Source organism: Citrus sinensis, chromosome 5 (assembly GCF_022201045.2).
Source record: "Citrus sinensis cultivar Valencia sweet orange chromosome 5, DVS_A1.0, whole genome shotgun sequence".
NCBI classification, from domain to species: domain Eukaryota; kingdom Viridiplantae; phylum Streptophyta; class Magnoliopsida; order Sapindales; family Rutaceae; genus Citrus; species Citrus sinensis.
The window spans coordinates 15454091-15583015 of record NC_068560.1 but is presented as its reverse complement, the minus strand read 5'-3'; the positions used below and the strand labels follow the sequence as shown (position 1 = coordinate 15583015).

Below are 128925 nucleotides of genomic sequence, written 5' to 3'. Positions count from 1 at the left end.
CTTTTAAGATGAGATTTTACAAGTTGAAGTGGTTTAAGAATGTCCAGGAGGAACTGTTTAGCGATGGCACTCATGATTAACAATGATAAGAGAAAACTTAATTGTTAAACAAACACACTTATGCAAAAATAATTTCAATTAGCAAAAGAATAATAAAAAGAAAGAAAAAAAATCAAATCACCGAAAAGAAAGAAAGAAAAACTCAATTCAAATCTGGTGGGTCACTCAAATGTATTTCGGTGTCCTCTCCATGTGGTTGGTACTCTAGATATGGCTTTAATCTTTGACTATTAACTTTAAACGTGACATCATTCTTTAGGTCCTTAATTTCAATTGCCCCATGTGAAAAAACAGTATGAACAATAAATGGACTAGACCATCGATAGCGTAACTTACCTAGGAATAGGTGCAAGCAAGAATTGAATAAAAGCACTTTCTGACATGGAGTGAAAGATTTTCTCATAATTTGCTCGTCATGAAAGACTTTCATTCGCTGCTTGTAAATTTTGGCATTTTCGTATGCATAATTGCGAATTTTTTCAAGTTCTGCGAGTTGTAATCTTCTTTCTGAGCTAACTTGCTGCATGTCAAAGTTAAATTTCTTAATGGCCCAATATGCACGATGCTCTAGTTCCACAGGTAGGTGGCAAGCTTTTTCATACACTAGCCTGTAGGGTAACATCCCAATCGGGGTCTTGAAAGCCATTCTATATGCCTATAATGCATCATCAAGTCTTAATGACCAATCTTTTCTGTTTGGCCTCACCGTCTTTTCTAATATGTGCTTTATTTCTTGATTGGAGATCTCAACTTGGCCATTGGTTTGCGAATGATATGGGGTCGCCACTTTGTGAGTGATGGAATATTTTGTCAAAAGAGCTTTGAATGCTTTGTTACAAAAGTGGGCACCACTATCACTGATTATTGTTCGAGGGAATCCAAAGCGTGAAACAATATTGCTTTTCAAAAATACTATCACCACCTTGTGATCATTGGTTCTACATGGAATTGCTTCTACCCATTTCGATACGTAGTCAACAACAACCAATATGTTTTGATGGCCAAATGAAGGGGGAAAGGGTCCCATGAAGTCGATACCCCATACATAAAAAATCTCAACCACTAAAATTGAATTTAGTGGCATCATATTCCTTCGCGTAATGCTCCCTATTCATTGACACCTATCACATGAAGAATAGAAAGTGTAAGCATCTCGAAATATAGTTGGCCAATAGAAACCACATTATAAAATTTTAGTTGCTGTTTTCTTAGCACTGAAATGGCATTCACAAGCTTGTTCATAGCAGAATGAAAGAATATTCTGAATTTCTCTTTCTGGGACACATCGTCTAACAATTTGATATGCACAATACTTGAACAAATAAGGGTCATCCTGAAAGAAATTATTTATTTCTGCAAAAAATTTGGCTTTGTCTTTCTTGGTCTAATGCTCTAGAAGTTGACCTGTAACAAGATAATTAACTATATCAGCATACCAAGGTGATACTTCCACACTCATCAATTATTCATCTAGAAATAACTCATTCAATGGTAATGATTCCATAATTGTGTCAAAATAGAGACGAGAAAGATGGCCAACTACAACATTCTCTGTGCCTTTCTTATCTTTAAATTCCAAGTCGAATTCTTCTCTGACTATTTTAGGTGGAGGAAGATTGGAAATGAGATCCACCTTGGCTTTGTCAACCTCAATACCTTTGTTTGAAATAATATGACGGAGAACAATACATTGTTTTATCATAAAATGACATTTCTCTCAATTTAAGACTAAGTTCTTCTCGATACATCTCTGCAGAACTAGTGTTAAATGATGTAAACATTGATTAAATGAGTCACAAAAAATAGAAAAGTCATCCATAAAGACTTCAAGGAATCGTTCAATCATATTAGAAAAAATGCTCAACATGCATCGTTGAAATGTAGAAGGTGCATTACATAATCTAAATAACATCCTCCTATATACAAAAGTACCAAAAGGGCAAGTGAAAGTGGTTTTCTCTTGATCTTTTGGTGCTATGAGAATCTGATTATATCTTGAGTAACCATCTAGAAAGTAATAAAATTCATGGCCTGCTAATCTGTTAAGCATTTTATCGATAAATGGTAAAGGAAAATGGTCTTTACGTGTGACAGAATTCAACTTTCTATAATCAATGCATACACGCCATCCTGTAGTCACTCTAGTGGGTATCAATTCATTATTAGCATTGGTAACTACTGTAACTCTTAATTTTTTGGGGACAACTTGTACATGACTAACCCATGAATTATCAGAAATTGGGTAAATGATGTCTGCATCTAATAGCTTAAGAACTTCAGTTCTAACAACTTCAGTTCTAACAACTTCAGTTCTAACAACTTCAGTTCTAACAACTTCTTTCATATTAGGATTTAACCGACGTTGCATTTCCCTAGTAAGTTTAGCATTTTCATCAAGGTGAATGTAATGCATGCAGTCTACTGAGTTTATACCTTTTATGTCTGCTATGGTCCATCCTAATGCTCCTTTGTGCTCTTTTAAAACATTCAACAACTTACCTTTTTGTTCGTCATTTAGGGATGATGAGATGATTACCGGCAAAGTACTTTCTTCTCCAAAAAATGCATATTCTAAAGTGTTGGGTAATGGTTTGAGCTCGAGTTTCGGTGGTGATTCTGATGATGGGATGAGTTTCTTCTTTGATGGTGCTAGTTGTTCAACTCTTGACTTCCATTTATTAGTGTCCATGGATGGTGCTAAGTCAAGCAGGGATTAACCTCATCAACTGATCTGTCAATATCAAAATCAAAACCAAAGTGAGTTAAACATGTTTGTAAAGGATCATCACTATGGTTTGAAAGAAAAGTATTATCAATTATTCCTTCTATTAAATCCACATTAACAGTTCCATCATCTGCATTGTGAGGTTGTTTGGCAATGTTGAAAATGTTTAGCTTCATAGTCATGTTGCCAAAGGACAACTGCATACTTCTAGTCCTGCATTGAATGTGAGCATTCGCAGTTGCCAAGAAAGGTCGACCTAGAATAATGAAGATGTGCTTCCTTGAATCCTGTATTGGTTAAGTGTCAATTACAATGAAATCAACAGAAAAATAAAACTTGTCTACCTGGATAAGCACATCCTCCACAATACCACGAGGTATTTTCGTGGACCGATCTGCAAGCTGTAACACCACTGGAGTTGGGTGTAATTCTCCCAGTCTAAGTTTCACAAATACTGAGTATGATAATAGATTTACACTAGCTCTTAAGTCTAACAAAGCATTCTCAATTGTGTAGTTTCCTATACTACATGAGATAGTAGGGGAGCCTGGGTCTTTGCATTTTAGAGGAATTTTGTGTGGGATTATAGAACTAACATTTTCTGTTAAAAATGTCTTCTTTTGAACATGAATATTTTTATTTTTAGTACAAATGTCTTTAAGAAACTTGGCATAAGATGGAACTTATTTTATAGCATCAAGTAAATGGATGTTAACACTTACCTGTTTGAAGATTTCAAGAATCTCACATGTGGATTTTCCCTTCTTTCCTTTAGCTAACCTTTAAGAAAATGGAGCTTTGGGAACATATTCTCGTGGGTTGGTTTCTTTTTTCTCTTTCGATGGTGAGTCCTCAACATTCATAGGTACAATTTGATTTTCTTTTGTCACTGGCATCTCCACTTTGTTGTCGACTTCTTTTCCTTTTCGCAAAGTCATGACTGCTTTGACCTCTTCATGCAGTTGTAATGAACTGGTACTTACTTCATGTACTCCTTTAGAATTAGGCATTGGTTGACTTGGAAACTTGCCTTTCTTAATAGTCATTGCCAAGGTCTGAACTGAAGAAGCAAGCTATCCCACCATTTTCTTAAGGCTTGAAACTGATTGGGCTTGTGAGTTGAAGCATGCTCTCATCTCATTTCATAGTTCATCAATGGTGCGGTTCTGTTGCTCAATCGTGGAGTGAGTAACATTCTTGAAATTCAGGAGTGAATCCTCCCATGGTCTGGGTTGAGAGTAGTTTTGGTTCTGATTTTATGGTCTAAATGGGGGTTGAGAGGCTTGAGGAACTTGAGGAATTGGTTGCATTGGTGGAGCTGGAGCTACTGGTCTATTTTGTTGGAATCCTTGAGACCACGAAAAATTAGGGTGGTCTCTCCATCCAGAGTTATATGTGTTGGAGTATGTATTGTAATTTGATGGTTTTTTCATTACACCTATGGCATTGGCTTGATCTGGATATGAGTTATGGTCATATGGTTATGTTGATTTAGCAGTCGATAACGATGCTATTTTTCGAGAGAGACCTTCAACCATCTCCTTGACTTCTTTGATTCCCGAAGTTGACTCGCCAATGTGAACCTCATTAACTCCTTTAATTCTTTTAGTATTCCTGAGTGATCGACTCCGTTGTTGGGAATTATTCGCTTGTCACTGGAAGAATTCCTAAATCTCTGATGCACTTTTGGATATTAGCTCTCCTCCACTTGTTGCCATTAGCCATTCTTGCACATTCGGCAATAATCCCTCTAAAAAGTATTGGTATTGGTGCCATTTCTCGAACCCATTATGTGGACACTTCAAGAGTAGCCCATTGAATCGCTCCCATGTTTAAAAAAACTGCTTGTTTTCTCTTTGGGTAAACTCTGAGATTTCCCTGCGAATAGCATTGGTTTTATGCACTGAGAAATATTTATTCAAAAATTTAGTTATCATTTATTCCCATGATGTGATGCTATTAGCAGACAATGTATTGAGCCATGAACGAGCTCTATCCTTTAAAGAAAATAGGAATAGTCTAAGTTTAACATCATCATCTGAAAAATTTTCATATTTAAATGTTTAACAAACAGTATGAAAATCATTCAAATGATTATATGGGTCCTCATTTTCTAGGCCATAAAATATGGGGAGACAATTTAGCACGAACTCGGGCCATAATAAGGGCCAAAATAATTGAACTTGGGCCATAATAAGGGCCAAAATAATTGATCTCGGGCCAAAATCATGGTCATCCGATGAAAACAATTTGGATGTTTAGGATTTCGCCACGTGACAAGCTTTGATTGGATGGAACACATCATCAGGGTTGTCATTCCGTATATATGCATGTATCATACACACATTTTTCAATCCACTATTATTCTACCACGTCATCAATCAACACAAAAATTAATTTTTTGATATAATAATATGTTGTTACGTCATCGGTCAACGTCACATCATCAGTTAATACCACATTATCAGTCCAACAAGATACTACCACCTTATTGGTTAATGCCAAGTCATCCTATCAATGCCACATTGGCTAGGCCCAACCAAGATTCTAGAATTACGGCATTGTTCACATATACAAAACTGTTCACGTATACTATTTTTACCTTTTATGCATTTTCTCAAGGTTTTCAGTTATTCTGAACTCAAAAGTGCTATCCGTTTTATTGTCCAACTTCTTGTTAATAATGAAATGACCAGAATACCCCTAACATACATAAAACATCAAATTATAATAAAACACACACAATCAAAGTTTAAAGAACTTAAGTACATAAAAATAGAAATTTTAGTTAAATTAGGGCGCAAATGACAATTCTATCCTCTATGAACATGCATTTTCTATTACACCACACAAAGCACGACGGTGGTAGCAGATTAAGACCTTTAGCCGCGTGTGCTTTGCCGATTATTCGTGGCAACTTCAGTAATTTTTTAGCAATATCAACGGTCGGGAGTAGGAGGTACTACTGTGGGAAGTAAAACCCAGATGACGGTTAGTAGGGATGGCAATGGGGAGGGGAGGGGAAGGGACCAATCTCCCCATACCCATCCCTGATATTTTGCGTATGTTCCCGTCCCCGTCAGAATTACTTGAGAGAATCTACATCCCCTCCCCGAATAATAACAGGGGATCTCCGAGGGTCCCCGATCCCTGAATAACTAATACATTTTTTTTTGTTTTTGATTTTGAGTTAATCATATTAAATAAAAAATTCAAATAAAAGTAAAGTTTGAAATATATCTTACATTAATATCTATTACAAAAGTCACATACATTAAATTAGTAAGTAACGCAGCATGCAAGGGATACAAACTTCTTTTACAAACTATCATGAATAAATTAATAGTCTAATACAAAATTGTTACAAATAAAATCGAATTTAGATTCAAAATTAACTTTTTCAATGGTGGCGTGGGCACTTTATAAATGTGGACTATTCTCTTTACAACACAATAGTTAAATCGGAGCAAATCAAGAGCAAATATTATATTAGATTAGATTAGATATTAAAATTGTGATTCGCTGTGGGCAATTATAACATCTAAAAATAAATAAAAAATATATTTAAGTTTAAAATATTTAAAGAATATTAAAATAAAAAAATTTTGGGCTAATAGAATCTACTCGGTTTTTTTAATTTTCTACATAAAAATTTAGGACTTTAATTAATTAATTAGGCCCAAAAGTTTAATAATATAAATATTTTGATATTTTTTATTTTTACCAATATTTATAATTTTATAATTTAAATTTTATTATTTATTTACTAGTAATTTAAAAAAATTAAAATAAAATTAAAAATTAAAATGGGGAAATGGATAGGGGATGGAGATTCCACCTCATCCCCGTCCCCTCCCCGAATAAGAAATTGGGTAAAAAAATTTCTCCGTCCCTTCCCCGAATAAGAAAGGTATGAAATTATCTCCGTACCGTCCCCGAATGGGGAAAATCCCCGAGGGTACCTGTCCCCATGGAGATTTTTAACATCCCTAACGGTTAGTCATGATTATGGTAAATCACACTAGCTTGCTGCGTTGATTCCGCAACTATTGTGGTTGCATTTGAGTGTTTCTGATCGGTTTTGGCCGTGGTGATGGTGGAGGTTTGCTCGTTGGTTGCTATACATGCTGACAAGGACCAACAACATTCAAGTCAGCGGCGGGATGGTTGCCGTAAACTGCGACAAGGGTTTGCTTGGGTTTTGGGTGTTTGACCTACTCCATGTGCATTATTTTGGACTCAACCCGAGTCCTTGTGTTGACCTAATGCATTATTTTCTTTTGGAGCACAATAACAATGCTATTAAATTTTGCAGTCTTTTTGGCCGTTTCCCACAAACAGCACTTAATGTTGATACCAAAATTTTTTATATTGTTTCCTTATTAAAATTTGAATGCAAGCCACTCGTTTGACATAAAAGCAGAAGGCCAATTAATAATGTCTTCTTTTAGTGCCCGGCACATGCATTCCGAATTAGCAAATCTTTCTTTGATTATTTTGAGCTCATGCGGAAGCTTATTTGGAACATAGTCTTCAATTCTTCAATTCTTCAATTCTTTCCATTTATTAATCTTTTATGCCCTTCCGATTTCTCAATCTCCAATTACTTTGCTGTTCAATGAAATAATTTAACTAATTAAAAATAACATATAATAATAACTAACAAATATATAATTAAGGGTAAGCTATGTATATATTCTATGCTCATCACCTTCTCTATTCTTATCATCTTGATTTTAAATCCGATTCACAATCTCACATCGTTAAGTTAAGGTTTTGAGTCATACAAGGCAAGGCTAAGAAAGTACTTAAACTCTCTCTTTTAATGAGTTGGTCTTTTTTAAAAATGAGTTGTGCTCAATGTGTGCGTATATAACGGACAAAATTCTGAGACTCAACTCTATTAATGTTCCACCATTTGATATCACTTATCAAAGCTGATTAATTATGGTGGACCCAACGAACACACACACATGGTTATTATTTTGAACAAGTAGTGCTTCTTGACTCGGCCAAAATGAAGGATAAGCAAGAGCCATTACAGTCCCTTTCTTGTATCTCTCTCTTCCTTAAATTTTCTCCCAAGGTCTTGTTGATGAAATTAATTTTGACCCTGATAGATAAAGCATTAAAACTTGCAAGCCACCAGCCTATCAAATATGACGACTTCCATTTTCTCATCGGTCATCTTTCTATGAATCTATCTTCATTGCGTACGTTCCATTAATTTCTCTTCTTTTGAACTTCATTTTTTTTTCTCATTCTTGGGTAGTTTATTCAGCAGGTGTTCATGTGTTACTAATCATATTTTTGGTACCTTAGTAGCCAAAATGGGCATTTTGCATAAGATGGCCACTTCACTCGGCATTGTCGATGTTGTTCTCGCGTTACAAAAAAAATAACATTTCAATATAATCCAGATTTGTAGAACCAACACAACAAAATATCAAACCACAAGTATAGGTAAGGGATCAATAAAATAAAAGATGCGGATGCCTTCTTCTAAATTACGCGAAATAGAATCACAATGATAAACCGACATAGGGGCGAGAAGATGCCGACAGAATAAATTATAACACTATAACTCGGCTAGGTATACCATGGTTTCTATCGCCACCTGTTAAAATTTTAACCCCCTACCAAAAGGATTTGAACATGATCTAGTGGTCAACTTAAAAAAAACCGCCAGGAAATCTTAAATTTATAGGCAAGATCATTAATTACTATATGTACGCTTCCCTAGAAAACAAAGTCCTGGATAAACTTTAATATCTTCTAGCCTGCATGCTGAAGCACATAATATTATGCAAGTTGCAGTTGCCAGCGTCAGCGTGGGATAAACTTTAATTTCTTACTAGCCTGCATGCTGAAGCATATACTATTATACAAGTTGCAGTTGCCAGCGTGCCAAAACACTTTTGCTCCACATAAAATATTATGCCTACTTCCATTTTGCTCCACACAAATCAAACCATCCGTTTTCAATTTATCTCCTTATAATCTTTCTTATTATTCCATCTTCATCGGGTGCGTTGGAGCATGACACGGTTTCCAAAAATTGCTGTCCTGTCAATAGCTTTGCCTGTCTTATTCATACTTGTTTTGATTTGCAGAGATAGAGGGTTGAATCCGTTCATTGGTGCTGGTAAGTTCATTGCTTGTTTAGTTCAATTTCAAGAATTTTGTTTTTAAATTTACTTCCTGTAATGATCCTGAAATCAAACTTGCGAGCCATATTAGATAACTGAGTTCCTATAATATACATGAGCATATGTAAATACAATAATGATCCAGTGGGCAATGAAACTCACCTCGTACTATCACGTGGTGCTGTCCTAAACACCTTCATCGGAGGTGTCTGTTTGTTGTGTATGAATTTCTTATAGAACTTATGAGCAGCATCACTCAAAATCGACAACTTCAAAACCTTATGATTTAGTGGGTGATGGTACTCACAAAGATGTTGGCAATCAATTATTGTTTGTTATTATAATACTCCAAATTGTTCAGGTTTGAAGTTTATTTGTGTAAACATAAGATCATAGTTGGGAGAGATTTACTATGTTACAAGTTCAAGTTCCTATATGATCTAGTGTTAAACCTTTAGTCTTAAACACTTGTAGATGTTAGCATTGGAGCCTCTATCTAACACTTAAAAAATTTTGGTCAGTCTCGTTGAATTTATGTTACACGTGAAAGTTTTTCTTAAGCCTTAAACCTTAAGACACTAATCTTATGTTAATGTTGAGATGTGACCTACTAGCTTTAAGATTTTAAATCAACTGACTCACTCTGGGCATCATTAGTGTATTTAGAATCCCAACTATGAGGATTTCTTAGCATGGTCTTGTTCATAGAAGTCCCTGTTGGCTGCTGCTTGTGTATGAAGTAGCATTACTTGAAATCTTTCAGCTGCTAATTACACTAGGTTAATTGTCTTTCCATTTGTCTTGCTCAGAAGACGACTTATCTAAGCTTATCAGAGAGGATGAACCCACCAGTGAGGATGAAATCAATGGTGAGAATCAACTCAGCAGTGACAAACTTCTTGGTGGGCTTCTTGCACCAAACTTCACGAAAAGAGATTGCTTAAGCAGGTACCAATCCATCTCATATCGAAAATCTTCGCCGTATGTGCCTTCTTTGTACCTTGTTTCCAAGCTACGAGAATATGAAAAGCTTCATAATAGATGCGGACCTGACACAGAGTCATACAAGAACAGCATAAAAGACATGGTATCTGGTCAAAATGACAGTTCCTCCGAGTGTAGATACGTTGTTTGGATAGCCAGAGCCGGCCTGGGAAACAGAATATTGAGCATAGCATCAGCTTTTCTTTATGCTCTTCTTACAAACCGAGTTCTGCTCATTGATGAAGAACCTGAAATGGCCAATCTGTTCTGTGAGCCATTTCCAAATGCAACATGGTTGTTGCCAAAGGACTTTCCCTTCATGTATCGAATCTCCCGTTTCAAACAGAATTATGCAAAGAGTTACGGGAATATGCTTAAGAAGAATAAGATAAATGCTTCGACAGATCTGCTGCCAACACACCTTTATCTCTACCTGTGTAATGATTATGATCATCATGACAAGCTGTTTTTCTGTGATCAAGATCAAACTATTCTCAGGAACATACCGTGGTTGATAATGAAGTCAAATCTCTACTTTCTTCCATCTCTTTTCCTGATGTCATCTTTTGAGGAGGAGCTAGACAAGCTATTTCCTGACAAAGAAATGGTTTTCCATCACTTGGGAAGGTACCTTTTTCATCCCTCAAATCAAGTATGGAAGCTAATCACTAGCTACTACAAAAAATATCTGGCTGACGCTGAAGAGCGTGTTGGGATCCAAATAAGGATATTTCATAAAAACAGTAGTCCTTTTCAACAAGTTATGGATCAAATTTTGTCCTGCACTGATAAGGAAAAACTGTTACCTCAAGTGGATATGGAAAAATCGATAGTTGCTCCATTTGGAAAAGGGAAATCGAAGGCTGTTCTTATAACATCTTTGATCCCTTCTTACTACGAGAAAATGAAGAATATGTACCTGAAGCATCCAACTTTGAATGGTGAAGTGGTTGCTGTTTATCAGGCTAGTCATGAAGTGACACAACACACCATGAAAAACGTGCACAACCAGAAGGCATGGGCCGAAATCAATCTTCTAAGTATGATGGATGTTTTAGTCACAAGCGCAGGGTCAACATTCGGCTATGTGGCACAAGGTCTCGGAGGTAAAAGACCATGGATTCTGTACAAGACAGAAACACAGAAAATCCCAGATCCTGTTTGTGGGCGAGCCATGTCCATGGAGCCTTGTTTTCATTGTCCTCAAGTATATGACTGCAAGGCGAAACGTGAAGTAGATACCGCTACTATTATTCCATATTTGAGGCACTGTGACGATTTGTATTGGGGAACTAAGCTGTTCAATAGTTCTTCTCAGAAGCCGTAGTAGTAGCTTTAAACATTTTTCATTCTTGGACGACTTCTGCAGTTAATAGGAATGGTTGTCTTTGACATTCTTTTCAGGATACACCATACATTTATTGATGTAATACTAAACATAATTTTGAATACATTCAATAGTATGTTGCAATATATGAGCTTTATCAGAATAATCAGGCCTTTGCAAGATCAAACAAGTTAACAAAACCAAGTGATCCGATGCCTTTGTATTTGTGAGAGAGTGATTCTCGTATTGAAGTTACCTTGCCACTCTATAGGGGTATTAAAGAGATTTAATGACCCAGATGCGAAGTACAGAAGCTGTCATTTAATAATTAATATGAGCAAAATATATATCATTTCCTTTACCAAATAACTTAAATGTGCAACTGTGTGATGAAAGAAAAGCGAGATTCAGGGAGAATGAAGAAAAAAGGCAGCATATTCAAAAGCCAGAAACAACTAGATTCATTTATGATTGGTAAAGCAGAAACAACCATCAACACAGCCAACCAAACATCAAGTAGGACCAGGAATCTGTGTTTTCTTTTCCCCTCTTCTCCCAGATTTCAATCACTAGTCCTAAGGAGGAGAAGTAACAAACTGTCTAGGTACACTAAATATGTCCTTCTCTGCAAATGGAGACGTCCACTCACGCAACCCACCTGCAGATGATGCCTCTGTAACTGCCCCATTATCCTGCAACCCTGACATACATGTGCCATTTGCACCGCCCATCCTCATGCCAGGACTATTCCTCAATAGGGAAGAAATCCCAAACCACAATCCATTAGGTTTCGGTGATGATGATAAGCTTGTGCTTGTGTCCAAGGTCCAATCTATACTGGTGTAGTCGCACTCTGGCATCAACCCCCCTGTATTCCAATCTACATGTGACGACGAGCCTAAAGTTCCAGCAGAGCCCCAACTCGCAAATAGTCCAAGAGAAGATGGCACCGCTAGTGAAGGTGAAGACATACCCATTGTACTCCATGAACCCCGAGACTTGGATGGAGCTGTAAGTGAAGGAGATGAAGAACCCATCGAGCTCCACGATGATCCCAAACCCGCTGATATAGACTCTACTGGGTTATGCATGTATGGGATTTCTTTATATGGAGCTTGTCGGTAGAACAGCTCTGAACTCTGGTTCTCTGTGCCAGGAGTTCCAGTACCTTGAAGTATCTTTGCATTTGGCCTTACATTTTCAACAGCTGGAACATTTTTCGCATACCATCCAGCAGTCACTTGAGGTGATGAAGCTGCACTAGAAGCTGGGATCTGCTTGGCATTCATGGATTGAGGACGCTGCATAACAATTACAGGTTCCCTTACTTGCTGGATGGTTTTTCCCTCATTTCCAGCAACAGCTTGCCGAACCTCTACTTTTGAAGGAGATACTAAAGGCATATGTGCAGTTGCCGTCAATGAAGCAGAAGCACTTGAACCACTAGCAGCCCACCTTTTATCTGCCAGCAGCTTTGATTGATTTGGAACTGGAGACAGCAAGTTTCTACTTCCAGTTTCTGTAAATGTTATTGGTACTGTAGCTGCTGCCTTGGTGTAGTTAAAATCTCGTTCATTCCTTCTCTGTTGTATTGTAATTGGAGCTAAAAGTTTTTCTTGTGGTCTCACCATGCTCTTGGTGTCAGCAGTGTCATCTGGCCTTGGTGGAGTAGCTGGCAGTTCCTGCTTCTGCACTTTTATAGTATCTTCTGCCTTATCAAGATCACCTTCACTAGCAACAACAGCTCTTTCAACCTCCTGCTTTGAACATTTATACCTCAGCTCTATCTCCGAGATACGTGCAAGCTCCTCACTAATATCAATTTTCAAGCTCCCACTACTTTCAAGCTTAGGGTCCGTATTTCGAGCTTCTTCTTCACTCACTTCAAAAAGCCAGTTGACAGATTCCTCCACCCTGCCTTCATTCAACATAAGGGCCAAGGTTGCTCGTTCAGAAGAGAACCCCATTGCGACAAGCTGCTGAGAAAGTGCTTCCAGTTTTCTTGACATTAGATAGCCACAGCAACGCTCATGTAACTCCTGTGCCCGCTTCTCTCTCTGACGCTGGTGCTTTTTCTCATTTTTTAAACGAATTTTTTCTCGCCTGTCATTGTCAGAACCAGGTATTGGATCTTGACGAGAAGAATTGGCAAACTTCTCTTTTGGGTCTTCTGACTCACCAGAGCAGCTGCCATTATTTGAAACTGAATCGTATTCTGATACCGTTCCATGCGGTCTACTAGAGTGCTCATCTGTATCATCAATATTCCGGAACCGACCATTATCATGGTAAGGAGGAGAAGTGGCTACTGATGAAGTATCTAGGGTATGGAATGTTCCCGAGATCGGATTGTAAGCACTTGCCGGAACTCCATTTCCAGCGTTGGCAGATCCAGAAGGCTTAATTGGAGCCTTTTGTTGCTCCTTGGAAGCTTTTCCAGAGGGCTTAGACTTGGATTTTGATGCTGGAGACATTTCCGTCAATTAAGAGTAAGCGGTATCCTGAAAAGATTAATAGGGTAGAAAATAGACTTATATTATCCAAATAATCATAATGATCAATATAGATAAGATCTGTAAGAGAAACCATGACCGAAAAACAATCAAAATGTTCAGAGAAACCTTCTCATCACATTTCATTCATCCATCATATATCATAATAACATAAGGGCTCCAACACTGTTTTGTGAGAACGACATAAATAAGTTTGCACAAGTCAAACTTTCTATTAATTCAGTAAAGAAGGCAATACAAATGCAAAAGAATAAAGTCTACCAAATTTGCAAGCATGCCAAGAGAACCTAAACAGGCAACTAGACATGTTGCATCTCATCAACATAGGGAGAGGTTGGTACCCATCTTCGGCATTCAAAGCACAAAAAATGGCTCAAAATTTTCAATTTCTAAAACATGGATTTATTTTCTGAAAGAAGAGATATTTATGTTAAAAGAAAAGATATTTAGGTTCTGTTCTGAATTCAGACGCTTGTGAAAGACATATTATAATGTAATAAGTAACAGTGCTGCCATTCAAGTCTAATCACTCCTTATACCTTGACTGATAATCTGGGAAAATAACCCACAATTGCAAGTTAGGAAACAATGGATGAATTCTTAATTTTGTGATAAAGGAAGAAACTCATTTCAGATAATATCCCATCTGGATGAGAGAGAGAGGAGTGTTGTATCTACAAAGACCAAAATACCAACCACGAGTAATCAACTTACTACATACAAAATTATAGTTGGCACTTCAATGACTAATATAATCTAAGAAAATAAGTACATTTCAAACTGTTTAGTTCATTAATTACACATACACTCCTGAGTTTCCCAGATGACACTGAAGCGATGGCCTAAAAGATATTAACCTGAACAAGTGATAGGACGAGAGCAGCTAGAGATAGAAGGAATCAATCCTACCAAAACACCCTCCACATACCCATTCCAAACTAGAAGAGCCAGAAGCCTACAAAGAAGGAAAAAATTGGATTGGCCAAAAACAGGAGCTAGAAAGAGTCCACTAGTAACAGGTACAAGTACCAGAAGGAATGACTAGGGCCAGAAAGAAATTTGTCTAACCCTGACCGGTTGGAAAGTGGGAATGGGTAGGAGCTGGGGAAAACATAAAATTCCAAATGCAAAATGTATGTCACACTTTAAGCATTTAGATCTACAGTCTACAGTTGGAGAAGCAGCCAACAAAACACACACACAAAAGAAAGATAAAAGACCAAAAATTGGAACATAGATACAAATCTCATTGCTACACCCAATTATTCAAATTATTCATGTAATTTATACATGCAGGAATCAACCAAACAATAATCATTTCTATCCAATTTAACCATCAACTACGTCAAAATAAATAAATAAATGAATACCATATAGATAAAGCCCCTAACATTCAACAAAGCAGAAGGGAGTTATCAATATATGTAACAGAAAAAAAAGAGACTACACAGAAACTCATATTTAAAAAAAAATTATACGACTCAAAAAATAATAATAATTGACAACATCTCCAGAGATTATTAGCAAGAATGCAACATGCCACAATAAATTTCAATGATGAATAATTCTAAAACATACACAATGCGCATCAACATGCAACATTGCAATTCAATGCCAAATTCGTCATTTTTATTAGAAAAATTCCAATACCCAGACACAAAATGTAAAATCCCCCCCAAAAAAGAAACGACAAAAATGAAACCCAAAAAGGGTTAGATCTCTCAAAGTTGAATTTTAGAAATCAAAAATGAAATCAAGAAATAGATCAATATCAACAAATAACAGCCGCCACTAATAAAAGAACGAATCCCTAAAAAAAAATCCAAAAATTAATTAATTGATTAGATAAATCGAAGATCCATCAAAGTGATAAGCTAGCAATAATAATTGCACAATTCCCACAAAAAAAAAATCGAACCTTGAAACGGAGAAATCGAAGATTATGATGATTGAAGAGTTGTTTTCTGTGTTTAAAGTTCGTTCGTTTTATCGCTTCTTTGTTTTCTCTATCGCTCGTTTCGTTTTTGCCCTTTCTTCTTCTTATTTTTTATTTTTAATTTTACGTTCTGTATTTTTTATTTTTTATTTATTTTTTTATATTTAAGGACGATTCCCTCACAAATATTGTTTTTGTACGCGAAATTACAATTGTATATATTTAAATGTAGGGTTTCAGTTCCGGCGATTTTTTTTCTTTTTCCCTTTTTGTTTGTTTTGCCTAAAATAAGGATCTCGTTTTTCCTTTTTCCTTTTTATCATTAATTTATTTATAATTATTTTTTTGGAAAAAAAGTTTTAATTTTAACTTTTTTAGATTAAAACATTTAATTCCCTTGGTTTTTAAAAAATATATGCAAGGATATAATTTATAATACATATTTTAACAATAGTCCTTATTCAGTGCCACTTGCCACGAAATAGTAATTTAGGTTACTGTATTAACATTTTTGTAGAAATATGTACATAGTCATTATTAATTGCGTCAAGACTCACATTAGTACATTACTAACCTGACATGATTATTGTGCGAGTTAAATGGCACTTAAGCATGTTGCTCGTTTAACACATATTTTAGCTATTTACTCAAATTCTAGTCAATTTTAGACATATATAAGTACAAATCGAGTTCTCTAAACATAAACTTGGACAATTATTAAACGAGTAATACTAATATTGATAAAATATATTTTTGTCACAAATAACCACTCATACGATCATCAAACTTCTTTAAAATCTAATGATAAAGTCAAATATTTCAGTTTCTTAGATATGAAAGTGGATGTTCAAAGATTTTTTTTTAGTATGACAATCAAATCATTGATCAAAAAATACGGACACACAGAAAAAAATTATAAAAAGTATGTCATTACTTGTGATTTCATTAAAATTTTGGGGATCTAGATGCTATTACACCGTAAAATTTTTGTTTATTTTTTTTTCATTTAAAAAGAAAAATAATCCAGATAGAACGGGAAAATAATCGTTAACGGAAACTGTTAAGATCCCGTGTACTGCGCATTGCCTCCGACTACAAATTTAATTTCCCGAATCACGAATCCACGATTAACAGACTTGTCAGCAAATTGAGAATTTAAATGACATGTCGGCTCACAAATCCAAATTTACAACCTCTTAGACTTCTTCTGTGGATGCTTTTGTGAGGCTCCAACGATCATGTGCAATGACAAAAATGGGGTTGTTAACTTATTGGCATTTTACCTCTTACTTGAATACTTAAATAATTTTTATTTATTATATCTTTAAATCTTTTTTTTTTCATTTGTTTTGTTTTACAAGATATTTGACGTAAATTATTTTTCCACTGAGAAATTCATTATGTACAGTACGTGAATATACACAACTAGTAATATCTTATCAATGTAATTAATTAATAAACTGTTCTGAATATTAAAAAAAAATTGATAAACTAAATTTTAAAAAAAAAAAAGGATTTCTCAGCGAGTAGCCTATGGTAAAACTAACATAGTTAAGTGAATCATTGCAATGTCTATAAAAATACTTCTCTTTGCCCAGTCGGTTGGCTACCTCAACAAAGATCTGGAAGATGATAACTCTCGCTCTTATACAGTCCCCAACAGCCTCAGTAGGGGTCACAGTTTCTACTCTCCATCTCTATGTAGAAACACAATGAGCAGCCACTTGGGCTTGTAGCCCAGTGGTGGACCATTGCCCTCAAAGTTAAGGATGACTATAAGGGCAATAGTTCTAGTCCCCACGGACTCAACCTCCTCTAATTAAACATAATTGTGTGGAGATTTCTATAAACGTCTTTCTCCCTTGCGAAATGCGAGTGGAGTAGAGACATCCCTCCTCCGTAAGGGGTATTTAGGATGGGCATGTACTTCATAGAATAAAAATGTAATAATATAAGTCTCATGTATATATATCTGATTGTAAATATCAGTGTAATGACTTGCTGTCATAGCAGTTGTATATATATCTGTGTAATGCAGTAACCTGATGCTTAATCAGTTTCAAAAAAACAAAAGAAACACAATGAACAATATCAACACCAAAAAAAACTTCTTTTCTCGCCTAAAATCCTTACCAACACATCAAGTGAATTCTGTGGAAAATGTCTTGCTACTGCTTGATAAATGGATAATGCAATGTTTAAAGGGAAAAATAAAGCTAAAATCCTGCTTTATCTATTAAACTATATTGTGTTTTATTATTATAAAATGCAGACCAGAACCAGATGTTCAAATATGCATGTTGAGGCATCCAATACCGTGTTTGCTACTTACAAAAGCAACAAGATTGTAACTTTAGGCAAAGCAAAAAAATCACCAATTCCCCACAAAATATACTAATAAATGGACTTCTTATACAGGTTTCCATTTATATTTTCGCATTACGTTTGGATAGTTTCTCAATACACACATTGTACGATTGTGTGAAGATTCTTAGCCAGATCTAAAGCATACCAATCTAGCCTGAACCATGCACATTAGTAGACCTGGGCAGTACTAACAGCCAAAACCTAGATACCGAATTCAAAAGTTTTACTTCAAGCACTAACTTTCAAAGCAAAATTTTCCATGGGATTGTAACCAGAAGCTTCATAAAGTAGTCCATGTGTAACAATATTTATGATGACAAAAGAAAGGCATGCAAAATTCTGCTCTGCACATAACCAATAAGATAAATTACAGATTGGCTTTTCCCAGCTTTTATGCCAAAAAACCTATTAAGAGAGATACATCTTGCCTTAAACAAAATAGATCGGGTAAAATCATTATTCCATTATTCCATCCACATTCACAATTGATAATGATAACAATAATGAAAGAGAGAAAAAACATATACATGCAATAATCATTGATCAGAACTAACATATCTCGCAAGGATTCCGTTTCACAGCAACTAAATATTATAAAAAAATAACTCAAGCCCTTTAATTCATCAGATACTAAAAAAGCCAAACAAACAAATGAAAACAATCAACATTCAGCAAAAAATAATTGAACTTGAGCTCACTAATGAACTAGAAACCTGTCAATCTATTTCTTCGACTGAGTCAAATCGTTAAATTAATACACAAACTAAACACCCTTGAACACAAACACAAATCTTAACTTCTTAACTTTGAGTTCACCAGAATTAACCAACAAAAACCATAACTCCGCAAAAATATGAAACTTTTCCATGCTTTGAAGTATAAATTGAAGCTCCAAATCACACCCTTTAAGATAGTTCAACGAGAAAGCAGAATCCAATAGAGCAATTCAGACGCTGAAACAAATAAGGCAAATAACTTGGCAAATAAAATAAAATCAACCAGAATTAACGCACAAGTGAATTAAATTTTTTGCCCGTAAACTTCCTGTTGAGAAGAAAAACAGAGAGAAATGGAGGACTAGGCTTATGTTTTCTTAGAACCTCCATTCGTCAAGTGACTGCATTGCAAGTAGAGAAGTCAAAGGATGTTTCTTCATACCAATTAAAATCAACTCTTCATTTTAGAAAATCAAAATCCAACACAAATAAAGAACAAAAATCAGATCTCAAAATTCATCCATAAGCACCTTCTCAATCTCAAAGGAAAGAAAGGAATCAACACAAGCATACTGAATCTAAATCTAAGCAGGATTAAGCTAGCAATCAAACTCTTCATATCACCCATAACATGCCAAAACTAAAACAAAATCATCCACAAGAAGGAAAATCTGATTTTAAAAAAAAATCAAAACTTAAGAAATTAAATACTACCTTCAGGTTCGTCAAATCACATCAGAACGATTTACTCAGAGGCAGCACGGTCACTGGAAGAGGTCTATCACCATTGGTCGACGGTTATGACAGAAATTTTAGGGTTTCTTGTTCACTTATGGCTAGAGAGAGATCTGCAGAATCGATTTTGTGTAAAAACTATAAGATGGTAATATAGGAATTAAAATAATTTAAGAAGATGCTTGTTGAAGACAATTGCAGGTCCTATAAAGTGGCATAGGAACTCTCGCGCCGCCATGTGAATATCTGGCGCATGAATATGCGACCGATTGAGCACAGATAATGAAATAATGGAAACAGACTAAGGGTCTATTACAGAATTAGAAAAGGTCTATCATTTGTAGAAAGTTGGATTAGCAAAGTGCTTGATACCATCATTCAACTAATTTTATGGCCTGACCATCAGTGATACAATGAAACAAATACTTTCTATAAAGTCATAAGTTACTGGATAAAGCTAAATGGTTTGAAAGATTTGAAATATACTTGAAAGCAGGCAAACTGTCTACAATTATGCTTTCAGACTCAAAATACAGAAAGAAATTTGGTAAAGGAGAAACAAACGGTACAGAGGATGAACAGTTGAAACACTCAAACACCAGTCATCAGTAAGACAGAGATGGACCGGAAAAGGAGTACCTTAATGATACACATGCAGCTGCCAATTCCAGCTTGGGAATTTCATAGGGGTATCGCATACAATAGTTTACCCATTATTTTCATCATTTTCTCCCCTTCTTAAGGATCAGTTCTCTAAGTCGCTCTCAATCCAGCAGCAGAGTAGGAACCTGAGGCCATGTCTTCTCTCCTTGGAGGTGGCAGATATGGGTCCACAGATGAAGCAACATAGTAGCTTGTAGGAATCCAAGGCTGTAGCTACAGGGGAAAACTCTGAATACCTGTTCATGTCCGGAACCCACATAATAAGCCTGCTAATGTCTCTCAGTCAAGTACAGAGGATCAGCAGGAATAGGTCCCCTGGATAGAGTGATGGTGTCACCATATATGGAATCTGGGCATCTTAGAAGGTGCTGTTGCCCTCTTTCATGGCCTCTCTGGTACCTGTCTAAAGAAGCATCAGTGTGAATTAGCAGCCAGGTTCTTCCTCTCTCCCTAAAGACCAGAAGCAGCATACTCTTTTCCAGTAATGTATATATCACGGGGATCTTCCTCTCTTAGTGCAGATCCTTTCAATATACAATGCGTGATCACCCTTTCAGGAGAAATTCCATTATATCTCCTAGAACTAGCATTAGAATATGGATCTCTAGCAAATATTTCCCAGTTTGACTCTTACAAGTTCATAAACTTCCCTATCTTAAACTTTTGGCATGGAAGCAGTGAGAATAGGCAATGCAGTTGAATGGGCTGCAACAGGTCGGAAAAGTTCTGAGAGCTTCCTAACCTGAAAAGAAAATTTTAAAATATCATAAATTCATGGATGAAGCTTGTGTAGAAATTATGGAAAGATTAGATTAGTTGACATTCCTGATTTCTAGGATTAATTGTCTAATTTGTCTGATTTGTATAGCTGTTACTAATTTGTATATTTTCAAAAATTAGGAAGTTAAATTAGGAATGTGTAGACCTATAAATTAACCCTATTGTACCGGCTGTTGGGAGTACTTAAAAATAAGAAAAGATTTTATTCTTCTCCTCTGTTCACAGCTTGGAATATTATGAATTCAAGAATGTAAGATGAAATGGTCACCAAGCCACTGAAGGAAATACAAAATTTCTACCTGTCTGGGAGTAAGCTCAATTTTGAACTTGTGTTTTTCATCATAATTTTTCTTAATAGCCTTATTGAATACACTTTCAGGGAGAGGAAGACAATCCCCGTGGACATTAAACCGATCAAAAGTTGTCAGCACAAAGATGTGGCTAAATTTATTTAAGAAGTGATAAGCAACTATAGAACTTAACCTGAGCAATAAAGGCCATGCCACAAGCTTTCGGCTCAAAAGAGGATGCCTTGTAAATCCCATACATAAGCTTGAGATCAAAATCATAGAGAAAAGTATATCAAAAAAAAAAATCATAAAGAAAAGGCTTAAGCCCAGGTTTGATAGCCAGCAGAAGATATTTCTCATAGAATTTAGTTTTATTTTTTCTGATTGTGCTGTATATCTCACTCTTTTTTTTTTTTTTAGAATTTATCTTTTGTTTATGGTTATTAAAATAGAAATTATGTTTTATTTCTCGTCTATAACATTGTCACAAGAAGACATTTGTTACTTGAACAATCTTACGATAGAGATGTAAATTTCGCTTTCATTAAATCAGCCCCATCCATAATCACCCTCAATAGAAAGCACACATAGAGCTTAAGTAATGCTCTGGAATCAAAAGCAAAGAAAGCGGGCTGGGGGGCGTATGGATTGCTTGAATATCTTGAAATTACAAGGTCGGAAATTTTCATGATCTTTTTTTTCTTCTCTCGAGAATTATCAAATTTCATTGTCGTTCTATTTGGAATTTATTTCATCAATTTGTATAAAAACCACTACATTATTGATTAATGTCAATAGACAAAATGTTGTTTGCTTTCAAAATTAATTTTTTAGGGATGGTTTTTGTGATATTCAAAAGAAATTTTAATAATTTTAGAAAATTTAATAGAGATTATTTGCTTTGTGCTAAAAAAAAACTGCTTAATTCCGATGAAATTATGAATCATTGGATTCCTTCACTGGTAAGGATTTTGTTAAGATGAGTAAATGCATATAAATCTCTCCTCTCAATTTTCACGGTAATTTGTATTTTTGTTTAACAACAGTAGCATAGAGCAAAGAGAGAAAAATGAGAAAATTCCTCCACTTTGACATCAAATTTATTATCTATTTTCACTTTATCGTTTCACTAACCTGTGCATCTGTTGTTTCGAAACCTCTCTCCTTCCATTTTCCAGAACTTTATCCCATTAAAGTATGATAAAAGAGAATCTTTTACCTCCTCCTTATTTGTTTCTTGAGAAAATTGTAATGCCAATACATGAGTAAATCACTAGGGCAGTAGTGCATGCTCCTTTCCTCAAGAAACCAACAAGGAGGTAAAAGAAAATGTTTACCAAAAATCTAATTGAAAGGTTAGGGAAGTGGGCTAAGAGGGACTTCCAAACAAGAGAGGCAAAGATTAGTAAAACGACAAAGTGGAGGGAGATAATAAATTTAACAACAAAGCCAAAGATTTTTTTTCTCCTTTTTCTCATCTTCTTACTACTTTTGTTGAACAAAAATAAAAAATATGATGAAAATTGAGAAGAGAGGCTTACATCAATTTACTCATCATAATAAAATCTTTTCTAGTGGCGGAATGCAATGATTTTTAAATTTATTGAAATTAATCAATTTCTTTTTTTGACACAAAGTAAATAATCTCTATTAGATTTTCTAAGATTGTTAAAAACCTCTCCCAAATATCACAAAAACCATCCCCAAAGAATAAATTTAGAAAGTAAATAGCAATTTGTCCATTAACATCATCCAGTAGTGTACGTTTTGGTTTTTATGCAAATTGACAAATCAAATTCAAAATAAACTGATAATGAAACTTGATGATTCTCGAAAGAGGGGAAAAAAAAGATATTCATGTTATTCATGTTTTCTGGGGAAGTTGATGTCAATCAGTTAGGTTGAGTTTGCATTACATTAACTCAAAAATAAATGTAGCTACAGTTGAGGATTCCCTACCATCTTCTGATCAGGCCCAAAAGTAAGAGCATAATGACGATGCCAAGCGAGTGTAAAGTCAAGACAATGATCCTCAACTCTAATATTCCAAAAGCATGATTCAACTCTGTCATCCTGAAAGCATGAAACTCAAACCTAGAGTTTAGTCTATAGAAAGTAATCAATAACAAATCTGAGTCTATCAAAAACATCTTGTTTCGATATAACAACACAGCAGGGACAGTGATGTTTTGTGACAGAAAATACTCAATTTTTTTCCCCCAATTTTCACTCTGTGACAATACGTTAATTATTGCATTAAAAAAATGAGAAACCGATTGGCTTTACTAAATATCGTCCTCGATACAGCACAATGTTAGTTTCACAAAACGTTAACAGTAAATAGAAATTTGATAAAAGATATTTAGAATTTCTAAAATGCAAAGAAACAAAATACTCTGCGCATGGTAAAGAGACAAATGAACATTATTCATTTCCTTCGAATACAAAAAGCAACAAACAACTTTGGAGTTTAAAAAGAATTAGTTTAATTACTCTCACTAAATTCGGCTGAGTTTGCAATAAATTGACTAATAGAGCTTAGGAAAAACAAAGACGGGCAAGTAGGTAATATAACCTAGCTGGTTCGGTGTTTCCGGCGCCTAGTGGCCGTGAACTTAACTGCTGACTACCGGATCTCACAGCACACGTCACGGAACTAATACTGACAGCGGCGGTCGTGAGAAGCAAATCGCGGCAGTGATGATCACTCCGGTGGAACAGCCGGCGTGTGGTGTATCTTCCGATGAATATAGAATTAACGCCACGTCTTCGTCGTCGTCGTCGTGATCATCCAAAGCAATCTCACAATCTCAGTACAAGTAGGCGGTCTAGCTGCCACGGCCGCTTTTAAAGTTATTTAAAATTTTTGATAATTTTTTAGAAAATTATCATTACACTACATTTATTTTACCTTATCTTCATTTAACCACTATAAAATTTTAACATATATTTTACACCACCTTTCATTTCACATTTATATCAACTAACCACTTTTATATTAACACTATTAAATAATTTTAATAAAATAACAATTTTATTTATATCAACTGGCCACTTTTGTATTAACACTATTAAATAATTTTAATAAAATGATAATTTTACCCTTAAATAAATTAAAAGATTATTTTATCTTATAAAAACTTTTAAAATTAAATTATAATCATAAAAATATCCCTAAATTTTATAAAAAATAAATCCTAAATAGAGGTGCTCAACTGATTTTTACTAAATTTAGATTTTACAAAATTTTAATAATTATTTTTATTAAAAATTATAATTTTACAAAATTTTAATAAAAATAAATGAATTTATTTATTAAAAATTTATAATTTTATAAAATTTTATTAAAATAACTGAATTTATTTCTTAAAAGAATAAATCATAAAATTTTAATAATTTAGAGTATTTTTATTAAATCCCAAAATTTTGCAATTATTTTTATAATTATAATTTTATATTAAAATAATTTTTATTAAAAATAAATAACTCTAATTTTGGGATTTATTTTTTTATTAAATTTAGAGATATTTTTATGATTATAATTTTTAATTTTAAAAGTTTTATAAGATAAAATAGTCTTTTAATTTATTTGGGGGTAAAATTGTCATTTTATTAAAATTATTTAATAGTGTTAATGCAAAAGTGGCTAGTTGATACAAATGTGAAAAGAAATGTGGTGCAAAATACATGTTAAAATTTTGTAGTGGTTGGATAAACATAAGGCAAAATAAAGGTAGTGAAATGATAATTTTCCTAATTTTTTTAACTGAAATGATACCGTACCACTAAATATATTATTCTGAGTTCTGTGTTCTTAAGTTTAGGGCAGGTAATTGGGTGTTGGTATGTTATAATTTAACGGTTGAAGAAACATTTATTTCTGTGTTTAGTCAAAAATAACAGTAAAAGGGGAAGACAGAGTAAGGGTGGCAAAAATACTCGTCCGGTTCGGACCAGGACCGCACCCGAGCGTTGTGGGCTGGGTAGCCGGACCGGTCTTGGGCATCACTTGATAAACCCGGAACCCAGATTTTATTAAAAAAATGTTATAAAATATATATTATTTTAAATATTTATATTTATTTGACTCATTTATTACCCATATATAAAGTTTTAAACACTTAAAGTTCATATTTTCATGTCAAATTTTATTAAAATAAATTTAAAACTTATAAAATTACCAAAAAATATACACATATAATATTAAAATATATAAAACCCGGGTACCCAAATTAAAACCCGGCCCGGGCATCTATTGCATCCGGTCCGGGTCCGATCATTGTGATACCTGGACCGGGCCTGGGGTTTTGCCAACCCTAAGACTGAGAGGGCTCAAGCGGATTGGAATGACAAAGAAAGACATAGCAAAGTTTGGAAGGGGTTGATTTTTTTTTTTTATTTATTGACTTAAATTAAGTCATTAAATATATTTATTTTTGTAACTTAATGAAAATTGAAAATTTTCAATCATTAAGTTACTAAGTTAATAAACTTATTCTTTTTTAACTTTTTGTTTAATTTACAAAGTCTGAATAACATCATTAAAAAAATTCTCTAAAATATGCTTATCTAATTAACTAATTTTCATCTTTACTTAAATAAAATTGAATAATTATCGTTATTACCAATTTCTATAATTTGTGATAATGTAGTGGTAAGACTATTATTATTTTTCTTCAAATTAGCATTATTTATCTTTATAATATTTTATGAATATTTTTCATATAAAACATTATAAACAACAATAAAATTGGTTAACATATACTAATTTAGAATATTAAATGGGTATATTCAATTGAACATGTTGTGTTATGATCATATATTATTTTATTATGTTCTTTGAGATGTTTATTATTTATTTAACATTTATAATTTATAAGGGAATAAATGTAGAAATACTAGTTTTTAAAATTTTTAAGTTATAAAAAACCTTTAATGGTTATATTTGGTGATTTAAAATATATATATATATATATGTCATTCAAATTCAAATATTTAACTCTATTGAGAATTCAGGTTAATTCAAATGAAAAAACAAATGCCACCTAAGAATTTAAAAAATGATGTTCATATGCTCATTCGATCTTGTATGTTGAAGTTGGTAGAGCTGAACTATCAAGAAGTTAATGTGAGACATCATAATTCAACAAATTATTTGAGAACAACAATAATATTTAACAAAGTAGTTACATAAATAGATATGGCCAGCTAGCCAGATGGTACGTGGCAAGACACGGGTACGGCACACGCATGGCATGTGGTTGTACAGTACTAAGCATGTTTTAGTGGAGCATGCAGAATGGTTCGGCACACATGTCGGTGGGACTGAGCTAAAAATTTAGGCATGTGAATCTTAAAAACATGGCATAATTAGGGATGGGCTAAAAGAGGGCATGTGAAAAAACTTGCAATAGGTATGCCTCATTAGTGGGCTATGGAATTAGATCTATATATTGTTGTATTATAATTGATTATTATAAAATTAGATAATATAGTTGTGTTGATAGAATGTTAATTGTTGTATTTTAAATATTCAAATAAAGTTTTTTTTTTAAATATATCTCTTGCAAGTTTAGACAAGTTAGAACTAGAATAGAGCTTTTAGTCAACAAGAAGATTAATTGGTGGCTTTGGTTGTCAATCCTTCTCTTGATGGAGCCTTCGTTCTAATTCTCTGTAAGCTCTTTTTCAACAAACAAGAAAATATGGGTTAGTTTAATAATACCATAACTTTTAAAATATTTATTATTAGTTATGATAGAAAAATAATTAAGTGTGAAGAGAATCAATTAAATATTTGGTCCAAAATGTTGTGGGTTTTAAAGGCAATCATGAATATTTAGTAATTCTTACTATTAAACTGCTACGAGAATATAAATGGCTGAAATAAATAACTTTATTTACACATTTATAAATATGTATATAAGATATTTTTGATAACTAAATGAATATTTTTATATTATTAATTTTATTTTTATCTTGTTATCTTAATATAATTGGCAATAATAATAATCTTTTTAAATTTAAAAATTTTATTTCTTAATTAATAAAGATAATTTTAGATTTTTATAATAATTGTATTAAGTATAAAATTTATTCTCTAAAATCAGATTTTAAAAAGTTACTTCGTACATTCTTTTCAAAATATGCTATAGAATGAGGTGATTTTATCAAACGTATTTTGTAAAAAAATTAACCAACTAAATTAGCCTTTAATTTTTAAAAATCACTTTTAAACCTCTCAAAAGTAATTCCAAATGAGCCCTTTGACTTTAAAAAAATATTTTTAACAGTGAAATATTTCTTTTTTTGATAAAAAAAAAGTCATATCAAATAGGCAGTTATATTGGAGAAATAACATAACTATACATCATCATTTGAATTTTATTAGTCTTACATCCTGTGTGCATCTAAGTGTGTTTTTGAAAGGATTAGTGGCAGCAACATAGTTTACATAACATATGAGTGGTTTCTCATGGCTTTTAGTGGTTTGCCTGATAATAATTAAATCCTAGTAAAAAAAATATTACTTATGGCTTGTTGTAAGTTAGCAAATCCCATTGTGTTATAGGTGTGACTTAGTAATTATCTATTGATGTTTTCTGAGATATATCTAGGGTAAATCAATTTTATTTGATGTAATCAGTCAATGGCAAGCCTAGACATTAAATTAAGGGAGGCTTAGTTTAAAAAAATTCAATTTAATTTGGGTTGCTTAGTTTTTTAAATTGTTTACTTGAACACATTTTAAAATCTCAAAAACTCGAATTCTATTATTTTCCTTTAAAGTTTAAAAAATAATAATAATATTTTATTTAGTTTAAATGATGGAATTAGTAGTGGCTACATTTGTGAAAGTATCATTTTTTCTAAATAATTTTATGTGGTTATTGATGTTTGAATCAAGTCTCTAAACTACTAAACATCTCTCTCACCACTAAATACAAATATTTTTATTTAATTTTTTCAAAAGGGACTGAGGCCACATTTAAAGGAAAAAAAATTATGGCCTAGAAGGTGCTTCATATCATGAATAGGAAAAAGTATTGTGTATGTTCTTTCAATATATGCATCTTATCTTTAGTCGAAGTCTAATAGCTACATGTATATACTTCACAACTATTGAAGTAAAGATTAAATATATGCATGTAAAGAATTTAACAAGTGTGAAAATATACGTCCAACAAAAGTATCCAAGATTTTATATACTTCCAACAAAAGTATCCAAGATTTTTTTTTTTTTTTTGTTTCTATGGATGGCCATCAATTGTCACCATGCATATATGTTGGCCTAAACGGTTATACGGACTTTGATTTGATGATAACAAACCATGCGTTAAGGGTAAAATAATAAATATATATTTCACTAGCTCTTGAAGGAGAAAAATCTTTTATGTGAGCTCAAGTTGAAGACACTCAAATAAATAAAGGCACAAAGCTCATCAAGTCAAGGACGAGCGTCAAGGGTTCCTTGTAAAGCTAGTAAGATTAAAAGTTTGCATGATTAAGCATTTAAAAGCTCAAATTATTTTTCATAAAATTTTAAATAATTGCATAATATAAAGGTTTTATACATAAAGGAAAAATGATTTTATGAAATTGGTTGTTTTCAAGTATATGGCCTAAATTGAATTTTTCTTGAGAACTTTGAAATCAACAAGTATTATTTGAAATCTAAAACAGGCCTATTTGAAAAGCTTTATAAAAGTTTTAGGCTATAGCATAATTTTATAAAGTTTTGGATAAAATTACAAATTTAAAAATTTTAATTATAATGGCTTACCATTTATCATTGGGCAAGTTTCTAGAATTGAAATAGTAAACAGCTAATTTCAAGCAGTATACCATTTGCATAAAATTAAATTTAAACATAGTCAAATAGGCAAACGGCGAATCGATTCATGCGAAGTAGTAAACTAATTGTACCCAGAAAGTTTATAACGGCTAGTTTTCTTATCAAACTATAAAATGCCAAATCAAACTCATTTTAAGAGAGTTCTTCAATTTTTATCAAGTTTAAACTTGCTCATACAAATCATCTTGAGTTTTCATTTCCTTATTCATATACATTGATTCATTATTGAGCTATCATTTGCTTATATACTCTTGTGAGGAGTGTGATATTTGTAATCTTCATTTTAACATAAAAAATAAAGTGATAGTAAGTGTAAAAAACACTTGGAAAAAAAGGTGTGGGATCATCTCGAGTTTTAAAAGTTTATTGACACTTTGGAAGTCAATTGTAAACTTCTTGAAGTCTTGGGTTGTTAGGCTTGGTCAGTAAAATCATCAATCTTGGTTTGCTTGGAGACATGGATGTAGGCTGGTTCAACAACCACATAAAATTATCATGTTCGTTTTCTTTGCCTTTAGCTCAACTCTTTAATGTTGCGTTTACTTTTCGAATTAGGGAATTAAAATCTAGAATCGAAATAATTAACATTGTTTACTTTGTAAAATAGAGTTGAGAATTGGAATTAGAATCGTGGGGCCCACCATAATTTGGGAATGAGGAATGGGAGACTCATTCCCACAACACATCAATGAGATTTCAGCTCATTCTGATTCTGATTCATGTAAGATAAGTAAACAACTTATTCTGTTTTCCATTCCCCATTTCCATTCTAGTTCATTCATATTCCAGCCTATTTCGATTACTGACAAATAAACGTAAAATAAATTTACTTATTATTGACATTATTATTGTTATTACTTGTGGCAGTTGTTGGTATTGAATTGTGATGTTGTTTTTAAAGAATTTTTCAAAACTCAATTCACGCCCCCCTCCTGAATTAACTGGCTAGAATTTTAATATAAAGAGTAGAACATGTGTTGCCTCTCAAATTAAGGGTTTGATCAACAAGTTATAATGCCTTTAAAGGCATATTTGGTGGTGAGGGTTTGTAACTTTTTAACAAGAACTTTTGTGAGATGAAACTTATATTTGATAGAGAAAAATTTATGGTAGCATGGTAAATAATAGTTTTTTGGGTTAATTTTTATGTTAACAATTATTTTAAAAAATTGATGAAAAAAAGTTGGGCTGCGGTGCCACATCCCAATAGGTTTTATCAAACACCCAACAGCTAGGTTGTGGCAGAAATGCATTCAATATCTTATTGAATCATTTAATATATGTATCAAATTTACAATTTTTCTCTCAAAAACCCCCAAAGCAAACTTTGAAAAATATTTTAATTTGCCTCACACCTTGAAACAAGATATTATATGTTCAGCAAGGACCTTTCACAATCACAATAGGCTTTTCAACTCGAAAAAATATTAAGACGTTTTTTATTTTATAAAAATAAAAAATATACTTATATTCATATGTCAATGAATAAATAAATAAATAAACTCATTTAACCCCATTCAAATTAAAAAAAAATTTAGACCGATTTTAAACTTTAGATAAAAACAGAAATTAATGTTAAGTATCAATTTAGTATAGTATTATAATATTATTCTTTGTTTTCAGAAAGGCTTTCTTATAAATTTTCTTTAGAAATACAACAGAATTCTATGTTTTTTATTACTGAAGAAAATCAGGAGAAAAAAAAAGAACAGATTGAATTTGAACGTTACACAAGTAAATTCGTCCAATTTAAATGGGATATTAGAAAATCTAACACTTATATTCTCCACTTTCCATTTTCAACCAATCACAATCACAATGAACCTCAGTTGCTACATTAACACTAGTAGTATGGAAGAAGAAGGAGATTCCGCGTTCTAATAAAAAATTGAAATAAATAAGATATATTATATAACTAGGAAATAGAATCGCACTTCGCGCGACTTTGAAAATATCAAATTAAAAATTAAAAATTTGATGAAATCCAAATTTCCTGAGAAATTGTACTGATCTCTTCTCAAAAGGAAGATTAAACAAGTTAATTTTGTATGTTTATTTCAATAATAATAAATATCGCACATAATAATAATAATTGGCACCTGGCGATGCTGAGGCTCATGAGCATTCCACAAAATATAAGTTTCAATTGCATCAAGCCCTCCATCCTTTGCCTTCTGTATAAGATCTGACCACATCTGCACAAATACAACGCATATAGAAATAAATCATATCAAAATTTGCATGTTTAAAGAATAACAATGTTGTTTGATCCAAAAATATTGCCCACAATTTTTCGTAAACATAAAAGCGCACCGCTTTGAATGTGGGATCATGTTTGGCTTTTTAGGAACAAAAACATTTAAGATAATATTTTCATAGCAAAGTAGCTTTTTTTTGGGGTTAAAAGAAGAAGAAAATGTGAAAGTGCAAGTGATTTGAGAAATTGTAAATTAATTATTTGCATGCAGTACTTGTTGACTGCTATGAAGATATAGTGAATTGCACCAGAGAAGATAACTCGTCGTTCTCCATTAATTATAATGGCAGTTGCATCATAATCGACTTGTATTGCTGATGATGACAAGTAAATGAAACTTAAATTTAGAATAAGAAGAATTAGGCCCTAGTGGCATTGTTGAGGGAAGATGAAAGAACCCCTCTTCCTATGTTAATTAATTAATGTATTTTAAGCCACTAAAGTTTCATTGCTAGCATAATAAAATTTGAAGAAGCCAAAAGGCACTAAATAAAAAGTTGCATAATTAAATATGAGATTATGGCATTAAAATTATGCCCTTGTGGCATTGTTGAAGGAAGATGAAAGAACCTCTCTTCCTATGTTAATTAATTGATGTATTTTATGCTACTAAAGTTTAATTGCTAGTATAATAAAATAAATGAATGTTTCAAAAGACTTATTATTATTAAGGGTTACATATTGTTGGATTTAAATAGAAAGAGGAAGATACATTAAAATTATTAAAATTAAACTTAGGCCCTAGTGGCATTATTGAAGGAAGATGAAAGAACCTCTCTTCTTATGTTAATTAATTGATGTATTTTAAGCGACTAAAGTTTAATTGCTAGCATAATAAAATAAATGAATGTTTTAAAAGACTTATAATTAATTGTTATTAATGGTTATATATTGTTGGATTTAAATAGAAAGAGGAAGAGACATGTACAAAGAATATTCACCAATATTTTAGATATTTTAGATAATAAAGAATATAAAAAGATGAGGAATGGTGATGCCACATCACCTTTTGTAGTCCCAACTCTTTATATATATATATATATTTAATATTTTGTAATGTAATTATTTTTTAATCTCAACCAATATATTAGATAATAGAGAATATAAAAAGATGAGAACTAATGATGCGACAAATCTTAAATATTTAATGTTTATAGAGTTTCAAGAAGCCAAAAGGCACTAAACAAAAGATTAAATAATTAAATATGAGATTATGACATTAAAATTAGGCTCTAATGGCATTGTTGAGGCTCTAATGGCATTGTTGAGGGAACATGAAGGAACCTTCCTTCCTATATTAATTAATTGATGTATTTTAAGCCACTAAAATTTAATTGTTGGCATAATAAAATAAATGAATGTTTCAAGACTTATAATTAATTATTATTCACGGTTACATATTGTTGAATTTAAATAGAAAGAGGAAAAGACATGTAATCATTTATAATCTAATAATTATTTTCTATTTTTAATATTTTGTAATGTAATTATCTTTTAATTTTAACCAATTTATTAGATAATAGAGAATATGAGAAGATGAGAAATGATGATGTCACATTACCTCTTGTAATCCAAACTTTATATATATATTAGAAAATAGAACCGCGCTTCACGCGGCTTTGAAAAAAGAATTTAGTATTATCCTTTTTTCTTACTTTACACTTGATAAAACTAATAAAAAATATGAATTAATTTTTTTAAAGATGAGGCAGCCTTATAAAAAACAAAAAAGTTATTAGCCAGCAATACAAATAAAGAAGCAACGCAAGATAAAGAATAAAATGAGAGAATATATTATAAAGTGATTTTATTCATTCCAATTGTGTGTGTACAAAACAAAAAGATGAGATCTCCTTTTATAGTTACATAATTACTTCATGATATTAATGAAAAATTATGGATCAAAATTCCTTGTAAGATAGTGGGAGTTATAAGAAAGCTAAAGGTTGCTAATGAGAGATAGTGAGGAGACTAAGAGATATATGTTATGAACATCCACATTTATTTTAATAAATTCATAACACTCCCCCTTAGATGTTCATTACAAAGAATATGTCTCATTAAAACATTTAAATAATTGTTATTGTGTAATAACAATCAAATTAATTATGAGAAGATGAAAAGCCAAATCTAAAAAAAATTTTCTCTATTTATTAGATAATAGAGGATATACAAATATGAGAAATGGTGATGCTACATCACCTCCTCAAGGCCCAATTTTATATATATACTAGAAAATAGAACCACGCTTCACGCGGCTTTGAAAAAAGAATTTAATATTATCCTTTTTTCTTACTTCACACTTGATGAAACTGATAAAAAATATGAATTGATTTTTTTTTTTAGATGAGGCAGTCTTATAAAAAAAAAAGCTATTAGCCAGCAATACAAATAAAAAAACAACGCAAGATAAAGAATAAAATGAGAGAATATATTAGAGAGTGATTTTATTTATTCCAATTGTGTGTGTACAAAACAAAAAGATGAACTCTCATTTTATAGTTACATAATCACTTTTTATAGTTACATAATCACTCCATAGAATTAATGAAAAATTATGGATTATAATTCTTTGTGAGATAGTGGGAGTTATAGGGAAGTTAAAAGTTGCTAATGAGAGATAGTGGGGAGAGTAAGAGATATATGTTATGAACATTTACATTTATTTTAATAAATTCATAACACTCCCCCTTGGATGTTCATTAAAAAAAATATGCCTCATTAAAACCTTTACATAATTTTTATTGTGTAATAACAATCAAATTAATTATGAGAAGATGAAAAGTCAAATTTAAAAGAAAATTTTTCTATCTATTAGATAATAAAGAATATACAAAGATGAAAAATGGTGATGCCACATCACCTCCTCAAGTCCCAGCTTTATATAGATATATAGATATATATATATATATATATATATATATATATATATATATATATATATATATATATATATATATATATATATATATATATATGGATTGTGTGTGTATAAAACAAAAAGATGAGCTCTCCTTTTATAGTTACATAATCACTTCATGAAATTAATGAAAAATTATGGATCAGAATTCTTTGTGAGATAGCGGGAATTATAGGGAAGCTAAAGGTTGATAATGGGAGATAGTGGGGAGACTAAGAGATATATGTTATGAACATCCACATTTATTTTAATAAATTCATAATACTCCCCCTTGGATGTTCATTACAAAGAATATGTCTCATTAAAACTTTTACATAATTATTATTGTGTAATAACAATCAAATTAATTATGAGAAGATGAAAACCAAATCTAAAAAAAAAATTCTTTATTTATTAGATAATAGATAATATACAAAGATGAGAAATGATGATGCCACGTCACCTCCTCAAGTCCCAGCTTTATATATATATATATATATATAGATGGGAAACAAATAGGACTTAGAGTGACGCTAATAGCACCCCTATATTTTTCTTATAAAACCCCTCTTGTTATGCATTTACAGTGTTGTCGTTTATATTTTAAATTGTATTAGGTGTAAAATGTTACCTTATTAAATCAACATATGATTTTTCTCTCTGATTCTTTCTTCACTAAAAACTCTTAAAACCTACAAATATTTTTTTTTTGAAAAAAATATCGTAAAAGTGTAAGAATTTGATCTGAAGTTTTTTTTTTTTTTTACTTAACTATTTATTTTTATAGGAAAGATAATTTTGTTAAATTTTCATAAATTTACCAACTTTGTTAGAATGTTAGAGAACAACCAAGCCTTGTGCATATTTTATACATATTTTGAAAAAGAACACCATATACTGAAAAAAATAAATGTAAAACAAATCGAAAGTTGGTAAAAAATTAAGCGCATGAGACACAAAATATTAAGTTATTATCAACAATCTTTGCTACAAAAGGAAGAAACTTGAAGGGGTCAAGTTGAAGAAAGAAAACTGAAGGGGGTTGAAATAGAAGAGAAAGAATATCTGACACCGTTTTATTGAGTAAAAAAGATAAGTGAAGGCTATTTTAAAAATTAAAGAGAATATAAACAGAAAAGAGGTTTGAAAGGATAATAGAGGGGTGCTAACAGCACCAATCTCGGACTTAAATGTAAAATTTTAAAATCATTTGTTAGTTTTTTCACTATACAGAAAACAGGAGGAACTACAAGTAGTCAAAACAGAAAATGCCAGAACGAGGAGAATGTTATACGGGGAGCAACAAATTACATCAAGCATTCAAGCTGAATCAAATTAGATATTCCACTTTAGTTACTTTAGTTCGGTTTGGTTAGGTTAAAAAATTTCATTCATTTACCAGATTGGTCTCCTGAAATAAATTTTCCTAACTAAATACAAAGAGAAAAAGAAATAAAAATAGAGGATTGACATGGCTAATGCACGAAACTATGGCTAGACAACCTAAGAGGGGGAATGAATTGCATTTTTTGTTTTTAATTATGGGACAATGAAATAAAAAATTAATGTAAATTTCCAATATGAGCAAATCAATACCAATTAAATGATGATAAATTTCTAATTAAATCAAATAAATAGCAAATAAATAACAACAATTGTAAAGAGAGGGGAAAAGAATCGAACATAATATTTTTATGTGGTTGGGTAAAACCTGTCTACGTCGACGTCTTCAAGTTTGCCACGCTTGATGATTCTACTAAATAAACCTTACAACCCTAAGGATTCAACAAGATTACATTTAACTTCAAAGGTGTCAATGGACCTTTGCAACTTGAGGTAATCATAACCCTCTTGTCCCAAGTGTTTTCTACACTTTTAGCCACTTAATTTTGATATTGAGATGAATGCTACGCAGATTTCTTACTCACACAATCTATGTGTTTACAAATGAAAGCTCAAAGTTTGAGTTCATAAAGGAATAAATGCATTTTAACTCAAAACAGGTTGAATACGCAATGATAAACTTGATGATAATTGTTGAACACCGTGTAATTTGAATATGATGAAGTCTTTTTATAGTTGGAGAGAAAACTAGTCATTATTGACTTTCTGGAGGTAATTCATTGCTGTTAAGCCCAATTGGATTACCATTTTGACTTTGTTTAAGTTACTGTTATGCAATTTGAATTATTGGATCACCGTTAGAGGATGTCGCTTTGCTATTTAATTCTAGAGATTTCATTGATTGGAGTCGGCTTACCACTTGCAAATACAGGTTTGCTATTTGATTCTAGAAGCTCACTTGTTCGATGTCGGCTTACCGTTTGTGAATAACAATTTGCCGTTTTTAAATAAATTCCTTTCTTTAATTCATCAGTTAGCTATTTTGAATAAACGGTTCATCGTTTTTCTCCAAAATCTTAGATTTTATTCCAAATTATAAAGACTCCAACATTCTTAACCAATGAACATATGGCTTGTTATTATCAAAATTAATATTATAAGTATATTTATGTCAACAATGCATGCATCCAAATATCAATTGACTTGCAATGTAAAGATATTTATTGAAAGAAAAGAAAAAAAATCATTTTAGTCTATTTTTTTCTTCCACTGATCATTGTTAAGATTTACAAAACCTTAAAACAAAAACCATTAAAAAAAGCGTGAAAAGTTTTTAGTCAACATTGGATTAGTTTTATTGTTTTGAATTTTGTTTGGTTGTAATAATGATCATTTACTTAATTATGGTATTAATAATCAACAAGACAACAACTCATTATTATCAACGAAAATGATACTTGCACAGTTTGCACCGATTCAAACCCCGACTCAAACCTCGAATTCAATGCACTATTTTACTTAAGTGGCAAAACACACCGTTTTGCCAAGTTATTTTCCCTTTCCTTAATTCAAAACAGTATTTTGGCAAGTTTGCGTTTTAACAAGTTATTTTCCCTTCCCTTTAACGATCGAGGGCAGGTTTAATACGTAATCAGCCACAGCTTGAAATCACCACACCTCACAGCCATCACCCGTACTCAACCACTGTCACTGCCACCATAGCCATCGCGCTACAGCCATAGCCATTCACTGACAACCTTAGGCTCAGCAACTTTTTCCACCAATTTCTCATTATTTTCTTCAAAATCAGCCTCCTGTAAATCATGTAACTCCTCTACTTCATCAACCTCATCCACTTGTTTCAAATTGTCCATTATCGCTGCAAATTTAAATAATTCCAAAAATTATTAATTAATTATCCCAAATTAATTAAATGTACAATGGGTTATAAACCCATTCTAATTAATTAAGCTAAAAATTCACATCCTGTACACTAACTTATTAATAATATAATGAGAAACAACTCAAGATTCAAAATAAAATATAGAAACAAATGCTCCGCCGACACCTCGCTTTCTTAACTATGGATGGATGGGTAGTTAAGCCAATATGGAAAAAAAGAGGATAGCTACAAAGCAAGAAAAATCAAGCTAACACATACCTCAGAATCAGGAGATTCAAATGATTGGGAGTTCTTCAATCTACTCAAGTCCACAACTTCGCACCATCATGGGCTGTGAAGGAACATAACAATGCTTTGTAGTTGGGAAGAAAAAGGAACGAAAATGAAAAGAGGAAGAGAAACGAAATAGCAGACGTTTAATTTTGAAATGAAAAAAATTAATTCTCAAAACGGCGTTGTTTTCTAAATCTTTGGTGCTTGACTCGGGGGATATATCTGCGGTATCAAATGTGCATATACGTTAATTTAAAACAATCATTTATGTTAAAAACTAATTACATAGATGGTAATAATTTATTAAAAAAAAGTGAAATATTGCTCAACCAATTACATAGAAGGTGAAAATTTGGTGAAAATTTATTTAAAAAATGTAGTATTGCTCTACAAATGACTAAATTTTAGAGTACATCAAAGTTATTATACTTAATTAATATATGTATCTGTATGTGCATTTATTTTAAAAAATCACCATATTATTTGTAGTTATATCTAATTGAAGTAAATACCATACATGCATTAATTTAGTTTAGTACCTCGTATATATACTCTAAAATCTCCCGTCTTCAAGTACGAAGGATGAATCATTGAATTAGAGTTTGATATGAGATATTCTAAATGCCTTTATCACTTCACTGAACCATTAAGTTTTCTTGCATTTCAATTTTAATCAGAAAATTTGAAAATTAGAATTCTTTTTTGGCAACAATTAATTAAATGCTTTCGAAAGCTTCATTTGCAACCACAAATATCCCTTGTCCTTCTTGCACTTTTATAAAAATTAGAGATGAGATCAATAAAGATTGCATATTTTATTTTACCATTTTCTTAATAAATTCCATAAATACATGAAAAAAAAAACTGCTTTTGAAATCAAGTACGGATTGCCATAATTAATATCTCCATACATAGACTAGTTCTAGAAAATTTGACCATATGGGTAATTAACTAACGTGTTCACATATACTTAAAAAAGAAATGGAAAGTTAACGTGTTCATATAGTACTTGAAAGCATATTTGGTATTATTGCATGGCAAGCCTTATCATAGAACAAAAATCTTATCAAAGCTTATTCATAACTTTAATTAATTTCGCTAATACTAATGCTTGTAAAGTTAAAAATGAGATTTCTTTCCTTTGTGAAAAGATATTTACTCTTGTACGATAAAACCAACAACCCTCTTCCTCAATTTTCCATAACACAAACATGAAAGCTCTCTTTTTAGAAGCGAGTTCTGCCGAGGCCTCCAGTATCATTCTGGCGTCCTCATCAGAAGAGACTTCGTGTATGGGGAAGAGTGATGAAAATAAGAGAATGAAAATGAAACATGTCGTTGACGCCATTGATGAATCTCGACGTCCCGAATCAAGTTCCAGTCTTTTGCTTGATCTAAGGCTTTACAACGATGATTATCTTGTTTGTGGTTCAGGTCTTTTCAACCGTATGAGCATGATGAATAATAATCATTGCCATGAAGAGAATAATGGTCATCCTACTTCAAGTGAAAAGAAATCATCAGAGGCTAGGGTTTTTTCATGCAACTATTGTAAGAGAGAGTTCTCGACTTCCCAAGCCCTAGGTGGTCACCAAAATGCTCATAAACAAGAGCGTGCAGTAGCCAAAAGGCGCCAAGGCGTGGATCAAGATGTTGGTGCTGCTGCTTTTGGCAATCAACACTTTTCTTTCTATTCTCCTTATTATTCAAGGTTCTCTCCGTATTACGGTTCATTCAATCGATCACTCGGGGTTAAAATGAACTCCATGATTCACAAACCGGTGGCCTATGGTTCACATCCATGGCCATCTGCTAATTATCGTTTTGGCCTGGGCAGTTGGCTTGTTAGGCAAGGCATGAATATGAAGGATCCACAACAGACAAGGATGAGAATGAACGGTCTTGGAATTTCGGGGTCGTCTTCGAGATTTGAGGAAAGAGATGTACTTGCTGCAACAAATATTATTCACAAAGATAACCCAATTGCTGTTGATTTTCTCCAACGAGGTGACCCTTTAAAAAGTGATCATCAGGAAGATCCAACAGAACTTGATTTATCCCTCAAGCTTTAGTTATTACTCTTCTATTGTTTTCACATTGTAAAGATTTAGATTATAGACTGATCAAGTGATGATGATTCTCTCCAGCTAGCGAAGAAAATCATCAAAACTTGATATTTCGTATCAAGCATTAATTATTTTTCCATTTTTATATACCGTATTGTTCTTAATTAGTAGTTTTTTTTATGCATAAAAGAAAAGATAATACGTTGTTAATTGTTTTGCTTTACTTCGGTTTTTATTTTCGGATTTTGGATTTGATATAAGTATAAACTCATTTTCCTTAAGATTAATTGGGGATATTTACACTAAAAAATAACCTATCAAAACGACAAAAAAAAATACCCTCAAACCTTCTCTTTGAACAATATAGGTAATAATATTGAAGCTAAGGTACGTAGTAGCTCCAATGGGAAGAGTTTTGAGTTCAAACTTCAATGGGTGCATGGGTGCATGAATTAATTAAAAGTGATATACTCGTTAACAGGCATTCTTCCTCTAGTTAAAGTTATATGTTGACTTCTCACTTGAATAACTTATTACCTATTAAGAGGGGACAAAAACAACCTCTAAGTTTTATGTTGAATGAAACAATGCAAATTTAAATAATGTTATGTTATGTCCTGTAATACCTATAATTTTAAAACTATGATTTTATAACGTTAGGATGCCCTTATGCCTATTACTATTCTTTAGGGGTGGGTTGGTCACAACCGAATGGTCCAGGAAAACTGAACCAATATTTTGATTTTGAATTGAACCAAATCGAAATCACTCAGTTTAGTGTTAAAATTAAAAAAATTTCAATTTATATATACAATAATATTTTTATTAATATTTTTACATAAAACATGAATTATTAGTGAATATAATTGAATTAAAGTAAAAAAAAATTAATTAAGTTTAGGTGAGAAGTATAAAAATTTTGCTTATATAAAAGAAAAATATTACATTTCATAAACTAAACTGTATAAAACCGAAGCAAAACAAACTGAACTTAGGAATCGAACAGAACTGAAACAATTTGGTTTCTATGTTCAGTTTGTGTTCAGTTCATATTTTTTGAACCGATCGGATTCGGTATGGTTTGATTTTGGAGAAAAACTAACCGGTTTATGCCCACTCTTACAATTTTTCTCTATTTTCTATCTCATCTATCTATGAGTAGGAATAGGAATAGAAATAAGAATTGATCTCCTAATTAGGAAGTGGTGACTCTCTATTTAAATTTTTTTTTTTATGGTAATGGATAAGAAATAACTTTCCTTGAATTCTTTCTTCCTCTATGTAACTTTTTTTTCTCTATTCCTGCTTTTGTTGTTAGTCTTCTCTTAATCTGCTTCTAATCTTATATAAAGTCTAAAAGTAACCTAGCATATAAAATTAATTTTTCTATTTTTGTTATATTTACTCAATTTTACAGTAGCAATGGATGATTTGAAGAACTCCGAACAACTTGACCTGATAACTATGAGCTTTATGCATGAGGAGAAGAATAATACGGAGCTACAACCATAAGAGAATGTTCTGCAGTCTGACCTTAGAATTGATGCAGACTTGAGACTGGACGACTTGTCGTCCAATAATAATCAGTACTATCGGCTACTCAAAAAAAGTATTGCATATACACTTGGAAGCTCCTGAATCAAAGTATCCAGAATCACTAGTTGGGATACCGCTAGAGACTCTCAGCCAATGCTTAAATTTCTAGTCTTTGGATGAGTTTCTGCCTACTTAAATTTTCATAACAACAACAATAACAATAAGAAACTTTTTTTTAAGGGTTAACTTAATTGTTAACTTGAGCTTAGATAAAGTCTAGATCGTAGTCCATAATAATATTAATACATATATTTATAAAATCATCATATTTATAATTTTATTTAGTAAAATCATAATATCATTTATTCATTTGACAAATTATAAATATAAAACAATTAGGGCATTTTTTTAAACTAAGAATTAAATAAGTTTGAAAAACTTACACTAATTAAATACATTAAAAGATTCGATTTTAAGTTATTTGTAAAATCATAAAATCTTATGTTCACTTTTATTAAAAAAATTTTATTTCATTCTACTTTGACCAACATGCTATTGATGTCCCGTGAGCCGCATGCTAGCCCACCAGTTAAATGTGCTTATTACGTGTTCTTCATACATCATACTTTAACTTATTTTTAATTGTGTCCTACTTTTAAAACTCATGTACTAAAAATTTTCAGTCTAATTTAACCTGCATGTGTATTGTGTCGTGCCACACGTATCCTACCAAAACATGCCCGTGCAAAAGCACACAACCAGCACCTGAAGTTTAGTTGGATGTTTGATAAGACAAATTTCAACCAACAATATTGGTCCTATTGGATCGGTTTTAAATTTAATTTTGTTTGGTTCTAATAGTCATCATTTACTTAATTATTTTATTAAATTTTAACAAATTATTATTACCAAACACGAGTGATATAGGCAGGTTCAAATGACAACTCTTTTTACACAATTTTAAACATAATTTTTAGAATGAATAATGGATTGTCAAGATTAGATGAGAGGAATTAATAACTCATTCAATTTCTTTTTCTCTCATATTTATTCTTATCTTCTCTCCAACATGATTTACTCTTATTTTTCCTCTTAAAATATTTCTTCTCTCGTCCTCATCTCCATCTTATATATGTTATGTTTTAAGAGAAATAGTTAATTAATTTTCATAACATCATTGAAATAATTTGGCCCCACTTGTTATTCTATATTAATCAAATTAAAAATTAGAAGTTAATTTCAAGAAATACCGTTTTTGTCAATGAACTTATACAAATTTTCAAAAACTCAATCAACTTATCTATGCTAAGTTTTAATTGGATTGATATGCTATACATGTAATTTTTTTCCCTGTTTTTCAAAGTCTTCTGGACTTTCTTTTTGCTCGGACTATTTTACTTAATCAAAAAGTAAAATGGTAAAATCAGCCCAGAAATATTTTAATATGAATCCGGGTTTAACATTCAAAGAGATATATTCTCACTGTGATGAACCATAAAAATATAAAAGAGATTATTCATTATTAATAAATGTTGATGTTCAACATATTATGATCAAATACAAATGATTGTCACTTTTTCTAGTGATGACTAGGAGAGAATTTTTGTTCAGCAAAACCTTCCTCCATCACGATAGTAACAAAATGCAAACTTGCATATACCATAATCGGGAGGACTAAATTAGTCGCAATCTTTGTCATCTTTACAATTTCTAATATTTATCAGTTCTGTTAAGGATGGTAATTTGACCCGATTCTAATTTTAGCACGACTAACTTGACCCTAATTTTTCAGATTTTGATTCGAATATTCAGATTTCAAATTGGATTTGGGTCAAAATTTATAGGCCCGATCAAATTTCGGGTCATGATTGGGGACAAACAGACTCGACCCAACCTAACCCGACCCTATATTAAAAAGAAAAAACTACAGAGACATACGCACACATCACAGTATCACACGCGCACACATCACAGTCACACGCGCACATTGCATACCAGTATCACGAACACATACAATCATACACTTCAATTATCACAAGACAATTAACCAATCTCATTTCGGTTTTCACAAACCCTAATTCAACTCAGCCGACAGCTAGCAACGTCACCGTCGACGTGAACCAACAACCACCCGCTGCCACTACTTGCCTGCTTAGGCGCTGCATTGCTCGCCTGTTGAGCCGCGCTTTCTCGCCTTCTCCAAGCCTTCAATCAGCCGCGCGATGTGAACCAGCCAACCAGCTGCGACTGCCGCGTCTTGTCTCGTCGTCCTGCCGCATCACCACTAGTCAACGACCAAATTTGCATCCTGAACAAAGTTATATGATTTGGCCCAAATCGGATCGGGCTCAATCCGACCCGAAGCAGAAATGATAGTGCCTTTTCTTAGGGTTGGGGCACCTAAAATGCACCCTAATGCAGCAATTGGGCGCATTAGCTTAGCGCTCTTTTTTTTTTTTAACTTTGTAATAATAATAAATGAATATAATTTTTTAATTTAATATTATATTTTAATGTTTATTAATTTAAATATACCTAAATAAGGTATTATTTAATTATATTATATTAATTAATATATTTTTATATATTAATTAATCTTTAATTGATGATAAAGAAAGAGAATTCTTGGTTCAGTTCTCCACCTTAACCTTAAGGACAAAAAAAAATTATTATAACTAGTAATAAATATTTAAATAATATAATATAATGTTACATTATTTAATTATATTGTAATAATTAAATTAGTTATTTTAAAATAATTTAATATGACCAATAATAAATATTTAAATATGAATAATATTAATTGAAGATTAATAATATAAATAATTACTGGATTATTTAGCACAATTCATTTTGTTATTGAAAATGTCATAACAATTGTATCACTTTATTATTTTATAATTATCTTGTAATGTATATAAACTTTAATTCTATCATCCTAAGATGATTTTTGAACTTATCTTGAAGATCTTAACTATTTATTTATGTTATTAAATTATTTAGAGATTATTCAATTAAACTGTTTACTTCAATCTTTATTTCATAAGTTAACTTTCGAAATTTTAAGACTATAAGCTTCGGAAGAATTATGACATTTTAATATTTTTAATAAAAATGTTAAATTTCTAAAATTTAAGAAGTTTATATTTATTTTTTAAGTATTAATAACTATTATTTTCTAAATATATAATTTAAACTAATCACAAAAAAATTAATATAATACAGTACAATACCAAATATAATATAATTAAAAATTAATATAGTATAATGTAACATCAAACATTGTACAATACTATTATAATACAATGGTAATACAATACAGAATAATACAATACAGTGTATCAAACTCACCTTTTATGCATCTTATGGGTTAAACATTTCACTAATATTGAATATGAGCTTTCCAACTGTCGACGGAATAAATTATTTAGAAGAAGAAATAAAAGTTTTCTATAAGTTTTTTGCAAGAACTATTTGCAACGAAAAACTCATAAAACTTTAAAAATACGTAAAGGGGACAGAGAAGCCACTCGGCCTTTGGCCGAGTGGTCAAGGCTGCTACCCTCCAACTTGGAGGGCAGCAGTTTGAACCCCTACAAGTGCAATGTGGGGGTATTTCCTTTCTCAATTATAATTGAGTGAAGGTAGTCATCTCCCTTACCTAAGAGTGAGGAGTAGACGTCCCTCGAATATTGGTGAAGGTTAAAAATCTAGGCAGAGCTCCATTAGCATTTATGTAAGTTGGTCCTAATAATAGTCTGATTTGTAAATATCAGTTATAGTCTCATGTAATATGAGTTGTAGTTTGAGCAATAGTCTCGTGTAATAAAAAAAAAAAAAAGTAAAGGGAACAGAGGTATAGAATATTTACCAAAAGAACAACAAAGCAAGAAGCCAATTTAAGTTGACTTGTTTTCTCCATTATTTCAGGAAGTTGGTGTAGTATGAAAGAGATACAAGTGGTTGAGGGTGGTATTTATAATTTCAATAATGAATGTGCTTGCTCGCTTGGGAAATTTTAGTGGCAAGGATCTAGATATATATGGTTAGTTGTAAGCATCTTTAATTGGGTTTTGAAATTCAAATCCAAATGATTTTCTTTTTATTTTAGAGATAATGATAAACAATAATGTTGGCACATATAAGGAAATGTGTATTGTGTAGTTTTGGCAAGAGATTTTTTGATATCACTTGTTGGCTTGTAAAGTAACTGGTTAGGGCAGTGGCGAAGCTGCAGCCCGGGTTAGCTTTTTGAAAAATAATAATAATTAATTATAATTTATGAATTTTTTTTATTAATATTTATAAAAAAAATAAAAAAAAATTAATAGCCCATCCCAAAATATGGTACTAGCTTCGCCACTGGGTTAGAGGGTTCCAATTTTGGCATGACGAATTAGAGGTGATCAGCATTAATCAAAATAATAATATTTACCTTCAGATTATGTTAAATGGAATTTATCGGATTTTTTTTTAATTTTTAAATGGATGGGCGATGACCTATATCCCAATCCAAATGATGAGCCATTACCCAAAAATACTTGGTCAACAATCAATTAGGCTACTTTTTCTTAATTACAAACCAATTAAATATCTCAATTAAATTATTAATTATCAGACCTCATAGATTTCTTAATTGAGTTAAAATGACAATTATGCTTCAATCACATTGTAAGTTCGTAATAATTCAATTCTCTTGTGATACTTCTTATTATAATTTATATCTCTTCATTATCATCATTTCCATCCATATTTGACCCCCTTATTATATCTCACTAGCTCTCACTAATCACTTTTATACTAATACTTATTTTATCCTTATATGAAATGACTTAAAAGAGTAAATAACTTTTAAGTGCACCTACACGAACATTTTTATTAATATCTAATTTAGTTAATCTAATTACTTAAATCCTAATTTCTTTTAACTTTTTAAATTATTATTTCTTCTCAAATATTATATATTATGCTTTTGTTACTATGGAAGAAATTAATTTACAATACTCAATAAGGGATGATGAAGAAGTTCCTTTTTTTTTATGGTTATGGCAACAATGAATGAAACATTTAAAAAGAAAAAGAGTGATTAAAGTGATTTTGAGAGAGGTTTTTTTTTTTAAATAGATTTTATAAGTCTCACACGGTGGGTGCTTGAAAAAAAAGATAAAAATTATGATAAGGGTAAATTTGAGATTAGGTGTGGTATGTTGAGAGATAAAGATTAATTTAAATTTTTAATGGGTTAACTTAAAAGTGGGGCTGGTGAGATATATAAAGGGGTCAAATATTATTACTCTCCACTTTAATTAGTCCACTATTTTTCCATCATTTTTTTACTTTTTGGTGGTTTCTCGCTGTCTCCAATTCATAATAAATTTTACTACTTTGCAAAAAAAAGAAAAGAGGCCAAATTTTTTTCCAATTTTGATGATAAGGATGATCTTAATAAATTCTTTTCAAGTTTGAGATTCATTATTTTGATATGCATTCTTGTGGCTCTACTTATTTGATTTGCTATTACAGAAAATGAGGCTTACAAAATGCGGCTATAATAATGCCAATAACTTCGTAAAAATTATCATTTAGAGATGGGTCACACGGTAAGTGCCACGGTATGGACACTGATTGACACTAAAAAGTGTACATTTAATAAGGATAAAATTATTAATTTTTCACTTATTGTGTCGATTAATGCGCTTATTATTTCTAACTTATCTTAATACTCCTCAAATATATTTTTATGTTAAAACAATTTGTAATATGTTAATTTTATTTTAATTTTATATTGTAGATATATTTCAATAATAAAGAGGAGTTGGAACTGAAAGCGGGAACAAATAAGATTTGTTGGAGCCATTTGGAAAAGCATTATTGAGGAGATGTAATTAATAAATAAATAAATAACAAAAATAAGTGGACAATCATGTGGTGATGGTCGGGAGGCCATTACGCCTCCGGACCATCACACATTTCAATTAACATATATATAATATAATATAATATAAAATAAAATAAAAAATAAAAGAAACAATGCATTCCTTGCCTATAAAAGGCAAGGAGATGCAGGCATTCATAATTCGAAAGGAGAGTCAAAAGCAGTAGAGCTGAGTAATCGAAAGCCGAGAGAGAGAGAGTTCAGCTGAGGATTTCTTCCTTTTCTTTTCTTGTTTTCTTTTGTATCAATTTTCTTGTAATATATTTTAGAAGTTTGTCAAATAATAAAAAGAATGTTTTGTTTTCTTTCAATATGAGTGGCTAATTTTACTAAGATGAGATGAAGGGTGAAGCTTAAAGTTTCAAATCATAAAATTAATTTCTTTCTCAAGTGAGTTTTAAGTTTATTTTATTCTTTTCTGATATTTTTATGTCATGTTAATTTATAAATTTCTTTGGATCTGTATGGTATTTTGACATAATGTCGACACATTAATATAGTGTGGCACATTAGGTACTTGATTCCATGCTTATTCACACACATAGTTAGTTGAGAATTAAATGATATAATAATTAACTGGTAAAAGTGAGACACAATATAAAAAATGAGAAAGTATTAAAATTATAGTTTAAATACTGAAAGGGGATCTCGTAACCTTAGCTTATTTCTAAATCGATTTCAAATAATTTCTTTTCTCGCAATTAAATTTCTTTGTTTAACAAATTGACAACTAGATTTTAAATTCCCTATGGTTTGACCCCCGACTCACCGACTTATATTATAACTAGACACTCTTATACTTGGAAGTAATACACTTTTGAGTCGTGTCAAATTTTTGCCGCCACTGCCAGGGAGTTTTCTAAATTTGGTGTTAGTTTATCTTTATTTTATTATTTTTTTTTTGTCATTACTATCTTTCTGTCATTCTATTTTATTTTCTTTTTGAAAAAACTTCAATTAGCACCCCTCTTCTCTTCAAATTTTAACATTATCTAAAACATTTGTGAGAAACTTCATTTTAGCCCAGAAACTTTTGCAAATCAGTCCTCAAGCCGAATTTATTTCTTTAAATTTCTACAATTTACTTTTCTTGTTTATTTTAAATAGTCAGTTCTACCGCTTGACTGTTATTTAAATTTGATAATTTATTTATTTTTATTTATATGGTCGGTTCTACCGCCTAACATTTTAATTTCAGTTTATTTATTCTTGTACATTAATTTATTTAATTTTATATTTTGTTTTATAGCTGGTTCTAAAATACTGCCTAATATTTTGTTGATTGTTTCCTTTAATTACATTGTTTTTATGGCTGGTTTCACCGCCTAATTTATTTTTTTATTTATTTTCAGTTTGTTTATTTTTATTTACCATTTTTTTGGTAATTTAATTTCTAGTTTATTTTTATTCTTGCAATTTTCATTTAGCATTTTATGCATCATTGGTTCAACACACAACATTAGCATTACATACGTCGTTGGTCTCGTACAAATAGTGGCAGATTAATTATGAGATCACTTTCACCACCCTTAGATATGGCTAACATAGGAGCTGATAATTTTTCAGAGCATGAAGATAACCAAGCCTTACAAAATCTTCATGAACAGCCTAGGACCCTTAGGGACTTTATGTATCCTAGTAGAACAGGGTCACCATCATGCATAATTTTTCCTCCTGATGCATCACGTTTTAATTTCAAACCTGGTATCATTCAATTTCTTCATACTTTTCATGGTTTTGAGTTTGAAAATTCATATTTGCATTTAAGGGAATTTGAGAAAGTTTGTAACACATGTACTGATCAAATTTGTAGCATGAATATAATCAGGCTTAAGTTTTTTCCTTTCTCACTAAAGGATAAAGCTAAAACTTGGCTACAAAATCTTAGGTTAGAATCTATCAGAACTTGAAATGAAATACAAGCATAATTTTTGAAAAAATTCATCCCACCCCACAAAACAAATTCTTTCAAAAGATAAATCACCACCTTCACTCAAAAAGCAGGAGAAACCCTCTACCAATGTTGGGATAGGTTTAAAGAACTACTTAACATTTGCCCACACCACGGTTTTGAAACGTGGAGGTTAGTGTCTTATTTCTACGAGGGATTAACATCTCAAGGTAGACAAGTCGTTGAAATGATGTGTAATGGTGAGTTTAGGGATAAAAGTCCTAAAGATGCATTAGATTATCTTGACTATATAGCAAAGAATGCACAACAATGGGATACAGTTGGTTCTTATGAGTCATCAAGTAAACCTCAGTCATCTCCATCTGGTGGAGGTATGCATAACCTTAGGGAAGACCATGATTTTCAAGCCAAATTTGCATCCTTAGCTAGAAAAGTCAAAGCATTAAAATCGAAAAGGAATGATCATGTAAAGTCTGTTCAAAATATTTCATGTTATGTTTGCGATTTTACTGACCATTCTACACAGGACTGTCCAACCTTGCCAGCTCTGAGAGAAAGTTTGCACGAATAAATAAATGTCATTGACAATTTCAAAACGCCAAGTCCAAATCCATACTCCCAAATTTACAACTCTGATTGGATAAACCACCCAAATTTCAGTTGGAGAAATGACAACCATACAACCTTCACAATCAGTTCCTCCACATCAAAATTTTCAAAATCCCTAGAGTTATCCACCATATGTCCCACCACCAAGAAAAACTCTGGAAGATACATTGCATTCGTTTATTGAAAAATAAGAGTCGATCAATAAGCAAACAATGCAAACCTTAACCAATTTGACAGAAACTATCTCCAAACTTACATCTACTCTGACCTTGCATGAAAAAGGAAAGTTTCCTGCTCAACCTGAACCAAACCCCAAGAGTCAACAACATCATCAAATGGGAAATTCATAAAACTAAAATATGAGCCAAGTCAAATTGATTATAACCCTTCGTGGTGGTAAAGTTGTCGAAAAACATATCCTCGACCCTCGTGAAACTAGTAAAGATTTAATTTCAGAGAATAGAGAAGAGTTTATCGAACCTTTAAACCATGAAGAAATAACCAACTCTCCTCTTGTACCCTTATTTCTTCAAGCACTAATCAATCCAAAGAAATCAAACCACAGTCTAGAAATTTATGAAGTTTTTAAACAAGTAAAGGTCAACATTCCTTTGCTGGACGCCATTAAATAAATACTTTCTTACGCTAAATTTCTAAAAGATCTGTGCACTGTGAAAGGAAAACATAAGGTGCAAAAGAAAGCTTTTCTAACAGAACAGGTAAGTTCCATTCTCTCAATCAATAGTGCTTTGAAATACAAGGATCCTGGTTGTCCAACTATTTCTTACATTATTGGGGATCATAAAATTGGACATGCTTTACTTCATCTTGGTGCTAGTGTTAATTTGCTTCGTTACTCAGTGTACCAACAACTCAATCTCGGTGAGTTAAAACCAACTTCTACCACTCTTTTACTTGCTGATAAATCGATTAAGTTTCCAAAAAGAATAATTGAATATGTATTAGTCCGAGTCGATAAATTCATATACCCTGTGGATTTTATTATTTTGGAAACGAAACCAATTGCTAATGAATGCAAACAAATTCCTGTTATATTGGGTCGACTATTTTTATCTACTAATAATGCTTTGATTAATTACAGGAATGTATTAATGAATTTATCTTTCGGCAACATGACATTGGAACTCAATGTGTTCAACATGTGTAAACAACCTCATCACAAAGAAGATAATGATAATGAGAATGAGGAGATTGATCTCATCAAGCCAATCATTGAGGAACACATTCAGGATGAGAATTCTATAAAATCTGTGGAAATTTGTTTTGCTGGTTCTTTTTAAATTAAGTAAGGAATTAAATTGTGATATTGCTAACATATACCTTATACTTGATTCTATGCAAGTACCTATAGGTGACGATGACCAATCAAACTTTAAAGATACGGTACAACCTGAAGAACCAAACGAAGAGAAAGCATCAGAACTCGAATTAAAGCCCTTATTGGAAGAATTCAAGTATGCTTATCTTGGAGAACAACAGACTTATCCAGTGGTAATTTCTTTCAAACTCACGCATAATCAAGAAGGTAAGTTGCTATCTGTACTAAAAAGGAATAAAACTGCATTTGGTTGGACTTTAAAAGACATAAAAGGCATTAATCCTTTAATCCGCACACACCGAATACATTTAGAGGAAAATGCCAAAACAACCCGACAACCACAAAGAAGACTAAACCCTCATATGAAAGAAGTGGTAAAAAAATGAGGTCTTTAAACTACTAGATGTAGGAATTATCTATCATATTTCTGATAGTAAGTGGGTAAGTCTAACACAAGTACTACAAAACAAAATCTGGAATAATTGTTGTAAAAATGAAAAAGGTGAACCAATCCCAACATGAATTCCATCTAGTTGGCACATGTGCATTGATTACAGAAAATTAAATGATGCCACTAGAAAAGATCAATTTTTCCTTCCATTTCTAGACTAAATTCTCGAAAAAGTAGCTGGATATCCCTATTACTGCTTTCTTGATGGCTACTCTGGCTATTATCAAATCCATGTAGCCTTAGAAGAGCAGGAAAAGGCCACGTTCACATGCACATTTGGAACATTTGCATTTAGGAGAATGCCTTTTGTACTTTGTAATGCTCCTGCAATATTTCAAAAATACATGTTAAACATTTTTAGTGACATGGTTAAAAATTGTCTAGAGGTTTTTATGGATGATTAAATTGATTTTGGTAATTCTTTTGATACATGTCTTAATAATCTAGAAAGTGTTTTGAAAATGTGCAAAGAAAAATGATTAGTTTTAAATTGGGAAAAATGTCATTTCATGACCACTTTTGGAATTGTCTTGGGTCATGCTATGTCTTCAAAAGGAATTGAAATTGACAAACCCAAAGTTGAAGTCATTTCAAAATTACCCTCACCAAAGACAATTAGAGAAGTTTGTTCCTTTTTAAGACATGCAGGATTTTGTAAGAGGTTTATAAAAGACTTTAGTGCCATATATAAACTATTTTGTAACCTCCTAATAAAAGACACACCTTTTGAATAGACTAAAGATTTCAACAAGCTTTTGAAAAAATAACTACTCTTTCGACGTCAGCCTCAATAATGCAACCCTCTGATAAGTCTTTGCCTTTTGAGCTAATGTGTGATGCTAGTGATTATGTTGTTGGTGCTGTTCTAGAACAAAAAAAGGAACGTAAGCCCTTTTTCATCTATTATGCAAGTAGAACTTTGAATAGTGCTCAAATGAATTACACTACAATTGAGAAAAAACTACTTGCTGTAATATTTTCATTGGATAAATTTTGTTCGTATTTAATTGGTTAATCTACTATTGTTCATCATGCTGCTGTGAGATATTTAATGTCGAAACAAGATGCCGAACCAAGGTTGATACGATGGATTTTACTACTTCAAGAATTTAACTTGACAATCAAGGATAAAAAGGTCGGCGAAAATGTTGTTGCAGATTATCTTCAATTGAAACAACACCCATCAATGATGATTCCCTGGTGAATTTTATTTTCTATAAAGAAAATGCATTGGTATGCTAATATTGTTAATTATCTTGCAACAAGTGAAATGCTATGTGACTGGAGTTCCCAAGACAATAAAAAATTCTTAACAGAAGTGAAAAGTTTTTACTGAGATGATCTATACCTGTTCAAGTACTGCTCTGATCAAATTTTTCAAAGATGCATATCAGACTACGAGGTAAGTAGGGTCATTCAATTTTGTCATTCTGAAGCATGCGGTGGCCATTTTTCTTCAAAAAAGACAGCTGCAAAAATATTACAGTGTGGATTTTATTGGCCTACATTATTTAAAGATTCACATACATTCTGTAAAATTTGTAAGAATTGTCAAATGGTATGGTCTATTTCAAAGCGAAACATGATGCCTTTAAACCCTATCCTTGTCATTGAAATATTTGATTATTGGGGAACTGATTTTATGGGCCCCTTTCCATCATCATTTGGATTTGTATACATTTTGGTTGTTGTTGATTATGTTTCAAAATGGTTATAAGATTGTGATTTGCTTTTTAAAAGAAAATCTTTTGAGCAGATTTGGAATACCTCGAGCCATTATCAGTGATGGAGGTAAGCATTTTTGTAAGAAGACATTTAAGTCCTTAATGAAGAAATATAGAATTACACATAAAGTTGCTACCCCTTATCACCCTCAAACAAATGGTCAAGTTGAATTAGCAAATAAGGAGATAAAACAAATTTTAGAAAAGACAGTTAATCCAAACCATAAAGATTGGTCTCTTCAACTAACTGATGCACTTTGGGCATATCATACTGCTTTTAAAACATCTTTAGGAATGTCATCCTATCAGTTTGTTTATGAAAAATCTTGCCATTTACCGGTTGAACTTGAACATAAATTATTTTGGGCTATTAAATCTTTTAATTCAAATCTTGATAATGCTGGTAATGTGTGTAAATTCCAATTGAATGAACTTGAGGAATTAATAAATGATGCATATGAAAATTCTAGAATTATTAAGGCAAGAACTAAAGTTTTTCATGATAAAAGAAATTTTTGCAAAACATTTGAAATTAGTCAAAAAGTGTTGCTTTATAATTCTCATCTCCATTTGTTTCTAGGGAAGTTAAAGTCAAATTGGAATGGTCAATTTATTGTAAAAAAATGTGTATCCATATGGAGCCGTAGAAATTTGGAATCCAAAGGATGGTGTCACATTTAAAGTTAATGGTCAAGAATTGAAAACATATCTAGAATGCCAAACACGTGAGACAGACACCGAAATCAATTTGAGTGACCCGTCAAATCTTGATTAAGTCTTTTTGTTTTAACTTTTTGTTAATTTGTTTTACTGTTATTTCATTGTTTGAATTGTTTGATATTTTTTTTTCTTTTCCCTATGTCTTGAATGAAGTGCATTACATTATCTCTTGTTTAAGTGTGTTGTTTGACAATTGTGTTTTAGGTCACCAATTTTTATATTTGTCATGAGTGCCTCCATGAGAAGTATCATTTTCAAACATCTTAAAGAACTTTTACATATAAAATTTCATCTGAAGAAATTGCTCTGATTTTGTAAATCACATCCTATTAGGGATTTCCAACCACCAGAGTTAGTATCCCATGTTAAAGATCTAGAAAGACAACTCAAAGAAATAGAGGATAGTATTTACGAACTGTAATTGGAATTTAAGGTAATTTCAATAAAAGGACGAAGGTGAGTTATATTCTTTGTATGTATTTTTTTTTATTTTGTTGTTCTTCTTCACTTTTGATTTGATTTTGTAGATTTAATTTGTTTTGTTTTTATTCACTCTCTCATATAAATGGCGGATAACGGTACTCCGTGACGTTTTAATTCGGTATTCTGAGTTTTCTATAATAGCTGAAACCTCAAAATCAAGCACGGAAGAAATACAATGTAAATTGCATCAACTTTTTCCTTATCTCTCTCAAAATGCTGTTAAAAAGATTTACAAAGCTCGTTGTGAATGATTGTGTTTGTTAATGATCAATGGGATTCCTGTTGACATTCGTTGGCCAATTAAAGCAAAGGTCCGACTGGTAGGTGAGTTTTCTGATCCATTTGTTTCCTACATGCCTGGTTTTAGTAAAAGTACATTTGCTAAGAAAAGAAGAGTTTAGCTGCTTGGCTCTAAATGTCGTAACTGTGTAAGACTTGCTTGTAAAAAATCACGTTGTAAAACTTTAGGAATAATTTCTGTAAATCGCGAAGATAAAATCAAATTCGTTAAGGATGGCATGAGTAAAGAATCATTGGATGATATCTTACGATCTCTTGAGACGCATCTGAGTAGATATGTTCAACGTGAAATTCATAATTTATGGAGGCTGTTCCGTTTAGTCTTGGAAATCTGACTCTAAAAGATATTGTTTGCCAATTTATAAGAAAACTGGATGGGAAGCCTATCCTTGGCCCATAGAGGGCGTTCAAGTCGTTACTGGACATGAAACCAGATGAAGATGTGAGTCACAAGCACAACTACCAGTAAATATCCTTTTATTTTATCGTTATTATTATTATTATTATTATTATTTTGTGTGATTTTATATCTACTCATTGTTTGCTTTTTCTTTTCATTGTTTTCCTTTGAATTATTAAGCTAAAAGCTTCATTTTCAGGCACTCCATTTACAGATGTATATCATTGTGTCCTTCACCAAGATCCTTAAATAAGAGCTCATTTTCAGGCACTCACAAAATTTTTCTTTTTAGAATTGTTTTAATGGCAGCGACTTCAACCAGACAACTTAAGAACATTTGTGTGTTTTTTGAATTTCGCTATGGAAAGTATAAGGAGTTCGTTTAGTCAGCCATGGATCTTAGTCGTGCTATTGTTGTGCAAATTTTAATGTACTCGCAAGCGCACGAATCTATTGTAGAATAGACTAATGGTGACGAGTGTCGATCCCAAGAGGATGTGGATTTTAATTACATGTAGAATTAATTTTGTAAATGGGTGGTTGGAATTGTGATGGAAGTGATTTAAATTATCCTAAAATTGGAATTAAAATGGCGATAATAAATTCTAAAATTGGAATTGCAATGGCGAGAATAAATTGAAGAGAAATCTATTGACATGACGTACTTGGGTATCTGGATCCGTATCAACATGTATCATGACCTAAATAATCCTTATTAATGCCAATTAAATCATGAGGGGGGAATCCACACCTCATGAACCACGCTCTAATCAATATGGTGCTAAGGGTTTATCGTGCCAAATAATAATAACCTTGTACTAGGGGGCCGGTGAAACCAAGGCGGTACTAGACAAGATTAGTATTATTTATCGACGAGAAGTCAAAACATCCACAAAAATTAGAGGGGAAGAGAAAGTAAATTTACCAAATAAAGCCCATGACACATGTTGAGACTTCACATTCAACCCAAGCTTGAAAGAAAATTAGCTACTCATAATTGAACTAGGGGCAAAATAGAAATTTATTAAAATACGTAGAAAATACAAGATGGAGAAGGAATTACAGAAAATGGATCCCAAAAATGGATTCAGAGATATCAAATTAGGGGGGAGAGGTCCCCTTTTTATAGATACATAGAGTAAATCATGGCCATCGGATTTAAAACAGTTTGGACGCTCAAGATTGCGCCACATCATCAGTCAACAGTACGTGGTTTGACCACGTGGGTGAACAGTAACACGGTTTGACCCGGCTTTGAACAGTAACGCGATTTGGTTGAAAATAATCCTGTGTAATGCATGTACCGTACGCGCAAGTTTTGGTCCACTAATATGCTGTCACTTCACCATCAGCAGTTCATAAGAATTTTAGACCAACAGGATCATGACACCTCATCAGTCAATGCCACATCATCAGTCAATGCCACGTCATCAATTTGTATATATGAACAGTAACGTAGACAATACCGTACATGTGAACAGTGTCATTTTTCCTTTTATGCTCCTCCTAAGGTTTTCGACCGTCCTGAGTTCAAAAGTGATGTCCGTTTTGCCGTTTGATCTCTCGTTTATTGTGAAATGACTATGATGCCCCTAAAATACACAAAATACTTAATTAAAATAAAACACACATAATTAAATTACAAGAACCTTAAATACATAAAAGTAAGGGTTGTCAGTAAGACTTGAAATGTAAAATGATAATTTTCTCCTTTATAAGTATACATTTTCTAACACTCAACAGCTATAGCAGAGAGAAAACTACATCTTGTATATAGAGGAGGTGACGGAGGGTTATCAAAGCTTGTCTCTGAAGCTGCTTTCGTTTGAGGAAGCCAAGTGCTAGGCATTATCCCAAAAGCCTTAAAACCTTTAGGATATCTACCAGACCAGCCAACTGAAGAATATTTAGTTGTCCCAAGTATGCTAGAAAGAATATCTGAAATGTTAAATCATGCTGACGCTTTCATTTTCTTGTCAGGAGACTTGCAACTTTAGATGTGCTAATTACATTTGTTTCATTGGCCCATTTGAATATCCACAAAAAACTCATTGGTTTGTTAAATGTTAATAACTTTTATGATGGCTTAATAAAATTTCTTAATCATGCAATTAAAAATTATTTCATTCCACCCTCAACGAAAAAACTTTTTATTTGTGCTCTTACTGCTAACGAGTTACTTGATCTTTTGCACACTTACAAACCAGAGTCAGATCCCATGACTTTGGCGTTGGATTGGGCAACTGATGATGATGGCAATAACCCTCGTAAAAAGTGTAAATTAGATTTAACTTGTCGTTTGTAAATATTTTCCAGCAGTGGCCAAATGATGTCTTCTAAACTCTACTCCTTTCTTTAAAGAATTAGAACAACGTCTCCTTCAGGTTGGAGGGAGGGAATAGTTGACAATTATGGAATGTCTCAATCATGGTGATGTTTTTACTAATTTTTGTTGTAAAGACTAACTTTGGATAAAAATTTGAGTCGAAGATGACAGAATATAGAATGAAGTGTATTGTGTTTTAAAAAAAATTGTTGTTTTCTAACTTTTCTTCTTTCTTTCTTTTTCTCTTTTTCTCTTAATTATCTCCATTAAGTCTCTGCAAGCAATCCCAATTTTTTAGTGTTTTCTTTAACTAAGAAAAAAACAAAAAAAAAAGAGTTTTCTTTTTTCGGTGTGATATTTTAACATTGGATAACATGATCATTTTTAAATTTTGATATTTGTATTATCTTTGGCCTTGAGTTATGTTACATTATGTTTTTCCCTTTGCATGTTGAAACATAAATTGAGAAATTTGATGAGTGAAATTGATTAAGCTATTTGGAGGAATGTACATGTTATGAAAAGTCCAATTGAATTTTTTACCCTATTATCCTTGGAAGTAATTTTGTTTGCCTATATTTAAATAATGTAATAGTGAATCACACCGAAAATGAATAAAAGATAATATTTTTATGAATAGTGGTTTGTAAAAGATAAACATAAAATGAATAAAAGAAAATATGAAAGATTATTTAGAGTCTTAAAAGATAACAGAAGGTCATCTTTGATCCGCTTGAGCCTTTCTAACCAACCATATTATAAAGTATCCATAGTTAACCCATTTGAACCTTTAAAGTTTTTTTTCTTTGATAACCTATCATCTTGTCTCGCTCCAATGTGGAGTATCACCTTATGTTGTTTGTTTTTCACCACCTAATTATGTTTGAAAATAGGGATGATTATGTATTCCTGATGATGGTGTTATGAAAAAAAAAAAGAAAAAAGATATGTATATATATAAATAAATAAATAAAATGAAAAAAAGAGGAAAAAAATTCCAAGCAAAAAAAAAAAGCACCTTGTAATCTCCATAAAATCCCTTATTTTTCAAACATATATTTTTGTTTTTGCTATTACCCTTTTTTCTTAGCCATAACCCTAGCTTATGTTGCGTCCTTATGAAAGTCTTTCTCAATTTTAGGGAACTATAATTTGAAGTAAAAGCTGGTGATATTGACTAAAAGATGTGGTAATGCATAAAAATAAAAATTAGTTTGGCTAATAATTTCCCTAAGTTGAGATCATTTTATTTCTAAGTTGTGGGTGTTATTCTTTCATCTTGGTGAGAGCATGTGATATTGTTTTATTAGTCTCTCAAATCTACCTTTTTTTTAGAGTGACAATTTAATTTGGGGTATATTTTCTTTTAAGAGAGTCACTTTTAATCGCGAGGTTTTGGGGTTTGATGTGTCATTCTTAAAAGTGGCTTAATTAATGTAGCTCTGATAATTGATCAATTTACATGATTTTTCTTAATTGTTTTGTACAGGTGTGATTTTCTTTAGGCTGAGGATAATGCTTATACTTTTATTTGATTGTTGTCATTGATCCGATGAAAGAAGTAAACACAATTTTTTTAAAAAAATCAATTTGGTTTTGAAATTTTGCTAAATTTTTATCGCTAAAATTGCTAGGGCCTAGTAATAAGTTGGTTGGGGGGTGTGATTGATACTAAAAAGTGTACATTTATAAGGATAAAATTATTAGTTTTTCACTTATTGTGTTGATTAATGTGCTTATTATTTATAAATTATTTTAATACTCCCCAAATATTTTTATGTTAAAATATTTGTAATAAGTTAATTTTATTTTAATTTTATATTTTAGATATTTTTCAAGAATGAAGAGGAGTTGGAACTAAAAGCGGTAACAAAGAAGATTTGCGGAGCCATTTGGAAAGTATTATTAAGAAGATGTAATAAATAAATAAATAAATAAATAAAATAAGTGGACTATCATGTGGTGATGGTCGGGAGGCCATTAGACCTCTTGACCATGACACATTTCAATTAACATATATATAATATAAAATAAAATAAAATAAAAAAAAGAAATGATGCATTCCTTGCCTAAAGGCAAGGAGATGCAGGCATTCATAATTCGAAAGGAGAGCCAAAAGAAGTAGAGTTGAGTATTCGAAAGCCGAGAAAGAGAGTTAAGCTGAGGATTTCTTTCTTTTCTTGTTTTCTTATGTATTAGTTTTCTTGTAATATATTCCAGAAGTTTGTCAAATAATAAAAAGATTGTTTTGTTTTCTTTCAATATGAGTGGCTAATTTTACTAAGCTGAGGTGAAGGGTGAAGCTCAAAGTTTTAAATCATAAAATTAATTTCTTTCTCAAGTGAATTTTAAGTTTATTTTATTCTTTTCTGGTTATTTTTATGTCATGTTAATTTATAAATTTCTTTGGATCTGTATGGTATTTTGACATAATGTCGACACATTAATATAGTGTGGCACATTAGGTACTTGATTCCATGCTTATTCACACACATAGTTAGTTGAGAATTAAATGATATAATAATTAATTGGTAAAAGTGAGACAAAATATCAAAATGAGAAAGTATTAAAATTATAGTTTGAATACTGAGAGTGGATCCCGCAACCTTAGCTTATTTTTAAATCGATTTCAAATTATTTCTTTTCTCGCAATTAAATTTTTTTGTTTAACAAATTGACAACTAGATTTTCAATTCCTTGTGGTTCGACCCCAGACTCACCGGGTTATATTATAACTAAACACTCTTATACTTAGGAGTAATACACTTTTGAGTCGTGTTAGACACAACCATAGTTTGATAGAAATCTTAAGTATAAATTATTTTTCCATTGTCAACATCAATTTTACCCATTAGACAATATTCATAATAAATTTTATTACTTGTTTTGGTGCTTATTACAAAATAGGGGAACTATTTCCTTTGATGATTAGTTAGAATGACAAACATCTAAATTTTCAGTATAAGTCTATGACCCACTAAAAAATAACTTAATTTTTGTTAAAGATGTATAAGTAAATTAACCAAACCTAACATTGTAATTTTAAGGGTTAATGTCACTTGGTGACAAATATAAAAAAATGTGATAATTTTTTCAAAACTAGGTAGTGAGATGCCAAACCGTTAACTTTTTCAATAATTTTAACGGAATTGGTTGCCTTTTGATGAAATTACATTTCTGTCCATATGACTTTCTTTTAATATTACGATGATGTCCTTGGTTGCTTATTTATTTAAAAGTATATCCCATACCAAAAATTAAAAAAATGAGAACAAAATTCAGCTTATACCAAAATAATAATATTAAAATATATTTAACAATATATACATTTTAAAATAATTTCAATAGTTTTTAAAAATATTAAAATAATTTCTCATGTATTAATAATATTAAAATATTTTATATAATAATGAAAATAATTTAAATTTTGTTATATATGTATTTGGTATTATGTTTCTATTTTTTATAAAACTTATCTTAACATATAAGATTGTAAAGTATTAAAATATTTTTTAAATATGGAAATTATTTTAAAATGTATATATTGTTAAATTTATTTCAATTATTATTTTTGTATGAGTTGAATTTTGTTCTCATATTTTTTTTTGTATGGGATATACTTGTAAATAAATAAGCAACCAAAGACATCATCCTCATATTAAAAGAAAGTCACTGTGGCAGAAATGAATTTTATCAAAAGTCAATCAATTCCGTTAAAATTAATAAAAAAGTAAATGGTTTGTCATCTCACTGCTTATTTTAGAAAATTTTATCAATTTTTTATATTTATCGAAAAATGTGTCACCCAGGTGACATTAACCCTAATTTTAAATATATATTTTGAATAGCCCTCTTTTTTAAAAATCTTATATGGTTTAGCATTATGATTTTGTATCACATGAACTCGAAGGTGCATAACATTTTAAATAGTATTAAAATTTTTAATTTATTCTAATATCTCATAACACACAAATGGGGAGAAATTTTTTTTTTTAAAAAAAAGAGGCAATTGGAGGCATGTGGAAACGTATTCCTGGGTGGGGGCAAAGTTTTATGAGTGGTGGGGTGAAGACATTTCATTATTTTTTTGAAATTTACTTAAAATATAAAATCGAATATATTTAGCTTAAAATGTCACAAATCCAAGTAGTATTTTCATTAATGAGCATAACCTAAAATAAGGCCAACGCCAGTTTAATTATACTATGTAAAATGTGCTCCATTTTTAATGAATCAAATGCAATCGTCACTATTATTAGTAGTATTCTTATTTTTGTTATTTATTTATTTATTTATTTTCAATTGGTTGCTGAATTTTTTGGGATGATTTTGTTTAATTGGTTACAAAAAAGAAAATCACTTTTGTTCTATTTTTTATGTAAGATTCCTAATGCCTTCGAATTTCATTTTACAAGCTTCAAAGTAGAAAATTTCATTTTTAAAGTAAGAATATGAAAATAAACTAAAAAAAGAATGTAATGAACAAAATTTATCAACTAAAGCAAACGATAGTAGGGGCCACAGCACAAACCTATGAGGAAAAAGAAAAAAAAAGTATATAAATAATAAAAAAGATTAAATTATTGTCCTTCGGATGCATGTCGTTGGCAATTTCACAAAGTAAGAATTTTGATCGGTAAAAAGATTATTCATTATTAATATATTTGGATGTTCACCATGTTATGATCAAATTCAAATGATTGTCCGTTTTGGAGGGATAATTACGAGAGAAAAATTCATAATTTTTTATTGGAAGGATCTAGATATTTATGGTATATTGGTTGTAAGCATCTTCAATCGGCTTTTGAAGTTCATATATTTTCTTTTTCATTTTAGAGATAAACAGAGGCAGCGCCAGAAAAAAACTTTTTAGGTGGGCTAAATTTTTTTTCTAGTCCAAATATTATCGTAATTAAAAATATAAATCTTAATGAAAATTTCATTAATACATAAGAAAATACATCAAATTCAAGAAAAAATTCTATTACAATTAAATACTATTTAAGTTGTGTCTTGCGATACTTTCAAGAATTAGATTAATCTATTATCGAATTTGAATCGATAGTGTCTACAAATTCTCACTTGATAATTGACCAGGACATTTTTTCTTAAAAAATACAAAAAGAGTTTTTATAGGCTTTGATAGTTGATTATTTGACATTAATTAACACTAGAAAAATAAAGAAGTAAACTAAAATAAAGAATATTTTACAAGAGCTCTAAATTAAAAATTACTTAATTTAATCAAAGGTTTTCTTAAATAACCTTCTTTTTCTCAAAGAATGTTTTTAAATGCCATAGTTGCAAGCCAGCAACAGCAATGCATTATGGATATAAACTGGGAAAACCCACTAAATCAGGTCATTTGGTTCAACTCTTGCATTTCTTCTCTTTCAATCTTTCACGGAAATAACTATCTCTAATTTATGATCTATCAATTTGATTGTTAGAATTCAATGATTTGGCCTAACACTAATTTAATCTTACAAAAAAAAATTAGAACAAGAACTAACTAAAGAATATGATTTTTAGATTCTACTACCTTACAATTAATAAATAAATTGTAAATAATTAAATAAAAATAAATTTGTTATATATGCTTACCAAGAGAAGACGAATAACTGAAGAAGAAGCAGAGTAAGTCAGCACAAAGAAGACAAGAAACAAAGAAAGCACGCTCCGGAAGAATAAAGTAAATGCTAACTTTCTAATTTATTTATGCGAATGGTAAAATTGTAAATTAATAGAATAATAAAGTTGTAAATAAAGTAATGACAATTTTGTAAATTTGGCACAACAGTATATTTGTAATTTTATCAAAATTATGGACGGGCAGCAGCCCACACATAGCTCCGCCCCGAGAGATAATGAATATAAATGAATGTAATTGTAATTCGATTACTATAACTTTTATAAAGTACTGTTTGGTAAAAGTGGAATAAGAAGTTTAGAACTGACCAAATCAACCCGAAAACCTAAACAATTTGGAAGTCCAATGACATCATCTGTCAGCACACGCAAGGGAATCGGTATAGTTTTGGCTATAAGTTTTCTACGAGAACTATATATATAAATGAAAAGTTGAGTATGATTGAGTATGACTATATATATGCACATATAGGGACATGTTTAAAAGACACAATTATAGACATAATTATAGGCATATATTTTTTACCATTATATTAAAAAGGAATGAACGATGAAGATTAGAGGATTTGAATTACTGAATACAGTAATACTTTCCTTTATCCTAGTGTTTAATCTTTGTTTCTTCTTTTACTCCTATTTTCTTGTTTGTCTCCTATATTGCACAATGAAATAAATGGAAAAATTAAAATCATCAATATCAATTTCTTTATATCAATATCAGACATCTATTTGAAATTTAATTCCAGGAAAATCTACAAGCTCTTTTAGGTTTTATGCAATTGGAGGAATTGAAATTCTGGGTTTCAAGTTTAGAGCTGCCTTTCAATAAAATTCATCATTTATTGTAAGGATAATTACGAGAGAAAATTCATCATTTTTTATTGCAAAGATTTAGATATTTATGGTATGTTGGTCGTAAGCTTTTGAAATTCATATCCAAAGCATTTTCTTTTTCATTTTAGAGATAATGAATATAATTGTAACCAGAGTAATACAGTAAAACCTCAATAAAACACTATTGAGTAAAAAGGGTCATTCTATAATGTCGTAACTAAATTTACGGCATCAACGTGGACGGTTAGATTTGAATAAAAAATCTCTATCATTAATTCTAAATAAATAGGTAACTTGTTACCTAAGTAGCAGGTAATTACTCTTTTTTATTCAAGTTCTAAGTTACATTTACTAATCTTATGTGTGATTTACAAGTTTTTTTCAACAATTACAAATTAATGTTGATTTATAAGTTTTATGCAACAGTTACAAGTTTTTGTTTTGTTTACTAGTTCTTCATGCAATTTACAACTCCATTAATTTACTAGTTTTATGTATGATTTACCCATTTTTTGTTTCATTTCATACTTAATTTTAATTTACAAGTTCTATGTCATTTTTCTAAGTTTTTGTTCTGTTTATGAGTTTTTCTTGTAATTTACAACTCCAACATTAATTTACTATTTTTTCCATCAATTTACTAGTTTTATGTGTGGTTTACAAATATTTTGTTTTATTTCACACTTAATTTCACTATCCAAACCTGTCAAGGCTTCAAATTCTTACAATTGACTTCTAAGGTATCAATGAACCTTTACAACAAATAGATTATCTCACAATCTCTTTACACAAGTGTTTTTCACACTTATACACTCACAATTTGATAAAAAAATAAAAATTATAACAAAAACTCTCTTTAAGAGTGGATATGCAAATAATAGCACAAAAATGATTCAATCTATGATGATTTTGCGATTTGGAAGATCAATATATGTTATATGATCTTGTTTATGCTTGCATTAGTCTCTAAAATGAAGTTAGAGCTGAGTTTTTATAGTTAAAACTCAAAAACTAACCGTTATAGGCAAATTCCCGCAACTAAGTGGTTAGCCGCTTGATTTATCCGCCTAGCCGCTCATCACAGTGATATTACCGTTACATTTGAATTTTGCTACAGTACTATTCACCAAATTACATTTCTGCCTAAAACTTTTTGTAATTACACTATGGCCTAAAATGTTATAAAACTTTGCAAACAAGTCCAATTTTAGAATTTCCAAATAATACTTGTCATTCCCAAGACTTTATAAAATTATGATATGGCCCCAAATATAATAGTATTTTTCAAAGAAGTCCTTTTCAAAATTTTGCATAATACCCATATTTTTCAAAGTTCTCAAAATCTTTCACTTTAGTCCAAAATTTGAAAATATGAGATTTTCCTCAAGCGGTAAACCGCCAGCCTCAAGCGGTTAGCCTCACTCTCTCTCCAATTTTGGATTTCAAATGTTTGGATTACATCGGGTGCTCAAACTTTAATAAATTATTGTATGGCCTAAAATATTTCAAATGTTTGCAAAAAGGTCCAACTCCGGAATTCAAAATAATACTTATTAAATTCAAAGATTGCAAAACTTTTAATTTAATTCTAAATCACTCAAATCCACAAAATACTCTATCTTATAAATATAAAACCTTTTAGTTTATGAAAAATAATTATTTAAATTAATCTCTTGAGTTTCTCAAATGCTAAATCATACATCAATTAAATCATACTAGCTTTACAAGAATTTATCGCAATAATTTATCCGCTGAGCTCTAAACTTTATTTTTGATTTCCCTGTTGTCCGTTGAGTGTCTTCAACTTGATTTCACTTTATTCACTTGCATAAATATTATCCTTAAAAAACTAGTGAAAATGTGAATTACAATATTTATTAAATCACTTAAGACACGTGTTTGTTATCATCAAAATTATATTATGTGTAACCTTTTAGGCTAACAAATGTCAATTTACAAGTTTTACTCAATTTTCTAAGTTTTTTTTTTGTTTACACTTTTTTTTTTTAATTTATAACTCCATCATTAATTTACCCATTTTTCCATTAATTTACTAGTTTTATGTGTGATTTATACATTTTTTATTTCAGTTCACACTTATTGTCAATTTACATGTTCTATGTCATTTTTCTTAGTTTTTATTCTGTTTACAAGTTTTTCTTGTAATTTACAACTCCAATATTAATTTACCAATTTTGCCATCAATTTACTAGTTTTATGTGTGATTTACAAATATTTTGTTTCATTTCATACTTATTGTCAATTTACAAGTTTTATGTCATTTTTCTAAATTTTTGTTTTGTTTACACTTTTTTTTATTTACAACTTCATCATTAATTTATCAATTTTTCCATCAATTTACTAGTTTTATGTGTGATTTACACATTTTTTGTTTCATTTCAACTTAATGTCAATTTGCAAGTTCTATGTTATTTTTATAAGTTTTTGTTCTGTTTACAAGTTTTTTCTTGCAATTTACAACTCCAACATTAATTTACCCATTTTTTTCATCAATTTACTAGTTTTATATGTGGTTTATAAATTTTTTATTTTATTTCACAGTTAATGTCAATTTACAAGTTCTATATCATTTTTTTAAGTTTTTGTTTTGTTTATAAGTTCTTCTTGAAATTTATAACTCCAACATTAATTTACCCAATTTTCCGTCAATTTACTAGTTTTATGTGTGGTTTACAAATTTTTTATTTTATTTCACAATTAATGTCAATTTACAAGTTTTATTTCATTTTTCTAAGTTTTTGTTTTGTTTATAAGTTCTTCTTGTAATTTACAACTCCAACATTAATTTACCTTTTTTTCCATCAATTTACTAGTTTTATGTATCGTTTACAAATTTTTTGTTTCATTTCACACTAATTTTTATGTCATTTGTCTAAGTTTTTGTTTTGTTTACAAGTTCTTCTTGCAATTTACAACTCCAACATTAATTTACTCTATTTTCCATCAATTTACTAGTTTTATGTGTGGTTTACATATTTTTTTGTTTTACTTCACACTTAATGTCAATTTACGAGTTTTATGTCATGCTTCTAGTCCTATGTATGATTTATAATTTTTTAGTTTCATTTCATGCTTAATGTGAATTTACAAGCTTTATGTTGTTTTGTTTAAGTTTTTGTATTTCTTCTAATTCTGAGACTAATTTTCAACTCCAATATTAATTTACTTAATTTTATGTCAAGTTATCCTATGTGTGGATTACAGTTTGTTTGTTTAATTTATAGTTAATATTAATTTATGAGTTTTATGTCATTTTTTAAAGTTTTGTAATTCTTACAATTTTGAAGACCAATTGACCACTCCAATAGTAATTCGCTTCTTTTTTTCAACATTAGTTTAGCTTAGTTGACCCGACCCATATCCTATGCGAAATAAATTAGAGAGTTAGACTATTGGCATTCTTTTGGAAGTCTTTGAAAACCTTTTTGTGTATTTACAATTTTAGATTGTATGAGATTTGAATTATAGTAATACATTTACAGTGATTATGAATTTAACTAATGAGCTCACAATGGATCAATAGTATATTCACAAGGATGGCAATGGGTTGAGTCGGGCCCATGCTTAGCCATAGTAACACATCTACAGTGATTATGAATTTAACTAATGAGCTCGTAACGGATCAATAGTATATTCGCAAGGATGGAAGTGGGTTGAGTCGGGCCCGCGCTTAGCCATTTCCGAGCTTGACTCTATAACTAAAATAAAATTTTCAAGCCTAAAAATGCCCAATTATTTGAAAGCCTAGGCCTGATCACACTTTCTTTTAAATTTTTTTAATTTTTAGTTAATTTAAAATTTAAAAATTGGACGTAGCCTCCCCATATACATTACAATATAAAAGTTTTAGAAATTGTTTGAAGTAATATAAAAAAAAAATTACTCAAGGTCGTAACCATAATATATATATATATAACAATTTTTTTAAGTTTTAGGATCAGGTCGGGTCGGGCATATAGGTCCCGAACCCTGATATGAATTTAATTGGGCTCTAATATTTAGGCCCGAGCCTAACCATTAAATTCGAGTCAAAGGCCAGAAAATTCAGGTCAAGTCAATTAAACTAAAAGTTGAGACGAGTCTTCCTTGCATGTATATATGTTTGCATCTTGATTTTTAATTTTATTTATCATATAAACTCTTCTATAAATTAATTTATTATTATTATTATTATAAGTTAAGTATTATTCTTATTATTATTATTATTATTATTATATATATATATATATATATATATAATGCTGCATTTATTTGTCACTAATCGGAATGGGGAATGAGAATTAGAATAAGTTGTTTACTTAACTTACAAGAATCGAAATCGGAATAGATTGGAATCTCATTGATGTGTTTATTTTATCTTGGAATTGGCTTCGAAATGAATTAGATTTTAACAAATTACTAAAAAGTACTTAATAAATTATTATCATAATTATTATTTTATATTTTAATTTCAGTGATTATTTATTCAAAAATAATTATTATTAATAATTATATTTTAATTACAGTGATTATTTATTCAAAAATTATTATTATTATTAATTATAATATATATTAATATATTAATAAAATCATAAATCTATCATTTTTCTTTAAATTAGTTTATAAAAATCGACCATGTTCCTTTACCGAATGAGAAATTGGGTATAAAATCATAAATTTAAAATTTAACTAAAAATGATAAATCCGAACCCAAAAGCATACATACATACATATCAATTTTATCTTTAACTTATTTAAAAAAATAATGTTATATAATTAAGATATAAACAACAATAAAAAATTGTAAAATTTATTAAAACTACATCGTTTCCATATAATATTCATTTTCTTTTTTAAGTGAAAGCGGTAAAAAAGGCTCGCTCTCAAATCTCAATGGCACCATAGAAATCTATGACGAGAAAGACAAAATGAAAAATTAAAACAGTACCTATTCGTCATTCTATAATGTCGAATCTCTCTCTCTCAATTCTCCAAACATGCAAAGTCGAAATCCACCAAATCCGAACCCAAATCTGCTAGCACGTAGGTCGTCCAACCATTCATCGTAATCCGAGGTGCAATACTAGATTCCAAACAGTATGCATCTCATTTCAGATCAGTAAGTCGATGAGTTCAGTTGACCTCAAGAACAACTTGTTTTGCAACTACATGACCTCGATGAGTTCGATTAACGAAAATGTTGTCAGTGCAGTTTTTGATGGGTCAAATCAATTTGGTAATTTTACAAATTTGTTCTTTTGCAAATTTTACAATAGCCTTTTCAATTTTGCTTGTTTTAGAGGAATCCCGTTTTGTTAATTTGATTTTTGATGGCACTTATCCATGTTGTTGGCATGCCCACTTGCAAATTAGTTCGTTGATCAGTCAGTTAGATGGTGATTCTATTGAAGATTGGGATGGCAAAACCCCGGGCCGGGTCCGGGTATTGCAATGATCGGACCCTGTCCGGATGCAACCGGTCCGGGTCGGGTTTTAATCCGAGTACCGAAATTTTATATTTTTAATATTATATGTGTATATATTTTTGGAAAAAGGACAAACACACCCGCAACGTTTAAGTAAAGGAACAAAAACCCCCCCTAATATTTAAAAAAAAAACATTTACACCCCAATTTAATTTAATTTTACCATTATACCCTTCTGACATATAAAAAAAATTATTAGATTATCCAATTTGTCTATATATTGTTAATAAAATTATAAATAGACAAATTGGATATTATAAAAAAAATTATAAATATACCCTCATTGCCTAATTCCTCTATTTAAATTTTTATCAATAACCAATTTTTTAAAAAGACATCTATACACCTAAAAAAATTGTAAATAAATTATAATTTAAAAAATAAAATTGGTTATTAATAACCAATTTTATTTAAACTTTAAACTTGTATATTTAACAATTCTCCACATGTCAATCATTTAAACTTGTACATTTATAACCAATTTCCTATGTTATTTATTATGGTATTCATAACCAATTTTTTATAAATTATAATTTATTTACATTTTTTTTTTGTGTGCAGATGTCTTTCTTTAAAATTGGTTATTGATAAAAATTTAAATAGAGGAATGAGGCAATGAGGGTATATTTATAATTTTATTAACAATATATAGACAAATTGGATAATTTAATAATTTTTTTATATGCTAGAAGGGTATAATGGTAAAATTATAATAAATTGGGGTGTAAATATCTTTTTTGAAACATTAGGGAGGTTTTTGTCCCTTTACCTAAACGTTGGGGGTGTGTTTACCCTTTTCCCTATACTTTTTATTTTTTGGTAATTTTATAAGTTTTAAATTTATTTCAATAAAATTTGACATGAAAATATAAACTTTAAGTGTTTAAAACTTTATATATGTATAATAAATGAGTCAAATAAATATAAATATTTAAAATAATATATATTTTATAATATTTTTTTAATAAAATCCAGATTCCGGATTTATCAAGTAATGCCCAAGACCGACTCGACTTCATACCCGGGCCGGGCAATACCCGACCCATAATGTCCGGGTCCGGACCGGGCGGGTATTTTTGCCACCTCTAATTGAAAATTGCTTTTTGGCATTTGTTGCTCTTCCTCACTTATGTTGTACAATTTTTTTGGTTTGGTGGTGATTTAAGGTCATTCGGAATGTCATTTATGCCATGCACAGGGGATTTCTTGCTCAACTTCAAATGGGATCACAAGCACTTGGATAAAAACATCCTTCTTCTGATGCTCACAGAGCTCCTGACTTTTCTGCCATAAAGTTCTCCCCCCCTTCTCTACACGACTTTTGGATTTTTCTGTAATAACTAGTTTGTTTAGTTTTTTAAATTGAGTCAATTGCTTTGCTAGCGAATTGCAAAGTCAACTACGACTTAAAGTCTTTCATGTATTTTAAATTGTTGGATGCACTAGCATGAAAAAAGATTTATATTGATAGGCTTGTTTAATCTGCCGTTTGAATTGATTTTGCTATTCCATGAGGTGTTAATTTACATTATTTGTGCTTTGGCAGTAAATATGTGTTTTCTTGCTGCAATTGAACACATTTTTCGTTTACCTGCAAAAGAAATTGAAAATGGTTATTATGCTTGATGGTTGGAATAGTATTATGCATTTTGTTTGTGGGTGTGTTCATGTTTTTGTGCACAAACACAAACTCAGTTGCAATTCAGTTCCTGATTCATCTAATTACGTTAATAACCGCGGTATCATCCCCTTGAAGAACTTAAATTTCGCAAAAGGTATCATCTAATTACGTTTATAACCCAAATACAGCAGCAAATGAAGCCCAAAACACCAAAAAAATTAGCCTAAAAACAACGGCAAATGAAGCCCAAAACACCAGAAAAATTAACCAAAAATGGCAGCAAATCATTCCAAATACAGCAGTAAATTTATCCAAAAACAGCAAAAAAATTAATCCAAAAACAACAGAAAATTTAACTGAAAAATAGCAGTATATTTACCCAGAAGCAGCAAAATATTCAACCTAAAAACAGCAGCAAATGAAACCCAAAACACCAGAAAAATTTACCTGAAAACAACAAAAAATATAACCCAAAAATAGTAGTAAATTTATCTAAAAACAACTGAAAAACACAAGAAAAATTTAACCAAAAACAGCAGCAGATCATCCCAAATACAGTAGAAAATTTGCCCAGAAACAAAAGCATATCAAACCCAAAATTTTTCTGCAACTTCACATAATTCTCTGTCACTTCAATTATATTTGAGACAAAAATCCACTTTCAGTTTCAGAATTGTGATCCCTTACACTTAATTTATCTGCTTGTGTCTGATGTATATTTTCATTTGTTTATTATCCCCATCCATACATCCATCCATACATCCATCCATGATCCACCACACATTTGTTTATCAACCAAAATCAATGCACACAATAATACAAACTCAAGATCACAACAGTTAGCATAACTCATATAGCACTGTATATCGTTCACCCACACTCCGAGCTTTTCCTAAACTATGTAATCACTCATTTCATTGGTTAAGACAACATAAGTCACCTCACGTAGCACCGCAATCAAATACACTTCAATTAGAAATGAAAGCCATGGAACCTAAAAGTATGCAGCAAAAATATACATGCCGAAATCAAGATTATGAAAACTAATTCCAATTTTTCTTACTTGATTGTCCAGTTCTTGCTGATAGGCAACTTTATTTCCCCTAATTCTATTTCTTAGGCCAAGGTGCTCAACCTGCATTAAATACAAATCTACACATAATTATGAAAATATCAAGTCATAAAATATTTAAATAGATTATATCCACACAGGAGCAGCAGCAAGGCTTCCTTGAAACATAACTCCGATTAATACTACAAAGAAAGGATAGTGTTTCGATTGCATTCATTTTCATACCTCATATTTGAATAATAGAACATATACAAACTTGTTATTTCTGTCAGGCATTTCAACAAATTATTTGAACACTCTACTTGGAAAAATTCCAACAACGCATCGGCGTTAACTAACAATGTGTAGGATCCAATCACAAATTTAACACATCGGCAAATCACTCAAAAATAAATAGATAAAAATAGAACCACTAACAAAGAAATTTTTCTAAGCGGATTTGTAAAAAAGGAAAGTACGGCTATTGGGCATAAGTGTCAGCAAATCAGATAGAATAAACTAGAGAAATTATAAGATACGAACCAAATGAACATTACATAATTCGAATTTATGTGTTTTCAGAACAGGACATATAACTTGTATTCAAGTAGCCATATTACCAGCAAAATAAATCAATTAATCTAATTTATCCATATTACTTGTAATAACAAGAAAAAATCATATCCAAGTCTAGTGCATGCTCCATATATATATATATATTTACTGTGTCTTGGTCAAATAAATTGTAAGCAAAAGAAAAAAAAAACACATGTTTAACGACACATGCGAATGTGGTAGATGAGAATCAGTGGCCTGCAACTTGCCTTATAATTAGTGATTTGCCGTGGTTCTCTTCCCCTCAATAGGATTAAGGGCGGCAGCAACGACTTATGATCAGAGGATTATATGGTTATCAATCCCCGACGCCGATTAGGTATCAATTGCCCACGCCGGGTCATTATCATCGACCCAAAACCGCTTCATGAACAAGAACTTAGCCCGACTCTCTTCAAGGACGTCGTTGTAGGGCTTCTTCTTTTTCGCTTCAAGCAACTTCCAAAGCAATGATTGGCAGGAAAAGAGTATTAGAGGAAAACAAAATCGCGTTAGCCAACAAGCCCAAACACTTTGCACAGGAACTTCTTAATTCCGTGAACAAATGCGGAAATTATGACCATGAAAGAAAACTATGCAAACCCAAACACTTTGCACAGGACTTCTTAATTCCGTGAACAAATGCGGAAATTATGACCATGAAAGAAAACTATGCAAACCCAAACACTTTGCAGCGAGTTCTTAAGAAATTCTATAATGCTTAGGAATTTGAAACTTTGACATTTGTGGTTTTTTATCCAGTAACTTTTTCAACCATTCATTCACTATTCAACACAGGCCCTATTTCTTTGTTCAATATATCTTAATGCAGATCCCAGGTTGCAAACGTGTTATGTTAGGTACTTTCCCAGAATGGTGCGTAAATGACTCATCCTATGAGAAATTAATTAAGGATTTAAGTTGCAATCAAATAGATTATCTCCAAACAACATACTGGAGAAGCTCATGAGCTACTATTACTTAATTTGCTCATAATGCTCTACTCCTTAATTTGCACTACTCCAAGTAGTGCGGTATTTTAAAAATAACCAATTATCTATCTTTATCTTTCTTGTATATAGTTCCCAAAATTGCTTAGAAAGATATATATATTTTGGTTTATTTTAATTCGATCTCTACCATATCCAAAAGTAATTTGAAGTATCCTGGTACAACTTATTTACAGGATATCAAAGATATTCAACCAAAATAGATAGATATATAAATGTAATCACTATGGGCTTCATTTCTAGCCTTTACATTCATTTTACCACAATGTCAAAATGGACTACTCGCAATGAGCATTTGGCTTTTGTTCCTTTGCCTTGTGGTTTTCCAAGTTGTTTTTCTATTTTAAACGAATTTCACACATACACTTTATCATTACGATGAGTGAGCCCAATGTGCTCTCTCTAGCCAACTTAGCTATATGTCTAAGTCTAATATGCCAAATTTTGGCATGTACATCATCATTGCAAGATGATGCATAGTGAACAACTTTCCATAAAATCTCTTTTCAAATTTGGTTATACAAACACCTAAAAATTAAGTATCCTAATCTAAGAATGTCAACAATATAGACCAAGGTTTTTGATGAATTTTCGATGTACATTCATTCTTGAAAAATAAGGACCATGCAATACCAACTTGCAGATGCTTATACCCTTGATTTCTAGAACAAGGATATCCTCATATGTATCCATCTTTTCCTTTTGACAATTACAACGGAAAAACATCAAAACCTTTTTGTGATCTCTACTCATAAGGTATGGCTACTTAGTATATTTCTCCAAAACGCTTACGCACAATGTCGTTTCAACTTAATGAGTGTCGTGCTTATCACGTGAGTTTATTAAGCCTTTTATCAAATGAGAAATGGGTGTTTGTATTCACCTTATAACCAACAAATTAAGTACTAGAAATATTTTTTAAAAATGAGTGTGAAAAATATTTTGATCATTTGTTGGATTCAAATATCTTCATTTTTTGGAAAATTATTGAATTGTCTTGTCCTAAATATGTATGCACGGAGAGTCTCTTTCCTAAGTTCATGTGTACTTTTGCTCAACAATAGGAATAAACGAAGAGAGAACGATGGGCCACTTTGTCATCTTCGTTATCTACCTCCACTTTCTTTTTTCACTAACGTATGCATCGGTTATTTGGAAACCTTCATTTGTGCACTTTCCCGACATTCCTGCTACTTACGGTAAAATTTCAATTTTAGCTCCTCCATAATTTGTTTGTTTCTTTGGATAAATGCAATATATATTGCAGAATTTTTTTTTTTATTCTTTACTTTTCTTTTCCTTTAGATGTTAATAAAAAGGGCATATGTAGAGCTCTCCATGTAGCGGATCCTGCAAACGGTTGTTTCATATAGCAACCATGTTGTTCCTTCTAATGGAACAATTGACTTTATTTTAATAATTCGTGGAGTGTGTGATTACGACACTAAAATCCGGAATACTCAACCCGTAAGTTATCAAGCTGCAATTGTGTACGATGATGGAGTAAACGGCCAAATGAATTCAAATATATAATAAAAAAAATACTTCAAAATTATTTAAAAATTTTAGATTATTAATTTCTTTATGTAAATCCTAATTTTTTTTTTGTATAATTAGTGTACATAAATCTAGAGGGCGTAAACATACAAGCCGCGTATGTTTTGTTCGGTGCCGGTCAATATCTAAAAGAACATGAGCGGGGGGAAGCTAGTGAATGTTGTTTATTTCCTCCATCAAAATCTTCTATACATTAGTATTGGCTACTAGTGGTGGTGCTGTCACCTTTAGTGTGGGTAGCATCATCCACTATTTGTGCATGTATGGAGGGTCATATTTTCGGAACCAATCCATCCAGTTCTGCGATGATGCAAGAGCAGAGTCAACAGCAACAAAGAAGAAGTCTAGTGAACGCATGACCCAGCTTTGTGTTCACTTCTGAAACTTCGAACCAACATGTGGGGACTCGATGTGTGCCATTTGCTCTTGAAGATTATCAGGAGGGGGAAAATCTCAAAGTACTTCCTTGCACACACGGTAAAAAATTTTACCTCGTCATGCTCTTGAGTCTTTGAGATTTTACGGTGTGTGTAGGGAAGTACTTTGAGATTTTTCCCCCTCCTGATAATCTTCAAAAGCAAATGGCACACATCGAGCCTCCAATATATTGATTCGGAGATTCATAAGTGAACACAAAGCTGGGTCATGCGTTCACAAGACTTCTTCTTTGTTGTTGTTGACTCTGCTCTTGCATCATCGCAGAACTGGATGGATTGGTTCCGAGAATATGACCCTCCATACATGCACAAATAGTGGATGATGCTACGCACACTAAAGGTAGCAGCACCACCACTAGTAGCCAATACTAAGGTATAGAATATTCTGATGGAGGAAATAAACAATATTCCCCAGCTTTCCCCTGCGCAAGCTCTTTTAGATATTGACCGGCACCGAACAAAACATACGCAGCTTGTATGTTTAGGCCCTCTAAATTTATGTACGCTAATTATACATAAAAAAAATTAAGATTTACACAGAAATTAATAATCTAAAATTTTTAAATAATTTTAAAGGATTTTTTTATTATATACGTGAATTCATTTGATCATTTACTCCATCATCGTACACAATTGCAGCTTGATAACTTACGGGTTGAGCATTTCGGATTTTAGTGTTGTAATCACACACGCCACGAATTATTAAAACAAAGTCGATTATTTCATTAGAAACAACAACTCTGATTGCTATATGAAACAACCGTTTGCAGGATTCGCTACATGGAGAGCTTTACATATGTCATTTTTATTAATATCTAAAGGAAAAGAAAAGTAAAGAACAAAAAAAAAATTCTACAATATATATTACATTTTTCCAAAGAAACAAATAAATTATAAAGGAGCTAAAACCGAAATTTTACCGTAAGTAGCAAGAATGTCGGGAAAGTGCACAGATGAAGGTTTCTAAATAATCCATGCATACGTTAGTGAAAAAAGAAAGTACAGGTAGATAACGAAGATGACAAAGTGGCCCATCTTTCTCTCTTCGCTTATTCTTATTGTTGAGCAAAAGTACACATGAACTTAGGAAACAGGCTCTCCGTGCATACATATTTAAGACAAGACAATTCAATAATTTCCCAAAAAGTGAAGATATTTGAATCCAACAAATGATCAAAATATTTTTCACACTAATTTTTTAAAAATATTTCTAGTACTTAATTTATTAGTTGTAAGATGAATACAAACACCTGCTCCAAACGACAACGTTTTTCTCAGTTGATAAAAGGCTTAATACTCACGACATTTTGTGTAAGCGTTTTGGAGTATCTTGGCTTTAATAGATCACGCGAGCAATCACGTGAGCATCAATGAAGCCAAGTTCGTTATAACAGAATCCTTGCATACGTGGCATGAAGTTGTGCATTTTGGGTTGTTAAAGTCGTTGAGAAACTGGTTTATAAGTTGCTGGCTTTCACAGAAGCAACAACAACGTAAGAGAGAGATTTGAGGGAAATTGTAGAGAGAAAGTGAATACTTGTTCTTTGTTCTCGAACTCTCTGTAACAAGCTTCTTGAATCTTTCAATAAAGCCTGCTGATGAATACACCCGTGGATGTAAGCCATTAATGGCTGAACCACGTTAAGAGCTCTGTGTTCTATTGTTTGTTCTCAGTTTTCTAATTTGGCTAATAATCCTTTGCATTGAGTCAAGTCAGGTTTAGTTGATTCTCTAAAATCAGTCTAATCTGTCGAATGCAACTTGGTTGATCTGGGTAAAGGGTCCTGGGAGGATCTGGTTCTGATGTGTTAATTGAACGAATCACATTCTACATAATTTAAATACCCGTATCTTATTTGAAGGGGAGAAAGTTAACCCAAGTATTTCAACTGCAAAAGCCGAAGCAGTAACGGAAGCCTTTCAAAAGGTAAAGCATGTGGAGAAAACTCAAGCTGAAAAGCCAAAAGACAAGAGGAAACAGCAATGGACTTCCCCCACCCCACCCCCCCCCCCCACAAAACAAAAATAGAAGCTTTAAAGTCAATGTGGATGCTGCTATAGATGCTGAAGCTAAGACAGCAGGTTTAGGAGTTGTTATCAGAGATGATGAATGAAGAATTGTGGCATCTGCAACTAATCCTTCAAGGCTAAGATGTATTGTGTCGTTTGCAAAAAGCAGAGGCTACATAATGGAGGCTTCAAGCGGCCAAAGAGGCAAATTTGGCATCAGTTATTATTGAGACAGATTCTCAGGAGGTAGCTGACCTTGTTAACAATAAAAAAGGAAGCAAAACTGAAATATTTTGGGTGATAACAGCAACTAACGACATGATTTTTGAATACCAGAATGTTATTTTCCAGCATGTCCATAGATCTAACAATGAAACAGCTCATAGCTCATAGTAATATAATATCCTAATAGAAAAACCTAACGAACTTGAATTACACAAGTGGCTCTACTAGTAGTGCAACATTATATGATAGACACCAATGCTAGTACTACGGTGAATTTTGCAAATGATAAAATAATCCTATTTCAGGAGGAAAATGACTATCAAACCCTGTTCTGAATTTTTTGAAGTAGTTTCTTATGCACATATAAGGTAACTGTAGTCACATAGATGACAGTAAAAAAATAATATTTACATTTTAACCAACAAATAATTTAAGGTGCAAAGTAAAGGATTGTGGGTTGAGAATTTATTGAAGATGAAAAAGATCTGAAGCAACAATTAAGTGAGCATGTTAGACATTGACCTTGACAAAGGGTGCCCATTTCTCAATATATAAACTACGATCAAATCCTCCAAGAGCTGAAAAATAGGAAAAATGAGAGTTTAAAATCACTGAGAAAAAGAACCATCCACTAATTCAGATTATACACCTATACCACCAGACGCCAAATTTTATGCAAAATCGAAACCACAAAGCTAGAAACCAAGTAACACCATCCGTAAGACAAATAAGTTACCAACGTTTTGTAAATCAAACCAAACAAAAACTTATGTAATACAGCAACAATAAGAAAAATAGATATAAAAGATTGCTAACATGTAGAAGAAATGAAAACTTGGACAGGATTGGAATGACTAGACTTAAAGTAACAGTAATGCATCTTTAGACAGATTTCAGAAACTGAGGACAAGCAAAGACAAACTAGAAAATTAATTGAAGGTATACTATCTTTAGACAAAACAATTGCTACCTAACACTGACGTGCAACACAACCTTCAGCCTATGGTAGTGTTTTTCTAAGTGGGGCAGATGATATTAAAACAACAAAAAAAGAAATTTATTATAAGAAAATTACAATATATTTCTACAAGCATACCATTTGGATACCAATACCTAGGTACAACAGCTATCAAGATGAGGTAAAAAGTGCAAGTAAAGATGCCTACTGAATTGCAACGAAACCATCTATATCAAATTCAGACAGTTATCTTTAAATGAGCATTTACCAGTTATCGCGGAAGACAGCTCCTCTTCACTCTTTGCAACAGCATTCCCACGCCCATCATAGGCTAAACTTTTGCTCTTAACCATAAGAGGATAGCCAAATTGTTTACCTGCTCTCCTAGCACTTTCAAGATCATTTACCTGAATCAGTCATATTAAGAACAATAAATCAAAATCTGAAACTAAATTTCTCTCGATAATAATCGGATTCAGATATGCCCAAAGGAAGTATGGAAGTGTTATTAATAAAAGCCAACCTCCATAAACTCTGGAAGCGGTATGCCATGCGGAGAAAAATGAACCTTCTGAATATATTTATCCTGTAAAACAGAATCCACAAATGAAGATCAGAACAGAGTTTATCTTTAACATCAAAAAAGCAAGAATAAACACTGGAAAGAAGTAAAATTTAGGGTAAAATTAGTAGAAAATTCATAGAAATAGCTGTCAACAATACAAGAGGACTCTGTGAATGCTCGAAGCAAAACATTATCATGAAGCCAAACTGTTGGATAAATGAAGAAAATCATACTTGGATTATCCGAATAGTAGAGGCTTTAGGTTGACAGTCAACTCCTTGTTGTTCAAGCTTCTCCATTGTGGCAACATCAACATGTTCAATCTCAACTGTCAAAACTCCACATGCAACTACCAAGCACGAAATCAGCAATGCAAACAATTTCTTGCCACAAACACTAGAAAAACAATAGCACGGCTGTAGCGACCCGCCCCGACCTCCACAGGGCGAATCTTACTGATAGGAGCTCAAAAATAATAATAATAATAATAATAATAATCCTTTTACAGTTCATAAAAATTCAAGCCTCGAAATTAAAATATTTTACGCAACTTGCAGCGGAAGAATCTTAAAATTCATGTCAAATCATCTACCGTCTCATAAAATCATAAAATTTCGACAATTACTAAAATACCCATAAAATCTAAAATTACAAAATTACCCTCAAAAGTGTGAAATTACCGAAATACCCTACCGGTCAACGGTCACCGGAATTATCGACGGCGACGGGAAGCTCAGGTTATGCACTTCTGGCCGAGCTGAGTCCAACAGTGGAGGTGGTGAAATCCCACGCGCGGCAATGGCACCGGAATCTAGCTCCCAAAGCCGGGAATCCTTCAAAGGCCGATCAACGAGAAATCGACGTCCCCGGCGGCAATGGATGGTTGGAGAAGGCAGAGGGCAAGGTGAGGAACAAAACCCAAGTGGTGGCGTCATCGGAAGCCGGCGAAATCACGGTGAATCGGGGCGGCGATTCCCGCGACTTTCGAGGGTTCAATCGACGGCTTCCCGGGCGTTTTCCGGCGGCAAGGATGGCATGGAGATAACCAGCGGCTCAAGAGCTTCCGATCGGTAACAACCTTGGCCGGAGTGGTAGCAGGAAATGGGAGGACCGGTCGGGTCACATTCGCGGGTCGGGTTCGACCCGGTTCCAACCAACAATCGTTTCAGATAACCCATGAACAGATGAATCATCCTTCCTATATTCACGATCAATTTGCAGAATGGGAGACTGCAAGGGAAGTCCCACGCCAAAGAGCACATCTGTGAGAGACAGATTGAATCCAGAGATCAAAGAGGGCGGAGCTTCATTTAAAGATAAGACACTGTACAGAAGTGCTAGTAACACAGTCACTTACTTCCTTTGTCGTTTGAAGTGTTACAGACCAGATAAGCACAGAAGACGGATTGAATTTTGAGGGCAGAAGCCTCTTCAATCACGCTGCGTCTCCCATTGGCAGAAGCAGTCAGCCGGATCACAGCTCCTGCACACAGCTGCACTCGTACCAGAGGACGGAAAAAAATCAACGCTCATTCAAAGGAAGTAAGCGACAATGAGTGTAGTTGAAGCGTGGAAATTAAAGCCCGTTCCATGCGAATAAAAATCAAAAACAAAAAGAAATATGAACCACGACCACCTTTTCTATGCAAAACCTTCTGGGCTCCCCATCTCCAAATCAACGCAAAACCAGATCTCAAAATTTTCAAGAACAGCAACGTGAGTTTTTTTTTTGTTAATTTAACTTTTTTATATTTAATTAGCGCCATCATTATCATTAACTGAGAGATTCCGTGGTCCTGCTTTAATTATTTGAGAGGCATGCCATTGCGGCCATTTCCAAAAATATTGGAGCATTGTTCATCTCCACTTTTTTGAACTTTGTAATTTAAGAAAAACAAGGGACACGTTTTGTTACTATATATGAGAAGAATCGCCTAGAGAGAGAGAAACAAAAGAGAATATTTTTTGCCATTTTGAAATCAAACAAAAGCCAAAAAAAAGGGTTCGAATAATGAGATATATAGAACTATACTTAAAGCAGATCAGCCACAATTAATAAGATGAGTTTTAAGTAGCAAATTTTGAGTCTAAAAATTTAATAATTACACTACTTAAGACAATCAAATAAACCTCTTTTATTAGTACAAAATAACAATCCTGAAGAGTAATTGTCAACCATGATTACTTAAAAAAAAAAAAGGAGAAAATTGATAAATAAAAAGTATTTTCTAAACGTTAGCGCACTACATTCATAATAAAATATGATACAATTTTTTATCACATGAATTATGCCAAATAAAGATTAATTACTGCACAAATGGAGAATAAAGCAAAAGAATAACCTATGAGAGAAAAGAAAAAGTATAAAAATGATAATAGAAAATTAAATTCTTCTCCTTCTGCCAATGCATGTGATATGTACTGCCAAATGCCAATATCCCAAAGTTTTTTTTTTTTAAAAAAAAAAAGGTGATCATTTTGATGTTTGTTTAATTCAAGTATGTGAATTAACCTTTAACTTCCACCCAGCCAAAGCCATAGCGACCTTTACTCATTACTCACGTAATTAATTAATTTATTGCGCATTGATAAACTGACAATAATATTTTTAATCTTATCAGTGTGGTTTGTTTTGGAAAAAAAAATATGGTAAAATTTGTGCAGCAAACTGAACCCAAATTGCTCACTCCCATTCACAACATTTTTCATTAATTTAATAAAAGAAACATAAAATAATCTAAAAAATAACGGTGCATTTTGTATTGTTTTATTGTTTTTGAATTTCGTTTAGAAAATAAGAAGGACTAATTTTTGGTGAAAATGAAAATAAGTTTGGTAGTTTATCTAGAAAATATAAGTAGTGAAAATGTGTTTTGATATAATTTTTATAAAAATTATTTTAGAATAGTTAAACTATATGTATAACATTTTAGATTTATCTTTTTGTTATTTTATATATATTTTGAAAAAATTGAATAAACAAGTAAAATAATGTAATAATTAATATTGATATCAAATTATGAGTAGTTTTATTTTTTATATTATTTCAAAGTTTTATTAAATAAAATATTCTACAATAATTTATAGAATATCCATGATTATTTCAACAAAAATTAATTATTATTTTATTTATTGCATAAACATAACAAAATCTACCATGTATTTATCATGGTAAGTCTTATGTTTGTATTAATATTTTTGAGCCCACAATTTTTTTTTCACAGAAAAAGATTACAGAAGTCACAAAAGTATGGTCCCCATACGGGCATACATTTAATGTATACAAGATAGAAAACAAAATTCAGATAACGTTAATAATGTGTTTTCTACATTTGTTCAGAAAAGTTAAAGAATTGAAATATTCTATTCTCGACAATGTCTTATTATCGCTATGAAACACTCCTACCAAACGCATTTTCTATTTAATTATTTTTATAAAATAAAAAATATTCAATAAAAAATGATACCAAGCATATTTTAAATTTCAAGGTCACGGGACATCCAAATTAACAAATTCAAAACGCCACGGAGCAGTTGCAAAGTGTTGCTTTACTAGCATGCTAGCAAGGTTAATGAGTAAACAAAATCACAATAAGCTATAGTCCTCTATTCTTATCCTCTAATAATCTCAAAAAGAGGGTACGTGATTGGATGAATGAGCCCTAACTTGTCAACAATATAAATAAAACCCTTGAAACTCAATACTTACATATTGCATGGTAACCTTATTCCTTATTGATAAGAATGAAGTAATATTAATAGAATATTCAACACAATCAATTAATAATTCATTGTTTTCGTCTGAATTAGTGATTAAGAAAAGTTGATTGTTAATTAGCATAAAAATTGACTAACTCAATCTTTGTTAATGATAGGTCCCAATCAGAAACGTTCAACAATGGCTAAGTATACGTTGCTCTTCTTATGGTGAGAACGACCACGAATAGTAAGTTAAGATAATTTTCTGGATAAACCTTTTATTAATTGCTGGAGCTTATTTATAGTAGTTAATACAAACACTACTAATGATTTGTAGCCACAACTCACGGCTAAAATCAATTTAAACAATCTTAAATAACAAACTAGAAACATAAATAGAATCCCACTTGATTTGATTCTCCCCATGATCCGCAACGTGGCTTTGACGTGGTAATTTCCTTGGCTTGCTCCAACAAACAACTACTCTTTATTCCATACGTAAATAAGTCTAGCATGGTATTGCATGCAACATGCATGACCACATGCATGGCTGCATGAGACTCTTACGAATGTTCAAACAAACCCCTCATATCTGGAGTTAGGCTTGTGGACCCTTGCTGACCTCCTTGGTTCTCTATCAATACCCCCTTCTGGAAGATGACCCTTGTCCTCAAGGGTTAGAGACGGGAATTGCTGTTTAATTAACGCCGTATCTTCCCAAGTAGCCTCCTCAAATGGTAACCTCTTCCATCGAACTAGACTTTGCTCAATGAATTTACCCCCTCTCTTAAGCCATCGTGTGTCAACTATAGAGTCAGGTTCAAGGATAATCACACCATCATCATCAATCGGAGGCAGCTCGCTGCTGTTATGAGGGACTTCACCGACCACCTTCTTGAGCAAAGAGACATGGAATACAGGATGAATTCGTGCTCCCTCTGGTAACTGTAACTTATAAGCGACGGAACCGATTTTCTCAAGTACCCGATAAGGTCCAAAAAATTTGCTGGCCAACTTCTGGTGTGCCCGTTTAAAGACAGAGTTTTGGCGGTATGGCTGAAGTTTCAAGAATACCAGATCATTTTGTTGGAATTCAACATCTCGCCGGTGCTTGTCCGCTACTTGTTTCATTCGATTTGCTGCCACTGCCAAATTCTTTTTAAGTTTTGCTAGCAATTCATCCCTTGCTAATAAGGCTTTATCAACCTCATGCACAGGCGAAGTGCCCACATGGTATATCGGCACGGTTGGCGGTTCTCTGCCATATAATGCTTGAAAGGGCGTCATGCCTGTGGACACGTGATAGGTGGTGTTATACCAGAATTCAGCCCATGGAAGATACTCATGCCACTTACGTGGCCATTGATGAACAAAACACCGTAAATACTGCTCGAGGCAGCGGTTGATCACTTCTGTTTGACCGTCGGTTTGGGGATGATAGGCTGAACTCATCTTCAGTTGTGTGCCTGACATCTTAAAAAATTCCTGCCAAAACTTGCTTATGAAGATTGGATCCCGATCACTAATTATAGACTTAGGCATACCATGCAATTTTACAACTCCATTAATGAATTTTTCCGCTACAGTTTTTGCTGAGAATGGATGGGATAAAGACATAAAGTGGGCTGATTTGCTAAGCCTATCGACCACCACCAAGATTGTATTTTTGCCCTGTGAACACGGCAAGCCCTCAATAAAGTCTAATGTGATGTCATCCCATACTTGACAAGGAATGGGTAGCGGCTGAAGGAGTCCTGCTGGCTTGAGAGTTGTGGATTTGGTGCGTTGGCAAGCCTCACACTTACTGACATATTCCTGAACCGAGTGAAACATCGAAGGCCAATAAAACTGTTGTGCCAATCGTTTATATGTGCGTAAGACTCCCGAATGACCTCCTACTTTTGTGTTGTGTGCCTCAAATAATAGTGCTTCACGTAACTTACATGGAATCACCACTTTTCCTTTAAAAAACATTAAACCGTTCCGTGAGAAATATGGTCCTGCTGTTTGATTTTGGGCAAGCTTAGCAATCCTTCTCATGTACTCATCTTCCTTGGCAGCCGTTTTAATTTCTTCCCAAAGAGTCACCTGCGGCACAAACAAGTAGTTAAGTGTAGGACTGTCTGGACGTCGTGAAAGAGCATCTGCAGCGGCGTTGTCAGAGCCTGGACGGTATTGAATCTCATACTCGTACCCCATCAATTTTGCCAGCCATTTATGTTGCTCGGGTGTAGCGGCTTTTTGTTCCAAAAAATATTTCAAACTCCGCTGGTCAGTTTTGATTATGAATTTCTGTCCCAGTATGTATGGCCTCCACATCCGAATTGCTTCAATAATTGCTAGCATCTCCTTGGCGTAAGTAGACCATGATTTTTTTGTTACTCCAAGGGCTCGACTCATATAAGCAATGGGTTTCCCTTTTTGTTGCAGGATGGCACCGATTCCTTCCCCAGAGGCATCTGTTTCAATAATAAATGTGTCACTGAAATCCGGCATTGCTAACGTTGGTGTGCTAGTCATGGCTTGTTTCAATTTGTTGAATGCTTCCTCTGCCTCCTCATTCCAACTAAATTGTCCCTTCTTGAGTAAATTGGTAAGGGGTCGAGCTATCACGCCGTAGCCTTGTACGAACTTGCGGTAGTACCCGGTTAGGCCAAGGAACCCTCGCAACTCCGTTATGGTTTGTGGTTTAGGCCAAGACATCATTGCAGCGATCTTCTTTTCATCTACCTTGACTCCATGACAAGTTATGATATGCCCAAGGTACTCCAACTCCTGTTGACCGAATATGCATTTGCTAACTTTGACAAAGAACTTTTGTTGCTTTAGAATCTCCATAGCCTGTTTGACATGTTCCAAATGACAACTCCAAGAAGGGCTGTAAATTAATATATCATCAAAAAAAACAAGAATGAACTTCCTGAGATAAGGCCGGAATATGGAATTCATTATGGCTTGGAAAGTCGACGGCGCGTTGCATAACCCAAACGGCATCACCAAATACTCGTAGTGTCCGTTGTGAGTGCGAAATGCCGTCTTATGAATGTCTGGAGGATTGACTCGAACCTGGTGGTAACCGGCCCGTAGATCCAGCTTGGTAAAATAGGCAGCCCCATATAATTCGTCGAGCATGTCATCCACGGTGGGGATGGGAAACCGATCTTTAATGGTGACTTCGTTGAGGGCTCGATAGTCCGTGCAAAACCTCCAACTTCCATCTTTCTTTTTAACCAATAATACCGGTGAGGAAAAAGGGCTAGTGCTTGGCCTTATTAATCCCGAATCTAACATCTCCTGTACCTGTTTCTCAATTTCCGCCTTTTGGAAGTAAGCATAGCGGTATGGCCTGACATTGACGGGTTCGGTTCCTTCCTTAAGTGTGATGCAGTGGTCGATGTCTCGTTTAGGAGGTAGCTGTGTTGGTTCTTGGAATAACTCAGCATAATCTGTCAATAGCTTTTGCATGCTTGCGGGTGCTGTAGGTTCTTCTGATTCCATGTGCAAACATATTGCAAAGATCTCATGTCCCTGCCGAATCTCCTTACTGATCTCTGTCACGGAAGCTATTTGTAATGACTGAGGATTGATCCCTTGTAAATGTCGTTGTTTATTCTCCCAATTGAAAGCCATAGTAAGGGACTTCCAGTTGCACTCCACAGTTCCCAATTGTTCAAGCCATTGTATTCCCAACACCATGTCTAATCCTGTTATTGGCAATGCGTAGACAGTTAGCGAGAAAGGAATTTCTTGGATTAGAATTTGTACCTTTTCAAACTTCCCTTGACACGTTAATTTTTCCCCATTTGCAACGCGGACTGAAAATGCTGTCGTGGGTTCAATCGGTAATTGAAGTAAGTTGGCTAGGCGTGTACTAATGAAATTATGTGTAGAGCCACTGTCAATTAACACCACAATCTCATAGGGCCCGATCCTTGCCATCACTCGCATCGTTTGTGGTGCTGTCCATCCTGTTAAGGCATAAAAGGTAATTTCGGGATCATCGGTTTCTTCTTGTTTAGTGCCTCGAGTGATTTCACTAATCTCCTCGGTAGTTTCTCCTGGTGTAGTTTCACTTTCTAAGATCAAGAGTTGAGCCCTTGTACATTTATGGCCTGCTGTAAAGTTATCATTGCAGTTGAAACAAAGGCCCTGTGCACGCCGACGCTGCATTTCCTCCCATGACAATTTCTTGTAAGGTACGACTGGTGAGTTTCGGTTGGTGACCGGCGGTGTTATTGGTGCACGGCTGTTGAAGGTTGGTCGTATCAGTTTCTTTCGGCGTGTGAGTTATTCATCTTTCATCCGAGCTAGGCTGATTGCTTCCTTCAATGTCTTTGGCCTGAACATGCGTATTTCTTCTGAGATTTCAGGCTTGAGTCCACCCATAAAAGTCCCCACCAACGCTCTCTGTGTCCATCCATGCACCCGATTGCCCAATCTTTCAAATTCCTTTTGATAGTCTCGGAGTGAACTGGTCTGTTTAACTCGTGAGAGCGCCTCATCAAAATCTTCACATTCCGTCGGTCCAAAGCGAGCCCATAGTTCTTCAACAAAGGCTTTCCAAGTTACTAATTGTCCGTCTTCCTGGTATGCCCTACGCAACCACTGCCACCACTGGTTGGCTTCGCCCTCGAGGTGAAAGGATGCTAACACCACTCTTTGATCATCGGTTGTTTCCTGGTAATCAAAAAATTGGGTTACACGATTAAACCACTCAGTGGGATCATCACCTGAGTAACGTGGAAATTCAAGCTTGGCTAATCTTGATGGAAACTGTTGTCGTTCCCTGCCACTCTCTTCTCTTCTAGGCTGTGATGATGCTGCGTGCTCATGATGACTCGATACTCCCTTAGATGCACTAATTGAATCGGCCAATTTGCTGATCACTTCTTCCAAGTGATGCAATTTATCGTTAATGCCCATCTCCATCCGCTGCATGCTATCTTGCATACTTCCGAGCTCTGCTTCAACACGTTCAATTCGCTCCTTGTTCGTCGTCATTGTTGATCCTATGCGCTCTGATACCAATGATAGGTCCCAATCAGAAACGTTCAACAATGGCTAAGTATACGTTGCTCTTCTTATGGTGAGAACGACCACGAATAGTAAGTTAAGATAATTTTCTGGATAAACCTTTTATTAATTGCTGGAGCTTATTTATAGTAGTTAATACAAACACTACTAATGATTTGTAGCCACAACTCACGGCTAAAATCAATTTAAACAATCTTAAATAACAAACTAGAAACATAAATAGAATCCCACTTGATTTGATTCTCCCCATGATCCGCAACGTGGCTTTGACGTGGTAATTTCCTTGGCTTGCTCCAACAAACAACTACTCTTTATTCCATACGTAAATAAGTCTAGCATGGTATTGCATGCAACATGCATGACCACATGCATGGCTGCATGAGACTCTTACGAATGTTCAAACAAACCCCTCATATCTGGAGTTAGGCTTGTGGACCCTTGCTGACCTCCTTGGTTCTCTATCAGTTAATCACTTAATCTATCATTATTCACTCATATCAATTTTATCATTTTTTTCATGTTTTAAATGCTTATATAAATTGAGTCTTTGTACTCGTCAAATAACAAGAGTGAAATTTATATTATTTTTAAAAGGTTATAGCCTTAAAGGAGATGGATGCTACGTTTAAAATAGCATACTCAATTTGAAAATTAACTATATAAATTTTCAATCTTCAGGAGGAAAGTAAACTAATATTAATTTTCAATTTTCAGAATATGGGGCATGAAAAAACTCAATAGTACAGAACACTACTTCAGCCTGAGAAATTAGGAATTAAAATAATTTAAGAAGATGCTTGTTTAAGACAATTGCAGGTCCTATAAAGTGGCTTAGGAACTCTCGCGCGCCATGTGAATATCTGGCACATGAATATGCGACCGATCAAAGTTGGATTAGCAAAGCGCTTGATACCATCATTCAACTAATTTTATGGCCTGACCATCAGTGATACAATGAAACAAATACTTTCTGTAAAGTCATAAGTTTCTGGATAAAGCTAAATGGTTTGAAAGATTTGAAATATACTTGAAAGCAGGCAAACTGTCGACAATTATGCTTTTAGACTCAAAATACAGAAAGAAATTTGGTAAAGGAGAAACAAACGGTACAGAGAATGAACAGTTGAAACACTCAAACACCGGTCATCAGTAAGACAGAGATGGACGGGAAAAGGAGTACCTTAATGATACACATGCGGCTGCCAATTCCGGCTTGGGCACTTCATAGGGGTATCGCCTGTTGTAGTTTGATAGACCGCTTGTGGCATACAATAGTTTATCCATCAGCTTCATCATTCTCTCCCCTTCTTAAGGGATCAGTTCTGTAAGTCACTCTCAATCCAGCAGCAGAGTAGGAACCTGAGGCCATGTCTTCTCTCCTTAGAGGTGGCAGATATGGGTCCAAAGATGAAGCACCATAATAGCTTGTAGGAATCGAAGGCTGTAGCTACAGGGGAAAACTCTGAATAGCTGTTCATGTCTGGAACCCACATAATAAGTCTGATAATCTCTCTCAGCCAAGTACAGAGGATCAGCAGGAGCAAGTCCCTTGGATAGAGTGATGGTGTCACCATATATGGAATATGGGTATCTTAGAAGGTGTTGTTGCCCTCTTTCATGGCCTCTCTGGTACCTGTCTAAAGAAGCATCAGTGTGAATTAGCAACCAGGCTCTTCCTCTCTCTCTAAAGACCAGAAGCACGATACTCTTTTCCAGTAATGTATATATCAAGGGGAACTTCCTCTCTTAGTGCAGATCCTTTAAATATACAATACATGATTGCCCTTTCAGGAGAAATTCCATTACATCTCCTAGAACTAGCATTAGAATATGGATCTCCAGCAAATATTTCCCGGTTTGACTCTCTTACAAGTGCATAAACTTCCCTATTTTAAGCTCTTGGCAGGGAAGCAGTGAGAATAGGTAATGCAGTTGCATGGGCTGCAACAGGTCGGAAAAGTTCTGAGAGCTTCCTAACCTGAAAAGAAAATTTTAAAATATCATAAATTCATGGAAGAAGCTTGAAATATTACGAATTCAAGGATGTAAGATGAAATGGTCACCAAACCACTGAAGGAAATACAACATTTCTACCTGTCTGGGAGTAAGCTCAATTTTGAACTTGTGTTTTTCATCATAATTTTTCTTAATAGCCTTATTGAATACGCTTTCAGGGAGAGGAAGACAATCCCCGTGGACAATAAACCTATCAAAAGTTGTCAGCACAAAGACGTGGCTAAATTTATTAAAAAAGTGATAAACAACTATAGAACTTAACCTGAGCAATAGAGGCCACGGCACAAGCTTTCGGCTCAAAAGAGGATGCCTTGTAAAGTGATGGTGTAACAGAAATAAGCAGAGCAAAGGAAACTGCCAGCATAATCAAACTCCAGAGCTTGGTTATGTTTCATGCTATTATTCTTCTTAGGATTTGCTTAGAGGTAGGACAAATAAATTTCTTTGCTTCTCATATAATGGGATGCAATAAAATTTTTAATTAAATTTTAACTGGATTGTTTTTAATATCTGTATTCCTTTTCACATTATTTATATATGTTATTTTCTACGCACTTATCATTATTCATTAGTCACCAAATTGAGTTGAAAATTTAGCCCTATATTTTGGAGTATATTCTTTGTGTTTTCAAAAGATTTGGGTATATTTAATTTTTTTGTTGAATCTGTAAATGTTGTATTTGCCAACTACTATATTTTAATTAATTTATTCAACATTTGTAGCTTTAGTATCCTTGAAATTGTATTTGGGTATTGAGGGTTTTGGATTTGAAGATGAAGATTGGTGTGAAACTTTTCTATACTAGCATGAAGTATTGCAAACTTAAGAAACTCCTTTACCCCATTTTCATATTTTATAGACCTTCTATCCATCGACATCTAAGATTTATCCATATTGAAACTATTAACTTGCCTGCAAATGCACCACATTTCATTCATTCAGTTTTATTAATATTGGAGTTTGATATTGTTTGCAACCATAAGAACAACTAATAAAATTACAGATTCAACAAAAAAAATCAGTTCAAATATAATAAAAAAATAGCACATAACAAGCAGAGAAAGCCTATATCCTCATCATGACCAACTATAGCAATAATATTACAAGTCATATACCATATACTATAAATCAAATTCACCATTTATGAAATTATAATTTTCATGAATTAAGACATCATTTTGAGCCAGCAGATTTTCAATTCAAATTCCACCAGCATTGTAATTCTATCAGAGAAAAGTTTTAAGAAGATCATAATATCTACTCCTGTAGTTTTCCAACACAGTAATTAGAAAATTCTACCATGCTTTAACAGAGAAGATTGGAACTTAAGAAAAGAGCAAACAATATAATTTTTAAAAAGACAGAAACAAAAAGAAAATATAGTACCTTTCACTGTTCCTTCCGCGAATCGTGGAGCTAGTAACAGCCTAAGAGATTGAATCGCTACTAAAAATAGAGGACAGAGGCAAGACTTGTTTTTTGGTTTCTGCTGAAGAAGACAAAAGTAATTAAATAAAATCTAGTCCAAGACAATAAACTAACTAGCTACAAAAATGATTTAAATAATTCATAGATAAAGTACCAAATTAAGCTTGCAAATTTGAGAATCGGCTATAAAATTAAGCTTGCAAATTTGCAAATTAATGACATCTCTACAGTTAAATCGGCTGTCGAAACCATTAAATTAAATCCTTTTTTCTATTAGGACAAAACTATGTAAATTTGAGAATTTCGGTTTAGCCTACTTTAGTCAAACTCAATCTCTCAGCGCAGTGACATTTCAGAGTCAAGTCTATGCAATGTCACTCTCATTTTTTTTTTCTTAAACAACAGCTTTTCCTTTGTCACTGCGCTGAGAGATTGATATACTTTTCTCTATGATTTTGATCTCAAGCTTATGTATGGGATTTACAAGGCATCCTCTTTTGAGCCGAAAGCTTGTGCCGTGGCCTCTATTGCTCAGGTTAAGTTCTATAGTTGTTTATCACTTCTTTAATAAATTTAGCCACATCTTTGTGCTGACAACTTTTGATCGGTTTAATGTCCACGGGGATTGTCTTCCTCTCCCTGAAAGCGTATTCAATAAGGCTATTAAGAAAAATTATGATGAAAAACACAAGTTCAAAATTGAGCTTATTCCCAGACAGGTAGAAATTTTGTCTTTCCTTCAGTGGTTTGGTGACCATTTCATCTTACATCCTTGAATTCATAATATTTCAAGCTTCTTCCATGAATTTATGATATTTTAAAATTTTCTTTTCAGGTTAGGAAGCTCTCAGAACTTTTCCGACCTGTTGCAGCCCATGCAACTGCATTACCTATTCTCACTGCTTCCCTGCCAAGAGCTTAAAATAGGGAAGTTTATGCACTTGTAAGAGAGTCAAACCGGGAAATATTTGCTAGAGATCCATATTCTAATGCTATTTCTAGGAGATGTAATGGAATTTCTCCTGGAAGGGCAATCATGTATTGTATATTTAAAGGATCTGCACTAAGAGAGGAAGTTCCCCTTGATATATACATTACTGGAAAAGAGTATCTTGCTTCTGGTCTTTAGAGAGAGAGGAAGAGCCTGGCAGCTAATTCACACTGATGCTTCTTTAGACAGGTACCAGAGAGGCCATGAAAGAGGGCAACAACACCTTCTAAGATACCCATATTCCATATATGGTGACACCATCACTCTATCCAAGGGACTTGCTCCTGCTGATCCTCTGTACTTGGCTGAGAGAGATTATCAGACTTATTATGTGGGTTCCAGACATGAACAGCTATTCAGAGTTTTCCCCTGTAGCTACAGCCTTCGATTCCTACAAGCTATTATGGTGCTTCATCTGTGGACCCATATCTGCCACCTCCAAGGAGAGAAGACATGCCCTCAGGTTCCTACTCTGCTGCTGGATTGAGGGTGACTTACAGAACTGATCCCTTAAGAAGGGGAGAGAATGATGAAGCTGATGGGTAAACTATTGAATGCCACAAGCGGTCTATCAAACTATTGTATGTGTAAATAAAGGCTTGGGCACTTCATAGGGGTATCGCCTGTTGTAGTTTGATAGACCGCTTGTGGCATACAATAGTTTACCCATCAGCTTCATCATTCTCTCCCCTTCTTAAGGGATCAGTTCTGTAAGTCACTCTCAATCCAGCAGCAGAGTAGGAACATGAGGCCATGTCTTCTCTCCTTGGAGGTGGCAGATATGGGTCCAAAGATGAAGCACCATAATAGCTTGTAGGAATCGAAGGCTGTAGCCACAGGGGAAAACTCTGAATAGCTGTTCATGTCTGGAACCCACATAATAAGTCTGATAATCTCTCTCAGCCAAGTACAGAGGATCAGCAGGAGCAAGTCCCTTGGATAGAGTGATGGTGTCACCATATATGGGATATGGGTATCTTAGAAGGTGTTGTTGCCCTCTTTCATGGCCTCTCTGGTACCTGTCTAAAGAAGCATCAGTGTGAATTAGAAGCCAGGCTCCTCCTCTCTCTCTAAAGACCAGAAGCAAGATACTCTTTTCCAGTAATGTATATATCAAGGGGAACTTCCTCTCTTAGTGCAGATCCTTTAAATATACAATACATGATTGCCCTTCCAGGAGAAATTCCATTACATCTCCTAGAAATAGCATTAGAATATGGATCTCTAGCAAATATTTCCCGGTTTGACTCTCTTACAAGTGCATAAACTTCCCTATTTTAAGCTCTTGGCAGGGAAGCAGTGAGAATAGGTAATGCAGTTGCATGGGCTGCAACAGGTCGGAAAAGTTCTGAGAGCTTCCTAACCTGAAAAGAAAATTTTAAAATATCATAAATTCATGGAAGAAGCTTGAAATATTATGAATTCAAGGATGTAAGATGAAATGGTCACCAAACCACTGAAGGAAATACAAAATTTCTACCTGGGAGTAAGCTCAATTTTGAACTTGTGTTTTTCATCATAATTTTTCTTAATAGCCTTATTGAATACGCTTTCAGGGAGAGGAAGACAATCCCCGTGGACATTAAACCGATCAAAGGTTGTCAGCACAAAGATGTGGCTAAATTTATTAAAGTGATAAACAACTATAGAACTTAACCTGAGCAATAAAGGCCATGGCACAAGCTTTCGGCTCAAAAGAGGATGCCTTGTAAATCCCATACATAAGCTTGAGATCAAAATCATAGAGAAAAGTATATCAAAAAAATATAAAAAAAAATCATAAAGAAAAGGCTTAAGCCCAGGTTTGATAGCCAGCAGAAGATATTTCATTTGAGCAGACGAATATATTTGTCACTTTATTAACAAAGGAAGTGACAATGCGTGTAGTTGAAGCATGGAAATTGTGTCAAAAACAAAAAGAAATATGATCCACGACCACCTTTTCTATGCAAAATCTTCTGGGCTCCCCATCTCCAAATCAACACAGAACCAGATCTCAAAATTTTCAAGAACAGCAACGTGAATTTTCAGTCAATAAGCCAAGATGAGAAATTTATGACTCTTCTTCAACTCTCTCTTAATTAAAAGAGATCACTCTACTGTATAGAGAGAGAGAGAGAGAGAAAAAGAATGTTATATGTAGTTTTCTTTGCTTTTGTAATAATTTTACAGTTATTACTGCAAGGAGAAGATAACCACCGAAGGAGTTTCCACGAAAAAACTAGACATTAATCACATTTTGTTTGGTTAGTGCCCGAAATTCTGAACCCAGAAAGTAAAATATTAAAATTATATTACAATAATTTTATTATTATTATTAAACTATGCTTAGACGAGATTTAGTCCCATGAAAAGGACAAAAAGGAGGAAAAAGGAAAGCATATTTTCTATTTTGGGAAAAAGAATTTTGAACAAACACAAAAGTTAGTGGTTTTTTATTTTATTTTATTTTTAAAGGTGTAGTCAAATATAAAATTAGTGGTTAGAATTTAAATGGAGTGATAATTTGTTATTAGTAATTGAAGCCGATAAAGAATAAGCAACAAGAAGTGGGCTCGGCTTTGGGTTAAGTGATAATTCTTTTTCAAAAAAAAAATCAAATAAATGCAATAACCCAACTCAACCAGGTAGTGAAAGACATGAAAGGGCCACTTACAAAGAGAGCTTTTCCAATACTGATCACAAAATTGCATGTGTGAACGCCTTGTTGCAACATTATATATTCTTATTCATTAATAGAATATTGTAACTTTAAATCTAGCTGCAGCAATACCGTAATGGAATCAAAGAGAGCAGAAAATTTCTTGTAAAATTAATTAATCAATAATTTGAACTTCTTTAGTTCTTTTCCTCAAAACGCAGCATTTAATTTGTTGGTTGTCCCACCGTTCAATTCAATAATTCAATGGATCACGTCGCACGCTGCAATTTGCTTTATAAAGCAAGAGATGAATTTGATGATCAACTCTCACAGCTGGCTATTAGCCTAGAAATATGCTCTGCTATTTTTCTTTATTTTTTGGTGGCTTCTGCAGGCTGTCTCCAACTCAAAAACTTTCATTACTTATGCAAAAGGAGAAAAAAAAAAACCAGATTAATTTGTTTCCGATTTTCATTGATATGGTCTTAGGGTGCGTTTGGGATTGAGGTTGGGCAGCTGTAGCTAGAGATGGCAAAACCCCGGGCCGGGTCCGGGTATTGCCATGACCGGACCCTGCCCGGATGCAACCGGTCCGGGTCCGGGTCCGGGCCGGGTTTTAATCCGGGTACCCGGATTTTATATTTTTTAATATTTTATGTGTATATATTTTTTATTTTTTGATAATTTTATAATTTTTAAATTTATTTCAATAAAATTTGACATGAAAATATAAACTTTAAGTGTTTAAAACTTTATATATGTATAATAAATAAGTCAAATAAATATAAAATATTTAAAATAATATATATTTTATAATTTTTTTAATAAAATCCGGGTTCCGGGTTTATCAAGTGATGCCCAAGACCGACCCGGCTTCATACCCGGGCCGGGTATTACCCGGCCCGCAACACCCGGGTACGGTCCGGGTCCGGACCGGGCGGGTATTTTTGCCACCTCTAGCTGTAGCTTAAAAGCTACAGCACTAAAGTGTTTGGTAAACACTAACTGCTGTAGCTTTTAAGCTATGTTGATATGATTTTTCACTTGTATAATATAAAATTTATTATATCTTTAATAATTTTATCAAAATTATTATTTAAAATTTATATTTACTGTATATTATTAACTTTTGTTTCATAATTACAACTTTTTTTTCACAGCAACTGTAGCTTAAAAGCTACAGCACTTCAATCCCAAACGCACCCTTAATATAGAAAATCTGAGATTATTTGCCAAATGACAATTTGCCCCATTCACAATATTTTTTTATTAAATTAATAAAAGAAACACAAAATAATCTCAAAAACAAAGGTGTGTTTGGTATCGTTTCGGTGTTTTTGAATTTTGTTTAGAAAATAAGTAGGATTAGTTTTTGGTAAAAATGAAAATGTATTTGGAAGTTTATCTGAAAAATATAAATAGTGAAAATGTGTTTTACTATAATTTTTATAAAAAATTATTTTAGAATAGTTAAATTATATTTATAAATTTTAGATTTATCTTTTCGTTATTTTATATATTTTTGCTAAAATTGAATAAACAAGTAAAATAATGTAATAATAATTATTGGTATCAAATTATGAGTAGTTTTATTTTTTATATTATTTCAAAGTTTTATTAAATAAAATATTATATACTAATTTATATAATATCCATGATTATTTCAACAAAAATTAATTATTATTTTATTTATGCATAAACATAACAAAATCTACCGTGTATTGATCATGTAAGTTTCATGTTTGTATTTAATACTTTTGGGCCTACAATTTTTTTTCACAGAAAAAGATTACAAAAGTCACAAAAGTATGGTCCCCATACATTTAATGTATACAAGATATAAAACAAAATTCAGATAACGCTAATAATGTGCTTTCTACATTTGTTAAGAAAAGTTAAAGAATGAAAATATTTCATTCTCGACAATTTCTTATTATCGCTATGAAACACTCCTACCAAACGCTTTTTTTTAAATTATTTTTATAAAATAAAAAATGTTCAATAAAAAATGGTACCAAACACATCCTAAATTTCAAGGTCATGAGACATCCAAATTAACAAATTCAAAACGCCATGGAACAGTTGCAAAGTGTTGCTTTACTAGCATGCTAGCAAGGCTAATGAGTAAACAAAATCACAATAAGCAAAAGTGATTCAATTGAATCCTCTATTCTTATCCTCCAATGACCTCAAAAAGAGAGTAAGTGATAGGATGAATGAATCCTAATTTATCCATTATATAAAATAAAGCCCTTGAATCTCAATACTTACATATTGCATAGTAACCTTATTCCCTATTGATAAGAATGAAGTATTATTGATAGAATATTCAAAACAATCAGTTAATAATTGATTTTTTCTGTCTCAATTAGTGATTAAGAAAAACTGATTGTTAATTAGCATAAAGATTGATTGACTCAATCTTTGTTAATATATCATTATTCGCTCATATCAATTTATTATTTTCTTTTTCATGTTTTAAATGCTTATATAAATGGAGTCTTTGTGCTCATGAATTAACAAGAGTGAAGTTTATATTGTTTTAAAAAAGTTCTCACCTATAGTAATATGGTGGGTTCTGTGTACGAGAGAAAGGAATTATACTTGTAGCACTGTTTAGCCCATTAGAAGGTGCAGTGGTAGAAATCCTCAAAATCTTTTTTTTTTTTTAAATAACATTTGATATTACAATTTCTATAACTTGTTCCAATTGCCAAGTTACTAATTGCATCATAGTGCAAGGAGGGATATCTGTGTGCTTGTTATTGCCCTATTTGTGGGGAAAAATTAAAAGAAAAGATAAAATAAATTATAAGAGTCGACAATCGAACAACCACTGCCTCAGGGTGAGGCCCAGCAGCAGAAACTGTAGCTGAATATGTAGGGGAGAAATAGGCAATGGAATGCCGCATTATTATATTGGTTTACCTAAACAAAGAAACGATACTCAAACGTCAAAGTGGGCAGCACCGTAATGGAATCAATGAGAGAATAAGTAACAGGGTCGTTTAGGCTAGCTTCTTTTTTTTGAAAATTTCTTTTATTTTTCCCTTCTTTGTTAAAAATTCTTTTATTTTTCCTTCTACCAATCAATTAGGCTAGGTTTCCTTTTCTTGCAAATTAATTCAATAATTCGATGTAACAATTAGTACCAAGTTTAATTGGTGATGGGCATAATATATTAACATATTTCCTCTCTATTTTTATATTAGTTAGTCTCTTTTATTTATATTTTTAGATGATTAATTTATTTTATTGAAGATTATGGAATAAATTGTGCTTAAAGAAATCAAATTGGAGAAAAGCCAAATATTATTTTGATTTATTATTAATGGGCTCATGGGTAAATGAAATTCAATTTATTGGACTTAATTGTTATATTTATAAGTAGACATAAATTGATTTCGATTTGTCTTTTTAAAATTAGGAATTGATTAATAATTAAATAATTGTTAAGTTGAATTGTGTGGTAGATTCTTAAATCCCGGTAGCCTTAATCTCTTGAATTCTTAATTTGCTTGCATATTTACTTGTATCTTTAGTTCTAATTTTCTTAAACGAAATATTTTCTTTCTATGTAAAGGTATAATTAACTTATATTAAATTTTACTTTCCTAAAAATTAACAGTTCTTATAGGTATGACTTCATTATTCTTAATATATACTTCACTTGACTTATGCATTTACAAATACATTAAAATTTGCATAAAATTTGACTATGTGCATTTCTCAGGTGACAAGAATACACACACACACATTTATAAACTGCCTGCAAACCCATGTACATTTTAATTTCTTAAAATGAACATTTACAAACAGTTTATGAAACTAAGAAATTTGCACCCATACATTGTCTAAATTTAATGTTTTTGGCAGCATACCTTCTGCTCCAACTCAATTTACTTGCAATCTGATATCCCAAAAAAAAAAATTCATAAGTTTCCGTTATATAAATCATTACATTACATGGCAAATCTTTGAAAAATGAAAATCGAAAGATTAAACAGAGAAAATAAGAAAATTTCAGTATCTGATGTAAATTAACATATAAACACCAAAAAAAGCAAATAAAAAAGAGATTTAAGTTTCAGAAACTCGTAATAAAATACAAAATGGAGGAATCATGTACCTGAGGCTAGAGGATAAACGAATGATGGTTTTTGAGGATATGCAGAGATTGTTTTCTAAATAGGACAGAATCTTAATTCTTATGGCTTCAAGAGGAGGTATGTTCTTAAAAATAAATACTCACATGTCATAATATCATTTATTTATTATATAGTTGACATATGATCTTAGAGTTACTTTAAAATTCCTTAAGGAGATAGATACAGCATGAATCTTTCCCCTACAAGATAGGGATTATTCCCCCTCGAAGATTATCATTGACTATAGGAGACGAATCCCTTGATTTTAGCCTTTTAGTGTGACTGTGATTATTTAATTATCTCCACATGCCACATTAGTTTGAAATTATCTACATATGCTTAACCCATATAATTATTAAAATATCCTCAGTTAAATTAGGTTGATACATGAATTGTATGACTCATTGTTGTGTAACGAGTAGTAAATTCTATGTATCGTGTATATTTGTTGCACTGCTCATGCCAAAACAGTTTTGTGAGAGTAGTGATATTTGATCCCATGTATTTATTTCATGTCCTTAGTTTTCAATTACTCGTTTATTTCTGAATTTACCATTATTAAAAAATAAAAATAACAAAAAGTTCTTTTATTCTATGATTTATCTCTCTCTCAGTCTCTTGAATTATCAATTTCTGAAAATTGAGCGAAAATTGAATTGAAGTTGAAATTTTTTATCAGAGGAAGGGAATTAATATTAAAACTTTTTTACAAGAAAAGGACCATTATAAATAATTATTTAGCGTGTTCTATGCATGCGTGTATGAAATAAAAACTCACAATTAGAAAATTAAAAACTTATAGGAGGTCAAGAAAATCTATACTTCTAATACTAAAGGTATTAACAATAAGTTCTTGCTTGAAACATGTCCCAAATTTAATGGTATTCTTGATATTAAACTAGAACCATCAAAGATAAAAGTTTAGAAGCTATATATTTACTCAACCCACCAACTCAATCAGGGGTGACTTTAAGCATAGGCGAACAAAGCAATTACCTAAGACCTTATATTTTTTGAATGCCTCATTTTTTTTTAGTATTTCTTAATAGTTATTTAATTAATAATCATCCTTTTTTTTTAAAATTATGTATTGTAGAAAAGCCTATTAGACATCTTTATAATTAACAGTTAAATCACAACTAAGAATTATTATTTTTTAACAGAAAATCAGTATTTGGTAACCTTAATGTTCAAGAGATATAATTAATAAAATTGTTTAGCCATTAATTCATTCATTATTAGTTTTTCAAAAAAAAAATAAATTTTTTACCTTTTAAGTTTCCTAAAAAATTAAATTCTTTGACTTTTAATATTCCTTTTAATTTCCATTAAAACCTTGTAATATAAAAAATCAATAAATAAATAGATTTCTTGCTCTCTTTTTTTTACGAAGAGAATTATTACATTCATTAATTCATTTAAAAAAGAAAAAATTAGTTTCTTAAAATACAATGTGCATATTTATTATTTGATAATCAATTCATCATCTCAACTTTCTACTATTCTAAATATTCTATTTGAAAATAATATTGTTTTTATGTATTTGTTTGTTTATTTTTGTAATAATTTTAATGGAAGTAAAAAAGATATCTTCTTGGTTTTTTTTTAGGTTTGGTTTTTGAAAATTTTTAAGATATTTTTTATTACTATTAAAATTCAAGAGTTAAAAGTCGAATGAATTTTTTAGTCTTATATTTCTTTAAATATTAAAATTGCAAAATAAAAAAAGGTCCCACAAAAAATTTTTGCCTAAAGCCCCATATACTCTAAAGCCAGCCCTGAACTCAATCATAGATCATGAGCCATACCCTTATTTTCTGTTTTCATGTTGTAAAATCTGTACTTCTAATAATTTTTAACAGCGCATGTATTAAGCGCGTTGCCAAAAAGTGGATTTCACAACAATCATCTTGTGAAGGTGGCTATATTCTTGTTGTTATATCCTATTTTTCTTTGTACTGGGGATGATGAACAAACCAAATATAAATCGAGCAAATAAATTAAGTATAAGGGACCACAATTCTCAAACTGGAAGTGAATTGTCGTCTCAAATTTAATTGCAATGACAGAGAATTAGGTGAAGTTGCAGAAAAATTTTAGAAAAGTGGTAAAGATGACAACAAAGATTGTGATGCTTTTAGAGTTTGCTAGCTCAATTCTTGCTTCATGCCAAGCCTACTTTGACCAATACTTTAGCACAAATGTTACAGGTTCGATTTTCATTACGAACTGTAACCTGCACAGCATAGCTCTGACAGAACACATTACGTATATTGTGAGTTGTCACCGTTTTTAAGTTACTATTGTGAAGTCAACTAACTGGTAGAGCCTTATTATAACTAATGCTGTAAATGGTTATTCTGGAAGCAAATGCTAGCTTGATTTTTCAGAAAAGGTGTTCCTAATTCTTGCTTGGGGGGATTGAATTTTGGATTGAAATGTTTATTTGCGAAATATTTTTACAGGATCCAGAATTGTGAGCTTTGGACATTTCTTGTGGAATGTTTTGGTTATTTTAAGTGTCTTTTGTTACCATTAAATTAACCCTAAGGGAAAAAAAATGCTTATAGTTGGGAAAAGTTTTGATGGATCGATATTTTTCAATATAGTTTTTTACTTAGCTTATTATATATGAGTCATGTTTAGATGCAAGTCCGCATTTTAAATGACTGCAGAAGCTTGTTTCAAATATAGTCATCTTTAGCTTGGTTCAAATTTTTTTCTATTTTATTTTTTAGAAACGACTGCAGAAGCTTGTTTGTTTAAACTTGAAAATAGGTAAATGTCTTGAATAAAGTTGATGATGGTAGTTTCATGTAAACCTTTTTTTTTCTTGTTGTGTCTAATCTCTTCATGTACAGGTTCTTGTGGTCAACTTGAAAATGGCTAAAATTGTGGATAAGGGTAACGAGACTAACTTCAAGGAGATCGATGATGTGAACCAACAAAATGAAATTTTAAGGAAAAATCAGCCTTTCATTGTAAGTCTTCTGATAGTAAATATTATGTGTTTGATTGTTGGTAAGTATTTGTTGGAATTGTAAAAAAAAAAAAAAACTTAGAAAAATGATCTAAAACTTATGAGTCGACATTAGGTGAGAAATAAAACAAAAAATATATACACCACACACAGGACTAATAAATTGAAGGAAAATGGGCAAATTAATGTTGAAGTAATAAATAGGAACAAGAAATTATAAACAAAACAAAAACTTAGAAAAATAACATAAAACTTATAAATTGACATTAAGTTTGAAATGAAACAAAAAGTTTGTAAACCGGGTATAAGACTAGTAAATTGATGGAAAAAAAAGGTAAATAATTAATATTGGAGTTGTAAATTGGAATAAGAAATTGTAAATAAAATAAGAACTCAGAAAAATGACATAAAACTTGAAAATTTACATTAAGTGTGAAATGAAATAAAAAAATTTGTAAACTACATATAGGACTAGTAAATTGAAGGAAAAATGAGTAAATTAATGTTGGAGCAGTAAATTGAAAAAAGAAATTATAAACAAAATAAAAATTTAGAAAAATGACATAAAACTTGTAAATTAACATTAAGTTTGAAATGAAACAAGAAATTTGTAAACGCACATAAAACTAGTCAATTGAAGCAAAAAATGGTAAAATAATGTTGGAGTGGTAAATTAGAAGAAGAAATTATAAAAAAGACAAAAAATTAAAAATAATATAAAACTTATAAATTGATATTAAGTATGAAATAAAAAAAAAATTATAGACCGCACATAGGACTAGTAAATTAAATGAAAAATGAGTAGATTGGTGTTGGAGTAGTAAATTGGTCTTTGGAATTGTAAAAAAAAAACTTAAAAAAATGACATAAAACTTGAAAATTGACATTAATTGTGAAATGAAATAAAAAAAAAATGCAAACTACGTATAGGACTAATAAATTAAAAAAAATGGGTAAATTAATGTTGGAGCAGTAAATTGAAACAAGAAATTATAAACAAAATAAAAACTTAGAAAAATGACATAAAACTTATAAATTGACATTAAGTGTCAAATAACACATTAAATTTGTGAATCACACATAAGACTAATAAATGTAACCTCTAACTTGAACAAAAAAATATAATTACTGATTACTTACTTATTTATTTATGATTAATGGTAGAGATTTTTCATTCAATCTAACGGTTTACGTCTATTACGATATTGAAACCGTAATTTTAATTATGGTATTATAGAATGACCCAAATAACAAATTAAAAAAGCAACGGGTTGGCAATACAAAATCAAAAGAAGGACAAAATATGAAAAGCAAGGTACGTAATTCCACTGAATGGAAGCCCTAAACTGTCCCCCCAGGGGGTCTACCAACAAATTAAAGCTCTGGAGAACTATCACTTCTATCTAGGCATATAAATTATTTACTTAAGTGTGTTCATCTTTATTACATGCTCTCTCACATTATAGTTCAAATTTATTTAGGAGAAAGTAGAAATGGGAGCTCACCGCTGACTTATAGGGCATGGCTACCGTGCAGGTATGTATGTGATGTAGAGGTAGATGCTTACCATTGGATTCAGTAATATGAAACCTAACGGATAAGATTAAATTTATAATTAAATCAACTAATTTGAGAAGACTAGAAATTCAGTTATCATGTCCCTTGTATAACTTGTGAGTAATAGTGCGGAAATTAATAGCAGTAAATATGAAACTACCGCCATTAAACATATAATTTTTACCCAAAATTTATATCGTAAAACCTTAAGCAAAAAATTTTAAATTTAATAATTATACTTGAAACCACCACCATCCAATATGGAATTAAAACTTACCTAAAATCTTGAAGCAAATTATTGTGTAAAACTAATAATGAGAACATGATACTATTAATCGACATAAAACCTTATGAGATGAGATTAATAGTTTACTATGTGAAACTTGAATGCCAACATGAAATGGAGGTAAAAAAGAAAAAGTTTTAGGATATTTGGAATATCCTACGTCAAACATAAAATTATAAATATGAAACATTTTACTTAAGATAAATATGAAACAGAAAACATGAGTATGTTAAAACATGAAAAACAAAACGCTAGTCATGAAATTTGAAAAGTTTGACCTGAAACTTGAATGGCAAAATGAAATGAGAGGGAAAAGAAAATTTTGTGTGTATTTAGAATTTATGATATAAAAAATGAAATAAAATACATGATCCTTTTAGATGTTAAACACGAGACAAAAATTATAAGACATGAATTGCACTTCTATCTTTTTGCAGATATAAATTTTATTTTATTTTTAATAATACTGATTATATAAAATATTTGTTTCATTTTTTCTATAATCATCCTTTTTTATTATTTTTTAAAAATTATATAAATCATAAATATTTTATTTTAATTATAATTTTAAATTAAGTTGTCAATAAATGGAGCAACCGATTACTCTTTTAAGTTAAAACGGTTGGTTTAGCTGCTGGCAGCCAAACAACGAGGGGCGCTTAATATTGAGCCCCTCTACCATGCAGGCCTTAAAGTCTCGGTATAGTATTGGTAGCCACAATTAAGGAGAATAAAAGAAGCAGTAAATAGTAAGGGTTATTTTTACTTACCTCCCCTGAGGTTTCACGTAATAACAATTTAATAAAAAGTATGATGGTATTATTACATCCCTCCCCTGCTATTAGTATTTCTGTCAGTAGACCGTTTATGAGCTGAAAAATGACGAAAATACCCCTTAATGGCTTAGAGGTACAATTTCCCAGTTGGTGTGTTCTTCAAGTTCTATTGAAGCCCTGATTACAAAACCGAATCCAATCTCCGCTCGACGAATCCGATCATTTTGGAGTCACAACCCGATGCAAGGAATTTGTTTCCGCTCCCAATCTTTCTTTCATCGAAGGCGTTGCCACTAAGGATATCCACATCGATCCTTTTACGCTGCCCTCAGTCCACATTTTTCTCCCCAAGTTTGCACTAAACCATCCCGAGCCTGACTCCAGCCGCAATCAAAACCTAAACCGCGTGCGAACTCGAAGAATGCAGAGGCGGACCTACCACGCGACCTGCTTCATCTGTGGAGGAACAGCTACGGCTTCCCGAATGCGGCGGTGGCTGTGAGGAAAGAGGAGTATCAGAGAACCAGCTACAGCGGCCACGGCAGTGCCGACGAGGAAGCGATGAGTTTGAATGGGAAATAGGAGGGGGAAATGGGATGCAGAATTAAGAAGCGTGGAAAAAGAGTACGATGGGGACCACGATGGGGGCCACGATGGGGACCATTTCCACTTGAGGCTTCAAAATTTTCTTAGTGAAAAATAGCTAGTATCCACTAGCAGCACTATAGCAAAATTGTTTTGTTTGTGGGTTTAGTTGCTATTGCTTTTTTCAATATTCAAATAAGACGGTGTGGCGTTTCCTTCTAGAAATCATTGCTTCGATCTTCCCTTTTTTTTTTTTAACCCCTCCCCCCTTTAAATAAAGAATTCATTTAGCCACCACGAATGTGCACAGGGGGTATGTGCTGGTGGATGTGAATAGGAGGAAACTACCAGTAATGTTGCAGTTCCACGGTAGCGGGTGGGTGAGTGGGGGAATCGCAAGGCTCTGTGATGTGATTGTTGTGGTGGTTGGGTAAAGGTTGGCGCCGGAGAATCAGTTCCCCGCTGCGTTTGAGGATGGGATGAAGGTGTTGAATTGGTTGGGGAAGCATTTTTTAATTGTTTTTACCTTAAATGCCAAATACTAGCTGGGATTAATGGGGTATTTTTGTCATTTTCTTGGCTCATAAACAGTCAACTGACAGGAATACTAACGGCAGGGGAGGGATGTAATAATACCACCATACTTTCTGTTAAACTATTATTACATGAAACCTCAGGGGAAGTATGTAAAAATAACCCTAAATAGTAAAGACAGCACTGCAAGTTTGCAACATCAGCAAAACCAACGTAATAATGACCAAGCTAAGTGATATCAGCAAGGGTCAAAATTGCATCAACAGGGAGAAAAGGTATGGGCCACAAAAGCAGCGATACAAGGAAGGTTCACTAGTTCATACTTTCTATTATGCAATTATTTTATTTATTTATTTATTTTTTTACACTACTAATTTCTCAAGATTATTTCCATTGCACAAATGTTTCAAGCGTTACAATCAAGGACAACCGTGTGCTTATGCTAATTCAAAACCATCACATGCACTCTTTAAAAATTTAAAATAAAATTAAGTAGTACTGATAATATCTAGCTATATGTCTACCATATCATATCTTTATGAAAGAAAAAATGTAACAGAAATAAGCAGAGCAAAGGAAACTGCCAGCATAATCAAACTCCAGAGCTTGGTTATGTTTCACGCTATTATTCTTCTTAGGATTTGCTTAGAGGTAGGACAAATAAATTTCTTTGCTTCTCATATAATGGGATGCAATAAAATTTTTAATTAAATTTTAACTGGATTGTTTTTAATATCTGTATTCCTTTTCACATTATTTATATATGTTATTTTCTACGCACTTATCATTATTCATTAGTCACCAAATTGAGTTGAAAATTTAGCCCTATATTTTGGAGTATATTCTTTGTGTTTTCAAAAGATTGGGGTATATTTAATTTTTTTGTTGTGAAGATGAATATGTATGGTATAATTACAAATTGTCGTAATCGAGGCTCGACTCTTCGGTTATTGTAAATGTTGTATTTGATTCCAATGTGGCGATGTAATATTGTTCTTTCTCGGACCTTCTAATGCAATCTACCAATTTTTTGTTTAAAGAAGAAATATTAATATATGCATATCAAATATATAGTTTGCCAAAAATACTAAAAGCTATTTTTACCTCATTTGAATTCTTTCTTAATAATTTGCAGAAGAAAAGTTGTTTACCGACTTGATTTAATTAATAATTTTGAGGGAAATTAGATAAAATTATGTAGAGACACTAATGGGTTGTCCTTGCTTACAATGCTGGACACGCTAACAAGAAGAAAAGTTTACACAAGATTAAATCGTAAAATTTAAGTGGGCTTCTTTTTTTACTATTTTATGGACAAAAGAAGAAGAAGAAAAAATTAACGCTAAAACTCATATGTGCAGAAAGAAAGAGAAATGACAAAATGTACAATGAAGTTTTTGAATATGAGTCTACCTACTGTGTGACCCAAAAGAACCGTAGCTGGATTTCATAAACAAAAGAGCTTTTAACTGGATTTCATAAACAAAAGAGCTTTTAAAATTACAATAGCATGCGCAAAATATTAAGCTTTTTCTTCCCAATCCCAATGTATCTGTACATAAATTCTCAAGTTCCTTTTCATGTCCACAAGAATCCAATCAAAATTCTATTTCACTTTCATTGCTAAAAGCCATATATTTCAAGATATTTTTTTATTCATAATCTTAGCTAGAGGGATGAAATGATCAAATGATCGGGACCCCCCCCCCCCCCCCCCCCCCAACATGCATATTTATTTAGGAAGATGGGAACAACTAGCACCTACCGAGGCTTGCACGCAACCAAACACGGGAAAAATGTTTGGCAATGTGCACTTTGTTTGAATAATAGTATATTGACCCCATTTCCAATTATATTACAACATTGTTCTCTCCACTTTTTGCCAATAATACAGTACTATATGGCTTTGATTTATTTTTTATTTTTTCACTGCACTCATGCACTGAAGTTCAAATTACTGGTGAATAGGACCCCACAACTGAAACATAGAAGAGAGAGTTTCAAGTCTCAATTAAAATATACAAAAGAAATTTGTACTTGAAGAGCTCATTTCTTCAAACCAATATTTCTAGCTAGCAAAGGATGAAAGGAAGGATATTACTTATGAGGCAATATTTTCCAACAAATGAGGCAATATTCTATTACCATTTTCACTACCAAGAAAAGAGAGGATAGAAAAATAGCATTTTTTTTTCAGTTTGGTGATTTCGAATAAAATTCTTTGCTTTTACACTTTATTATTATTTTTAAAATTTTTTTTAAATCAATAATTCTTATTTTTGTTCTGCTGAATGTGTTTCGTCAATTATATGATCATATGTTCAAATCCCTATATTATTAACAAACCCACTAAGCGTTAATGATTTTTTTTTTAATGATAGTCGAGTTGATTTTTTTTTTTTTAATAATAAGAGTCGAAGTTCAAGGTTCTCTTTTAGGATTGTTTACTTCTTAGATTGGGAAATCAGAATTAGGAATCGAAATAATTAACAATGTTCACTTCACAAAATAAGAGTGGGAATCGGAATCATGTGGTTCCCACAAATTTGGGAATAATTCCCATAGATTTAACTCCCAAACAGGGATGGATGCAGCTTGTCAAGCCCCCAGTGGCCAAAAAAATTCTAAAATTAAAAGAGAAAAATATTTAGTTTTTTCTAATTAGCCCCTATTAAATTTATTAAAATAATCACTATAAATTATAGACCCCTATAAAATTTAAACTTTAACTTTTAAGAATTATAAAATTTTATATTTTAATTAAAAATAATGATTGTCTACCACCCAAAATATTTTATATTCTCAAAAATATGATTAATTCTTCCAGTTTCTATAATAATAGTAGAGCGAACGTTTTTATTAATGAAACTCGTGAAGAATCATCTTTGGAATCGGATGGGATAAATGATAGTTTGGTTGTTTATATAGGAAATAATAAATTTAATAATATTAATATTGAGTCTATTGCATAACATTTTTAAAATATGAAAATGCATAGAGAATAATTACAAATGTATTAGCAAATATTTTATATATTCAAATTTTTTTTTTCATATTTTACTATTATCTAATTTTTAGTCCCCGGTAAATTATTTTTCTAAATCCACCACTGCTCCCAAAGGGGGTTAGGAATCAAACTCTGATTTCTGAAGCTACCTATTTATCCCAATTAAATTTTTATAATTCCTAAATTGTCTTCAATCAAATTCGGCTACTTTTATATTTTGGTCTCTACAAAATCAATTGAAATACCGACAAATTTTGTATTATTCGCAAATAAATCCTTTATTATTTAATAATAATAATGAATCACTGGACGGCTCACGATCAGTGTCACCGACTTTGAACAGCCGCAATCCCATTTTTGCACATATTTTGCAGTAATGGCTATGATTTTGCTACTTGTCCAAACATTTCGCATCAGCTAGATTTGGTCCTCACATTCACTTGATCTCAAAGTAAGCAAATTTTGTTAATGTCGGAACATAATTTGAGTTTTTTAAAGCTCAGAGAATGAATTTGATGACATTAAATAATGTTTCTAAAAATAAAAAATGCTATCATTAAATTTATTACTATTATTAAATTTATTATTTTAATTATTGTTTATTATTACTACTATCATTAATGTCATTAATATTGTTATTATTTTTTATTTTGATTATTATTATTTTCATCAATTTCATCATCATCATCATTATCATGAAAATTTATTTATTTTTATTGTTTTAATTTACTATTATTGTCATTACGATTATTATTTTTTAGTTTTATTATTATCATTTTTATTCTTACTACTATTATTATTATTATTATAATATATACAAATAATACTTGGGACAATAAGTAATAGAGGGCAATTTAGCAACTTACAACAACCCATTCCGATTCTAAGATAAAATAAATACATCAATGAGAATATATTTCATTTTGATTCTGATTCTTGTAGTTCAATTTATTCTAATTCTAATTCGTTATTTCGATTTTAGTCTATTTCGAACCCTGATATGAATTTAATTGGGCTCTAATATTTAGGCCCGAGCCTAACCATTAAATTCGAGTCAAAGGCCAGAAAATTCAGGTCAAGTCAATTAAACTAAAAGTTGAGACGAGTCTTCCTTGCATATATATATGTTTGCATCTTGATTTTTATTTTTATTTATCATATAAACTCTTCTATAAATTTATTATCTATATATATATAATGTTATGTTTATTTGTCACTAGTCGAAATGGGGAATGGTTTACTTGACTTACAAAAATCCAAATCGGAATAGACTGGAATTCCATTGATGTGTTTATTTTATCTTGGAATTGGTTTCGAAATAAGTTAGATTGTAACAAATTACTAAAAAGTACTTAATAAATTATTATCATAATTATTATTTTATATTTTAATTACAATGATTATTTATTCAAAAATTATTATTATTAATAATTATAATATATATTAATAAAATCATAAACCTATCATTTTTCTTTAAATTAGTTTATAAAAATCGACCATGTTCCTTTACCGAATGAGAAATTGGGTATAAAATCATAAATTTAAAATTTAACTAAAAATGATAAATCCGAACCCGAAAACATACATACATACATATCAATTTTATCTTTAACTTATTTAAAAAATAATGTTATATAATTAAGATATAAACAACAATAAAAAATTATAAAATTTAAAATTTATTAAAACTACATCGTTTCCATATAATATTCATTTCTTTTTTAGGTGAAAGCGGTAAAAAAGGCTCGTTCTCAAATCTCAATGGCACCATAGAAATCTATGACGAGAAAGACAAAATGAAAAATTAAAACAGTACCTATTCGTCATTCTATAATGTCAAATCTCTCTCAATTCTCCAAACATGCAAAGCCGAAATCCGCCAAATCCGAACCCAAATCTGCTAGCACGTAGGTCGTCCAACCATCGTAATCCGAGGTGCAATATCGGATTCCAAACAATATGCATCTCATTTCAGATCAGTAAGTCAATGAGTTCAGTTGACCTCGAAAACAAATTGTTTTGCAGCTACATGACCTCGATGAGTTCGATTAACGAAAATGTTGTAAGTGCAGTTTTTGATGGGTCAAATCAATTTGGTAATTTTACAAATTTGTTCTTTTGCAAATTTTACAATAGCCTTTTCAATTTTGCTTGTTTTAGAGGAATCTCATTTTGTTAATTTGATTTTTGGTGGCACCTATCCGTGTTGTTGACATGCCCACTTGCAAATTAGTTCGTTGATCAGTCAGTTAGATGGTGATTCTATTGAAGATTGCTTTTTGGCATTTGTTGCCCAAAACACAAGAAAAATTTAACCAAAAACAGCAGCAGATCATCCCAAATACAGTAGAAAATTTGCCCAGAAACAAAATCATATCAAACCCAAAAATTTTCTGCAACTTCACATAATTCTCTGTCACTTCAATTATATTTGAGACAAAAATCCACTTTCAGTTTCAGAATTGTGATCCCTTACACTTAATTTATCTGCTTGTGTCTGATGTATATTTTCATTTGTTTATTATCCCCATCCATACATCCATCCGTGATCCACCACACATTTGTTTATCAACCAAAATCAATGCACACAATAATACAAACTCAAGATCACAACAGTTAGCATAACTCATATAGCACTGTATATCGTTCACCCACACTCGGAGCTTTTCCTAAACTATGTAATCACTCATTTCATTGTTTAAGACAACATAAGTCACCTCACGTAGCACCGCAATCAAATACACTTCAATTAGAAATGAAAGCCATGGAACCTAAAAGTATGCAGCAAAAATATACATGCCGAAATCAAGATTATGAAAACTAATTCCAATTTTTCTTACTTGATTGTCTAGTTCTTGCTGATAGGCAACTTTATTTCCCCCAATTCTATTTCTTAGGCCAAGGTGCTCAACCTGCATTAAATACAAATCTACACAGAATTATGAAAATATCAAGTCATAAAATATTTAAATAGATTATATCCACAGGAGCAGCAGAAAGGCTTCCTTGAAACATAACTCTGATTAATACTACAAAGAAAGGATAGTGTTTCGATTGCATTCATTTTCATACCTCATATTTGAATAATAGAACATATACAAACTTGTTATTTCTGTCAGGCATTTCAACAAATTATTTGAACACTCTACTTGGAAAAATTCCAGCAACGCATCGGCGTTAACTAACAATGTGTAGGATCCAATCACAAATTTAACACATCGGCAAATCACTCAAAAATAAATAGATAAAAATAGAACCACTAACAAAGAAATTTTTCTAAGTGGATTTGTAAAAAAGGAAACTACGGCTATTGGGCATAAGTGTCAGCAAATCAGATAGAATAAACTAGAGAAATTATAAGATACGAACCAAATGAACATTACATAATTCGAAAATATGTGTTTTCAGAACAGGACATATAACTTGTATTCAAGTAACCATATTACAAGCAAAATAAATCAATTAATCTAATTTATCCATATTACTTGTAATAACAAGAAAAAATCATATCAAAGTCTAGTGCATGCTCCATATATATATATTTACTGTGTCTTGGTCAAATAAATTGTAAACAAAAGAAAAAAAAAACACATGTTGAAGTTAACGACAATGTGAATGTGGTAGATGAGAATCAGTGGCCTGCAACTTGCCTTATAATTAGTGATTTGCCGTGGTTCTCTTCCCCTCAATAGGATTAAGGGCGGCAGCAATGACTTATGATCAGAGGATTATATGGTTATCAATCGCCGACGCTGATTAGGTATCAATTGCCCACGCCGGGTAGTTATCATCGACCCAAAACCGCTTCACGAACAAGAACTTAGCCCGGCTCTCTTCAAGGACGTCGTTGTAGGGCTTCTTCTTTTTCGCGTCAAGCAACTTCCAAAGCAATGATTGGCAGGAAAAGAGTATTAGAGGAAAACAAAATCGCGTTAGCCAGCAAACCCAAACACTTTGCACAGGAACTTCTTAATTCCGTGAACAAATGCAGAAATTATGACCATGAAAGAAAACTATGCAAACCCAAACACTTTGCACAGGAACTTCTTAATTCCGTGAACAAATGCGGAAATTATGACCATGAAAGAAAACTATGCAAACCCGAACACTTTGCAGCGAGTTCTTAACAAATTCTATAATGCTTAGGAATTTGAAATTTTGACATTTGTGGTTTTTTATCCAGTCACTTTTTCAACCATTCATTCACTATTGAACACAGGCCCTATTTCTTTGTTCAATATATCTTAATGCAGATCCCAGGTTGCAAACGTGTTATGTTAGGTACTTTACCAGAATGGGGCGTAAATGACTCATCCTATGAGAAATTAATTAAGTATTTAAGTTGCAATCAAATAGGTTATCTCCAAACAACATACTGGAGAAGCTCATGAGCTACTATTACTTTATCAATTCTCATAATGCTCTACTCCTTAATTTGCACTACTCCAAGTAGTGTATTATTTTAAAAATAACCAATTATCCATCTTTATCTTTCTTGTATACAGTTCCCAAAATTGCTTAGAAAGATATATATATTTTGGTTTATTTTAATTCGATCTCTACCATATCCAAAAGTAATTTGAAGTATCCTGGTACAACTGATTTATGGGAGATCAAAGATATTCGACCAAAATAGATAGATCTATAAATGTAATCACTATGGGCTTCATTTCTAGCCTTTACATTCATTTTACCACAATGTCAAAATGGACTACTTGCAATGAGCATTTGGCTTTTGTTCCTTTGCCTTGTGGTTTTCCAAGTTGTTTTTCTATATTAAACGAATTTCACACATACACTTTATCATTACGATGAGTGAGCCCAATGTGCTCTCTCTAGCCAACTTAGCTATATGTCTCTAAATCTAATATGCCAAATTTTGGCATGTACATCATCATTGCAAGATGATGCATAGTGAACAACTTTCCATAAAATCTCTTTTCAAATTTGGTTATACAAACACCTAAAAATTAAGTATCCTAATCTAAGAATGTCAACAATATAGACCAAGGTTTTTGATGAATTTTCGATGTACAATTCTTGAAAAATAAGGACCATGCAATACCAACTTGCATATGCTTATACCCTTGATTTCTAGAACAAGGATATCCTCATATGTATCCATCTTTTCCTTTTGACAATTACAACGGAAAAACATCAAAACCTTTTTGTGATCTCTAATCATAAGGTATGGCTACTTAGTATATTTCTCCAAAACGCTTACGCACAATGTCGTTTCAACTTAATGAGTGTCGTGCTTATCACGTGAGTTTATCAAGCCTTTTATCAACTGAGAAGTGGGTGTTTGTATTCACCTTATAACCAACAAATTAAGTACTAGAAATATTTTTTAAAAATGAGTGTGAAAAATATTTTGATCATTTGTTGGATTCAAATATCTTCACTTTTTGGAAAATTATTGAATTGTCTTGTCCTAAATATGTATGCACAAAGAGCCTCTTTCCTAAGTTCATGTGTACTTTTGCTTAACAATAAGAATAAGCGAAGAGAGAAAGATGGGCCAGTTTATCATCTTCGTTATCTACCTCCAATTTCTTTTTTCACTAACGTATGCATCGGTTATTTGGAAACCTTCATCTGTGCACTTTCCCGACATTCCTGCTACTTACGGTAAAATTTCGGTTTTAGCTCCTCCATAATTTGTTTGTTTCTTTGGATAAATGCAATATATATTGTTGTAGATTTTTTTTTTGTTCTTTACTTTTCTTTTAGATATTAATAAAAAGGGCATATGTAGAGCTCTCCATGTAGCGGATCCTGCAAACGGTTGTTCCATATAGCAACCCTGTTGTTGCTTTTAATGGAACAATCGACTTTGTTTTAATAGTTCGTGGTGTGCAATTACGACACTACAATCCAGAATGATCAACCCGCAAGTTATCAAGATGGCAATTGTGTACGATGATGAAATAAACGGCCAAATGAATTCACGTATATAATAAAAAAATCCTTTAAAATTATTTAAAAATTTTAGATTATTAATTTGTGTAAATCTTAATTTTTTTTTTGTATAATTAGTGTATATAAATCTAGATGGCATAAACATACAAGCCGCGTATGTTTTGTTCAGTGCCGGTCAATATCTAAAGAGCATGCGCGGGGGGAAGCTGGTGAATGTTGTTTATTTCCTCTATCGAAATCTTCTATACATTAGTATTGGCTACTAGTGGTGGTGCTGCCACCAATAGTGTGGGTAGCATCATTCACTATTTGTGCATGTATGGAAGGTCATATTCTTGGAACCAATTCACCCAGTCCTGCGATGATGTCTAGTGAACGCATGACCCAGCTTTGTGTTCACTTCTGAAACTTCGAACCAATATGTTGGAGACTCAATGTGTACCATTTGCTCTTGAAGATTATCAGAAGGGGGAAAATCTCAAAGTATTTCCCTGCACACACGGTAAATTTTACCTCGTCATGCTCTCGAGTCTTTTAGATTTTACCGTGTGTGTAAGGAAGTACTTTGAGATTTTTCCCCCTTTTGATAATCTTCAAGAGCAAATGGCACATATCGAGCCTCCAATATATTGGTTCGGAGATTCATAAGTGAACACAAAGATGGATCATGCGTTCACTAGACTTCTTCTTTGTTGCTGTTGACTCTGCTCTTGCATCATCGCAGAACTGGGTGAATTGGTTGGTTGTAAGGTGATGGAGGAAATAAACAATATTCTCCAACTTCCCCCCGCGCAAGCTCTTTTATATATTGACCGGCACCGAATAAAACATACGCAGCTTGTATGTTTACGCTCTCTAAATTTATGTACGCTAATTATACATAAAAAAAATTAAGATTTACATAAAGAAATTAATAATATAAAATTTTTAAATAATTTTAAAGGATTTTTTTATTATATACGTGAATTCATTTGGCCGTTTACTCCATCATCGTACACAATTGCAGCTTGATAACTTGTGGGTTGAGCATTCCGAATTTTAATGTCGTAATCACACACGCCACGAATTATTAAAACAAAGTCGATTGTTCCATTAGAAGCAGCAACCCTGGTTGCTATATGGAATAATCGTTTGCAGGATCCGCTACATGGAGAGCTCTACATATGCTATTTTTATTAACATCTAAAGGAAAAGAAAAGTAAAGAACAAAAAAAAATTTCTACAATATATAATTACATTTTTCTAAAGAAACAAATAAATTATGGAGGAGCTAAAACCAAAATTTTACCGCGAGTAGCAGGAATGTTGGGAAAGTGCACAAATGAAGGTTTCTAAATAACTGATGCATACGTTAGTGAAAAAAGAAAGTAGAGGTAGATAACGAAGATAACAAAGTGGCCTATCTTTCTCTCTTCGCTTATTCTTATTGTTGAGCAAAAGTACACATGAACTTAGGAAACAGGCTCTCCGTGCATACATATTTAAGACAAGACAATTCAATAATTTCCTAAAAAGTGAAGATATTTGAATCCAACAAATGATCAAAATTATTTTCACTCATTTTAAAAAAATATTTCTAGTACTTAATTTGTTAGTTGTAAGATGACAAACACCTGCTCTAAACGGCAGCGTTTTTCTCAATTCATCAAAGGCTTAATACTCACGGCATTTGTATCAGCGTTTTGGAGTATCTTGGCTTTAATAGATCACGCGAGCAATCACGTGAGCATCAATGAAGCCAAGTTCGTTATAACAGAATCCTTGTATACGTGGCATTAAGTTGTGCATTTTGGGTTGTTAAAGTCGTTGAGAAACTGGTTTATAAGCTGCTGGCTTTCATAGAAGCAACAACAATGTAAGAGAGATTTGAGGGAAATTGTAGAGAGAAAGTGAATACTTGTTCTTTGTTCTCGAACTCTTTGTAACAAGCTTCTTGAATCTTTCAATAAAGCCTGCTGATGAATACACCCGTGGATGTAAGCCATTAATGGCTGAACCACGTTAAGAGCTCTGTGTTCTATTGTTTGTTCTCAGTTTTCTAATTTGGCTAATAATCCTTTGCATTGAGTAAAGTCAGGTTTAGTTGATTCTCTAAAATCAGTCTAATCTGTCGAATGCAACTTGGTTGATCTGGGTAAAGGGTCCTGGGAGGATCTGGTTCTGTTGTGTTAATTGAACAAATCACATTCTACATAATTTAAATACCCGTATCTTATTTGAAGGGGAGAAAGTTAACCCGAGTATTTCAACTACAAAAGCCCAAGCAGTAACGGAAGCCTTTCAAAAGGTAAAGCATGTGGAGAAAACTCAAGCTGAAAAGCCAAAAGACAAGAGGAAACAGCAGTGGACTCCCCCTCCCCCCACAAAAATAGAAGCTTTAAAGTCAATGTGGATGCTGCTATAGATGCTGAAGCTAAGACAGCTGGTTTAGGAGTTGTTATTAGAGATGATGAATGAAGAGTTGTGGCATCTGCAACTAAGCCCTCAAGGCTAAGATGTGGTGTGTCGTTTGCAGAAGCAGAGGCTACAGAATGGGGGCTTCAAGCGGCCAAAGAGGCAAATTTGGCATCAGTTATTATTGAGACAAATTCTGAGGAGGTAGCTAACCTTGTTAACAATAAAAAAGGAAGCAAAACTGAAATATTTTGAGTGACAACAACAACTATAGACATGAGTTTTGAATACCAGAATGTTATTTTCTAGCATGTCCATAGATCTAGCAATGAAACAGCTCATAGGCTTGCTAAATATTCCATTAGAAGTGGAGTCTCGAATGTCTAGGTGGATTCTTTTCCAGCTGACATTACTTGTATTCTCAATTCTGTTAATTAATGGTTATCTTTTCTTCAAACAAATAAAAAAAATACCAATATCTTAAATTACTACCACATGACGGACTTGAAAAAAAAAAAAAGGGGCATCTCAACGAAAAGAGAAGGACGGACATGCAACGATAGAGACTACTGATCCTCTTCTTGCTCTTAGCCGTCTGTTAAGAAAACCCTAAATTGATTGAGAACAAAATGAAAATTATTTGTGCATTCTTCATTTTTTGAATGGGAACAGAGATGACACTTAGAATCAATTAATCAATTAATCAAACCCTAAATTGATTAAAAGAACAATTAATTCAAGCATAACCGTAAAATTATCTAAATTGAAAAGAGAGGTAAAAAGATAATCAAAATTTTAGAAAACCTCATATTATGCAATTAAACCATTTCATATCTTCTGACATGCACAAAAAATCAGAAAACAAATCCTTAAAGGAGATCGATGCTACGTTTAAAATAACATACTCAATCTGGAAATTAACTATATAAATTTTCAATCTTCAGGAGGAAAGTAAACTACTATTAATTTTCAATTTTCAGAATATGGGGGCATGAAAAAACTCAATAGTACAGAATACTACTTCAGCCTAAGAAATTAAAACTTGCATGAAAGCATTTAGTCTACTACTCTACTCGGACCTTGTTCTGAACTGCATGCGTAATCACTGGTTTCATTGTCCAAGGTTCTGAATTTACAAAAACCCGATGAAAAGACATCAAAAGTCAGCCCCAATAGCGTGAAAATCAAATATACTTCAATTAGAAACCTAAAAGCATGCAGCAAAAATGTTCATGCAAAAATTACAACTATGGAAAGACAGGAAAACTAATTCCAATTCTTCTTACTTGATCCTCCAGTTCTTGCAGATAGGCAGCCTTTTTTTTTTTAATTCTATTTCTCAGTCGAGGACGCCCAGTCTACTTAAATACAAACCTACACAGAATTATGGAAATATCAGGTCATAAAATAATTCGTAAGATTATATCCACAGAAGCAGTAACAAGGCTTCATTGAAACAGAACTCCAACAGAGATTACAGAGCAAGATAGTGTTTGGATTAAATTCATTTTCATACCTCATATTTGACTAATAGAACTAATAAAAGCATTTCAACAAATAACTAAGACACTATGGGGTTTGATAAGATGTAGCTCCACTCTTTTGAGATTTACTACATCTGTATAGGTTTAGCATTATGATTTTGTATCATATGAACATGAAGTTGCAAAACATTTTAAATTTTGTTGATATTCCATTGGTAAAACCTTCATTCAGCTAGAAGATCCAAATTCATCAGTACCCAAAAACAAAAGAACACAAATAAAAACCAAATGAAGCATAAGCAGAGTAAAGAAGAAGAAAAGAATATCAATTTCCAGCACATGTAATTAAAAAATGTAAGCATCCTCAGAATATGGCACGCATCTCCAAGAAATACTGTATATCTAAAAATGTTCTATGAATTTTGCAAGTTTCATGTCATCCAAAAATAATGAAAGTATTTAAATAGGTCTTAAAATAAAAGCACGAATACAGAATTTCCAAGCATGAGTTGATCTTTGTATTAAATAGACAAGAAACTATCTCTCACAAATTTATAACACATACACCAGAAACGAATATTTGGCAATCCATCACAATAACAACAGCTGAATATAGAGTGTGGCTTTTGCATACATACTGAAATTACGTCACTTAAGCAGGCCAGAATGTGGCTTATTGGGCAAAAGCAGCAACTGAGACACTGAAACTGAAACTGACAGCAAGCCGGGAAGACCAATAGTCCAAGAAACGAGATGGTACATGACGCCAGCTAGAATATGTATAACACAAACAAAGCTGCAAAAAAATGAAAACTTCTCTTTATTATGATGGTTATAGATTTTTCTAATAAGGAAAGTTTAGGATGAAATAGGTGGCGAGTATAACAAAAGCATCTACTTGTTAAGTATGTTGAAGATCACATTTAAGAAGTACCTACGTGGAAAACAAAATAAAAATGGCTTAGATTGAATTGATGTAGGACCATTAAAAGATGCTCACACACTGCTTTATGCATACACAATTTATACATAAGGCATCAAGTGAAAGCCAGAAAAAGTTCAAGCACATGTTGCACATTTAATTATCTACGAAGTAATTAGGAAAACAGAGTCCTAATGGCAAAATTCAATTAAGCAATCCCAAATTCCACCATGATTATTATAATTTAATTGTTTACCACTCAAAGAAAAAGAAGCAAAATGACTTGAGCTTGAGATTATCCCTGAAGCTCTTTAAAGGCGCCTTTGATAAATCAAGAGCCAAATCAATTATAATGATAAATCAAGTGAAGCAGGGGGTGAGCAGGGCTGGTATCTTGACAGTGGGGCCACTCACCATGTCACCAATGACCTCAACAACTTGAGCATCAGGTCTGGGTACAATGGTAAAACCAAAACTTATCGTTGGAAATGGAAATGAGTTAAATATTTCCCATATTGGGACTGCTATCTTGCACACGCTTAATGACACACACCACAGTCTACAATGTGTTGTATGTTCCTGAAATGTCGAAAAACCTAGTTAGCATTTCAGACCTAGCCACTCAAAATAACCTTGTCATAATCTTTACTAATGGAAGTTGTATTGTGAAGGACAAGTTGGGTAAGGTTTGGCTCAGTGGAATTGACAAAGCTGGCCTCTTTGAGGTGAAAGGAGTCAATAAAGTTGATACACAGAGAGACAGACATGAAGCTGCATCCTCCTATAGTACTGTAGTATCTCTGTTGGCCTCATTGAGAGAATCTGTTGATCTAGGTTCACGGCAGTCTGTTAAGATAGAGTCAAGTCCTTTAAACTCTCAGTTAAGTTAGAGTCAGTTCCAAATAATGTTAATCAATTAGACATTCTACATAGAAGAATGGGGCATCCCAATGAACAAACGCTGTTGAAGTTTTCTCTAATTATAATGAATTCAGAGGAATCCATAAAATAAAGTCTTTACCCTTTTGCTGAGGTTGTACAAATGGAAAAGGCCATAAACAGCATTACTCAACCGCTCTTACAAAACCAGCAAATCTCTTGAACTTATACACACTGACCTATGGGGACCAGCCCTTCAAATCTTCAATAATGGCAGCAAGTACTACATGAATATTGTAGATGACTTTACAAGATATACCTGAATATTTCCCTTATCAGACAAAGCACAAACCACCAATACCGTCATCATGTTTAGAAATTATATTGAAAATTACACTGACAACAGGATTAAGTGCCTGCAAAGTGATTGGGGTGGCGAGTTTAGACCTCTCAAAGTAAACATCTTTAGGAAGATGGTCATAGTTCTTCTTAAACATCGAGACATGTGACAACGTGATAAATCAACAATTAGGAATGTTATGTACTCATGTTAAGATGCAGCCATCCAAGAGTGTCTAGAAAAGTTCCAGATGATAATCATATTAGAAAAAACTTGTGAAGCCTTTAATAAACAAGCCTACAATGACTGATATTACATTGATTTATCTGTTTACCTAGCCAGAAGCATGGGAAGCAACCAAAAGAGAGATCCTACCTCAATGAAAGGCTCCCTGATATCATCTCACTCAATACTACTCTCCTGAAACAAATTATATTGCATGATTATCGTTCATGTCAACGTGACAATGCAAAGGGACCATCAAAATAAAGAGTGTGAAATTCTTTTTGCACCAAAATATACTAATGGGATTTTATTCGTGTAATAAGTACTGATCCACTCATATAATTAAGGAAGACTACCATATCAATATTGCTAGGTACATCTTACAGCAGCTATCTCAGGTAATAAACAAACAAAACTGAATGACCTTGCAACAAAATTTAAACCCCTCACCCCCAACCCAATGCCATAAACTCTTCACATTTACATCACAGTTTTAAAACTCTGTGTATGCACATAAGAAACTCAAAACAAAGTGTGCTGCATCTTAGTTGAAACAATTAGAAATTGGATAAAACTTTGCATAATTAAAAATAAAAATAAATAATCTCTATCAACATTGACCATTTAAATCAAGTATCAGTATACACTGACCTTTTGACTTATTGTTCCTCTAGTTCTCTTGTTCTGTATATAACCTTTACCCCCTGCAAACATATAAGTTATAGTTCATGGCTATGGATATTTGAAAAACAAAAGTGAAACGTCCTAATTATTACAAGCAATTGAGGAAGCAGATCTCACCGAAATTGACTCAAAGACTTTGGATACAGCAGGAGAGGTAGCCTTCCCCTCCACAAAAAGGAAAAAATTAGAAATACCAATAACCTTGTGATCCTGCATATGGTCTATTCAAGGCCAGCAAAAGTGCTTGTTGTAATACATATCTAGACAAGGTCAAACCAATAGGAAGAGTACATGAATTGGTGCCAATACCTGAAATTTAGCAAATTTAAAATGATCCAAAAGAAACAGATTCTAAATTTCTCTATTGAGTGGGAAAAAAAACAGAGTAACGTCATTGATCACAGCCTGATTTAAAAACTCCTCAGCCTGCAGTATAATTTCTATTGAGTTCCATTACATTAAGGGACATCAATTACTACATACTCCAGATTTATGAATCATAACTCATTCTACAAGTAAATTTAAGAATTTCCTTAGAAAATTATGTTTCATGTATGAGGTATATCATTAAAATATGGTGTACATCAGCACACTTCCATTCCACATCTGCATTTAGTGCTTAAGCACATACCAACGTTTAAAACTCCATAGATGAGAATAATTGACTAAACTTTAAAAAGAGCAAAAATAAAATAAAATAGTGAAAGTAAAATGGAATATTCATTTGCAAATACTTAGTAAAAAAGAAATTATGGAGTAAATAAAGCTAATAGAAGAAACTTAACTTAATCACAGAAGTGAAACATAATCAAATTTCTTCAACCAAAACAAAAAAAGAAAGAAAACGCAACTTTGAATATTCAAGAAGCAAGATCCAAAATTGAAACAGACCCACTAATTACAATCGTCCAAAAATTTAGGAAAATAACTTATGCCAGACAAAGAAAAACAAAAAGGAAAAAAAACAAAAACAAAATAATGTGTCTACTATATAATAAATACAAAAACAAAAAAGAAACCCATCAAAGATTTAATCTTCAAAAACCCATAAAGGGTATGAATCAAACCAAACGAAAATGACAAGAAGAAGCTCACTTGGCTTTTAGATCGGCTCCGTAATTAAACTTCCAGTCTTTGAAATAAGAGAAGGAAGGGGTGTTACTCCGGCCAAGAATATCAGTGCAACCACCGGAGGAGGAGGAGGAACGAACAGTGGTGGTGGCAGGGAGGAGGGAGGAGTCAATGTCCATTCCGAACTAAAAGCCAAGGAGACTGAGTGAAACAAAGTGAAGGAGATAGATGGTATTAGAGGCCAAAGTGAAACTAAGCAAGAAGAAATCAAGTATGATGGCAACGGCAGTTGTCAAAGATAGAAGGACGGCAAGATTAAGGGTTTCAGAAAGAGGGTTTGTGAATGGCGAGAAGGAGGAAGAGAAGTAGCATTTAGGGATTTTGATTTCTAAGTAGCGTTATAACGTTTAACACTAAGAAAAAAGAAAGAAAGCTTTAAGTTGCTAAAACAGTAGCGTTTTGATGGCATTTTTTTTTTTTTTTGGATGAATTGGGGCTCTAAGAAGAGCTAGAGAACAATAGAACGGGAGTGAGAAACCCCGTAAGAGTCATGCAATAACAAAGTCCTAACGTTCAAATGGGGGAAAGGGTATACAGTAAGGCCTAGCGGAATAGAAAAAGTGAGGTTCGCCATATAATCTGCAACAAAATTTGCTTCTCTGTAGATGTGAGAGATGGAAACATGCTAATCCAATTTGAGATAATCTTTTATAGCCTGGACCAAGGGAGCATATTCATTGGTCAACACCGAAGGTCTAGCCACCAATTGAGTAACGCAAAGGCTATCCGTTTCAATTTTCAATCTGCGTATACCAGAATTCCATGCAAGCTGGATCCCTTGATATAAGCCCCAGAGCTCCGCGACAGTAACAGAGCAAGAACCAATCATCATCCCAAAGCCTGTTAGCCAACGTCCTAAGTGATCTCGAATCAAACCACCTGCAGTAGAATTCCCGTGAGACTTGTGAGCACCATCCGTATTCAGAGTACACCAGGGCCACTCAAGAGGATGCCAAGAAATCCACATGTGAGTCCTAATATTCCTAGTGAGCAACGGGTGGTTATGAAGCTTGTGAATCTCCTCAACTCTTGTATGGACATCCACCAACAAAGCCAAAGGGTCCAACATCAATTTGTTAAAGAGAAACTGATTACGCCAATACCAGATCCTCCATATCGCAACGCCAAAAAAAACAGCCCAGTTCGAAACATTCCCTACCTTACTATTAACAGCCAGATTCGAGCAGAGCCAAAGATGAAGCCAAGAATTAAAGAAATTGTGATGTTTGCTTGTCGGAATAATGTTGAGCCAAAACTGCTTAACCAACCAACAATCACGAAGAGCATGCGCAATATCTTCACACACATCCCCACAACGATCACAACAAGGCGAGATGGGTAAGTGCCGCCGAGCCAACTCAGCCTTAGTTTTCAAACCAGCGTGAATCGCCTGCCACAAGAAGATTCTCACGCGTTGAGGGCCTTTCCACTTCCATACTAACTGCCAATCTCTATCTTCAGACTTTGGATCATACTTAGAGAGAGCCAAATACGCTGAGCTTGTAGAAAAAGCTCCGTGTTTTGAATGAGCCCAAAAGATAATGTCCATGCCTTTCACGTGGGAAGGGGGGTGAAGAGCAACTATTTGTAGAATAATATGGTTGGGAAGATATCGATCAAACCGAGGCCAACACCAAGCCCCATTTACATCAACAAGATTTGCCACCTTACAATCCAAAATGCCCACATGTATAGTATTTGTTGCGTAGGCGATTAAGGGGACCGTATCAGTGACCCAAAGATCCCACAAAAAATGAGTAGATTGACCATCACCCAAACTCCAGCGCCTGCTTGCGAGAGCCTCACTCCAAACCTGCCCAAGAGACTTCCACAAGTGAGAACCATAGCGTGTTGGAAGGACGGGAGGCAAGTTATAAGGATCCACTTTGTACTTCGAAATAAGGATCTGGACCCATAAATTATTCGGAGAGGAGATTATGCCCCAAGCTCGCTTCATGTGTAATGCCCTATTCATCATTGCCAAAGACTTGAAGCCAAGACTGCCAGAAGCTTTAAGCTTGCACACATTCTTCCAACTAACCATGTTGAGCTTCTACTGAGGAGACGAACCGCTCCAAATAAACCTCCTGCAAGCTCTATCGATTTTCTTACAAACCCCACGAGGAAGGGAAACAATCTGCATAACATAGATGGGAATTGCCTAGAGAACTGACTGAGCTAGAGTGATGCGGCCAGCCAAGGACAAGTGAGAGGCATTCCAACCCGACAGCCACTTCTCCACCTTATCGATGATCCCCTGATACATATTGGTAGAAACCCTTGAATGATGAAGAGGGACCCCAAGGTATTTGCCGAGGTCAGAAGTAACTGAGAAGCCAAGAAGACCCGAAATTACAGAGACATCTCTGGCACCTATGTTCTTTGAAAAATAAAGCAGAGTTTTACTTGTATTAACTTTGGCATTAGAACAAGCACAAAATTCTGCTAACACTGTTGAAATAACTCTAGCTTGCTCAATTGTAGCCTCTGCAAGCAAAAGAAGATCATCAGCAAAAAAAAGGTGAGATAAACGTGTTCCATGGCGAGATAACCCGATCGGACGCCACTTTCCGGCACTAATAGCATTGTGAATCCCATGACTGAGCCGTTCGATGCAAAGGACAAAGAAGTAAGGGGATAATGGACAGCCTTGACGAATTCCTTGGGAAGGAGAAAATTCATCCGTAGCCTCCCCATTCCACAAAACCCTCATAGTAACCGAAGTGATGCATGCCATAATTACTTGAATAAGATCGGAAGGAATGCGAGCTTCACGCAGAGTATCACTGATAAATTCCCAACTGAGACGATCATAAGCCTTTTCTAAATCAACTTTAATAGCCATAAAACCAATAGAGCCCGTCTTCTTGCGGATAGAGTGAACAACCTCTTGAGCAATCACGATGTTCTCTGTGATATGACGACCAGAGACGAAGCTAGTTTGATGGGGCCAATCAGAGAGGGTAAAATAGATTGAAGGCGATTAGCCAGCAGCTTGGTGATAGTCTTATAGGCAACATTGCAAAGGGAGATAGGACGGTACATTGTCAACGAGGAGGGGCTTTCTGTCTTAGGAATGAGAGCAATCAGCGTGGAATTGAGCCCCAAAAGAAGATATTTGTCATGGAAAACATCTTTCACCAAACGACATAAAGGAGAGCCCACAGTGATCCACTGCGTCTGATAAAAAATGGCATGGAGGCCATCAGGACCCGGGGCTTTCAGAGGGTGCATGCCGAAGATGGTTTGTTGAATTTTAGCATCCTCCACGCACTTATTTAAGGTATGGAGCAAGTCATCCTCGATAAGAGGAAAACAATTTGGATGGGGGTAATGCTGAAGGTCAGGAGAATCACAAGAGAATAACGTTGAGTAGAACTGAATGACATGAGCTTTAATTTCCTCTTTCTCATAAAGCCAAAGCCCTGCATTGTTTTGGATGGCCGCTATATTATTTTGTCTCCTTCTAGAAAGAGTTTTGTGATGATAGTAAGATGTATTACGATCACCGAGAAGCAGCCAGTCTCTCCGAGATTTCTGAAACCAAATAATTTCCTCTTGGGTGAGCACCTCTTCCAGATCCGCTTTTAATTGTTTCTCAAGATTTAATAACCCTTTAGAGTAATAACTTTCTAAAGCCCGTTGAATCCCTCCCAGACGAGCTAATAAATGTTTTTTCCGCCAAAAAATATTCCCGAAACACCGCTTATTCCATTCAGTAACCTTAAGACGAAATTTATTAGCAGCATCTAAGTAATGAAGATTTTGATCCCAGGATTCAGACACGGAATCTTTGAAACCTTCATTGGTAAGCCAAGCCGCTTGAAACCGAAAAGGACGAGAGCTCAAAACTCTCGAAGACAAATCAGTACTTCGCACCAGGATAGGCCTATGATCAGAGTTCAATTTCGGCAGATGGAGCACAGAAGAATTGGAAAAGGTACGAGCCCACTCACTGTTGCAAATAACGCGATCAAGGCGTTTCAATAGGCTTCCACGAGACCAAGTAAAACGTTGATGGCATTTTTTTTAATTATTAAAACACATCTTTTATTTTTTAAATAAAATAATACATTAAATTTGGGTCAAATGTGGTCAAAATCATTTTTCTATCATACTTTTTTGATAGAATAAATTTCTATCACAATTCTATCATAATTTCATGATAAAAAATAATCTTATCATAAAACCATCATAAATTCATGATAGTAAATATTTCTATCAGAAGCCTGTCATAAATCTATGATAGATTGAAAATTCTATCATAAATCTGTCGTAATTTTATGATATACCTATAATCTGTCATAAATTATCCGTCATTTATTGCATGTTTTCTTATAGTGGTTTGACCCAGGAGATATATCAGGAGTATCAAATGTGCATATATATTAATTGAAAACAATCATTTATGTTAAAAACCAATTACATAGATGGTAATAATTTACTAAAAAAAAGTGAAATATAGCTCAACCAATTACATAGATGATGATAATTTATTAAAAATTTGTAGTATTGCTCGACAAATGACTAAATTTTAGAGTACATCAAAGGTATTATACTCAATTAATACATGTATCCATATGTGCAATTATTTAAAAAAATCACCATATAATTAATAGTTATATTTAATTAAAGTAACATACCAGACATGCATTAATTTTGTTTAGTACCTCTTATATATACTCTAAAATCACTCGTCTTCAAGTATGAAGGATGAATCATTGAATCAGAGTTTGATATGAGATATTCTAAATGTCTTTATCACTTTACTGAACCTTTAAGTTTTCTTGCATTTCAATTTTAATCAGAAAATTTGAAAATTAGCATTCTTTTTTGGCAACAATTAATTAAATGCTTTCAAAAGCTTCATTTACAACCACAAATATCCCTTGTCCTTCTTGCACTTTTATAAAAATTAGAGATGAGATCAATAAAGATTGCATATTTTATTTTACCATTTTCTTAATAAATTCCATAAATACATGCAAAAAAAACTGCTTTTGAAATCAAGTACGGATTGCCATAATTAATATCTCCATATATAGACTAGTTCTAGAAAATTTGACCAGATGGGTAATTAACTAACGTGTTCATATAGTACTTGGAAACATATTTGGTATTATTGCATGGCAAGCCTTATCATAGAACAAAAATCTTATCAAAGCTTACTCATAACTTTAATTAATTTCGCTAATACTGATGCTTGTAAAGTAAAAAATGAGATTTCTTTCCTTTGTGAAAAGATATTTTCTTTACTCTTCTACGATAAAACAAACAACCCTCTTTCTCAATTTTCCATAACACAAACATGAAAGCTCTCTTTTTAGAAGTGAGTTCTTCCGAGGCCTCCAGTATCATTCTGGCGTCCTCATCAGAAGACACTCCGCCTATGGAGAAGAGTGATGAAAATAAGAGAATGAAAATGAAACACGTCGTTGAACCCTCTGATGAATCGCGACGTCCCGAATCAAGTTCCAGTCTTTTGCTTGATCTAAGGCTTTACAACGATGATTATCTTGTTCGTGGTTCAAGTCTTTTCAACAGTATGAACATGATGAATAATAATCATTGCCATGAAGAGAATAATGGTCATCCTAATTCAAGTGAAAAGAAATCATCAGCGGCTAGGGTTTTTTCATGCAACTATTGTAAGAGAGAGTTCTGAACTTCCCAAGCCCTAGGTGGCC

General features: G+C 32.5%; 5 protein-coding genes, 2 long non-coding RNA genes and 1 other non-coding gene across 44 annotated transcripts in view; 3 read left to right on the top strand and 5 right to left on the bottom strand.

Annotated features, from left to right (window-relative positions):
* The first annotated feature begins 8525 nt into the window (after positions 1-8525).
* Positions 8526-11411, top strand: LOC102606855 (galactoside 2-alpha-L-fucosyltransferase-like). Of its 2 annotated transcripts, none has more exons than XM_006494559.4 (2): positions 8526-8930; positions 9747-11411. In XM_006494559.4, exons 1-2 carry the CDS (start codon positions 8825-8827, stop codon positions 11243-11245), a joined length of 1605 nt encoding a protein of 534 aa, XP_006494622.2. In that variant the 5' UTR covers positions 8526-8824; the 3' UTR covers positions 11246-11411. The 2 variants fall into 2 exon arrangements, with proteins under 2 accessions (XP_006494622.2, XP_006494621.2); XM_006494558.4 differs by having other exon boundaries at positions 8532-8930; positions 9744-11411.
* A 271-nt stretch (positions 11412-11682) lies between these two features.
* Positions 11683-15845, bottom strand: LOC102631456 (uncharacterized). The gene is made up of 2 exons (XM_006494557.4): positions 15677-15845; positions 11683-13746 (listed from the first exon to the last, which is right to left on the bottom strand). The coding sequence occupies exon 2, from the start codon at positions 13717-13719 to the stop codon at positions 11821-11823; it is 1899 nt and encodes a 632-aa protein (XP_006494620.2). The 5' UTR covers positions 13720-13746; positions 15677-15845; the 3' UTR covers positions 11683-11820.
* Positions 15846-17058: 1213 nt separating this feature from the next.
* On the bottom strand, positions 17059-24076 carry LOC102631141 (uncharacterized). Of its 11 annotated transcripts, none has more exons than XR_008054603.1 (6): positions 23821-24076; positions 23205-23318; positions 21255-21507; positions 20152-20917; positions 19492-19625; positions 17059-17620 (listed from the first exon to the last, which is right to left on the bottom strand). It is a non-coding gene; the product is annotated as an uncharacterized LOC102631141 (long non-coding RNA). The 11 variants fall into 11 exon arrangements; XR_008054601.1 differs by having other exon boundaries at positions 17059-17391; XR_008054605.1 differs by lacking the exon at positions 17059-17620 and adding an exon at positions 18507-19178.
* Positions 24077-38987: 14911 nt separating this feature from the next.
* On the top strand, positions 38988-39848 carry LOC107174969 (zinc finger protein 3-like). The gene has a single exon (XM_015526244.2). The coding sequence runs from the start codon at positions 38988-38990 to the stop codon at positions 39846-39848; it is 861 nt and encodes a 286-aa protein (XP_015381730.2).
* Positions 39849-49275: 9427 nt separating this feature from the next.
* Positions 49276-49384, bottom strand: LOC112496691 (small nucleolar RNA R71). Its single transcript, XR_003063207.1, has one exon. It is a non-coding gene; the product is annotated as a small nucleolar RNA R71 (small nucleolar RNA).
* Positions 49385-51900: 2516 nt separating this feature from the next.
* Positions 51901-95022, bottom strand: LOC102615128 (phosphoribosylaminoimidazole carboxylase, chloroplastic-like). Of its 15 annotated transcripts, XM_052440636.1 has the most exons (11): positions 94683-95020; positions 94401-94469; positions 90402-90585; positions 89488-90285; positions 79808-81067; positions 79533-79595; positions 79278-79416; positions 78574-78629; positions 72231-72302; positions 71547-71614; positions 70990-71137 (listed from the first exon to the last, which is right to left on the bottom strand). In XM_052440636.1, the coding sequence occupies exons 5-10, from the start codon at positions 79871-79873 to the stop codon at positions 71570-71572; spliced, it is 441 nt and encodes a 146-aa protein (XP_052296596.1). In that variant the 5' UTR covers positions 79874-81067; positions 89488-90285; positions 90402-90585; positions 94401-94469; positions 94683-95020; the 3' UTR covers positions 70990-71137; positions 71547-71569. The 15 variants fall into 15 exon arrangements, 14 of the variants coding, with proteins under 14 accessions (XP_052296598.1, XP_052296597.1, XP_052296596.1 ...); XM_052440634.1 differs by lacking the exon at positions 71547-71614 and having other exon boundaries at positions 94683-95022; XM_052440635.1 differs by lacking the exon at positions 70990-71137 and having other exon boundaries at positions 71408-71614.
* A 17887-nt stretch (positions 95023-112909) lies between these two features.
* Positions 112910-123626, bottom strand: LOC107176115 (uncharacterized). Of its 12 annotated transcripts, none has more exons than XR_008054598.1 (7): positions 122225-123196; positions 122075-122127; positions 121533-121618; positions 119696-119853; positions 118860-118947; positions 118653-118699; positions 112910-113136 (listed from the first exon to the last, which is right to left on the bottom strand). It is a non-coding gene; the product is annotated as an uncharacterized LOC107176115 (long non-coding RNA). The 12 variants fall into 12 exon arrangements; XR_008054596.1 differs by lacking the exon at positions 112910-113136 and adding an exon at positions 123203-123626 and having other exon boundaries at positions 117786-118699; positions 122225-122416; XR_008054591.1 differs by lacking the exon at positions 112910-113136 and adding an exon at positions 121001-121177 and having other exon boundaries at positions 117786-118699; positions 121574-121618.
* Positions 123627-128546: 4920 nt separating this feature from the next.
* LOC107176114 (zinc finger protein 3-like) overlaps positions 128547-128925 on the top strand; it is an 852-nt gene continuing 473 nt past the window's right edge. Inside the window, exons 1-2 of the mRNA XM_052441117.1 lie at positions 128547-128781; positions 128920-128925. The exon at positions 128920-128925 is cut by the window's right edge and continues 473 nt beyond it. Coding sequence (XP_052297077.1) covers positions 128547-128781; positions 128920-128925 — 241 coding nt within the window. The remainder of the gene's footprint in view (positions 128782-128919) is intronic.

Excerpts from the sequence above, each read along its gene's own strand:
- LOC102606855 (XM_006494558.4), top strand. The coding sequence starts at position 8,825 with ATGACACGGTTTCCAAAAATTGCTGTCCTGTCAATAGCTTTGCCTGTC. Across the intron at positions 8,931-9,743 it reads GAATCCGTTCATTGGTGCTG|AAGACGACTTATCTAAGCTT; the intron begins GTAAGTTCATTG and ends TGTCTTGCTCAG.
- LOC102631456 (XM_006494557.4), bottom strand. The coding sequence starts at position 13,719 with ATGTCTCCAGCATCAAAATCCAAGTCTAAGCCCTCTGGAAAAGCTTCC.
- LOC107174969 (XM_015526244.2), top strand. The coding sequence starts at position 38,988 with ATGAAAGCTCTCTTTTTAGAAGCGAGTTCTGCCGAGGCCTCCAGTATC.
- LOC102615128 (XM_052440626.1), bottom strand. The coding sequence starts at position 79,873 with ATGGAGAAGCTTGAACAACAAGGAGTTGACTGTCAACCTAAAGCCTCT. Across the intron at positions 79,596-79,807 it reads CTACTATTCGGATAATCCAA|GATAAATATATTCAGAAGGT; the intron begins GTATGATTTTCT and ends TCTGTTTTACAG. Across the intron at positions 79,417-79,532 it reads CGCTTCCAGAGTTTATGGAG|GTAAATGATCTTGAAAGTGC; the intron begins GTTGGCTTTTAT and ends TGACTGATTCAG.